This window comes from Acartia tonsa, chromosome 14 (assembly GCF_053477335.1).
Source record: "Acartia tonsa isolate MP-2025a chromosome 14, ASM5347733v1, whole genome shotgun sequence".
Lineage (NCBI taxonomy): Eukaryota > Metazoa > Arthropoda > Copepoda > Calanoida > Acartiidae > Acartia > Acartia tonsa.
Window position 1 is genome coordinate 33,626,046 of NC_137273.1, and position 105,149 is coordinate 33,731,194.

General features: G+C 33.9%; 4 protein-coding genes and 1 long non-coding RNA gene across 7 annotated transcripts; 1 reads left to right on the forward strand and 4 right to left on the reverse strand.

The window, feature by feature from the left end:
• Window positions 1–6,289: 6,289 nt before the first annotated feature.
• LOC145306003 (uncharacterized) lies at window positions 6,290–8,541 on the reverse strand. The gene is made up of 5 exons (XM_080147924.1): window positions 8,248–8,541; window positions 7,894–8,019; window positions 7,598–7,758; window positions 7,135–7,180; window positions 6,290–6,576 (listed from the first exon to the last, which is right to left on the reverse strand). The coding sequence occupies exons 1-5, from the start codon at window positions 8,438–8,440 to the stop codon at window positions 6,371–6,373; spliced, it is 732 nt and encodes a 243-aa protein (XP_080004050.1). The 5' UTR covers window positions 8,441–8,541; the 3' UTR covers window positions 6,290–6,370.
• Window positions 8,542–8,729: 188 nt separating this feature from the next.
• Window positions 8,730–12,641, reverse strand: LOC145306396 (uncharacterized). Its single transcript, XM_080148487.1, has 5 exons — window positions 12,562–12,641; window positions 11,975–12,071; window positions 10,687–10,782; window positions 10,170–10,221; window positions 8,730–8,938 (listed from the first exon to the last, which is right to left on the reverse strand). Exons 1-5 carry the CDS (start codon window positions 12,620–12,622, stop codon window positions 8,756–8,758), a joined length of 489 nt encoding a protein of 162 aa, XP_080004613.1. The 5' UTR covers window positions 12,623–12,641; the 3' UTR covers window positions 8,730–8,755.
• Window positions 12,642–14,020: 1,379 nt separating this feature from the next.
• On the forward strand, window positions 14,021–25,716 carry LOC145305278 (uncharacterized). Its single transcript, XM_080146887.1, has 6 exons — window positions 14,021–14,244; window positions 15,854–15,973; window positions 16,549–16,628; window positions 24,189–24,248; window positions 24,409–25,091; window positions 25,352–25,716. The coding sequence occupies exons 1-6, from the start codon at window positions 14,068–14,070 to the stop codon at window positions 25,642–25,644; spliced, it is 1,413 nt and encodes a 470-aa protein (XP_080003013.1). The 5' UTR covers window positions 14,021–14,067; the 3' UTR covers window positions 25,645–25,716.
• A 6,347-nt stretch (window positions 25,717–32,063) lies between these two features.
• LOC145306597 (uncharacterized) lies at window positions 32,064–61,054 on the reverse strand. Its single transcript, XR_013875072.1, has 3 exons — window positions 60,885–61,054; window positions 52,244–52,438; window positions 32,064–32,914 (listed from the first exon to the last, which is right to left on the reverse strand). It is a non-coding gene; the product is annotated as an uncharacterized LOC145306597 (long non-coding RNA).
• A 13,943-nt stretch (window positions 61,055–74,997) lies between these two features.
• Window positions 74,998–91,209, reverse strand: LOC145306497 (protein-tyrosine sulfotransferase-like). Of its 3 annotated transcripts, none has more exons than XM_080148624.1 (15): window positions 91,030–91,209; window positions 89,839–89,963; window positions 87,285–87,369; window positions 86,719–86,798; window positions 85,908–86,009; window positions 85,170–85,251; window positions 84,483–84,569; window positions 79,740–79,775; window positions 79,054–79,127; window positions 78,494–78,555; window positions 78,015–78,117; window positions 77,387–77,484; window positions 76,493–76,556; window positions 76,094–76,155; window positions 74,998–75,159 (listed from the first exon to the last, which is right to left on the reverse strand). In XM_080148624.1, the coding sequence occupies exons 2-15, from the start codon at window positions 89,918–89,920 to the stop codon at window positions 75,049–75,051; spliced, it is 1,128 nt and encodes a 375-aa protein (XP_080004750.1). In that variant the 5' UTR covers window positions 89,921–89,963; window positions 91,030–91,209; the 3' UTR covers window positions 74,998–75,048. The 3 variants fall into 3 exon arrangements, with proteins under 3 accessions (XP_080004750.1, XP_080004752.1, XP_080004751.1); XM_080148626.1 differs by having other exon boundaries at window positions 74,998–75,183; XM_080148625.1 differs by having other exon boundaries at window positions 89,839–89,959; window positions 91,030–91,170.
• Window positions 91,210–105,149: the final 13,940 nt, after the last annotated feature.

Consider the following 105,149-nt stretch of genomic DNA (forward strand, 5'->3'; position numbering starts at 1 on the left):
AGAGGAAGGGGTGACACCCGTCACCCCCAGTCAGCCAGAGCCCCCAGCCAGCAGGGAGAGTCCAGCTGTCCCTCACCCTCAACTGCGTCCAGCTGTCTACCCCCCTCAACCGAGCCAGGGTAATTGTATTGCATTGGTGTACCAGGAAGTTTGTGCTGGGTCAAACTTGCCTGCGCCTCCTGCATCTGCCCCAGGAACCAGGATATCAGCCATTACCAGCCAACCTGAAGAAGCCTTGGCCGCTGCCTGGGGAGTAACTAAACTAGATGCATCAAGTGCCGAGCCTAACCATAGAAGTAGAGGATCCCCAACAATTATGCCTACCCAAGATGGAGACGATGTGCCTGGACACCTTCATGCTAGGGGAGGAAATCCGGGGCCTTGTGCCGCCGGTCCACCAGCAGCAGTGGCCGTGGATAGGCCTGTCCCCCAGCCAATTAGAGCGGAGCCAACCCTGCAGACCCAAGCCAGCCTCCGGCACAGGGGATGGACTGTTACCTTCCCCTACCCTGCAGGTCTGACTGCCATGCACCACCCTGCCAATGTCCAGGACGAGCCTGAGGGAGGCAAAGTTCCTACAGTATGGCAACCACCACCTGCCCGCGTTGACAGAGACCCTGGAAGCAGAATGCCCCTGTACCAGCCGGCCAGCGGCAAGGTGACCAACACGATGGAGACCACCAGCCCAGTAGAGGAACCTGAAGAGATGTATAACATGAGGCTGTTTGTCCAAGCCCCCTCATGTGCTGTGCCACCCCTGGAGGTTGCCAGGGCGGCCTTAGAGCTACACATCCAACGGCCAGATCATCCAGCAGAACCAGCTACTCCAGCAGATATAGCAGATCCTGTTTGACCTGGGGATGGCTGGAGCCTACCACTTTTCAGCATCTGGTGTCCTGACGAACCCCAGAGGCTGGGGGAGGATGTGGTATGCTCGAAGGAAACCAAGATATTATAGTGATGCTACGCACCCAGCTAATCCTGTTATTCTACAATTGTAAAGCCACCTGCAAATATGTAAGATAACGGTATTGATTTCATCTCTCAGTTGTCCTGCAAGTGGAGGGAGGGGTGTGACCCCTCCCTCTCCCTTCTTAAGCACTGGAACCTTCCCCTTCAACCACCAAGTTATCAGCACCACCTCAGCCCTGAGGATAAAGGTTCTAAGCCTTCCTTCACCCGATAGATTCACCACCCACACAGACTGTTGTTGTCACAGTAATCATCAAACCTTCCCTACCCAGACCTACCACTCAACCCCTCTATTCTTATCTACCTATTGTGCTGTTCCATGGGCTATCCTGCCTCCCCCGGACAGGGATAGCCATCTACCTAACCATTGCAACTATCTATGTTTTACTTGTATGATTTACCTTTAACTATCTCTATTCCTAATCCATATGTATTTATATTATGTTGTACATCTTTAGTAAACCTTAGACCCTGAATAAAGTAACATCTGAATAGACTCTGTTTGTTATTTGTGATAGTTAGAGCAGCTTCTCTATAATATATGTGTCCACGTCTGTTCGCACTGCCGTAATCATTTGAACTTGGGTATCTGCCATTTAACCGAGGCGGATACCACATAATCATTGATTACGAGATGGTTGCATTAACCCCCCCCCCCTTATTTTTTTAAATATCCATGAATTGCCCTAACAAATCTCTTTGTCTCTTTAGATCACAAGTTTTTAAAAGCGAAGCTTTTCTATAATTAGGGTCGGTCCGTCCGTACGTCCGTAACGGATAGCTTTTTTCGTTAATTTTGGCATGTTAGAATTGTCCTATCGATTTCAAATTTTGCATGGTGATTCCTTTAGTAGTTAGGTACGATTTAGAAAGCGTAGCAACTCTATGATAATCACCAAAATGTCCGTACGTCCATTTTAAACATGTTGATTTTTTTACTTTTTTAACAACCAATTTTTATGTGATCTAATCATCCGATTTATCTGATTTTTGGTATATTAATTCCTGGAACAACAAAGTATAATTTAATAAGCGAAGCAACTCTATAATCAAGTCCTAAAAATGTAAGTATGTCCATAAACATTATCCTGAATCAAGCAGTTTTACAACAAATTTACTTACAATTTTGCTTTGACTCTTATACATTTATATTATGATTATTCAGTTATTACACTATACAAGTTTTAATGTCCGTTTGTCCTACCGTTTCAGTGCTTCGCTTTTATGGATGTTGTCATCATTGTTTAACTTAAATTGCATTGTTTCATGTACGTACACATATATCAAATCAAAGCCTATACCATAATAGATGATTTATGTAAAATAAAAAATAGAAATGTATACTCACCAATTGGACCTTCATTAGAATATTGTAAAACTGAAAATAAAATTAAGAAAACAAATTTCTTAATTTTAGTGCGTAATATCATTTTTTCAATCTAAAATTATGATTTAATAACATCATTACTCTAACTATAAATGGCCATAAAATAAACATTTTTTAATGAAAAGTCTAAAAACTTTCAGGACATGTTTAATATGTATATAAAAAGAGTATTTTTTCCCCATTACTTCGGAACCTTGTGACAAGCCAACGTTTTTAAAAGCGAAGATTTTCTTTAATTAGGGTCGTTCTGTCCGTTCGAAACGAATAGCTTTTTTCGTTATTCTAGGTAAAATTCAGAATTGCCCTGTCGATTTCAAACTTTTCATAGTGACTCATGAAGTAATTAGGTACGATTTAGAAAGCGTAGCAACTTCATAATTAATACAAGAATGTCCGTATGTCTATTTTATACATGTTGATTTTTAACGTTTTTAACAACAAATATTTTATGTGACTTAAAAATCCGATTGGTCTGATTTTTGGTATACTGATTCCTAGGACAACAAGGTACAGTATAATAAGCGAAGCATCTCTATATCAAGTCCTAAAATTGTAAGTATGTCCTTAAACATTATCCTGTATTTAATCAGTTTTTAACTTACAAATTTGTTTCTACTCTTTGTACATTTATATTCTGATAATTCATTTCTGAAACTCTAAAAGTTTTAATGTTCGTATATCCTACTGTTTCTGAGCTTCGCTTTTTTGGATGTTGTCATCATTGTTTATATTGCAACTGAAACGCATGTTCGTGACTTCTGTAAATATAGTTAATTTAGAAAATGGAAGCTAACATCATGAAATTATGCGCCTATTTTCCTTATTAAGGTTTTCTACCATTACTGACGATGTTATGTAAATAAAAGTATTCCTCCTGATTTTTAAAGGGTTAAAAAACTGTATCTCCCCATCGCACTGTCCTTGTGCCGTCTTTCAATTGGGTCATTGGAAATCAACCAAATGGTGTGGTTTATATTAGCACAGCCAAGTAGAAGAAAATAATTTGGTAGCAATAAAAGGTCAATGAAAAAGGAAAGGAGGTATACATCTATACTATAAATCTGTTGGCTGAATGACAGCCCATATCAACACAGATTATTTTACTTTTACATATATAAGGATTATAAAGAAGCTAACGTCGACCCTCCAAACTATATTTTACTATCCTATTAAATAAGGTATTAAGCTTTTTTTGTCTGTAGCGAAGGATCTAACTAACCACTGAACCGATATAGTTTTCCTTTTCAGTGAAGCTGCTAATAGCTCAATTGAAGGATTATAACTATTTTAGGGGAATGAAACTCCATCATTCCAAGAGAAATGGAAAAAATGACCCAACCACCCCTTAAAAAAAACATTTGTCCTTTTCTGTGAATTTAAAGTAAACATTTTGACTTTCCTAGCCCCCTAGAGGCCTCGAGGGGCGTACTGTACATTGCATGCGAAAGGTTAAGTGTCAACAACCTCTAAACTAAGACTTTTTGAAGAACTGCCTTCACTTTTTTTCACCCGATATTAGGGTTGGGCCGGATACTTTTTTGGCCGGATACCGGATACCGGATATCCGGCTGATTTCAAATGCCGGATATCCGGTAACCGGCCGGATATCCGGCCAACGCCGGATATCCGGCAAATATCCGGTTATCCGGCCAAATTACCGGATATCCGGCCGGATAACCGGCCAAATTACCAGATATTAAAGTAGTAAAAAAAAATTTCTTCAGAAATCTTATATAAATTTACATAAAGTTAAACTTATTCAGAAAAAATGTTCTTCTAGCTTCAATAATAAGAAAATTATAGCCATTTAAGATTTTAAAAAGCAGAGATTTTTGGTGTAAAGTATAAGAAATTATAGAGCCGGATATCCGGCCGGATAGTTTTAATATCCGGTATCCGGCCGGATATCCGGCCACACCGGATATCCGGCCCAACCCTACCCGATATAACACCTGGTGAATCGCTGTGAATGCAAGTAATTTGTTAAATTTGCGAGCTTCACTTTTATGGTTATTTTCTCATTATTTTAGGGTAAATTTTTTAATTATTTCTATTTGAACTATGCATGAAAATATGTTTTACTGAGCACACTTTAAAACCAACTGAACCAGATTAATAGGAGTTATCTAATATGCCGCCAAATGAAACACATAAAATTAAAAACAGCAAAAATATTTTTCTAGTGAAATCCTTAATATAATGAACAAGTAGCTATCCTCTAGATGAGAGGGGTAAGATACCCCCTCACTCAAAATAATTTAAAATCTTCCCTGGGACTATACGAATAGACAGATAGACATGGACGACTAAAATGAAGGAGGTGTTTTTTAACATTTACACGTACTAAATAGCTTTGACTGTTAGAGCATTTTAATAGCATCTACTCTATTTTTTCTGTTAGATGGGGCGAGTGAGTAAAAATTTATGGTAGCATTGTGAGAACATACAAAAAACTTCTTGATTTCAAAGATTAGTAGACAACATTGATCATAAATTTCGTTGGGGTTTTGCGTACATTCAAATAGATGAATGTGACATTGCATGTATCACCCATCAGGGCTAACAATACTGTTTTAAATCTTACATTTTTTTTCATTTTTATGTCTTTAATACTATGTGATGGATAACTATTATGGCATTGAATCATAGACAATTTTCCGTCGATATTTTAAAATTTTAAATTATTGTTTAAATCCAGCCTAGGCTATTTTTAACTGGTATTAATCTTATGATTTTTATTATTATTCGGCGCAAGTTGCCTGTAATACGATAGTATTCATGATTTTTCAGTATGGCGGAGAATCGGTTCTAATCCAGCGGATATTAGGATATTAATCGGTTTCGAAGTCATATTAGCAATAAATATTACCAAATTTTCTTAACCAAAGAGTAGTTGAATTTCTAGTTGATCTGGTATTGTAGACCAAAGATTTGTAATTGTGGTTTTTGTGTGTTTTAAAATCAAATGCTTTAAATATTTTTCTTTCCAGTTAGTGAAATACAGGGATCTAAAGGGATAAGACTATAAATTTATGTACATCCTCAATTGTTATGCGCAATATTACACATACTGTAGATTTCAATTAGTGGTTGAAACGGTTGGACATTCAACTAAATTAACCAACCAATAGAAATTTAATAAAAGTCCCCAAGTTGTTAAGCCAACGAATAAGAAAACGTTATCATAAGACTTTGGGGACTAGTGTAATAAACAGCCCAAAAAGAAACTGTGAAGGGGGGGGGATGTTAAAGGGAGTTTATATTTCTTTAATCTTAATAAAAATTCCCTGATAGTTCTAGGGTTTAAGCCAGAATCTTATGTGAGGCTAAACTGTAAAGGTGAAACATGCTTTGATAAACACACGTACAGACAGACAGATAGACATTTTGTTACATATATACATATTTAATAGCCTCGCCATCTTCGGCTTATTTTTTAAAGAGTGGGGTTTCGTTGTTGGGGTGGGGGGTGGAGATTCACAAATCCTGGAAAAATAGCGTATAATCAACACATAACCATTATGTTTATTCTCTGAAACATCCATTCAGTGGTTATTAAAAGGGTCAAAAGAATAGAAAAAATTACTGACATACATTAGGGATATAGGGACAATGGATCTAAAATTAATTATTTTGGCTGTCTTAGACTTTGGGTTCTGGAAATAATGCAACTTTTCTTATTTTGGCTAATTTTAAAGATTTTGGGGACTAGCGCGCATAATGCTGCTGAATTTTTTTTGATCCTAGCAGACAAAAATCAATGAATATCATTATCACAATTTCTAGCAAAAATAAATGTTGATAAAAAAAATAATAGAAGCGTAGGAAAAAAATACACAAATAATTTTATATATTAACCTGATTAAATTGTTATAAATTAGCAAACAATTTTTTTCTATCTAAAAATGAAAAAGACCTTGTTGTCACAGATTTAAATAGTTGTATTATGTTAAAGATTCTAAAGGATCATTTTACAGAAGAAAAAAAACATTTTATATTTGGGTGTATATTTTATTGTTCTTTTGGTTGATGATTTGAAGGTTTTACCCAAGTATAGCCATTGTACTTTCTAACAGAATCTTCAATTTCTTTTCCATTTTCAATTTTTCTGTAAAGAATCTCCTGGGAAAGATTATCAATTTGCACAACTCCTCCCTCCCACTCAGCTGTTTTATTGAATGTTCCAAGTATCACCTTGTCAGAGGACACAATTCTACCTGCAAAAGAATGTAGTTTAGAATTTTGTTTAGGATTTTCTTATTTAGGATAATAATCAGAAAAATAGAAAATAATTCAGGGATCTTAAAGATGATTAATTGATGTAATCATCCACAATGATGATAAACAAAACTTTCCTTTTGAAGATTGTTTCATGAAAAGATTTTATCTAAAGTTTTTAAGCTAAAGAATGAGCAGCATTTTATAACAATTTGGGAACCAATAAGATTTACAGTCAATTGTCACCTCCCTCCCTTTTAATAATAATTATCTATAATCTCATATGCACTTAAATTTAAAGGATTTTACTGAACCAAATGATTGAAACTAAGTTTTGTTTAATTATTTGTTTTTTTCAATACGTGAGAAAGAAAATTCCTTCTTTTTGGGGGGAGGACAATAATTGTGTATGTTTTTTTTATTGATATAGAAAATGAAAATTTTAAATAAATTGATGCCATGGCAAAAACTTTTAAATCGACTTGTAAAGCTTTTGTAGATAATCTTAAATTGCCAATTCCTGTATCACTAAAAAACCTTACAATATCCTTTTATACCTAGGCCTTCCTCAAGACAGTCAGATTTGAACGAGTTGAATTTCACCTATGGGCATAGAATACTGTAGTTAACATCTAAAGGATTGGAATACCACTAGAAATTATTCTTTTATGTACCTGAACTTGAGCAATAGAAAATGGGTATACAACAAGGTACAAGGTTTTGAGTACATAAACCTGGATGTCCTCCAAGTGACTAGTATCTAAAAGTCTTGTTTTGGTGTCCCTGAACCTATTTAGATAATTTCTAGAGGACAGCTAAAGCACAAGTTTTATGTGTATGTTCTCAAAAAATCTCAATAATCTTTAAAAGAAAGGAATGACACAAAGGCTTATTTTCACTTTTAGAACCCTTTTTCAAAAACGCCAAAAGACTTTAAAACACATCTTTTGAAATACTCTTAAAACTTATATATATATACTTTTAAAACTATATGTATATGTAATGTATAGTATTCTATGCCTTTGCAGTGTACAATCCAGGGGTGTAATGATCCAGTATTTTGGAATTCCATTCAAAACAAGTGAATCCGTTAATGCACTTGCTTTTGTCAACTTTAGATAGAGGAATTCTGCTGATCTGATATGGACTCATCAATGTGTAGTAACTGGTTGCTATATCACCTAGAAGTTTTGTCCAGAGTTGAAAAAAAGTTATTATGCCTATAGATTTAAACAAATGAATTTTTTTATTGTTTATGAATTAAATGTGGATTTGTTTTAGACATATGAAATTCCATAGAAACTTACTTTACTTACCTAATTTTGAAGGTGTTGACATGGCCCTAGCAAATGACTGTGGCAGCTTTTCATAATCCTCACTTGTCTTGTACTCAAATTTATTTTTACTTAGGAAACCATTGATAGGAACTTCAGGTATGTAAGCTGAAATTAAAGGATGATTTTCATGTTTAAGTCTTAGATAATTTATTTACCTTTTAAATTTTTAACATTAGATTGGATTCTAGCCACCAAGGGAAAAGCTGAAGGAGCAGGAAAAAATAACCTTTAACTAATGACATCATAATGCACCTTCCCTATTAAGATCAATCCAATTAAACTAGAGACTTTGAACTTTTAATCAGATTAAAACTAAAATAGAAATTTCCTTACCTGTCGAGAAGGGACAATAATCTGGAAGTGAGTTAACTGGCAGAAAGTAATTACACACCTCTGTCATACATTCTTTGATATTTATCACATCTTTGATGCAATAGTCAATTTCTTCAAGTACTTCATTTTCTCTGTCTTCTTGTTTGAATTTGTCATAAGATTGGTAATAAGTGACCTTAATTTTGACGTACATAATTCTTGTGGTAAGCACAAAAATATATATTTCCTTCAGTTCATCAAGACTTTCATCACACTAGAAAAATGCTTAAATAAAATTATGTTAAAATTTGACTTTCCAGAATGGCTTGAAACCTTATTTATGACTGCTGGATTAAAAATTAAGTATCCATGTAAAGAGATAAAACTATGCAATAAATCACTATTAAAATATATACTACACTGCTCTAAAAGTGTCAACCTTATAAAGTAAATCAGAGGAGCAGAAAACTTATATCCTATTTGATATTATAGCATTCCTTATTTGTGTAATAATACTCAAAAAGGGCTTTTAAATTTTTTGCTTCAAATCAACTTTGTTTTCTGCAAAGGTCAGGTTCATGGAATTGAAATGTTCAGCCCACAATTTGAGGTTGGTTTTCTGTTGCATCTCCTTGAACTGTGCCTGGATTTTCTTCATTCCTCCTTTAGCATTCATCTCCTGGAGTTGAATCAGTATCTCATCTGTCTTGTCCTAAGATCAACAAAATTATTAAGGATATAAATGTAATGCTAATTTTAGAATATACTTAGAATTAGGATGGGATCAGGAGCGTCCAAGCTTTTTTTTGGGGGGGAGGGGTAAAAATTTTTTAAGGGTGGGGTAATTCGTGTTTGGGGGGGGGTAAAATGTCGCGCGAAGCGCGCCGCAAATATTTTTTACCCCCCCCCCCCCCCCAAGCAAACTTTACCCCGGGGATTAAAATTTGCTTGGGGGGGGGTAATTACCCCCACATGAAATCTGTTGGCAGGGGTAAATTTAGTTTACCCCCCCCAAAATTTACCCCTGGGGTAAAATTTTTGGGGGGGGTAATTTAAATTTTATTAAATATATAAAGCAAAGCGCGCAAATTTTTTTTTTATTAGAGATTTTTTATTTTGGGGGGGGTATTTACCCCCCCCCAAATTGTTTGGGGGGGGTAAATACCCCCTTCTAAATGGTTGGGGGTGCCTACGGCACCCCCAAGGTAGGGGTAAATTTTAAATGGGGGGGGTAAAATGAAAAAAAGTTTGGGGGTGCCGATGGCACCCCCAAAATCGTTTGGGGGGGGGGGTAATCGCCCCATTACCCCCCTCTTGGACGTCTATGGATGGAATCCTTATAAAAGTACTAGGTTGTCTGAGTGTGTGTGTGTGTGTTTGTCTTCTGTGTATACCAAAAAATCGTGCTACCCACAAAACTGATATAGTTTACAATATCACCAATACCAAGAAGAAAAATCACCCTTAGAAAGATGACCCACCCATCATATTTTTGTTTACTTTTTCTTTTATAAACTAAAATTGAAAATAGAGGAAGGGGGTCGACTCCCCCCTCCCCCCCCCCCCACATACACATCTTAAATGCCCCTAGAGGCCTTAGTTAATTTAAAGCATGACTTTTGTTGTGTGTACTTTTTCTTTAAAGTAAAGCTTCTGTATCTCAGAAGGTATTATATCTTCTTCTTTTTTTTGGGGGGGGGGGGAGAAGCTGTTCTAACCCTTCCCCAGGGAGTGATGATATTACTTAGTTACAAAAATACTTTAATATTTGCCCTAAAGTTTTACAAAAAAATATCACTTAGATTTCATGACCTTTGAAATAATGAAATAATAGTATTTTAATTAGTTGAAAATGTTTGTTGCTTGAGGCATTCTTGGATGATAATCAAACCAACTATACATACATCTTTTGGACAAAATTTGCATTAATGTTTCTAGTTTACCTCTAGAGCAGATAATTTGTTGTAAACATCTTTTAACTGTTTGTTGATGGCACTGTCATTAAATAATGTCATATTTATCAAAGAACAAGGATGACAATATATCCATAGATAGAAAAGCTTGTGAGGAAACAAATGATTAGAACATTCAAGTTATAAAGCAAATTATTTAAAGACTAGCGGCTTCGCCCCTAGCCTCTAGGGGCTTTGCCCCAAGAGGTTTGATCAACCTAATTTTTCGTATTTTAGATTTAAAAAGAAAAAGTACAAAAAAAAAAATTTTTTTGGGGGGGGGGTTGGGGGTGTCCCACCCCCCAAGAAAATAGCTTAAAACCATCACAGGACCAGTAGGTATATTCCCTGAAGAGTAGAGCCCAATCGGTTCAGTGGTTACTGAGATCTTAAGCTTCAGACGGACAGACAGACGGACAGACATCGTTCTACTTTGTATTATAGATATAGAAGATCCATTATTCTAAAAATTAAATAGCAAAAAATTGTTTTGGTAAAATTGACATCCCCTGTGTCTCCATGTGGATCTAGTAAAATAGCAGTGCCCGCCAAACAGCCACCAAGAAGGGTCAGGGGGAGAATACCACTATTTCCACCAATACAACTAGAATTAGAATAAAATTTCCAGTATGGCTTCAAATTCAAATTTTTTCAGCTAAATAAAAACTGGTTCTGAGCCAAACTAAAAAATTATTTATCATATTATAGACAATATTCTACAAATAATGAAATATGAAACATAACATTTTTTCTAGTTTTTTTTTGTCACGGACCTTCGGCTCCAAGGGGTCTAGTTAAACTGTAATTAATAATTTTTCATTTTACAATCCGTGCAGTTGTCTATAATATAATGCAATAAATGAATGTTATAGGTTTTTCAATTTTGATTAAGTGTACCTCGCTCCAGGTACATAAAATAAGTAAAAAGTCTATATTGTTTGAAAAATTGATTAATAATCTTGGTTGCAAGGTAATAAAGTTTCTGTTATAGTCATTTTTTCAAAGCGAAGCTTTTCTATAATTAGGGTCGGTCCGTCCGTAACGGATAGCTTTTTTCGTTAACTTAGGCATGTTAGAATTGTCCTATCGATTTCAAACTTGTGATTCCTGTAGAAGTTAGGTACGAGTTAGAAAGCGTATCAACTCTATCAACCAGAATGTCCGTACGTCCATTTTAAACATGTTGATTTTTTTACATTTTTAACACCAAATTTGTATGTGACCTAATTATCCGATTGGTCTGATTTTTGGTATATTGATTCCTGAGACAACAAAGTACAATATTATAAGCGAAGCAACTTTATAATCAAGTCCTAAAAATGTAAGTATGTCCATAAACATTATCCTGTATCAAGCAGTTTTTCAACAAATTTACTTACAATTTTGCTTTGACTCTTTTACATTTATATTCTGATTCAGTTCTGACATTATACAAGTGTTAATGTCCGCTTGTCCCACCGTTTCAGAGCTTCGCTTTTATGGATGTCGTCATCCTTGTTACATAGACCCTGCATCAAACTAGAAACATAAAAATGGTACCTACAGCTATTATGTCTGGCGTGTGACACTAATGGTGAGAGTAGGACAATGGCTTGGCCCATAAACAGGAGCAAAGTATTGCCAAGCATTGTTTGGACTTCCAGAGAAAGGTCGTGCAATCAGAGGGTTGGTTGTCTGTTACTTAACCAAATATCTTATTTATCTTATCTAACTGTATACTAGTTGACAGTTTATAGTTCGGACATAAACTTAAAGTTATAGAGTAGCCCTGCTTATAAACAGAAATATGGTTGTACCTGCAGATTCTGAAGGCAATATTCAACCCTTGGGCTATATGGGGTTTCTGATCACTCACTTGCTCTATGAAACCATTGATATGGGGATGGACTTCAACTGTATAGATAAAATTCCTTTTTTTGTCATTAAACTTTACCCTACTCAACAAAGCTCTTTATAGTGCCGTTAAAAAAAAATAACGTCATGTTAGAATAGTCCATTATTCTAATATGACGTCATTTTGGATTGTAGGTCAAAAGGTTTTAAATTTGTCCCCTTTTTTATAGGCACTAAATTTACAATTAGAAAAATTCTAATATGACGTCATTTTTTGTAGGCACTAAAGCTGTTCATCAATCTTGGATAAGAAATTGGTGGGGGGTGAGGTAAAGGGGGGGAAGGTAAAGGGGTGATTAACCCCTCCCAAAACTCAAAACTGGGACAGTTTGGGGTTTGTCTTTATGATATAAAGATTACCCCTCACCCAAAGTTTTTATTTTATTCTAAATGCTTTACCCCCCCCCCCCCCCCACAATATAAAAAGCTTGGATGTCCTTGGCGGGGGGGGGGGGGGGGGGGATGTACTATGTTTTGATAAGGATTTTTCCTAGTTCATCCACAGAAGTAAATATGTTCTTGGTCAACTCTTCTACTTCACTTTCTTCCATATTATCTTAAATGTTAACTTTATCATATCCTATATCTATAATACAAAGTAGAACGATGTCTTTCTGTCTGTCTGTCCGTCCGTTCGTCTGTCCCTTAAGATCTCGGTAACCACTGAACTCTTCAGGGAATATATCTACTGATCCAGTGGTGGAACACCCCCAACCCCCCCAAAAATGAAAACTCCCCCCCCCCCCCGAAAAAAAAAAGTTTTCTAGGGAACATTAAACTACAGGCAGTATTCCTTTTATTTATTTTTTTTAAATTACCTCTTGGGGCAAAGCCAGCTGAGCTTACAGCCGTGCGACTTATTTAAGTTACATGACTTAATGCAGGAGAGTGCCGAGCCTTGATTTTATTTTTCAAGAGTTCTATTGTAAACCAACATCCATAAGTAGCAGAGGAGAAAAATCTAAAATATTTGTCAGACGAAATTTCTAGCAGCCAAGAAAGTCTTTTTTTCGGCCATAAAAATATAATATCTGAAGATTTACTGAAAGGCAGAGAGAATAATCACGAAACCTTCTTTACATTTTGAGAAAAAAAATAGTTGGCAGCTGCGACTGAATCTAAGTTTGCGGACGTTTTCTGAATTACAGAGCTCGGCAGCCGCGCTGTCAGTCAAATTAAGCCTCAAATATAATCCCGTCTGGATGCTTTACATTTCATTAAAAAGAGGGCTTGCCATATGGGTTAGGTCTAGATTTCAAGCGGATTTCAAATTTGTAAAAGGTTGATATCCATGATGTTTACAGGCGTCTTACGCGCGGCTGCCGAGCCCTACTTAATAACCAAGGAAACAAAATATTTTTATTTTTGCTTGTCCATATATTGTCTAACTTTGGTTTTGCAACTAAGTGCAATTATCATCCTTGTTTCGTAAGGATTCACTAATTTTATACAATATCTACGATTCATCATTGTTCCACTAAAAATTAATTAAACAAAAGATATTTACAGCTTTATACCTACTGCCGGCTCCGGCATAAAAGCCATACTTAATTTCAATTTATAATTGAGACGCAACATAAATAAAAAGGATTGTTTAAAAATCTTTCTATAATTAGGGTGGTGTCATCCGTTTGTCGAACCAAAAAGCAAAGCTTTTATTGTTAATTCAGGCATTTCAGAATTTCACGATCGATTTCAAACTTTTAGAAAATAAAAGGATATTAATTTTTTGTTCATTTAACCATTAAATTTAGTTTGAAGACAACCAAAGCATACAATTTTCTGTATATCGATGTAGAACGAGGAGAATTGTGTTAATATGTTGCTCAGCATTTGCAGTTATTTTTGTTAGAATCTTTGGACGAACGTATGTAACATATATTAAATGTAAAAATAAAATAAATAAAAAATCCTCGAATTTCTTAAAGATAAATCTTTGAAATCTTAATAAAAAATCGTCCATAGTTAGTTGAATAGTCTTTTAATAAACGTGAAAATGGCATCTTTAATCCTTCCTGGGACAAAAATTGGTGACTTTTCTGGAAATATTGTAAAGGGGGATGGTCAGTCGACTGCTTTGTGGACATCAGATAATATAGATGAAGAATATATACTGTTATGTTTCTTTCCTATGATCAATGCTGTAGATTCTACAGAAGTGAATGCTATAAAGGTAGATATATATTTGTCTTTTTGTACAAATTATCTTAATATATTATAATAGTTTTTTTTTTATCGCATCGCATTATAGACAGCTTTGCGTGGATATTAAAATGAAAAATTATAAGATTAACACTAATATTAATTTTATGATTTTTAAAAGCGAAGCTTTTCTGTAATTAGGGTCGGTCCGTCCGTCCGTCCGTACGTCCGTCCGTAACGGATAGCTCTTTTCGTTAATTTAGGCATGTTAGAATTGTCCTATCAATTTCAAATTTTGCATGGTGATTCCTTTAGTAGTTAGATACGATTTAGAAAGCGTAGCAACTCTATAATCATTACCAAAATGTCCGTACGTCCAATTTAAACATGTTGTTTTTTTTTACTTTTTTAACAACAAATTTTTATGTGTTCTAATAATCCGATTGATCTGATTTTTGGTATACTGATTCCTGGGACAACAAAGTATAATGTTATAAGCGAAGCAACTCTAAAATCAAGTCCTAAATATGTAAGTATGTCCATAAACATTATCCTGTATAAAGCAGTTTTTCAACAAATTCACTTACAATTTTGCTTGACTCTTATACTTATATATTCTGATTATTCAGTTCTGACACTATATAAGTGTTCATGTCCGTTTGTCCTACCGTTTCAGTGCTTCGCTTTTATGGATGTTGTCATCCTTGTTAAAAGCGAAGCTTTTCTATAATTAGGGTCGGTCCGTCCGTCCGTCCGTCCGTAACGGATAGCTCTTTTCGTTAATTTAGGCTTGTTAGAATTGTCCTATCAATTTCAAATTTTGCATGGTGATTCCTTTAGTAGTTAGGTACGATTTAGAAAGCGTAGCAACTCTATAATCATTACCAAAATGTCCGTACGTCCAATTTAAACATGTTGGGTTTTTTTACTTTTTTAACAACAAATTTTTATGTGATCTAATAATCCGATTGATCTGATTTTTGGTATACTGATTCCTGGGACAACAAAGTATAATGTTATAAGCGAAGCAACTCTATGATCAAGTCCTAAATATGTAAGTATGTCCATAAACATTATCCTGTATAAAGCAGTTTTTCAACAAATTCACTTACAATTTTGCTTCGACTCTTATACTTATATATTCTGATTATTCAGTTCTGACACTATATAAGTGTTTATGTCCGTTTGTCCTACCGTTTCAGTGCTTCGCTTTAATGGATGTTGTCATCCTTGTTATTTTAATATTCACAGAAAACTATCTGTAATACGATTCTATACATGATTTTTGGTTTCAATGAGAACCGGTGCTAATCATGGCGGATATCAATAGGTTACGAAGCCATACTGAAATAGTTATTTCTCGCTTCGTATTATAAACAGCTTTCCGCAGATAAAGAAGGTACAATTATAAGATTAAAACTATTTTTTAGGACCAAGGTGCCGAAGGCACGGGCTAAAAAACTGGTTTTTATCTTATGATTGTACATTTTTATATTCGTAGAAATCTGGATATAATACGATGCTAGACATAGTTTTTTCGTATGAATGAGAACCGGTTCCTATCCACCGGATTCGAATAAATAAGAGAAATAGTATTATTGTGATATATAAAAGGATAAATAAAAAATTTATTGTTTTAGGCAAATATCGACAATCTAAATAAGCTGAATTGCAAAGTACTTGGTGTCACAGATGAGGGAATACCCTCGGTCAAAACCTGGATAAATATGAGTCCAAGTTCTGGAGGATTTGGCGGACCGGTAAGTCTTAAAATTTTTAACGGATATTTGTTTTCCAATTTTCTGAAGCAAGATCATACTACCCCCTGGCAAAATTAAGAGGGGTGTTAAAAAATTTTGCCGCTTCGCGCGATGATTTATCCAATACAGGGACGCTTTTTTCCACTTTTCATTGGTTGGGTGGACACCATCCCCTGACCCTCTTGTTGTCTATAATAAACTTCACAACCCCTCCATTTTGAATCAAGGGGTGTTTCAAAATTTCAGGTGCGCGTTGTGCACTGCCTTGAAAATCCTCTGCACGTTACTGATTACAACGCTGGATTACCAGGATTAAATTATAGACCTTTGTAAATATATTTTTTTTTAATTCGACGCTTACATTTTTTTTTACTTTTGACTATTTTGGAATTTTAAAGATTTGTAGATTTGGAAATATTTTTTTAATTACGTATTTAGATAAATTGAAACTAAATTATTTACAAATAAAAACCTTCTAAATTAAATGATATAAATTTTGCTTACCATTGAAGATATTTTATCATTAAAAGGCCTACAGCTTTAGAAATTATTTCTTTAACAAAAAACTTTACTAGGTTGGATTTGATATAATCTGTGACAAAGGAATGGCCGTTGCCAACAAATTTGGGGCTAAAACATCTTCAGGAGAACCAGCTAGGAAATTGTTGCTTTTAAAAATTAAAATATCCGCGGAAAACTGTTTATAATAGGAAGCATTAAATAACAATCATATGATCCCATATTTATATTCGAATCTAGTCCAGTTCACGGTAAAATGTTCTTTAAATCATTTTAGTGGTGAACAAGATTAAAATGATTTAAAGATCCAGCTCTGGTAACGATCAACTCCAAAAATCAATGAAATTTAAAGGCTGCTAGCTGCCAAACAGCGGAATGTATATGTTTTGCTCACACACCCTATTAAGCGGCATAAAATGGCCTATAAATAATCTAGCCTATCCTAGATCAAATGATGTGTGGTATCCGCCTAGGATAAATGGCAGACACCAGAGTTCAAAATGACTACGGCAGTGTGAACAGACGTGGACACCTATACTATAGAGAAGCTACGCTTCTCTAGCAATCACTAAATAACAAACAGCATCTATTCAGTTGTTCCTTTATTGAAGGTCTAAGGATTACTAAAGTTGTACAACATAATATAAATACATATGGATTAGGAATAAAGATAGTTAAAGGTAAATCATACAAGTAAAACATAGATAGTTGCAATGGTTAGGTAGATGGCTATCCCTGTCCGGGGGAGGCAGGATAGCCCATGGAACAGCACAATAGGTAGATAAGCGTCGAGGGGTTGAGTGGTAGGTCTGGGTACTAAAAAGGGAAGGTTTGATGATTACTGTGACAACAACAGTCTGTGTGGGGGTGATTCTATCAGGTGAGGGAAGGCTTAGATCCTTTATCTTCAGGGCTGAGGTGGTGCTGATAACTTGGTGGTTGAAGGGGAAGGTTCCGGTGCTTAAGAAGGGAGAGGGAGGGGTAGCACCCCTCCCTCCATTTGCAGGACAACTGAGAGATGAAATCAATACCGTTATCTGACATATTTTCAGGTGGCTTTACAATTGTAGAATAACAGGATTTAGCTGGGTGCGTAGCATCACTATAATGTCTTGGTTTCTGCATGGCCCAGAGTTGCCGCATACCACAACTCTCCCCTCGGAAGGCTGGGAGGGGTTGTCTGCACCGCCAGACTTCCGACAGTGGTTGCGGCCTTCAGTTTGTTGTCCCTGTGGAATGGGTCCGCCAGGATACCAGCTGCTGAACGGTGGTAGACTCCAGCCCTCCCCAGGTCGAACGGAATCTGCTATATCTGCTGGAGTAGCTGGTCCTGTTGGATGTTCTGGCCGTTGGATGTGTGCCTCTGAGGCCACCCTGGCAACCTCCAGGGGTGGCACAGCACATGAGGGGGCTTGGACCAACAGCCGCCTGGTATACACCTCTTCAGGTTTCTCTACTGGGCTGGTGGTCTCCATCGTGTTGGTCACCTTGCTGCTGGCAGGCTGGCTACTGGATGCAAGCGCAGCTTCTTCGCCGTCGGGGCTGGTCAGGTTCATTCAGCTTCCAGGGTCTCTGTCAACGCGGGCAGGTGGTGGTTGCCATACTGTAGGAGCGTTGCCTCCCTCGGGCTCATCCTGGACATTGGCAGGGTGGTGCATGGCAGTCAGACCTGCAGGGTAGGGGAAGGTAACAGTCCATCTCCTGTGCCGGAGGCTGTCTTGGATCTGCAAGGGTGGCTCCGCTCTAGTTGGCTGGGGGACAGGCCCATCCACGGCCACTGCTGCTGGTGGACTGGAGGCACAAGGCTCCGGATTTCCTCCCCTAGCCTGAAGGTGTCCAGGCACATCGTCTCCATCTTGGGTAGACATAATTGTTGGGGATCCTCTACTTCTATGGTTAGGCTCGGCACTTGGCGCATCTAGTTGAGTTACTCCCCAGGCAGCGGTCAAAGCTTCTTCAGTTTGGCTGGTAATGGCTGATATCCTGGTTCCTGGGGCAGATGCAGGGGGCGCAGGCAAGGTTGACCCAGCACAAACTTCCTGGTACACCAGTGCAATACAATTACCCTGGCTTGGTTGAGGGAGGTAGACAGCTGGACGCAGTTGAGGGTGAGGGACAGCTGGACTCTCCCTGCTGGCTGGGGGCTCTGGCTGACTGGGGGTGACGGGTGTCACCCCTTCCTCTGGGGCTGCGGGCTCGTTCCGGGGTCCAGGTATCTCGGTGGCGGCAACGGTTGTTGCCCCAGGCACCAGCATGGGGGCGCTGGATAGCACCCCCCAGTCTTCACAGGGGTCCAGGTCTCTCGGTGGCGGCGACGGTTGTCGCCCCAGGCACCAGCGTGGGGCGCTGGATAGCACCCCCCCAGTCTTCACAGGTGGCGGCGACGGTTGTCGCCCCAGACATCAGCTTGGTGGTGCAGGGAAGCACCTCTCGTTCCTTCCAGGTGGCGACGCCGGTTGGCGTCCCATACATCGACTCAGACTCACTGGCTAGCGCCTCTTGCCTCTCCCGCTCGGCGGCCGCCAGGGCCTCCCCGTACACCGTCCCGGTGGCGCTGGGTAGCGCCCCTCGGCTCTCGCTGGGGGTGACAGGGGTTACCTCCTCCTTCGGGGGACGCGGTCTGACGGGTACCATCATGTTGAGGCCGACCGGCAGAGGCCGCAGGACTTCTGGCTCCGCAATGTTGGTTGGCTGCACGAACACCGGTCCCATGTGGTTGAGGCTGAAGTCCAGGCCAACCCGGTTGGGTTCAGCTGCTCCTCCCAGCACGTTGATCCTGGCCACTATGGTCCCAATCTGAGACACAGACTCCTGGGTAGCCGCGGCCCCAGCGGCGGCAGCTGGTTGGGGTGAAGGCTGGGCATCTCCCTCCAGGTAGACCTGGGTGTCAGACTGGTTGTATGCAGGTTGTTGGGCTGCCTGGTGTTTCTTCATTGCCTGGTCCCAACCGGTTCTACACTTGGCGGCTGTGTGGCCGTTGAAGCGGCAGCGCTCCTTCGTCCAGCTGGGTCCCATCAGTCCGGCTTCCCCAGGGTGTATCAACCTGCCAGGTCTCTCCTCCTCCAGTTGGGGCACCAGCTGACAAACAGGGTCTCCCCTACTAGGGGTCAGGCAGTGCTGGGCTGCTTGTGGTGGCTCCTTGGTTACATTCAGCCTCCTCCCCATACACACAGGTCCCTTCCATCCAACAGCGGCTCTCCTCTCCTGGGTGGCGAGGCCAGCCTCGGCCTTAGCTTCTGCAGGTGCTTCTCCACATGAGGGATCCTGCCTCCCGTCACGCCAGGTAGTTGGTAGCAAAGGCCGTTGATGGTGCCAGTCGGAAGGGGGGCTATGATCTCTGGGGGGTATCTGTGGCCAGTGTGTGGACAGGTACCCACAGTTGAACCAGCAAGGCCCAGAAGATGCCATACTGATGGTAGCCTGAACTGTGTTCTGGACTGCCAGCAGGCTGTTGGTAGCCACCTGAGTTGGGCCAGAGTTGCCAGCTGGTATTGCGTCCCTGCCAGGCTCCGTCAGCTGCTGGTGGGGAGCCCCTGCGGTGATTCTGGTTTTGGCAGGGGGTGGCCTTCTTATTGACTTCCCTAGTTGGAGCTCTGCATCCTGGTGGGCCTCCATCTTCAGCAGCATGGGGGGACTTGGCTGGGTCATGTGCAGTGGTTCAACAGAGTAGAGGCATCTGGTCTTGGAGTGTGGGGGAACAGCCTCACGGCTGCTGGTCAACCCTGCTCCCTCCGTGCTGGGTAAAGCCTTCCACTGCAGCAGGTCACCATTCTCCATCCTTAGGCCGGTCCCCAGTCGTTCCATGCCTGGGGGCTCCCAGGGAGGCTTGGGTGGCGGCTCCCCCACCCCCAGGTACGCGTCGGGCATCTGGGTGAAGAGCCTATTCCCCTGGGACAGCTCCCCATCCTCCAGGTTGGTGAGGCCAGCGCCAGGGAGGACCTTTCCACCCCAGACACAGGTGGTACTGGCCCTAGGGCTGGGCCCCTTTGGAGTCTCAGTTCTGGTGGTAGTGTCCATCTTGGGGCTGGCCACTAAGTCTCTGAAGCTTGTCACCTTCTCATTAGGCTCAGTCGCATCGTTCAACAACCCCAGGAGGACACATACAGGTTCAACAATCCCCAGTCCAGTATCTCCATTTCTCGTGCGTTGAGCACCAACTGTACAGGAGCTGTGCAGCGGACATTCAGTCACCCTTCCAGACAAGGGCATCTCAGGGACCAGGGGTCTGTGACCTGGCATGTGTTTTATGTTCACTGTAATCAACACAGTAGGCCAAAGTAATAACAGAAGCAACACCTTGTATGAAGAAGCAGAGAGTGGTGGGGTACAGATGTTGGTGGTTATGGTCCAAATGAAGACTTCTGTCCACCACAGTGCCAGCAGCATGCCTAGGCACACAGTTAATGCCCAATCAGGAATGTCTTCTATTGCCGCACGTCGGGCTAGGGGCTGGCAATTTCTCATCTTGTAGATATAGGAGCAGAGTAGAGTAGCCGCGCCGCAAGGAGGTTCGAGCCGGCTCACCCCTATTATAGATACTATAGCTGTGTAATTAGGGTGGTCGTCCACGTAGCCGTAGGCTCTGTCCTCCTGGCTCAAGAGTTTCGGTGGCTGGAGCGTCCCCATGATAAGTAGCAGGGGGTTGGTCTGTTGGTGCCAGCGTCTTGTTTAACTGTTGAGCCTGAGTTGTTCTCCTTTCCAGTATAGCTCTTGATTTCTGTGATAACCAGCGGATCTTAGCTTAGAGATAAAAGGGAATATGTTAGGTATCCATAGATGTCTCTAGGAGCATATCCGCTAGTAGATATATGGATATGTAGGCTATCTATATATATGGCTACACTCCCATATATATATACGTGTATAGGAATATCCCCAGAGCTAGCTAGCTTTCCTCCTTACTCCAAAAAAATCACGCTTCCTCTGTATATAGTTCACAACTATGAGGGTCTATGGTCAAGGTACACACCACCACTGCCCATTGTGGGGCATCAAGTCAGGCTATGTCCACCAGGTGGGCGTACTTTCGTTCAGTTACCATATCAGTCTCCAGTGTTGTATGGTGAGGTTAGTATTCACTTACTTGCACCCATGATACAAAAAAAAACAACACTATTTATCACTTGGGTATTTATATATACATATGTTTTTTTCACTAGCCACTCAGCTTTGAAGTAGGGTTGGCAGGGCTATGAAGATGTTGAGGGTCTTAGCTGGTCTAAGGAACTGATTTAGTTTTCCTTATCACACTGTAGATAGGGAGGGAGGAGCTTGCAAGTTTTTCTTCTAAAAAATATCTCTGTTGTATGCTATAGAGTGGCCCCTCTCCTGTGTGTGTGTGTGTGTGTGAAATCCCCTCTTCTTGCAACGCGCCTACGCGCCGTCAGAGTGTGCACACAGGTAAAACGCGCTTCTATCCCTCAATCTGCTTTCTCATTGGTTCGCTGGATCTCTCTTTTTCCGTTGAATTTTTTTGTTGCGTCCTAAGCTCTGCGACCCGTAAATGGCGCTCTGTTCTCCCGGTCGCTATCTCCACACTGTGGGCGGACTTATTTAAGTGTGGGTAGGAGGGGAAGCGCGTGAGGGGACGGGGTAAAACCGTCCGTTCCCCCCCTATGGGGAGGGGGGTGTTACAGGTTTGAGGTAACTGTGTGGTGATGTAATTGTGCCCCTTTCCTTAATCCTGGGCTTGTTGTTATGTCACCTTGATTGTATTCTCTTCAATGGATGGTGGGCCCCTCCCTTTCCTCTGGGATAAGGGGTGTATTTGTTGTGCTGGAGGCTTGGGTGGTTAGATTGTTTATCAAGGCATTGTTATATTACATCTAGATTCTATTTTTGGCCTTATCACAATACATAACAGATTTGCTTACCAAGCCTGTTCTATTTTTAGTTTTATCACAATACACAACAAATTGTTTGCCAATCCTTGCTCATAAATCTATTGTTTAGCCATCACACTAGGGTGGTAATCCCTACAATGTGATATAATATCTGCTTTTCTAGATGGGTGGCTGCGCTGTAGCCTCTCAGGATACTTGGAGTTGACGTAGTTTCTTCTGCTTGGTACACTACACTCGTATGTTGGCTCGCAGCTCGCAGCTATTTGGCGTGTTTCAGCCTATCGGCGGCAGGGAATGTCCCGTCCTGCGGCGCCGCTGGTTCGAATCCTTGGCTTGTTTCAGTCTATCGGCGGCAGGGAATGTCCCGTCCTGCAGCGCCATGTATCCGAATCCGGCTGATGGCGGCAGGGAATGTCCCGTCCTGCTAGCGCTGCTGGTTCGAATCCTGCTATCTCTTGCAGTAAATGTTGGCCTATTTTCAGCCGTTTGCACTTAGTTGGCCTGTTTCAGCCAGTCCGCAGGCCTGTTTCAGCCCTTGAGCGCTCAATTCTCCGTTAGATGTCGGCGCTTCTCGCGGTTCTCCGTCAAGTTTCGCTGTTTCGCTTCCACAACTGCCGGATGCAGAGTTAGACCTTGCTATCCAGGGTGGGTAATTCAGGTTGCTTGTGTCAGTTTTGCCAGTTTCACTGCTGGGAGTACCTTAGCCTCAGCTGCGCGTCTGCTCTACACTTGTGGTTTGCCGTAATCTCACACAGCTGTCACCAAAAGTTGTGGTATCCGCCTAGGATAAATGGCAGACACCAGAGTTCAAAATGACTACGGCAGTGTGAACAGACGTGGACACCTATACTATAGAGAAGCTACGCTTCTCTAGCAATCACTAAATAACAAACAGCATCTATTCAGTTGTTCCTTTATTGAAGGTCTAAGGATTACTAAAGTTGTACAACATAATATAAATACATATGGATTAGGAATAAAGATAGTTAAAGGTAAATCATACAAGTAAAACATAGATAGTTGCAATGGTTAGGTAGATGGCTATCCCTGTCCGGGGGAGGCAGGATAGCCTATGGAACAGCACAATAGGTAGATAAGCGTCGAGGGGTTGAGTGGTAGGTCTGGGTACTAAAAAGGGAAGGTTTGATGATTACTGTGACAACAACAGTCTGTGTGGGGGTGATTCTATCAGGTGAGGGAAGGCTTAGATCCTTTATCTTCAGGGCTGAGGTGGTGCTGATAACTTGGTGGTTGAAGGGGAAGGTTCCGGTGCTTAAGAAGGGAGAGGGAGGGGTAGCACCCCTCCCTCCATTTGCAGGACAACTGAGAGATGAAATCAATACCGTTATCTGACATATTTTCAGGTGGCTTTACAATTGTAGAATAACAGGATTTAGCTGGGTGCGTAGCATCACTATAATGTCTTGGTTTCTGCATGGCCCAGAGTTGCCGCATACCACAGATGCACAGGGAAAGATCAAGGTAGAAAAAATGCGCAAAATAAGTCTTTTTCGCGCTTTTATCCACTGCATGTAAGATAACTGTCCAATTTTAAGTAATGACGATTTTAAATTATTTGTAGGACCTGTTTTATTGGTTAAAATTTTGATTGAGCTTAATCTATACATTCCCATCGTTTGGCCGTTGTCATCCTTTAAAGTTCATAGATTTTTTAACATAATCGTTACCAGAAACATTTTACTGTGAACTGTACTAAATACTTTTATTCCTCATATCGTTGAAAGAGAAAAACGCTTCTTATTAATTAGCTTTTGTGTATTTTTGAGATTATAAAACCTTAGTGGATATGATATTATGCGGATTATGATGTGTAGAAGCAATGATGATAACTATAGAGCCATATACATCCTGGATAAGAGTCGTGCAGTCAGACATTGTTCTTTCTACCCAAGGTATACAAATTAATATTTTCTAATATTATAGAAAATTGCAACTAATTTATATTGAATAATTGGTGGAAAAGTTAGGACACTGCTACTTTAAGCAACTTAATTACAAACTATTTTATTTTTTGTATGTACATCTAGTAAGTGATATTCAATTTATTTTTAGATATGTTGGTAGAAGTTTTGATAGTCTCGTGAATACACTGACAGCAATACAAACAATAGATGCTGATGATGTTATTATTCCTGCTGGTTGGAAACCTGGAGATAAAACTATCAAGAATACTCCAGATGGTATTTATGATTACTATGGTATTTCTGGCAATACTATTGCAACAGGATCCCTGGTTCAATCAGAGAAGGCCAAGTCATCTGTCAAATATTCAGAATCTGGTGTTGATGTTCGTGAATCTACTCCTCCAAATGATGTTACTAGCAAGAGTACAAGTAGGAAATCATCAAGCAGAGATTCTACAGCTGTAGGTATACCATCTCCTCAAAGTGATTTAGCTAGTAAGAGTACAAGTAGAAAATCATCAAGCAGAGCTTCTCCAGTTGTTATAATACCTGCTCCAGCTCCCTCAAGCTCTGCTAAATCTTCAAAGTCAAGCACGACAAAAGCTTCTTCAGTAAAATCACCGAAACACAGCACCATAAAAGAAGCATCAGTAAAATCAGAATATTCTAAACCATCATCAAAACTTGGATCAGAAAGAGGTTTAGAGGTAGCTTCTATAGGATCAAAGAAAGAATCATCTAAATCATCTGTTTCAGCGGCTTCTTTTCCTTCCAAGTCAACATCAACTCCTTCTAAACCAGCTTCCCCATCTGGAAACGTGTCTACTAAAGGTATTATAATATCAGGATTGGTTGTGCTTCTTGGCTCCTTGTCATTACTGTATTACTATCTTAAATAAATGCCCTTTAATTAAACTTTTCTTCTTTTATTAGCGTATAATTCACTTTGTCCGTACGTCAGCACGTTGGGGGAAATGTGATTTTCTTTGCTGCTATTTAAGATATTTTTATTTCAACAAATGCTCTTTAAATCTTCTTGTTCGTTTTTCACATCCAAACTCAAAAAGAAGGCACAATCATTTTCAATTTAGATGAATCCAAAATACCCACTCCTAAATCAAAATCACCATGTTCGCCATCAACAAAGGCAACAAGTTTATCATCAGCTCCTAGCAAGGCAACAACAGGCGAGTCAAAGAAGATCATTGTTTTGTCAATTGATGGGAAGAAGTTGAAATGTGATTGTACAATAAGCAGTGTTCCCAAACCAACAGAGAAGAAATTGAATTGTGATTGTGTTGAGATTGATTCTCAGTCTCCAAAAGCAGTGTCCACTCGTGAACAAATTTCAGTGAAAAGCAAGAAGAAATATCGCATCGTATAAATAAATAAATTTATTTAAAAATACAATTTATAATTACTTTTTAATAATTGTATAAATAAAATTAGAAGTGTATACTTATATTTTTAATTTTTTTAAATGAGGTTTTTGAAAGCGAAGCTTTTCTATAATGATGTTCAATTCAAACATCCATCTGTCCGTCCGGCCATAGACGTCCAAGGATGGGGGTAAAGTGGGGATTACCCCCCTCCAAATAATTTTTCATTTTACCCCCCCTATTTAAAATTTACCCCTACCCTGGGGGTGCCGCAGGCACCCCAAACCATTTAGGAGGGGGTATTTACCCCCCCCTAAACAATTTTGGGGGGGGGTAAATACCCCACCTAAAATTAAAAATCTCTCAACAAAAAAAAATTCTTGCGCGCTTCGCGCACATTTTTAATACTAAATATTTGATAAAATTAAAATTACCCCCCAAAAAAATTTTACCCCGGGGGTAAATTTTTTTGGGGGGTAAACAAAATTTACCCCTGCCAACAGATTTCAGAGGGGGTAATTACCCCCCCCCCCCAAGCAAATTTTATCCCCGGGGTAAAAAATTTAGGGGGGGGGGGGGTAAACAAAATTTGCCGTATGTATTTGCGTCCGGCCGTAAGTCCATAACGGTTAGCTATTCAAACTTTGCATGATGATTCCTATAACAATTAGGTACGATTTATAAAGAGTATTAACTCTATAATTGTTATCAGGTAGAACGTACATTTTTAACATACTGATTACTGATTTCAAATTTAAAAAAAAACGATCTGTATGATATAGTTATCCTATTCATCGGATATTTGGAATGAGGATTACCAGAGCAACAAGGTACAATTCTGTAAGCGAAGCATGTCTAAGATTAAGTATGTCCTTAAAGTTTAAACAATATACTTATTTAAGCAATTATACATAATAATTAGTTGAGACTTATATATTAACATTTTTTTACAATATTGTTCTGACAATCTTTAACTGTTAATGTTCGTTTGTCCTACTTAGTTTAGAGCTTCACTTTTTTGGATGTTATCGTCTTTGTTATAAAAAAGTGAGTGTTTTCTAGAATTGTCTTATCGATTTTAAACTTTGCAAGAGGATTCCTATAACAATTAGGTACAATTTTAAAAGCGCAGCAACTCTTTAATTGTTACTTAAAAGTCCGTACGTCCAACATGCTGATTTATTAAGCAACTACTTTTTTATGTCATAATAATTTGTTTAAACTTTTATGTTTATATTCTACTTTTTCAGGAATTAGTTCTGACAATCAAGTTTTAAGTATTAACTATTGTTTGTCCTACCATTTCAGTGCTTAGCTTTAAAAAAAATTATATTAGTTTGTCTAAACTCTGGATAAAATCCATAGCTTAGCCATACTAATTCAGTATTTCCGAAGGTGAACTACCAGGGTAAGTGGTAGAGGGACATAAAAAAAAATATAAGGCACTTGAGAAAATCGCAAAATCTTCATGTTAATGTAGTTTGTTGTATAACCAACGGACTGATAAGCTAAGTAAGTTGTTTACTTGATCAGGAATGAGTTATAGCCAACAAGCGAACCAAATCTAAAATTATATTTGGGGGTTAGATAAATAGGTAGTCATTACTACAAAACATATCCCTCCAAAATCACGAAACCTTTAAGAATATTTTTAAAAACGTAGCTTTTCTATCATTTGGGTCGGATCGTCCGAAAATAGCTTTTTTCGTTAATTTAGACATGTTACAATATCCTACGGATTTCAAACTTTGCATGGAGATTCCTTTAACAGTTAGGTACTATTTAGAAGGCGAAGCAACTCTGAAATAGTTACCAGAAAGTCTGTACGTTCATTTAAAACATGCTGATTTTTAACTTTATTGACAACAATTTATTTGTATATTATTATCCTATTCATCTGACCCTAGAACAAGGATTCTTACAAGGTACAATAATATAAGAGGGGCATATATGATCATTTAAAAAACTTTTATCATGTCCTTTTACTATATCCTGTATTTACACTAAATTCATACATATTCGTTATTAATAGTTAGTCCATCGGATTTTATAGATTCGCTTTTTGGCTGTTGTCATCCTTGTTTTTTTTTTTGTTTGTTTTTAATTCAGTTGTTGGTATAAAGCTGATACTGGATGCACATTGGAAAAGGATATCTTCACACCTAAAAATCAACTTTCTTTTATAGCAGAGGAGAAAATCAAAATTTTATCTACTTTCACTAAAATCTATATCAAAAATCCATTAAAACGACCGGAAAAACACCAAAAGTATATGAAATAAGTAAACGAAAAAACTGACAAAGATGCTTTAAACCAATCTAATACCATGAAATTTAACAATTAAATATGCTAACTAATGATCGTTGAACAACTTAAGAAACAGAAGTTAATACAGTTTCCTCAGATCAAAACGAACAGTCATACAAAGTGAATTAACAAGGATGACAACATCCATAAAAGCGAAGCACTGAAACGGTAAGACAAACGGACATTAACACTTATATAGTGTTAGAACTGAATAATCAGAATAAAAATATATAAGAGTCGAAGCAAAATTGTAAACAAATTTGATGAAATACTGCTTGATACAGGATAATAGTTATGGACATACTTACATTTATAGGACTTGATTATAGAGTTGCTTCGCTTATAACATTATACTTTGTTGCAGGTATAAGGTATAACCAACAAGTAAAATAAATCTAAAATAATATTTGGGGGGCAAATGGAGAGGTCGTCAATTTTACGATGTGTTGCCCCCCAACGACAGCTGAAAATCATATATAGGTTTCGTGATTTTTTCTCTAATTATTTTCATTATTGGTATAAGCCGACATTGTTGTCTCAGGAATCAATATACCAAAAATCAATTGGATGATTAGATCACATAAAAATTTGTTGTTAAAAAGAAAAAAAAATCAACATGTTTAAAATGGACGTAGGGATATTTTGGTAATGATTACAGAGTTGCTACGCTTTCTAAATCGTACCTAACTACTAAAGGAATCACCATGCAAAATTTGAAATTTTAAAATGCTTAAATTAACGAAAAAAGCTATCAGTTACGGACGGACGGACTGACCCTAATTATAGTAAAGCTTCTTTTAAAAAGAAGCTTTACTACTGAAAAGAAGTTTTCAAATTTGTTCTCAAACCAAATGATATGAAGACTTCTTTAATATCTGTTAATAATTTATTAATCACCGAAACGAATTATAGGAAGCAGCCGGAATGGGTTTAGGCTATTTTACCTTAATTTAAGGATTAATAAATCCACTGAATTAAAATTAAATAACTATTTCAAACCGAACCAATACCATCACATTTGCTATGCATCAAATCTTGAAAAGGTAGGACATTATGAACATAAATTATAAAGTAACCAACCAACGATAACAAAATCCAAAGAATTTCAATTAAAAATCCGTTTAAGTAATAAAAATGCGCCAAATAATGCATGCAAATTTTAAAATTCTACAACACATGTTTTTATATCAAACATAAGTTATTAAATAAAATGCCTCTCAATATCAAAATTAAACACACATATGCTTGAAAATCAAGAAAAACTAGTTTATTTTTTAAATAAATTTATTTTCTTGTATCAAATTTATCAACAATAGACATAGTTCATATATATTTATGTAGATCATGTCATCGCTTACACAAAAATAAACAATTTATAGATTCAAATATTAACATATTTTTCTTAGAAGACAATTTAATGAATTATCAATTCTTTAATAGAAGAAACAATCAAAATTAAAAATAAATAAATTGCATAAACACAACTTACAAAACATTGATAATACATTCAACTACATACCATTATTAAACCTATACAAGGCATTCCAGAAGTAATAAAATCAGAAATATGAAGGAAGCTACTCTATAAACCTTCTCTATTTACGCAGCTGTGCTGTAGGAACAATTCTACATTTTTACCGTACAGTATTATTACAATATAATAGAATAAGTACTGCCAGTAAAAACGAAAAAGCATTCCGAATCCAAAGCTTAGAGTATTTCTTCTCACTTTATCACTAAATTTTATGTATTAACATTACTGGTTATAAAATAATAGGACATAATACAAATAGATTATCAATATCTAAGGCTAGGTTAAAATCAATAAATATTAATATCAAAGTTAAGAAAATAAAGCTACAAAATGCATTATTCCCAGATAATTTTATAAAATAATTTTGCAGAAATAAATAGCAACTAAAACCTTAAACATTTCGTATAGAAAATTGTATAAAAAAATAATATCTAATTACTAAATACTGAAAATGCAATAACAAATAACAAATAGTAACAAAATAATTTTTTTTAAATTTTTAACTTAATAGCATTTTGATATTTGTAAAGCTTATTCTTAAGACATAATGTTGGTATGTAAATTTACTAAACACAAAACATTTAAATACTGCATAGGTATCAAAAAGTCATTGTGAAAAAAAAGTAAATTATGAAAGAGAAAACAATTCTAATCACATTGAGTAAATAATAAATACAAGTCTTTAAGAAAATAGTACAAATTAAAGATAATTAGACAAAAATTGCATGGCTTTAATAGATTATTAATAAACACTAAATTATATAATGTTGCATATATGAAACTATTTAAGTCACTGATGCAATTAATTCCCTCAGCTTACTAAGAAATATTTTCTTATCACATGTTATGGGGAGGGGGGGGGGGATATAAACCCAAAACTGGGGAAAGGGAGATTTTTACAGGGGAATAATGATCAAAATATGTCCCTATCAATAATTCATTATTTTTAAATTATTGGGAAAAAGGGGGGGAGGGGGGGGGGTTGTGAATCTTGATAAAGGAGTGAGAAAGATTGTAGTGATAAAGGACATGTGAAAATGGGGGGAAGGAAGATGCAAGGGGAGTAGATCTTGATAACATTGAAGAGATTGTTTATTTTTTAAGCAACAAAATATGCAGATGTCAAAGATTGATACTGAAAGAAAAAAAAGTTTTTGTAAAGCTGCAAATATTTATAATGAAAGATTTAGCATGAAAAGACTATAAAACTGCTAAAAACTTTGCCTTAAACTATTAATTTTGAGGAAAATAAAGTTAAAAATATATTAAATTGAAAGCGCCCTTACCCTTCGTGAAAAAGTTTTACTACAATGTTAAAACACTTGAAATATGGATAAAATTAAATTGCTTAAAAGTCTACATTCTGCCCATTATTAAACTAACATTTTAGATTTAAACAGATTTAAATAAAAGAAATTCAAATATAATACATTAATATAACTAGTTTAAAAAAAATTAATAAAGGCAGTTTCATTAAAGGTATTAATCGAATTAAGCTTATTTAATAAAAAGACCTTAAAATTTAATGTTTAATTAGGGATAAGCCAGTATAAGATAAAAACATTTTAGGCAAAAATAAAACTCCTGCAATTAAAAATCACCGGTAGAAAAGGTTTGATACTGCTAATTTAAACTTAACAAGCTCCAATATAAGTAAATAGTTCTCAAAGTATTAAGCCACATAAAGGTATCATTATCATTAAACTTTGAGTACCATAAAAATTTATAGAAAATATCCCCTCCCTTCCTCTAGATAATAGCAATGAATCCTCTTAAATTTAAAATACAATTTAATAAATATTAAAGTCCTAATAATTTCAAAACACTTATGTTATATAATTGAAAGTCTGACTGTATAGAAATTAAAATGAATGCATCGAGAAATGATTAATTGTCCGCTTCATAAAAACATTTCACATTAATTTATTTTAAAGAACTTTAAAATTGATTTTAGAAAAGGGCTATTATAAAGAATTACACAAGGCATATATGAAATTTCCACAAAAAGAAATATTTGATTTTAAAAAAATTTAAAGATGTTTTTGCGATCATTAAGATACTAAACTAAAAAACAATTAAATAAGACAAACTAATAAAATACTGAAAAGTAAAACAAATATACAACAAGAACAAAATAAAACCATAGTTGGAGCGTAGTTCTGAATGCTCTAATTACATCTTTACCAGACAGTATTATGAAGTATATTATAACATAGATACTATATGGTAAGATGAAATTAAAAACATTATTCGCCTTCAACAATAAAATTAGGACCAAAGTTGTTTTAAAAACATTCATTCGAAACCGGCGGATAAGAACCGGATCTTATCAATATAAAAAAAACAGTGTCTAGCATCATATAATTAATAGATTATAAAAATGTACATTCATAAAATTAAAACCAGTTTATATCCGCGGAAACTGTTTATAATATAATGCGAGAAATATCTATTAAGGATTTAGAGAGAATAGACCATTGAAAGATAAACCATTGTTCAATTTAATTATAAGAAAAATAAATAAGGGTTAATTATATCAATAGAAATTGCAAAAAAAAAGTATTTTTATAAAATCAAAAAGTGTTTTTTTATGTGCAAATCACTTAGAATTATGCTGAGCAACTGAAATAAAGAAAATTGTTTAAAGTAAAACAGAAGAGAACAGAAGTTGACAATTGACTGACATTGAATTGACTAATTGTGAATAAAAAGCTTCAAAAATTAGGGATAACAATAAAGATTTTCAAACAGCTGTGAGGACAGAAATAGTTACTAATCGCATCGTATTATAGACAGCTTTCTGCAGATATTAAAATAAAATAACTAAAAATAAAACCATTTTTGCTGGAACTGAGGGGCCGATAGCCCGGGCGGACGAAACTTATAAATTTTATAATCTTTACTTTAAATGACCTTGGGAAATTGTCTTTACAGGATTTTTCAGTATGGCTGAGAACCAATTTTAATCCAGCGGATATTTATCGGTTTCAAAGCCATACTAAAAATATATTATTCTAAATAAAAGCAACGATGATATTTTACAGAAATAATCAAAGACCAAATCTATTTGAATCTTTCAAGACATTCAAATGTTCTAACCCCTCTAAAACCCTTAGATAGTTATTTTCGTATCGTATTAGATAGTATAGTATCCGCAGACTTTAAAATGAAAAATTATAAGATTAAAACTTGTTTTGTTAGCTTATAAAAACAGCCCCGGCTTCCAAAAAAAGTTCGGATTTTATTATTCTTATTTTAACAAAAACCATATTGGAAAATCTAATATTTCCATCTTTCAAACTTATAAACATTTGATTTCACAAAGTTGCTTAATTTGGTAATTTGTGCAAAAAACAAACTTAATACTATCTTTAATATCTTGATGAATTATAGTTTGAAGACACTGGAAAGACGGCCATTCTCTTCTTAAATACCTGAAACGAAAACAAAATATTAAATACTTTTGGTATCACTATAAAACTTAAAGCATGTTTTATAAAAGGACGATGCAATAAAGAGGACATTGCAAAAATGATTAAAAATTAAATTATAAAAGCATAATTTGATAAGTTTCATACATAAACAATATTTCATAGATGAACGTTAAATCCGAAGTTTTATAACAGATACACCTTCAACAAATTTTATGAATAAGTTTTATTTCACTAGTTTTTTCAACCTCTTAGTCTTAGGAAAGCACAGATTTTCAAAATCTTTCACTATCGACCAAAATTCTAAATGAATAATTGAACAAAATGTAATATACTATGGAATGAATTGGATTATTTGAAAGGACACAATAATGAGAAAGTTTAAAAAAGGGAGGATGTTATATTGTATATGTGACTGGGAGATTTATCCATCGTAAAGGTTGCTTTTGAAGACCGAACTTTTTGAATTAAAACATGAAAGAACATATGAAGCAAATGTAAAGGTTAATATTACATTTACCAGTATGGCATAGAACTAGATTATTTTACGCCGGATTAAAACCAGTTCTGAGCAATGCTGCTGAAAACTTGTATTATCGTGATGTATTTTGGAAAAATTTAACTCGAAAAATAAAATAAATCCATAATTTGTTGACCCAAGTACTCAGCCCTTCGAATCCAAAAAATATGAGGTTTTATGAATTTACATTTTACTATCAACAGAAATTTGTTGATACAATGCGATATATTAATTTAAAATGTACTAATTTAATCTACCATACAAAACAATAGTCATAACTTTATTGACTTTGTATATATTGTTTCATTTAATAAAATAAATATTCTAAATGTAAAACATTTTTAGCTTGAGGAAAATCAAATTTTAAGAATATTTTGATATTATAAGATTTTGCTAGGTGTAACTAAAATATGATCTTCAATCAAAAGGTTCGGGTCTGGTTTAAATCATCCCTTAAGGTAGAAAATCCAGGCAGATTAGTGTTTATTCAAAAAAGATAAAAACTTCAAGGCTGGACTTTTCATTACCAAGGGAAGCTTTATATAGGCATTTAACAGGTTTTCAGCCATGTCATAAATTTACCAGAAAAGTAGAGAAAATAAATTCTTCTGTTGGTTGTTTTAAAAGCACATCCTTCACTCCGAGAAGAGTGAGGCTTAGAAAGCTCATTAATTATGAATTAGGCTTTAGACAACTTTAAGGGAATCTCCATGTTTATTGTTAATTTTAAAATTCCCATCATATTAAAACAATTTTAAGATTTATAAACTAAAATATTTAAAAACTAATAAATTATCTAAAAATCTTTTAACGATAATTTTATAAAATAATAATCATTTAGCTTTAAACATATCATTTTATCAGTCTAAAGTCGAATTATAAATCTATAACAAATGGAACTTTGAATCTTTCCTATTCTCATATAAAGGTCAAAATGAATAAGATTAAATAGGATAATCTACTTTTAAGCTGTGTAACAATATATTGGTAATAAAATAAAGTACTTATCTTATATGATTTATCTATCTTTTTAGCCTCCTTTAATGTAAAAGGGGGGAGGCGAAAGAGACACTTATTGAAACCAAAACTAAAAGTCAACAAAGGAACTCAACTAAAAAAAGAGTTACAGGTCTGAGATTTTGCATGGCAGTTGCTTTATAGGGGTACAATATGGAACTAAATTTGTTGGTTAACGAGTTTCATACTACCAGTATTCATATCATATTCGAGAAAAGTACAAAACAATTTAGAGCTTATTAAGAAGATAATTGTATAAAACTTTGAGTACCAATGTAATGAGTCCTTTGTCGCCTACTTCCAGACTTAAATGATATTTCTCAGCAATAACAAATAAAATAAGAATTATCGGAGAGAGTTTTTTTTGAACTGTTAATTATACTGGTACCCAAAGTCTAAAATATTATCGTAGTCTCAAAAACTTTGGGTACTTTAATTTTATGGTGATTTGTTAGTTCCATTCCATTAGTGGCCAAAATTTTCAACTAATAATACTAATGTAAAGAAAGGATGATTTTGTTTATCATTAGGGATGAAAATAAATTTATTGCACATGCATTATCTTATCCCCAAGATCCCTGACATGATGTGACAAAACAGAAAAGTAACTTAATACCAGGAAAATTTAAGTATATGTTAACGCTAAGCAATCAAAGCTAATTTACTAAATTCTCAGGGATCTAAAGGGATAAGGCAATGGCTGATTAATTGATGTACAACCCTAATGATGATACACAAAATTACCCCATCTATAGATTAAAATTAACGGTTGAAACGTTTGAAAACTCAACTTGATGAACCAACCAATCAAGATTCACTACAGTTCCTAAGTTGCAAAGCCAAGGAATAAGGTAACGTTATAAAACTTTGAGGACTAGTGTAATAAACAGACCCATTGTACCCTCTCGGCTAAATACTTCGGTTTTACAGATCATAAAGATTTAATAAATCAATAAAATTCCCATAACAGTAAATTTCACATAAAATTGAATTAAGTTGTAGAACAACAAACATTGAATTTTATTAAAACTTTAGATCAACTTTATGTAAACTAACTTTACATACCGAAGAAAACTATCTAATGCTGTTAAATAAGAGGCTTTACATATATCAATTATAGACAAACGTTAACGTGACTAAAAATATCTATTGAGAAGATTCGCTGAATATTGATTGTTTAAATATAAAAACTTCATATTATACCACAAAAAGATTTGTTTACATAATTTTAGATACTAAAATTTTCCCAGAAAACTAAACACTATTTTTAGATGTAAAAATTAAAACATTAAAATTTAACAAGGATGACAACGTATCTAATATTGAAACTGAACAGATGAAACTAAGTTTTTTTTTAAATTAGAGGTAATAGGTAGTTTAAAATAATTTAAATTCTACGTTATTAAAGAAATAAAAGACTTACAAACGGACAGACATTAACTATAGAGACGAGAAGCTGTTCTTTTTATAAACTACAATATTTAAACACAAGCTTAAAAATTCACTAGGTATTGAACCGAGATTTATTTGCTAAAAAAGAACTCATTTGTTTGGCCAAATATTTTTTTTAAATGTTTTGTATAGAGTGAGAGGGTTGCAAAGAGACCAATAAAGATTTTAATCATGCTACGTTTGTAGAGATATTAAAAATTATTTTTAGAGGGGTAGATATGAAAGGAATTTAATAAATCTACACATATTTTCTTCCAAATATTTACTTACAACTTTAATCTTTTTTCTAGAAAATCCTACTGTTAATAACTTGTAAATATTAGTGATAAAAAAGGGGTTGTTTATCGATTTTACCGTTATTGACCTATTGATCCGTTTAAAAATGTGTGCAACTTTATTTTAATTTTAATTAGTCTAGTATTGCGAAAGGAAATACTTATAAGCACGCTTTTGTCAGGGACTTACGGGGATATGAGTGTTTGTGTCAATTAGGGGGGGGGGGGGTTAATGCAACCATCTCGTAATCAATGTATAAATGGCACTTAGAGTTCGAATTTCGATCTGAAATTTTGCATGATTAATCCTTGAACAAATCGAACAAAAAGTTGAAAAAAGTTTTTTGGCTATTTTTAGGGCAAATCTGTCATAAATTACGTAGGAATCAACTTTTTGAAACATATAATAAATTTAAATCATGTGAAATGATACAAAAAAAACATTTTTAGTAGTACCAGCAACTACCGGCTATAACTGTTTGAAAACGTTTTGGAGCAGCAAAGAGTATTATGTGGAGATAGGTTTCGTGATGATTTGCCTTGAAAATAGACTAAGAATGGCTAAACGTCTGTGCCGTCAGCCTTTACTTTTCCAACTTTTTGTTCGATTTAGGGAAAATACTCATGCAAAATTCCAGATCGAAATTTGAATTCTTAGTGCCATTTATACATTGATTACGAGATGGTTGCATTAAAAATAAACCCTTAAAGTATTTATTTATTTTCAAATATAATAATCATATCAGTATTAAAATAAATTTTTAGAACAATCTTAATATAAATAATCAAATCAGAATAACAGAATAGGCTATTCAATTTCAAACTTGTAATTTCATTAACGAGATGTAATATCAAAAAATAAAATATTTCAAAGAATGAAAGAAGCATCTTGCAAATTTAATAATTATCAAACTAATAATTTTTGTAGGTTTTTTGGATTTATGATTAAATTCGTTCCATTTAATTTCCTTGAAATCCCTGAAAAATTCTCATTAAAAGGGAACAGATACATATTGCATAGCAAGACAAAAATTAGGGAATAAATTAAAAAGGGTGAGAAAAAAGGGGTAATTTTTCAGGAAGGATGGAGACAATGGGCTGTTTATTACACTAGTCCCCAAAGTTTTATAAAAACGTTTTCTTATTAGTTGGCTTATAGAGTTTTATAAAACATTGATTGGTTGGTTCATTGAATTTAGTATCCAAACGTTTCAACCACTAATTGTAATCTACAGAAGGGTTAATTTTGTATATATATATTGGAAAAATACATAAATTTATCATTCATTGTCTTATCCCTTCATATACCTGGGTAATGCTAGAAGTGGACTTGTTAAAGGGAAAATAGGAGGGTGGGGGGACAACAATGTTAAATATGCATGCGAAAGTAAACTAAAAATGGGTTCTAGTTTTGTATCTATGGCCTTAAATTACAATAAGATTTTACGCCTAACAAGCTAGAAACTGTACTGTTGCAAGACATAAAAATATGTTACTAGAACCTAGTGTAAGTGCGCTACAGCCTACAGGGGTCAACTTAGGCAAAATATTTATTTAAGGGGTCATATCCTCAATTATTAAAAGTACTAATAAATAAGAATCATGATTGCATATTTTAGATATTAATTTGTAGAGAAGATGTTCCTATTTTTTTTTATAATCTATAATGTTAATTAATAAAGTTTTTTTGCCTCAAGCTAAAGATCTCGGAAACCGGAAGTCAAAATTATCTGTACAAATTGTATGGTTTTAGACTATTTTCCTAGCCTCCTTCGCATTCCCCTAGAATCTAGGTGCTAGGCAACTAATATTAAAAAAAAAATACTTAAATTTTGTAGCCGTTTATAAAATTTACCTTCGTAAATTTAACTATCATTGTGCTTGTTAGTTTGGTTATAACTATTGCTATAGGAAAAATTATTCTCTATTCATATTTTAAAGTTCCTTTTCAAACTTTTTGTTCGATTTAAGGAAAATAGACCTACCAAGGATTATTCATGCAAAATTTCAGATGGAAATTCGAATTCTTAGTGCCATTATCTCACTGATTACGAGATGGTTTCATTCCCCCCCCCCCCCCCCCCCTTATAATTTATCTTAGAATACCCTATCCCTGAAAAAAGATGCATTTAATGTAGATTAAAATAGAACATAAAAATTAAATTATATTGTTAGTGTATCATTTTATGCTAGATTAGCAATTAACTGCAGCAGTTCTTTAAATATCATAATAGGAAAAATTTAATTTAAATATATCGCAGCTAATGAATTGCTTTGTTAGCTTAGAATCATATTTTTTTCCTTTGAGTAAGCCATTTGAGTGTAAAATTTCTTTAATCCATGCTTAATAAGCAAATGAGTGACTGACTAACTGAAGGAAAATTGCATAATTGCTGCGCTTCTTTCAATACTGAGTACTATTCTAAAACATTAATTATAAATTTAAGTAGATATTTATTTCAGAAATTTTGAAAAAAAAATTAAATAAAATGCAAAAGTAGACTTCTAATCAATCAAAAAAAGATAACACAACACACGAAAGATTTTAACATATAAAAATATTACTTTTTATTAGCGACGCTACTCTATAATTCACTATGTCCGTTTTTTTAAAAAGATTTTTAAGTAAAGAGTCAGTCTGAAGTATTTTTTTTCTATTTATCGTTTTGGCTTTAAAATAGTTTAATTTACACTGAATTTCATACTGAAAAAAACTATCATATCATAGAAATTTTCCGTGATTACAAAAACTGATTACAACTTATTAAAAACATTTTAAAGCTGAAACTAACAGTTTCTTTGAATATAGTAAGAACTCGATAACAATAACAGCAATTTTACCCTGATATCCTTGAAATATTGTGCAAAGACAAAACATTTATATGTACATGTAGAATACATTCTAGGTACTTTTATACATTCTTATTCAGTCTAAGTATTTTATACACGGATAAAGAAAAAGGTAAAAACAAAAATAGTGGGATAGATCGGTTGTAAACAGAAACTAGTGTTCATTCAAACAATAACTTAATCCAAAGAGGGTTAGTTTTGTTTATCATTGGGGGTGTACAAAAAGTTCTCTGCTATTGCCTTGTCCCTTATATGGATATGTATATTAAATGATTAAAATTGTAGTCGGCTTCTTATGGCTTCGCTATTCATAAAATTATTTTCCTTGAAAGAGCTTTAATAACTATTCCTTTCTACTAGAAAGTATATTTATTGCTATTGTATCGACTGCTAAAATATATATTATCTAACTGTTCCACTTTCTGTTCAAACATTCAAACAAGAACAGGTTATTTTCGTTACTAGGGCAGCTAAACTAGAATTAAAGTAAAAATAAGTTAAGGTTTCATTTTAAAAATGTTTATAATGCAGCTTTCCATCCAAGCCATTTTTTTTACCTCGAAATGTACATTTCTATAGTCTAAGAAAAATGAATATATCACGATGCTAGACATTATTTTTTCGTATGCATGAAAACCGGTCCTATTTTACCAAATATTGATCGGTTTCAAATGAATACGAGGAAAAGTGTTATTCTAACAAGCAGCCATAAATGAAGGATGAAACTTATCACTGAATATTACACAATTCAATCAGCTAGATTGAAGCAAACAAAATATATATAGAGTAGCTCATGTACATACAACTAACAAAAAATCTGCAAATTTTGCACTAGCTGAAAATACCTAAAATTAGCTTAAAAATGTTTTATTTTAAGAATGCTTTCATGTTAGAAAAAGACAAGGATAAATCATCAGGGAAAGGGCACCTCACAATTTTTAAAACAAATTTTCTACCCAAATACTAAGTGTTTTATATCTTAAAAAATACCCTAAAAATCTAATAAAAATTGCAAGTAGAGCTTCATATAGATGGACATTTTTTTCTTAATAATTTTGTGACCTATTAAACCAGGAATAGATTTCATGATAGGTAGGTAGCGGATGCCTTTTTGAAATTTTTGGGTTCCCAAAGGCCATAAAAATGAAAAGAGCATTAAAAAAAAGTTTTGAATAGATAAAAGAAACTAATACTAGACGCCTTTTTTCAAAAAGACATAAAATTGAAACAAAAAGTTTTATTTTAGGGTTACACATTCTTTTCCGTGCCATAAATTTGCACAAGATCTGTCTGAATATTGCAATGAGCCATCATTGATTCAATTACATATCTAAATAACCCAGGAAAGATGGATAGGACATTTGAGGATTAATTAATAAAATTAATACAATGGTGTGTTCTTAAAAAGGAAAAAAAATCATTGAATAGACTCTAGTAGCAAAATTACCAATGTATTTTTTTTAAACCGGCTCCTAATAGCGAAATTAACAAAATATTTTTTGTAAAAAATCTTATTTAGAATAATATTTATTTGTTGCATCTTATTACAGACAGCTTTCCGCATATATTAAAATTTTAAAGATTAAAGCCATTTTTGATTTTTAAATATTTTTAATGTCTGTAATGCGATGCAATACATGATTTAGCTGAGAACCGGTTCTAATCCAGCGGATATTAATCTGTTTCGCAGCCATGCTGGAAAATATTTTTTATTTCTTTTTAAGCACTTTTAATTAAGGGGGGGGTTTTTAATGCAACCATCTCGTAATCAGTGAGCAAATGGCACTTAGAATTCGAATTTCGAGCTGAAATTTTGCATGGGTAATCCTTGGTAGGTCTATTTTCCCTAAATCGAACAAAAAGTTGGAAAAATAACGGCTGGCGGCTGCAGCTCAGCCGTTTAGCCGTTTTTTGCCTATTTTTAGGGCAAATTCATCATTATTTACGTAGGAATCAACTTTTTAAAACATAGTTTTGGTTTAATTCATATTAAATGATAGCAATAACCATTTTTTAAATTTTTAGTAACAGCTGCTAAACGGCTAGAACCGGCTGAAAACGGCTGGGAGCTGCCAAGAGTATGAAGAGTAGATAGGGCTTGTGACATGTCTAGGGGTAGGTTTTTATGGGTGCTGAGCTCAAAAATACTACTAAAAATAGTGACGGCCAATCCATATGGCAGCTGGGTAACAGCTGCAGCTCAGCTGCGAGCGGCCAAGAGTAGAATGAGTAGATAGGGCTTGTGACGTGTCTAGGGGTAGGTTTTTATGGGTGCTGAGCTCAAAAATGCTACCAAAAATAGTGGCGGCCCATCCATGTGGCAGCTGGGTAACGGCGGCAGCTCAGCTGGGAGAGGCCAAGAATAGAATGAGTACATAGGGCATGTGACATGTCCAGGGTTAGGTTTTTATGGGTGCTGAGCTCAAAAATACTACCAAAAATAGTGATGGCCAATCCATGTGGCAGTTGAGTAATAGCTGCTGCTGCTTAGCTGCGAGCGGCCAAGAGTAGAATGAGCAGATAGGGCTTGTGAGGTGTCTAGGGGTAGGTTTTTATGGGTGCTGAGCTCAAAAATGGTACCAAAAATAGTGGCGGTCCATCCATATGGCAGCTGGGTAACGGCCGCAGCTCAGCTGTGAGAGGCCAAGAGTAGAATGAGTAGATAGGGCTTATGACGTGTCTAGGGGTAGGTTTTAATGGGTGCTGAGCTCAAAAATGGTACCAAAAATAGTGGCGGCTAATCTACATGGCATCTGAGCAACAGCTGCAGCTCAGATGGGAGCGGCCAAGAGTAAAATGAGTACATAGGGCGTGACGTGTCTTGGGGTAAGTTTTTATGGGTATGCTCCCAAAAATAGTGGCGACCCATCCATATGGCAGCTGGGTAACGGCTGCAGCTCAGCTGGGGGAGGCTAAGAGTAGAATGAGTAGATAGGGCTTGTGGGCTGTAGCTGTTACCCAGCTGCCATATGGATGAGCCGTCACTATTATTGGTAGTATTTTTGAGCTCAGGACTCATAAATACCTACCCCTGGACACGTCACAAGCCCTATGTACTCATTCTACTTTCGGCCGCTCCCAGCTGAGCTGCCGTTGTTACCCAGCTGCCATATGGATGGGTCACCACTATTTTTCAGAGTTTCGGATCCGCATTGATTGTATGCGGATCCGGATCCTCAAAATTTGGTCAGTGCAGATCCGGATCCGGATCCTACCGGATCCGGTTCCGGATCCTTGACAATAAAAATAAAATCCGGATCCGCATTTTTTTTGCGGATCCGGATCCTTTGACTAAAAAATATGCGGATCCGGATCCGAAACCCTGCTATTTTTGGTAGCATTTTGAGCTCAGCACTCATAAAAACCTACCCTAAGACACATCACAAGCCCTATCTACTCATTCTACTCTTGGCCGCTCCTAGCTGAGCTGTAGCTGTTACTCAGCTGCCATATATGGATTGGTCGCCACTATTTTTAGTAGCATATTTGAGCTCAACACCCATAAAAACCTACCCCGAGACATGTCACATGCTCTATCTACTCATTATACTCTTGGTGGCGCGCAGCTGAGCTGCAGCTGTTACCCACCTGCAATGTGGATGGGTCGCCACTATTTTTGGTACCCTTTTTGAGCTCAGCACCCATGAAAACCTACCCCTAGACACATCACAAGCCTTATCTACTCATTCTACCAGTGTTCTGGAGCCGGAGCCGGGAGCAGCAACATTTTTGGTGGAGCCGGAGCCGGATCCGGAGCCGTATTTTTCGTTAAAAACGGCTCCGGCTCCGGACTAGCTAAAAATGATTTTTTAAAGTAATATTATAATTTGGCAACGGTCTATTTCCATATAATAAACTGAAAAACTATTGTTACTTAACAAATAGACACACATCCTTCTACTTTTATATAGCTTTAATCAAATAAAAGCAAAATATTTTATATTATTTATTTTATTTTATCAAATTCAATAATGAAAAAAAATTGATATATTAATTTTAAGGTAGGAGCCGGAGCCGGAGCTGGAGCCGGAACCGGAGCCGGAGCTGGAGCCGGAGCCGTATTTTCAAATACGGCTCCGCGGAGCCGGAGCCGCATCAAAATTATACGGCTCCGGCACCCTGCATTCTACTCTTGGCCACTCGCAGCTGAGCTGCAGCTGTTACTCAGCTGCCATATGGATGGGGCACCACTATTTTTGGTAGCATTTTTAAGCTCAGCACCCATGAAAACCTACCCCTAGACATGTCACATGCCCTATGTACTCATTCTACTCTTGGCCTCTACCAGCTGAGCTTCGGCCGTTACCCAGCTGCCATATAGATGGGCTGCCACTATTTTTGGTACCATTTTTGAGCTCAGCACCCATAAATACCAACCTCTAGACACGTCACAAGCCCTATCTAATCATTCTACTCTCAGCCGCTCGCAGCTGAGCAGCAGCTATTACTTAACTGCCATAGGGATTGGCCGAAACTATTTTTAGAAGCATTTTTGAGTTCAGCACCCATAAAAACCTAATCCTGGACACGTCACATGCTTCATGTACTCATTCTACTCTTGGCCTATCTCGTCTGAGCTGCGGCCGTTACCCAGCTGAGCTGCGTCTATTACCCAGCTGCCATGTGGATGGGCCTCCATTATTTTCATTAGCATTTTTGAGCTCAGCACCTATAAAAACCTACCCCTAGACACGTCACAAGCCCTATCTACTCATTCTACTCTTAGCCGCTCGCAGCTGTTACCCAGCTGCCATATGGATTGGCCGTCACTATTTTTGGTAGCATTTTTGAGCTCAGCACCCATAAAAACCTACCCCTAGACATGTCACAAGCCCTATCTACCCTTTATACTCTTGGCGGCTCCCAGCCGTTTTCAGCCGGTTCTAGCCGTTTAGCAGCTGGTACTAAAAATTTAAAAAAATAGTTATTGTTATCATTTATCATGAATTAAACCAGAAATATGTTTTAAAAAGTTGATTCCTACGTAATTAATGATGAATTTGCCCTAAAAATAGGCAAAAAACGGTTAAACGGCTGAGCTGCCAGCCGCCAGCCGTTACTTTTCCAACTTTTTGTTCGATTTAGGGAAAATAGACCTATCAAGGATTACTCATGCAAAATTTCAGATCGAAATTCGAATTCTAAGTGCCATTTGCTCACTGATTACGAGATGGTTGCATTAAAAACCCCCCCCTTACTAATGTAAGGGAACGCAAAATTAAATAAAAGATTTTTTTTATAAAAACTAGTTATGCCAACGGAATCTAGTACAGAAAAATAAATGTGTATTGAAAAAAAGATGCATCAAAATTTGACACAGATTCGACAAAGCATAAAATACATACCTACTTAACTTTTTCCATACAAAAGCAGTTAAACGTGAAAATGTTTAAAGGATTTATTTTCTGAATATGAAATTTGCAACTTACTTGATCAAAATTCATTTCTTTCACGTAAATTTCTGAAATTTTTTTTTATTTAATACTAGTGGCTGCGCCCCTAGCATCTATTGGCTCTATAATCAAAAAGATATGGATGGGCAAAAAATAGCCTAAAACCACCTTAGGACCTTTAAAAGGCTTCGCTGTAAAGGAGAACCATATCTGTTAGTTAGCGAGATCTTTCAGACAGAAAAAAGCTTATTACTTTATATAATAGAATAATCAGAATTAGTCCTATTATTATGAAATAGTAAGGTTTTTTTTCACTAACCAATGAACTGCTATAATTCCCTTTGCAGCGAAGCTTCTTATAGGTCCAGAGAGTTTTTAACTACTTAGGGGAAGGATATCTATCCTCCCAATATAAAATAACCACCCCACCCAGAATAGTTATTTCTCGCATCGTATTATAAACGGCTTTCCGCGGATATAGAATGTACAATTATGAGATTAAAACTAGTTTTTTTAGCCGAGGTGACGTCACCTCGGCTAAAAAAAACTAGTTTTAATCTCATAATTGTACATTTATATATTCGTAGACAGCTGGATATAATACGATGCTAGACATAGTTTTTTCGTATGGATAAGAACCGGTTCCTATCCACCGGATTCGAATGAATACGAGAAAAGAAGTTGTCTTTACAAATCTGAAAATGAAAATTGGGAAGAGGTTGGACTTTTCCTCCATCCCCAACCTTAAGTGCCCCTAGAGTCTTCTAGGGGTGTAGCCGCTAGTATTTCATAAAGTATAATTTAAATTTCAGAAGCATTATCAATCTTCAAAGGGGAATGTTTTTAAATCAATATTCAAAATTAACTTTTTATTAAACTACACATGTTATAATATTGATTCTTACAAAAATTGTAGTAAAATTCAAAATACAAAAAAACATTTGATAGCAATTAAATGAAAGTTTTTTTTAAATAATAAAAAAGCTAAAAACATTACATTGTGGAATAGAGATTTTTTTATAAGAGAAGGACAGTATTGACAAAGAATATTGTAGCACACAAAAACGTAGATTTGACCAATTTTTATCTATTTAAAAAAAGAAATTTGTTACGACTTTTTTACTAAAATATTACTAAATGTTTTGCCGGGGGGGGGGGGGTGGAGTCTTTCGCCATGTCTATATAAAAGTAAGTCTAAGATATAAACAGAATCTTTAAGTGTATCTTAACATTGTAAGCTTGTAACTTAAGTTCTCACTAACCGCTAGATCGATGTGGTTCTCCTTTACTCCACCCTCCATAGAGAAGCTTATTTCTTTTCAACTAAACCCCCCACCCCTCAGCTTTTCCTAAACTGCCCAATGAGGCCTATACGGACGTAACCATTTGTACTATATATAGTAGCTACGCTACTACAAGAATCATAACTCATATCTTAGAACTAGTAATTAGATTAGGATGTAATTTGATTTTTTAAAACGTTATCGAAATATGAATCCTGTAATTATGGAGCATTTGTAATCAATAATAAATTGATAAATATTTCAATTATTATCTTTACACATGATTAAAGGAAACATATATCCTATCATAAAGTAGTTTGGTTCTCCAATACAATGAAGCTTCTTTTAAAGGCTAAGGAAAGATTTATCTCTATCTAAAGGGAGGATATCTCTTCCATCCTCCCAAAAATGATTTTTTCCTTTGTCCTTTTATAAAACTAAATTGAAAGTAACGTGTCGATTTCAACCCCCACCCCCTCATTCACTCAAGTGTCCCTATAGACCTCTAGGGGTATAGCCGTTTGTTCATAACCCACATAAGTTCATAACCCTTAATCTACTTTGATGAAAATCCCAAAAGTTTTTAAACCTACAAATGAGAATATACATTTTTAAACTTAATAAAACCTTCAATAAATATGTATTTATTTTTTTCAAAGTATTTATTTACAACCCCCTATCAATCTATCATCTTGACTGTCTCGTATATAAACACCCACATTTTAGCCTCGTTATGGATTAAGAAAAGGGGGAAAATTATCCCACATATAAATATTTCTATAAGAGTATTTCACCATTACTACAGATTTTACGGGGGGGTAAAATAGCGAATTAATTCAATTGCCTATCAAAAATATGTATGTAACATTAATCTGTTTTAAAAGCACTTAAACAAGTTAATCATTAACAAGGATAACAACATCCATAAACGCGAAGCACTGAAACGGTAGGACAAACTGACATTAACACGTGTATAGTGTCAGAACTGAATAATCAGAATATAAATGTATAAGAATCAAAGCAAAAGTGTAAGTAAATTTGTTGAAAAACTGATTGATACAGGATAATGTTTATGGACATACTTACATTTTAAGGACTTTATTATAGAGTTGCTTCGCTTATTACATTATACTTTGTTGTCCCAGGAATCAATATACCAAAAATAAGATCAATCGGATGATTAGATCACGTAAAAATTTGTTGTTGAAAAAGTAAAAAATCAACATGTTTAAGATGGACGTACGGACATTTTGGTAATGATTATAGAGTTGCTACGCTTTCTAAATCGTACCTAACTACTAAAGGAATTACCATGCAAAATTTGAAATCGATAGGACATTTCTAGCATGCCTAAATTAACGAAAAAAGCTATCCGTTACGGACGTACGGACGGACCGACCCTAATTAAAGAAAAGCTTCGCTTTTAAAAAGTACAATAGAAAAACTAAGCTTTATCTCTAAAACAAATATCAATTAAACTATAATTTTATCCCTTTTAGGAGAGAACAGATTATGAAAAATTGGGCAAGAATATTAGTATAAATATAAGAAATAATTCAAAACGCTACAGAACTTAAAATGATTTATATAGAAGGATGTCTAAGGGATAGGACAAAGGAAGATAAAGTAACGAACAATAATAAAGGGCTAGGTAAGAATTTTGATAAAACTAATAAAATAATTAGGGAAGGAGGAGACATAGGACTGTTAATAGTAATTGTCTGTAAAGTCTAAAATACAACTTAGTAGCTTATAGCAAATACAAATATTACAAATTACTTTCTTTTTATATAAAGGGAAATTTTGTTTATGGTAATTATTTTATTATTCATTGTTTGATCCCTAGCCTCCATGTATATAATAAATTATCTATTTAAAAAAAATGTTCCAAAAGATAAACAATAAGAGTAAACAAACGTCAAGTGTTATCTTATCAAAATTAACTATATGGAAAAGAGCTCAATTTTTATGCATTAAAAATATACTATAGACCAAAAATCATAATCAAACCATGAAGTTAAAATAATTTTGCTTAAATATGATTTTCAATTTAGTTGAATCAAAGATAATTTTCAAAATAAAAAGCTTAGAACCTGGATTGGACCTCGTGAAAAAATAAAACGAATTTTTAAAAAATACAAATGAGCCTACTGTGGCAAAATTGTAAACTTCAAATTTTTAAGGATTGAACTCGTTATATAATTCTTAAAGACTGCTTAAATAAACAATTTATTTAAGCATTATATATTTTATCATTCATTCAACTTTTTATGCAATAGATATTATACATAAATTAAAACTTAAATTTTAGAGTTATCTTTAACGTTTTAGCATCTAGACTATGATAGATTTTAAATATAATGGTAAATAAAAAACAGTGAAACAGTTTTAGATATTTCATTCAAAAAGGATTATCTACAGCAATTATTAGAAAAGTAAATAAAAATATTAATATCCATGGATTTCCAAATTCAATAAATGTCACTATGACCTTAGTCAAACATTTGATAGATTTTGGAACAAAAAGAATAAACGTTTAAGCAATCCTTATATAAAAGTAAAAGGATCGGTGTCAGTCTGAACTAAAAGAAATCTCTTACCACTGAACCGATATGGTTCTTAACAGAAAAGCTTCTCATAGGTCCTAAGAAGGTGATTTTTAACTCTTAAAGTTTTTTGTAATGGCTATTCTCTTTTAGGTGATTATTATAAAGTCAAGTCCATTGAAATTTTTTATAAGGATTAATTTAATTCATACATTTAAATTCAAAGAAATATGGAATCAAGAAATTTGAAAATGAAAATAATTTCTATCCTCTTAACAAGTTTGAGATAATCAAGTGCCTGATCTGTCTTCTGTCTTTAAAGCCCACACTTTGATCCCGTTGGATTTTTTGACACAGGCGCTTTTAAGTAACAAATACAAAAGAATGTTTAAGCCAACGAATCTGCGAACGTGTTATTAACAAATTTACGATTAGCAAGATGCTTATAATAAAACAGCAAGTTGTACGAACTTAAATAAATAAAGAAATTACTTTTTAATTTTCGCGGAAGCTTTGCAAATTGCACTTACGGGATTTTGAGCTATTTTCCAGATATATGTCCTAAAAAATAGTATGATGCGTAGAGGTCCTTTCCTCCTACCTTGACCTTACATTTTAAAAAAATATCATTAGAAAAAAATACAGCGGTTTGTTTTAATTAACAGTTTTTGCATTGAATTTATTTGTTAAGCTTAGCAAAATTTCTTGCAAATTTCATATTAAAAATAAGAAATTTTGTTTCCTAAAAATTCTCCTTTAAAATGCTTGTAACAGGCCTAACTTATTAAACAAGTGCTTTAAGCCCAGATATCCATTCACACTTATGCTGCCAAACATTGCGCTGGGGGGAGGGGGGGGGGCTAGGGCAGATTGGGTCACAAAATATCTGAGGGGAGATAAATACAAAACGATAGAAATACGTTCGTTGGTAACCGTAAAAAATTAAAAGGTTATTTTAGAAAAGATTCAGTTACGCTATTTAGTGCGAAAATAAAAATTTCAGTGTCCTATGATATATAGCAATCAAGATATTCACATTTTATTACAATTGAAACTCAATAGGAAAAGGTATCTTAACCTAGAAAATCAGCGGTCTATTTAAAAAGAAGCTAGGTAAATTTTCTCTTATAACTAAACTGGCGAAAGTAACATTACCTAAAGATGCGCTTAATATATGTATAGACTAAAATCTACTTCTATAGAATCAGTAAAAGTGTATGAAAATAGAAAGAAGTTCCTGTTCTAAGTTGTCCGAATTTTGCAAACTTAGTAGAAACGTCCTTAATTATCAAAAAAAATCTTACATAGACTAACACTTTAATGAAAACTTTCTTTTGAAAGCAAATTGAACAAAAACTGAGATAATTTGAGTAAATTTATTGCAAAAATGTAGGAACACCATGCATGATATTTAGCTATCTTTGGCGGGGTGTGTGAGAACACCCCTCAGCGGATAGAATTTAGGTCAAATTCCACGCTCAACAAAATTCGACTTAATTGCTTTGCCCATTAAATCAAATAGCAAACGAAATTTTCAGCAAGCTAAGGACATTCATCTATCTATCCATCTATTGATGTATCTATCTATCTATGTGTGCCCACCAACAATTTATTCCCCCCAATATTGACACTTACATAACACTTGATAACACCCCCCCCCCCCCTAACATAGTGTATACCCAACATACAAAATTAAAATACCCATTAAATGTAAGAAAAAATGTAAAGAGACAAACATTTATTTTGTATTAAGCTTTCAAAACATTTCCCTCTCTTTAAACAAGGATAACATTGCTCAAGAGTAACACAACAATAACAATAAGAATTTCTCCTGTATCATTTATATCTAATTGTTCTGGACCATAATTTTCAATGGCTTATTGACTAAACAAGAACTTTATATTTAATTTTTGAAATCTAATATATAAAATATGAACAACTATTTTTGTGGTGGTGTAATGTTAATAAGGATCACAACCAAGAAATCATAAAATTAATAACAGTTACCTTATTTTATTTTAATTTTAATATCAGTGGAAAGCTGTCCATTATGTGATAAATAACGATTAGAGCCATACTAAAAAATCATGTAACGTATCGTATCAATCTTTTATTATATAAAATAAAAAGGAGTAAAGTCGGCTCAAAGTTTCACCAAATTGACTGGAATTAAACTTATATTTTGTCACTTTACTATCCGCGCAAAGCTGTTAAAAGGTGCGATAAATAACCATTGAAGAATATTGACAGCGGCGACAGAAACACTCAATAAAACATTTATATAGGTATCAATATTTTCAATTAATTTTTGCTAATGCAAATCTAAAATTGAAAACATAAAATCGTAACCCAGAAGATTTTCCTAACTACAAAAATAAAAATTGCAAACTTATTTTAAACTTCAGTGTTAATGTTGAAAATTGAATATGGACAAAGTATTTAAAAATATATGAAGAATATTGTCCGTTCTTCTTTATAGATTTGAGAAACAATATCTAATAGTAAAAATTAATAGGTAGTTACAAATCATAAGTTAAAACAGATAGAAAAATTAAAGTGAAGGGATCTTAACTGCTAATTTAAAACCAATTAACATCCAACTGAACTGCTAAACTGAAGAGGGTGCCATGTTCAAATATATTTCAATAAATATCTAACTTAAGAAGTATTAAACTTTTTCACTCAGTGAATTTATCATCCAAGTTGTATTTAACGAAGGTACCCAAAATGTTTAAATCAACAAAGGAAAGAGGTTATTATAAAAAGTTTGGGTACTAATATTATTCATTGTCCAATATCCCTTCCCTCACTAAGAAAGGAACCTACCAATGGTACAACGAAATATTATGCAAATACAAAGGGGATTATGCACTAACGAGAGCAAGTGATTCTAAGCACCCCCCAGCCCTGATACCAAAATCTTTGTGAATATACCAGGGTTATGTTTTATATAGTTATACCAACTTTAAAGATTAAGTTTCACCATGGTTTTCTATGAATACTTTTAAACATTAAACATTTTTTTATGAAATATCATCACAAAGGTTTTGTTGAGTTCAAAGGTTAAAATAAAATAATACACCAAAACATAATCAAATGCTGTAAATCAAGAAAGAACACTAATAAAACGGTTTGTAATATTACAAATTACTATCCCTTTGTCTAAATTAACACTTTTCATTAAAAAAGTTTGTTTGTGTCACAGCAGTTTGAACTCAACAAACCATTTGATGATATATAGCCAAAAAACGCCTTACACCTCAAAGCCTTTATTATATAGGTAAAACCATGGTAAAACTCACTTTTTTAAATTGATATAACGATATTAAACATAACCCCAGTATATTCACAAAAAAACATCATGAATCTCTGCTGGAAGGTGCCTAGAATCATTAGCTCTCGTTCATACATAGTCACCTTTAAGGAAAAATTTACTTTCAAACCTAGTACAAGTATTCTTTATCCAACTAAATCTTAGTTCTATTTTGCATGCTAACAATGTTTGTTAAATTTTGCTCAGAGCCACATTTTGACATAAGGAGGTTACACATTAATCTTGCAAAAAATTTTGTAAACTGCAACTTCAAAATAAACAGAATTTTTTTTTAAAGACTTAAGTAATAAAAATAGTCTTAGGAAAATGTATTTCATAAACCTAAAATATTCTAAAAAACTTTTTTTGTCCGAAGCTAAAGATCTAAGAAAGTGCTAATCCGAATAGGTTAGAGTTTTTATGTCTTAAGATTGTTTAGCAATTTTCTAGACTACCTTCTGCACTGCCCTAGAGGCTAGAGGCGTAGCTACTATTTTTTAATTAAATTTGAATTAATAAAACTATTAAGATTGTAAATACTAGTTTTAAGGGATAGATTAATATGAGAAACAAAATCTTTTTCTAAATGGGAGATAAATGAAAACAAAATAACATTAACTTAAGGGGATGGGTTAAAATTTTATTTACTCCCATTAACTTATCATTGCATAAAAATGTCTTACCTAAAATTATATAAGTTCAGCAGACTCTTGAGATTTGATAAATTTTGTGAGATGCTTTGACAATCGAAGAAGCTTATCACTGATTAAAAGTTTATTATAGTTCAGTAAGCGGTCAGTACAGCTTCTAGCGGCTTCAGTAGGCGGCATCCTGTACGGCTTCAGTCTGCATCCAAGCGGCTCATGCAACTCTAGGGTCTGAAAAAAGAAAATCATTTAGAATCATGATGTAATAGTTATTTATTGCATCGTATTATTAGCAGCTTTCCGCGGATATAAAAAGCACGGGCTAACAAAACTAGATTTGAAATAATTGTATATTTTCATATTCGTAAAAAACGTATATATTAAGATACAAGATTTTTCAGTAAAGCTTAGAACCAGCGGATATTAATCGGTTTGGAAGCCTTACTGGAAAAACTAATATATATCAATATTCTTTATATGCAAGAGGAAATATTTTGAACTGATACATCCTAGATTTGGAAAAGCTTTACTAAAATATACATAGTAAAGAGTAACATATACCAATATTTATTTTAATTTTAAGTATCATATATTTAAGTTAATACACAATAAAAAATAGCATGTATAGACTTTAAAAATTTAAACCAATAGGTTGAAATGGTTTTGATTTGTCAAAAATAAAACTATAAAATTATTTAGTTTAATAGAATTTTACTTCTAATGTTTTTAATACAAGTTTAAGTAAATAAATTTAATTAGGTATACAATATTTATCTAGTAATAGATCATTGAATTCCCACTATGAAAACATATCAATGAAATGTTTATCAAAAACAAAATAAACTTACGAGTAAGAATCAATTAATCACTTGCGAATAGGAAACAGCCGAACTAACTGACCCATAACCCCCCCTCCGTCCAACCTGGCGGCTACAGGCAGCGGGTGTCCTGTCCTGACCTATCAGTCAGGAAGGTGCAAATGTAACGGACAGACAGACATAAAGCCAGCCAGAGGAGGACATACAGCCATCAATTCAACTTCCTCCTTCACCAGAAGATTTGTTGCTTGCAAAAGCAGAATTTGAAAACTCGCCGAAGTCAGCTGATTACACGCGTAGCAAGTTCTCCGAGAGGTAAATAAAAAGAGGAGGAGTTGAGAAAAAAAAATGCGGGAAAGGGGGAAATTATAGAGACTAAGAGGAAGGGGGGAGATTAAACTGCGCCGCTACATTTTATATCGGAGAACTTCACTTGAACCTGATTTTTTCAAAGAATACTCTATGAAGATAGCTTTGATTTACAGGGTGGTTGGACCTAAAAGTAGAATTTAACCAAAAGACTGTTTTCAGAAAAGACGAAAATCATTTCTGATATTTTAAGGGTGCATTTGTATAATGTTCGAGCTTTAGTGAGTAATGTTGTAAAGACGACATTTTTCCTGTCTGTGTCTCTGGTATCGGAGATAGGATAGAGTGGTCTGGGCGCACCCATAGAATAAGGAGGAATAGAAATGAAAACCCTAAATATTTCTGGGAAATTTGAAGGAATCTTTGACTTGCGCAGTAAAGACAATAATGCTAAAGTACAAATCACAATGACTAGTTGTCACTAGTACATACTCTTGTTTTAATTTTGGTAAGTACAATTGACCACATTTGTAATTTTAAAGGATCAGCTAAATGGGTACAGCCCCTTCCTCCCCCCTTCCACAAGTTAATGTATGGATGTAGTTGCTATCATGTATAAATCAGCTGTTTAAAAACAAACATAAGAGCGCAACCTAGTTTTATAATATTAATACGGAGACCAATATTTTTTTTGTAAAATTTACATAATTAAATATTTTTAAGGCTTAATATGCACATTAAATTCATTTTTAATCCATTGTGAATAGGGAAGAGGAAGCTGGATTCTTGGGTACATGGCTTTTAGTAAACTATTGTAAAAGGAATTTATTTTGAATATTTTTTCTGAATAATTACTGAAATCATGTTATTTACTAACAGCCCTATAGCCGTTTTGGTCTTTCAAAAGTTTCAATTTTACTTCAGGCTAGCCAGGCAGAATCTTCTACCTGGATTATATTCTATACTTTATCTTCTTTGGGCACACCCCATGTGGCAAAGGCAGTTTTTGTTTTGATTTTGTGGAGAAAAGGATATAATCATCTTTTTCAAGAGACATGATGTCTCTGTTTGTGTATCAAGCTGGTAGTGCAAATAGGTGCTTTATGAATGCTACAAAAAAGGTATGTTTGTGATTTATCATTTTATCCCACTCTAAATAAATAATAGTATTTTAGCTTGGTGAAATTGGGAGATATTTTCTAGTGTAAATATATGTTGTTTTTTTTTGGTGAAAAAATGATAAAAAGAAATAAGGGGGGGTTTTTAATGCAACCATCTCGTAATCAATGTATAAATGGCACTAAGAATTTGAATTTTTATCTGAAATTTTGCATGAATAATCCTTGGTAGGTCTATTTTCCCTAAATGGGACAAAAAGTTGGAAAAGTAATGGCTAACAGCTGGCAGCTCAGCCGTTAAGCCATTTTTTGCCTTTTTTTGAGGCAAATCCATTACAAAACCTATCTACTCATAATACTCTCTGCTGCTCCAAAATGTTTTCAAACAGTTCTAACCAGTAGTTGCTGGTACTAGAAATCTAAAAAAATGTTTTTTGTATCATTTCAAATGATTTAAAGCAAAAATATGTTTAAAATAGTTGATTCCTATGTAATTTAAGACACATTTGCCCTAAAAATAGCAAAAAAAACAGCGGAGCCATTAGCTGTTACTTTTTCAACTTTTTGTTCGATTTTTATAACACAAATTGTTTTTTAAGTATGAATAAGTAATTAATATCTTATTTATAATGTTTTAAAATGTACCAATTCTGTATTTCTTATTGCAGGATTGTTAACTGTTTCTATGAGTTTATAAAAATTGACAATCACCTTTCTTTGTCATTCATCCTATTCCTGGCCAAAGCTTTTATAACTGGACATATGTTACATCATAATTGAAAAACCGGCCTTGTTTGGATTGTGGCCGTAACACTATAGATTGAGGTACAGCAACAAAACCACAACAAAACTATAGAGAAACTGATCAGTAAAGCAAAGACATGTGCATAGATGAATTAATGTGGGGGGTGGGAGTGCAATATCATCCATGGAGAGGAAACAATTTTACACTTTTGCACAGAAAATGATCCAATGGTTTTATAGAACGGAGAGTCATATTGGCCTAGCATTTAAAAAGATCTGCGATATTCCAATTCAATGACAATAAAAATAATTGAACACCCTGTACAAAAAAAATGTATATTAAAAAAATTACCAGAAAATTTTGTATCAAAATCACATTGAATGCCCTTTTTTCTTAATTGAAACATATTTTCCGATTATATTTTTTTTTCTTCTAAAAGCTAACTTTATTGCAACAAAAAATTGCTCCTATTCCACATGTGCGGTTAGGACATTTTCTTACCGGAGAATATTTACAGGGGGAATTAACGGAGGGAAAGAGACGCAGTGGGGTAAAAGGGAAGGGTCATGTCTCCGATATTAGACTTATACTAGAGTAAAAGTATTTACAGAATTTGCTTATACTCAAGAAATCTAATGGATAAATGAATATTGGGTCAGTGATCAAAAATATCTGAAAAAAATTATTAGGGAAAATTTCATTTAAAAAAACATCTAAGTTAAGTCTATTTCAAAAAGATACATTGGGGGGGGGGGGGGAGAGACTATGAAAATAGTAGGAAAAGAGGGAAAGTGCTAGAAGGGTCACTGCTTTAAAGGCATGGGAGAAAAGCCTTGCTTATGTATCTATCTATTGAGTCATGTTATCTATCTATTATTATTCTATTTCTATTGTATCTATCGGGTCGAATTTTAATATTCATAGAGCAAGAGATAAGTAAATTAGTAAAGAAGAGTAGGTTCATGTGGCTGCTATGACTTGTCCAATTTTCACAAGTTCGACAGGATATCTATGAAAGATGAAAATCCGCAAAATCTAATTAAAAAAAAAATTCCTTTATCCCTGTATAGAATAGCAAGGCCATTACAAGTACATATGGATGTACAATATTGATACACTACAAAACTGTAACACGCCACGCCAGAAACCTAGTTCTTTATCATAATGCAAAGTATAGAACGATGTATATTGTTCGTTAATGCCTCTGTCGCTTTAGATGCAGTAACTGCTGATTCTATGGGCTCTACACTTCAGGGAATTTAGCAACTGTTCCTCTGATGGTTGTAAGATATTTCCAGAGATGTGGGAAAACACTACCCCCCTCCCCCAAACAATTTATTGTCAGACAATCTAAATTCTGGGATCGGGCGTGTTGTTTGACGGAGCCATCAGAGTCAATTATCAGTTCAAGTTAAACAGGCTACTCCATCAAACATTTTATTTTAAATATTACAATAGAATTTTATTCGTAAATGTCCTCACTTTGTTGTGTGATATTAAAGTCTGTATTTGACTATGGAATCTGTGAATAGTATACTAAATAGGGGAAGGAGAGATAAGATAGGGTGTGTTACAGAACACAAGGATAAATATATCACTAAACAAGCGCAGCTCAGGATTTGAATAGGTTGTCTAGCAATAAAACAAGAAAAATGTTTATTTGTATTTATATAACAATGTATAAAGTTACAATTTTTTTATTGCTTTAGAATGGTTTAATTTTCTAAAATCAAAAATATTGCTTGCTTAAATAATTAAGAGATAAAAAATTTATGGAAAAGTCTTACTTCTAGACTTCTAGTTCTAAACTGATAAGGAATAAAAAGGGAAAGAGAAATTCAAAGGGGTGTTGTATCAATGTATAATCGCGTGTTTAAACTATAACTATAAGGGGAGAATAAAAAGGGGGAATATAGGGGCGATTATTTAGTAGATTCATACGGTGTGTGCATTCACTAACGCATATGAATCAAATTCAACACAATCTATAATACAAAGTAGCTTGATGTCTGTCCGTCTGTCCGTCTGTCCGTCTGACCGTCTGTCCGTCTGTCTGTCCGTCTGTCTGTCTGTCCCTTAAGATCTTGGTAACCACTGAACCGATCGGATTCTACTCTTCAGGGAATATACCTACTGGTCCTGTGGTGGTTTTAGGCTATTTTCTTGGGGGGTGGGACACCCCCAACCCCCCCCAAAAATAAAAAAAATCCAACCCCCAAAATTTTTTTTTTACATTTTTTGTAAAATCTCAGTAACTGCTGATCAAATTGGGCTCTACCCTTCTGGGAATATACCTACTGGTCCTCTGGTGGTTTTAAGCTATTTTCTTGGGAGGTGGGACACTCCAACCCCCCCAAAAATAAAAAAATCCCCACTTCCAAAATTTTTTTTTTTTAATTTTTTTAAACAAAAACCAGTAATTGGGGTGGGGGAACCCCACTGCAACATGGGGCAAAGCCCCCATGAATCCCCCCCCCCAAAAAAAAATCAAAATATATTTTTTTTTATTTTAATTTTTGTGTATGCGAACAACTTAGGTCTAATTTTTACGAATTGAAATTTTTTTGTATTCGGCAAACAACCTGGGTTTAATTTGTACAAATTAAAATTTTTCTGCATAAAGCGCACAACCTGGGTTTAATTTTATCACAGAGTAATTAAACAAAGAATATTTTTTTGAATATTTCTATTAAGGAGGGTTGACTTCCCAAAACTATATAGGGCGAAGCTCCTAGAGGCTAGGGGCGAAGCCGCTAGTCATTATATAAAGAAGCAAGTTTTTTTTGTCTAGCGATGGATCTCTAAATGCTGAACCAATATGGTTCTCCTTTACAACAAAGCTTCATGTAGGCCCTGGGAAGGTTATAACTATTTTGTGAGAGGGCATTTATACTCCCCTTAAGAGAAATTACCCCAAAAAATACCAAACTCCCTCTAAAAAATAAAATTTTCCCTTATAAAATTAAAATCAAAATCAATAACGTATTTTTTACCTTTCCAAAAAGAAGCTTTCACAATATATGTTGCTGTGAATATATGCGGACATAATGGCACACCATTTATACAAGAGACACGGACGTGAATATGTAAGTTTAATGTATTTAATTTTTTCTCAAGTGTGCTTTCCCTACTGGCATTATATGTATATGTGAACTATAATTTTGAGAATATGTGCAATAGACAAATCTAGTCATCAATTAACACTTCGAAAAAAAACATTTCACTATTTTTAGCTAATATTTCATTTATATTTTTTCAATATAAAGACCAACTATTATATACACTGCTTAATAAATTTTCAAATATATCCTATTATATAAAGTAATAAGCTTTTTTGTCTGTAGCGAAGGATCTTTCTAACCACTGAACCGATATAGTCTTCCTTTACATTGAAGCTACTGAAAGGTCTCAGGATAGTTTTAGGCTATTTAAAAAAAAAAAAAAGTCTGGGTAGGTATGGTAACTGTTTTATATTCTTTTGGATATAATCCCCCTAGATTCGAGGGGCGCAGTCACTAGTATAAAAATAAACGAGGATAACAAAATCCATAAAAGCAAACCTGAGAAATAGCTCACTTAATATTTAGTATTAATCTATCCCAAATTATTAATTTAAAAATCATAACATTTAGATAAAACTTCAGTGTTAATGATTGTAGAGATGCTACGCTTTCACTACTTAACAGTTACAGGAAGCATCACGCATAGTTTGAAATAAATAAGAGAAAACGCCTAAATTCAGTTGTATGTTACGGACGTACTTACTGACCGACACCAAATATTGAAAAGCTTCGCGAACGGAAAGTTCTTAAATATTCCAATGGGAAAAGGGTTTAAGTGCTGGGCGGAAAGGGACATTTTGCTGTTTATTACACATTCCCCAAAATTTCATAGCGTGATCGTTGACTCAACAACTTAGTAGTTTTTTTTTAATTTTCATTGGTTTGGTTCATAAAGTAGTGACCAAACGTTTCAACCACTAATTGTAATAGACATCAGGGATAATTTTGTTAATCAATGTAAATTTATTGGTCATAGTCTTATCCCTTTAGATCCCTGGTTTAAGTGACAAAGAGAATAAGAAAAAAAATTAAAATATTGTGTGCATTCAATTCCGTGTAAGGTCACATTCGCAAAATATTTCATACTCCCTAACTATTTCATATTCGCAATACAATATAGAGAAGAGTTATTTCTCATAGTATTATGGTCAGCTATCCACGGATATTAAGAACAAAAATCTAAAAATTTAATTTTTGATAGACCTTCGGGGCCGAAAGCCCAGGCTATCATAACATATTATTTTCATGATTTTTAATAATATTTGTAGGAAAAAAGTCTGAAATAAAATAAGATATACGATTTTTCAGCATGGCTTAAACCCGGTTCTAATCCAGCAGTTATTAATCTGCTTCGTAGCAATAAAGAAAATAGTCTTAAATTAGAAAGGGAATAAAAAATTGGCCTTTTTTAATGATAATGTAATACATGTGCGCAACTGAATGCACATAATTATGTAATATGTGCTTATATAGTTAATGTGGGAAAAATTATTAAAAATTGTTATTTTTAGGCGTAATAAATATTTATAAAGACTATTAAGTAAACAAGGATGATAACGTCCAAAGAGCGAAGGTTAATTTAAATCAGACTGACTAACGAACATTAACGAAGTGAGACTGGACTTTTAATATAAAAGAAACTATAGATCGTTATAAAGATGCAATTCCAAAAAATACAGAATCAAAAAAAATTATAAATGCAACTAAATTCGTTAGAAACAATAAAAAATGTAAAACATCTTTATGCCAAGTTTAAAGCGACTAAATACAATTTTGAAACCCTTTATATAACGATCAGAAGGAAGACCTTATTTGTAGAAAAGTATCATGCCAGGTTTGAAATCTATATAGCAAATCTAACATGCCTATCAAATTAATAAGACTAACATACCTACAGTATTTATAGAAAAGCTTCACATTCAATATGGTTTGTCCTTACGAATAAACTATTTTGCCGAAAAGTTTCGCTTTCAATGGCTTAAACTAAGAACCCATTCTTCATGAGAAAATATATAAAACCGTGGGAATCTTTCGAATTCAACTTTAAAAAGCCCCTGGAGACGCAAATAAGTGTCACTTGCTTCATTGATTATTTAAATTATTGTCAAAATACTAAAACAATTTAAACATTTTTAATAGAAGATAGTTTGGGTCCGATCAAATTGTTTAATAGAGTGTTAGTTCAAGAAATTTTATCCAAAAAAAGGGAGTAGGTTCGCTAAAAATCCGTAAAAGTTTTGAGTTTTAAGTTAAAAACAATAGTTTAACAATAAAAATTTAAGTAAACTTTATAAAAAATTGTTGTCTAAAGTTCTTTACAATAAGAAATACACATATTAGGTGAATATTATCGTTCTACAACTATTTTTAAGCAATAAACTCACACCTTTACGGATTTTTAGCGCAACCAATCCTCCCGTTCTGCATCTCTAAAGATTATTTTAGAATGTACCCAAATGTAACTTCTGATAATGACTATAGTGCTGCTTCGCTTTCTAAATATAATTTTTTAAAATTGGGCAGAACAATTCTAAAGCATAAAGAAGCGTTCAGTGCCATCAATTACGGACGAACAGACAGGCCCTAAATGCAGGAAAGCTTATCTAATAAATAAATACAACCTACCTTAATCAAAGCATCATCAACTGAAATAGAAGGCAGAAAGTTCTTAAAATCACTACAAACTTTTATTTATATATAATAAAAGTATTATAGAGAAGCTACACTAAAAGTCATATGCTCTTTAGCAAAGCATTCACATATGTTGATACTACGACACCATTCACAAACTAACTTCAATTAGTTTTCTTATTAGAGCCGGAATATTCACGTACACATTGCCGTCAACCCTTAGTGGCCGATCACAACAAAAATCAAATAAATTTAAGAATAAAAGATTGAATTATATAAAAGTATATAAGAGTTAAAACATAGAATTGTCAAAGTGTACTGAATTAAACAGTAAAGGCATTTATATCAAGGGGACACTTTACAAACCCGCAAAAAAATCCGGATATTTTTAATAGCGCAGCTTTTTTATAATCAGGGTATGTCAATACGCCGTTAATATATGGCTAAAACGTCTTTTTTACATGGATAATATTAAGTTTTACCTAAAAAGAAATTAGGATAGGTGAAAGCAAACTGCTTATTTATTAAAAATTAAGACAGAAAAATATGAAGTTTGTCTCAATTATCATTGTTGGTGACAAAACATTATTTAAATTTACGTGAATTAATTTCAACTAGAATGGGAAATGTATCTAATTCCAAAAATCCACACAAATAACGGCTACATTTTCGATTAAAATCACTTCATTGTAAGGACGTCAATTTCAGGGCATGAGGAGGAAAAAACTCGTTGTTTTATCATTTAGAAAATCAAACATAACTAGGACGATTCCCTTGGTCGATATGATATAATCGTGTTACATTACAGTGCCAGACTTGAGCAGTCATAATTGTATTGTTATACTGAAGGTGTTTTGCCACTCTAGAATTCGCAATACTACTGTTGTTTTAAATGCAGGGTTTAAGCCCAAGGTAATGACATATGTTGTAATCAAAGTACGAGTCAATTAAATATGCATATAATAGGTAGCCAGTAATAGGAGGTCTATTTGTGTGCCCGTGTGTCAGTAGCATCAGATCTCGCTCACTAGACTGATTCTCCAAGAAGAAAAAAACCACCCACCTTACAATTCTTTTTTTTTCCCTTTTCCTTTTTAAGAATGAATCTTTTCTTTAATTATGGTAGGTCCGTCAGAACGTCAGTCCGTAACGGTTAGCATTTTTTCGTGTAAAGGTTAACTATTTTCGTTAATTTAGACATGTTAGAATTATCCTATCGCTTTCAAACTTTGCATGGTGATTCCTGTAGTAGATAGGTACGATTTAGAGCTCGTAGCAACTCTATAATCGTTTCCAGAATGTCCGAACGTCCATTTTAAACATGATGGGCTTAAAACTTTTTAAACAAATTTTTATGTGCTATAATTATCTGATTGATCTGATTTTTTAGTACCAATTCCTAGGACAACAAAGTACAATGTTATAAGCGAATTATCTCTATAATCAAGGATCTCACCGCTGAACCGATCGTGTTCTCCTCAACAGGTAGATTCTCATAGGTACCAGGAAGGTTTATGACTATTTTGGGGGAGGGTACCACCACCCTCCCATAGAAATGACAAAAAATCAAAAAAAAATTAATTCAAAGAGAGTTCAACGAAACATAAACGTCAAACGCAACATAGACATATTTAAATATAAAAAAAAATAAAGTGCCACTAGAGGCCTCTAGGGGCGTAGCCGCTAGTAATCTATAAACCTCCTAATTTACTTTATCCAACGAAGATGGGGACATTGGTCTATAAATTATACCAGCCTAAAAGTTTATGAATTCTTTCTGCCATTCGTTGGCCAAGAAATTTTAGGACTTGATTAGGTGGTACAAAGTAACAGATCCAAGTTTTTTCCACATATTTTTTTAATTGTCCATTATTCAATACCTTAGGTATAATCTTTAAGTTTTCAGATAATGAAAAATGAATTAACCCCCTTTACCCCATGACATATTTATTGTGCACTAACAAATAAATATGTATTTACTCTACTCCCCCTAACCTTATTTTACCAACCCAACCCCATAGGGTGAGGTTGTAACTTAACCAATTTAATTCATATTAGATATTTGGACACTTGTTTTATATAGAGCTTCATGCATAATATATCGATAATGCGTCACCCACAGCAACTTTTTCTTGAGTTCTAAATATTGAACTTTGCAATATGAATAAACTAGTGGCTGCTATGCCCCTGAAGGCTTCTAGGGTCACTTAAGGAGGGAACTCAAGTCGACTCCAACATTTTCAATTTTAATTGAAAAAATTAAAATAAATTTTTCTATTGTGGGGCCATTTCTCTTGGGAGGGTGGAAGTAGAAGTACCTATGAGAAGCTACACTGTAAAGGAGAACGATATCAGTTCAGTGATTAGCGAGATCATTCTGTACAAACAGACAGGCAGATACACAGACAGACAGACACACAGACAGATAGACATCCTGTTACTTTTGTATAAAAATAACAGCATGTTAGAAAATGTCAGCCAGGAGGTTGTCGCGGAAGAGCTTGTCAGAAGTGCAACTACCTGGAGGTCAACACCATCAGATCTTCAGCAAAGTCTTCCAACCTACTCCTCACAGAGGACACATGTATCAGCTTATGAATTTTTATCTTAACTGGCCAGCCAATGCCGGCAGGACTGGTCCAAATCCTTCTACTCAAGGCCGGAATAGAACCCAACCCTGGCCCTGGAAAAATCTACATCTGTCCAGTGTGCCACGTCAAGCTAAAGACTAATGCTAAAGCTGTCCAATGTAGCAGATGTACTGAATGGGTACATTTTCGCAAACTGAACAACTGCAGCAACTTAAAATCAACCAAAGACTATGACAAATTGACCTATGTTTGTAGATCCTGCTTTAATGATCCTTTAACTTACCCACCACCTTCAAATTCATCCTCTCAACCCCATCAACCTCATCAACCCCATCAACCCCAACAACCTCAACAACCTCAACAATCATCGTCATCCAATCAAAACTACAACATAGACTACAAACTAAAAATACTACAATGGAACTGTAATGGAATCAAAACTAAAACACAGGAACTAATCTCATTCGTTAATCAACATCAAATAAAGGTTATAGCATTGCAAGAAACAAAACTGAACAACAACTCAACACCCCCAGACATACCTAACTTTACACTTGTCCGTAAAGATAGAACAAAGGACAAAGGAGGTGGTATAGCCATCTTTGTCCATAAATCTATACTCATTGCACAAGCACCGAATTTACCTGATGACGGCCATTCTGAAATCAATGGAGTGGAAATTGGCAACATCAAAATAAGGAATATTTATATTCCTCCCGTCACCAGCTGTGCACAAGGTTTTGTTCCAGATTTACAGCCTCTTTTATCTGAACCAGACTCTATCATCCTTGGAGACTTCAATGCTCACAATCCTTTGTGGCATTCAAGTATCCAGGACCCCAGAGGAGATAAAATTGCTGATGATATCGGAGACTCTAATTTCAGAGTTCTTAATGAAGATCTACCAACTCGAATCCCTACTAATGGTCAACCTACTTCTCCAGATATATCACTTGCCTCAACATCTTTACTACCTCACATTGAATGGGAAACCAAAACTGCTCTCAGCTCTGATCACTTACCTATCATCATCACTGTAAATACCAACATCCAGACAACAAAAAGTGATTTCAGAAAATATGTCAACTTTAAAAAGGCTGATTGGGACAAGTTTCTTAACATCACTGAAAACAGGTTTAACAGACTTCCAGAACCTGAAAATGTCCATAAAGCTGAGAAAAAGTTCCGCCAAATTATAAACCAGGCCTCCAAGAAAACTATACCTGGAGGCCGCATCAAAGATATTGTTCCTGAGATTCCAACATCAACTACTAACAAAATGAAAGAAAGAGATGAACTTAGATCCACTAATCCTGATTCTCCAGATATTCAAAATTTAAATAGAGAGATCCTCCAAGAAATTAATCAACATCGAAAATCAAAATGGAGAGAGAAAATCAGTGAGATCACAAGTGGCTGTTCTTCCAAGCTATTCAAGCTGATTAAAAACCTTAATGGCAAGAATTCCAGTAGCAATAACCAAGCCATTAAATTTAAAGGTCGCTACTTAACATCCTCACTTGAAATAGCTAATGGTTTCAACAAACAATATTCTTCAGTTGTTCGACACCAGAGTTCTAAAACATCCAGGAAAATAACAAAGAATATTAAAAAGAATAGCCTCGAAAATCCCATTTCTTTCACTGCCAAACAGACTGCAGAAGCTATTAAAGCTTGTAAAGCCTCCAAAGCTGCTGGACCAGATAATATCTTGAACCTGCACCTAAAACACCTTGGACCTAAAGGATTAGAATATCTTACAAAGATATTTAATCTCTCAATGGCAACAAGCATCATACCTGATATCTGGAAAACTTCGGTCATTATCCCTCTTTTAAAACCCAACAAAGATCCTCAAGAATCCAACTCCTACAGACCTGTATCCTTACTTTGTCCTGCAATAAAAATCCTGGAACGCCGCATTCTACCCACCCTCACTGAAACCTTGGACATTCCTGTTTTCCAACATGGATTCCGCAAGAACCACTCTACAGTCTCTGCCTTAAACGACTTCAATGACCAAGTTGCCAACGGTTTCAATAAACACAGACCTCCAGATAGAACAGTTTTGCTACAGATTGATCTTAGCAAAGCTTTTGATATGGTATCCCACGATAAGCTTCTTCAAGACCTGGGACAATCTGCACTTCCTGAATTTCTAAAAAGATGGTTCTGCTGCTATTTAAAAGGGCGACAATCTAAAGTTAACTTCAGGAATGTAACATCAAAATGCAGAAATATAAGAGCTGGAGTACCCCAAGGCGCTGTAACATCACCTATTTTATTTAATTTCTATCTCCGGAACCTGCCTAAACCTCCAAATGATGTTCAAATAATACAGTATGCTGATGATATCTCTATCTATGCTCCTGGCTTGGACATAGATGCTCTTACCAAATCAATCAACAACTATGTTCCCAGAGTCACTGAATTTCTCAATGAGCGAGAGCTAGTAGTATCACCTGAAAAATCCACAGTGACACTTTTCACTCCTGATACCAAAGAGTTCAAAATCCATCCACAAGTTATGATTGATGACATACTTGTCCCTCTAGAACATCACCCCAAACTCTTAGGTGTCACACATGATACTATGTACACTTTTTCCACCCATATACAAAACTCCACTAACTCTGCCAACACAAAAATAAATATCATGAAGTCACTCTGTGGCTCCGACTGGGGCCAGGACAAGGAAACCATGACAATGACCTACAAGGCCATTGCCAGAAGTGTGTTGGAGTATGCTTGTCATATATGGAGTCCTGTTATATCAGAAAACAGCTGGAAAAAGCTACAAAGATCTCAGAATCAAGCTCTAAAACTCATCACTGGCAATCTTAAAATGGCGTCAGAACAACACATTCATCAAGAAACTAAGATTCTTCCAGTTAAAGAACACTGCCTGATGAAATGTAAACAATATCTACTGACCTGCCATCAACCCGACCATCCAGGTGTTAAAAACATTCACAGACCACTGCCAGCAAGAAATCACCTGAAACCGACAATACAGAAATACAGAAAATTCATTAAAAAATACCTTCCCATTAATGCAGAAAACAGGAAGACTAAAATCAAGGCCATACACACATCTGAAGTAAAAACTGCTCTTGAAAATCTTCCTCCTAACAGAGTCCTTGGAATTAAACCACCGGACATTAATAAAGAAGAACAAACTCTTTCTAGACATGTCAGATCTCAACTCTCTCAATTGAGATCTGGCTTCAGCCGCAGACTAAACAGTTATTTACACAAAATTGACGAAAATATTGATGACAAATGCCCTAGCTGTAAAAACTCACCACATGACACAAGACACCTGTTTAACTGCCCAGACAACCCAACTAATTTAGATGTTTTATCACTTTGGACAAAGCCAAGATTGGCAGCAGATTTTCTTAAACTTGACGAGGGTTCTACCTGGCCTGATTAAATTTGCAATGAAATATATGAAGCTAATACATGTGCGTTAGCAGATACATGTGACCGTCCTCTGGAGGCTAACCAACCAACCAACAATGTCAGCCAGGACGAACCACTTTTGTTCCATGCTAAATCATTAATCCAAGTGCTATGACGATATTCCTTTATAGCGAAGCTACTCTGTAACTAGTTTGTACTTGCGATTATGCAGCTAGTGTCCCTTGTTGTAGCTAATATTTGTTATATGGCTAATATAGAAAATTTTCCCATAATTACTTATTGGCCACAGGAACCTTGTAAAAGTGTCTGACTCTGATTATGACGTAAAAAAAATTAGCCAATGAGAGGCCAGTATACACTGTAATTGACCAATGATAAAATTTATAGTGGCCTCTCATTGGTTAATTTTTTTTTGACGTCATAACCTGAGTCAGCCAATTTTACTAGGTTGTAGCCACAGTTGAAAATAAATTTAAAAACTTTTTGGTTACTTTATGTAAACACCTTTTTTTGCAGTTTTAAACAATACATTTATATATTGTTGACTTTTTATTAACATTTTAACCTTTACACAATATAACAAGGACAATTTTATCCTCAAGCAGCTAAATACGTAGCGCATCCGCTTGTCCCCGGAATGGTGGTGATTTCGAATGTGATCTCGGCTTTACATCGTGTTATTACTAAAAAAAGTTCTTATTGCTGTTATGTCGGGTGCACTACAATAATAGACAGAGATTTGCCTTTTTGCCCAAAACAAGCCTAACTCATTACCAAGCACAGAAGACTTCCTGACAAAGGTCGTGCAATCATAGAGTTTGTTGTCTGTTACTTAATCTAATACCCCGGGTGATTGGACAAAAAAGTGATATTAGCTCCCCTTAGTTATCCTTGGTTGTTAGACCTGACGTTAAAGTATCATACCCCCCCCCCCCCCCCACCCACCCCCTCCAACCAAAATGAATAAAACAAATAATAAAAAATCCTTGGCCCAAAATGTTGCATTTTTTGCGTTATCAATAGAATGCTAAAAAGGCAACTTTAATTAATTCTGACATTTACTAAAAGTCCCCATTAGACAACCAGTTCTATAAATACCAGGGAGGGTTGGGACATTGGACTGTAAATTACACTTGTACCTAAATTTTATAATCACGTAATATTTATCGTTGGCTGTAAAAAAAACTTTAGTAGGTTTATTAAATTTTGATTGGTTGTCTAAACGTTTCATCTAATAGTTTTAATCTACAGAGGGATAATTTGTTTATCACCAATTGCAATGTTAAAGTCGTTCATCGATTTATCATCCATGTCTTATCCCTTGAGATCCCTGCTAAATACAAAAGATACACATACAATATATCTTGGCTTGAAAAAGTACAAAATATGGGTGAAAATATACAGTGGAGATAAATTTTCGATATTTTCAATAGGGTTGGGCCGGATACTTTTTATGGCCGGATATCCGGCTGTTTATTGAAAATGGACCGTTATCCGGCAAATTACTTGCTAACCAGATATCCGGCATTATAAATCAGCCGGAGGTGGGTTTTTGTAAGTGAATGCCGCGTTTTTGAGACGAAAAATAGAGAATAAACGGTGCCCACCCCGCACCCATTTATTCCCATTTCCCCCACCTCTCCTTTCTCCTTCATTAACGTGGCCTTCACTTATAAAAACACACCTCGGGTATCCGGTATCCGGATAGTTTCAATATCCGGACGGATATTGAAGATGGATTTCCGGCCCAACCCTAATTTTCAATGCTGATAAAGTGATAAGACAATGAACAATAAAATGATATAAATCCGCAATGATGAGAAACAAACTAACCCATAGAAATATTCAAGTGAAGATTGATTTAAATCCCCAATGATGATAAACAAAATAAACACACAGAAATATTCGGTTGAAGATTAGATTTCCATTTATAAATTAGGGATTTAAAGGGATAAGACAATGAACGATGAATTTATATAAATTCCCAATGGCGATAAACATAACAAACCCATGGAATAATAATGACAAGTTATTAGTGTAGTTGCGCTTCATAAAACAATCTAATTTCACAAAAAAATTAAAATCTAGTAAACTATGGAAACAACAAATGACCTGAAATTCAGTAGGCTCAACCACAAATCAATCCGATAAAAAGTTAGTTTAATAGTCTTTGTAATTGAGTTGGGAATCCAAAATTAATAATTAGTGGCGAAGCTAGTCTGTAACTCCTAGTCATTTTTTTATATCCTTTCTGTAATATAAAGTATTAAGTTTTTTTTGTCTGAAGCTTAAGATCTCGGAAACTACTGAACCGATTGGGTTCTCTATCCATTTCAGAGAAGCTTTACATAGGTCTTGGGAATATTTAAGGCTATTTTTTATGTTTAAGTCCTTGGATGGTTTTAGGCTATTTTACTCATCTTTCTCTAAAACATAGATACAAAGCCCCTAGATGCTAAGGGCGCAGCCGCTAGTATGCTGCATACATAGAAGGATGTCTGTCTGTTCTTATATATACATAGATATGGTTCTCTTTTACAGGAAGCTTCTTAGTGTTCCAGGAATGTTTAATATCTATATTGGTAGAGGGTGCCCTCAGGCTCCATCCTCCCAAGAGAAATCGCCTACAGTGTGATTTTACTTCAAATTAAATTGAAATATTCCTAATTAACTGACAGCGTGCGGAAACATCCATGTATGTAGAGTAGCTGCACTACCACAAATATTAGGTTTTCCCCTTTTAATTTTGCTAGGAAGTGGATACACCCTCCTTTAGCACGCCCCTGGAAATATTATAATTTCTTTTTAGTAAGGTTTTGATCCAGAGAAAAATAATCTAATTCGGAGTCATATCGTAATTTAGCATTACACGTACAGGATGATTTACGTACTTTTACCTATAAACTGACGGCGGACACACCAAAGGATTTAGAGTAGGAGCGCTACCAGAAATATTCAGGTATAGCACAGTATGGAATGTTAAATTGGGCTAATTAGGTGTGCAATTATAAAGTGTCAAGTCAGCGCGTTGCACGCATAAATGGATAATTAAGATGAATAAATTGTTGCCAAAAAACAGTTAAAAATAAACTTACTTAAAATTGACGTATGGACTTTCTGTTAACGATTATATTGTTGCTATGCTTTCTAAATTGTACCTAACTCTCATAGAAATCATCATGCAATGTTTGAAATCGATGGGACAATTTTAAAATTCCTAAATAACGAAAAGAGCTAACCGTACGGACGGACAGACTGACCCTAATTATAGAAAAGTTTAGAATTTAAAAACAGGTGCAACTTTTTACCAAGCAGAGTTTGATATTTACTTATTCTTTATCTCTCCAGTATTATAAAGTACACCCAAAATTACATAGATGCAGAATTCACGCTCAAAGGTCAGCAAATTTAATTATCTGGGGTGAGTTTTTTTTCATGGATAAGACAATGGAATGGACGATAGATTTGTGTACGTACCAAATAATAACAAAATTACTCCATTTTTAGATTACAATCATTGAATGTGAGATCTAGACAGTACTATCTTAACAAACTCATTTAATTGAAAGAAAGTAAGTTGATTTTTTATACTAACTCATTTTTGGATTTTTTCGAATGGTAAATTCTTGACATAAAAAAAGCGTTTGATATTTATATGGGTAAATTTTGAGACAATTAAATTGCAATGCAACACAAGATTTTTTTAACCCAAAGCTAAAGATTTTTAGTCTTAAGGGTTTGTACTATTAAGAGTTACTTAACCTGCCACGCCCTCTCCTAGAGGCTATATAAGGAACTATACTATTTTATTACGTAGTAAGGAATTTGTTGTAAGCTTTAAATCTCAATAACAACTATTTCGATTGGGTTCTCCTATAAAGGCAAACTTTACATAGGTCTTTTGATAGTATTAGTCTAATCTTTTCAATTAACGTCTTTGGATGGTTTAAAGCTATTTTTTTAACCCCTTCTAATACACGGCGTACACATACTACCCAATAGTAATATTATATAAAAAAAAACAATATATTTCACAAATATTTATTTAGTTTTTTTTCTAAAATTATTTAGTTATTCCATAGGAGTAATTGTATAATAAGTCAACAACTACAAAAATATAAAAATTAACATGAAAATAAATAGGTAAGGTTTCATCCTTCATTTCACAAGTACAGCATGTCAGGGATCTTAAGAGATAAGACAATGGATTATAAATTTATGGACGTACCCAATGATAATAAACAAAACTACCCCTTCTGTAGGTTAAGTTTTGACACTGATAGTTTTGAACAACAAATCAAAGTTAAATACGAATAATAAGAAAACGTGATTTGAAAAACTATATCATACTAGCGGCTACGCCCCCTAGAGGCCTCTAGGGGCACTTGAGGAGGGGAAGTCGAATTTGATAACCCAATTTCTAATTTTAGATTTTAAATTTTTTTTTTTTTTTGGGGGGGGTATTTTTCATTTTTTGGGGGGTTGGGGGTGTCCAACCCCCCAAGAAAATAGTTATAAACCTTTCCGGGACTTATGAAAAAATACCCTGTTAAGGAGAACCCGATCGGTTCAGCGGTTAGCGAGATCCTTCGAGACACACAGATCCACAGACAAACATACAGACAAACATCCTGTTACTTTAGTATAAAGATAAAATGGACTTTAAAATAGGGAATGGTAAGTCTACTCTACTTATAAAATAAAGGATGTTACCATAGATAATTATTGTAGGACAAATATGGGGGGTCAAAGTAAAAATAGTAATAATAATTATAAATAATGCATATTTAAATTTCAGATCATATTTATATCAATTCAAATTCATATATATTTCACATTCCAAGCAATTTTTTTTATGGCTAGTGGCTTCTACCTAAGAGTTTGGTTTTTTTTGGAGGGGGATATTAAACCTACATTTGTTTTGTTAAAATATTTTTTGGATCATGGAAAGAAAACTAAGTACCTATACCTAGCGGATTTCGTCGTACTTTCACAGTAGCTTTTAATAGGTTATTTTAGGTTAGGTTAATGTTAATTTGTGACCCGCAGGGTTTGGAAAAAAAGAGAAAGGCTAATGTGAAAATACGCCAAAACCCGCTACTTCGTTTTCCATGACACTACTTTTTTAAAATTTATCCGAAACCCTCCCAAGACCGATATTAAACTTCCTAAAAATCATGGAACGATCAATCAAGCCGTTTATTAGATTTTAACGGACAAACACAAACAACTTTCCACTTATAGTATAGGACAGCTAAAAACTTGACAACCTTACAATATCTTTAGAAAGATGGATAGTAAAAATGATTATAAAAAAGAAAAAGATTTAAGTACAGATAAATTTAGAAAAACACTTTAGGAAGAAATTACACAAAGCCCACAAATACAAAAAGATAAAGAGTTTAGAGAAAATATTGTAAATGAACTTAGAAATGGTTCTATTTTTATTTTTTTTTGCTAAAAATATATTATTAAACTTTATGTTAGGTTAGGTAGGGGCTAAAAGAGCCCTACTTGAATAGTACCAAGTAGGTATAAGAGCCACCTAAATGGGCTAAAAACGTGACTTGAAATAAGATGGGGGAGGGGCTGTCAACTTGCAAAAAAAAATAATAATTTCTCTTTTTCTTCAAAATTCACTAGAAACATTTGTTAATTTTGTGACAAAGCAAGCTAAACAAGGTCTTAAACACGGGTGTAAACAATTAAGGTATAATATTATAGTATTTGGAATGGACTGTTACTTAATAAATAATCCACAAAAAGCCACCGATTATTATCATAAATTCAATAGGATAATACAATATAGGTGTAAATAAAAATAATTGTGCCAAAATATTCACGCAACATCTCACATTGAAAAAAGTAAAGGTTGCGCGATTTTTTATGATAAGGGATAATTTCATTGAATGAATTTTATTTCTTAACAACTTATCATAGTGATTAAAAAAAATAAGTTTTAATGTTAATTACAACATTTAAAGTAGACAAGAATGGCTTGCAGATGAAAAATAAAATAAAAAGGTAAAAGTTGTTGACCTTTCATAGCAAATGAAAGTTTTGACTTTTGATTACACCTTAATCATGTAACTATCCCTTTCAATTGTTTGAAAATATTGAATACTCCAATTCTTACATTACACACATGTTACACACTAGTAATATTGTACATTAATGCTATTCATAATGAAAGTAATCAAATCACAACAAATGCTTTGAAAACAGTGACAAGAAAGAGAGATTTGTCAAAGGGGTGGTGTAGTTTCCAAATGTCAATTTTCGCACATTTTATTAAAACAGCAAAAAAAGGAAAAATTCAGAAGTTTTGGGTCATGCCAAGGAAACGAAGTTGCGGGTTTTGTCGTATTTTCACAGTAGCTTTTGAAAGGTTATTTAGGTTAGGTTAGGTAAATTTTAATGATTGCCCCGCAAGGTTAAAAAATAGGCCCTTATGGTTAGAGCCCCCCACAAGGGCTAAAATTAGGAGAAAACTACTGTGAAAATATCACGAAACCTGCAACTTCGTTTTATGATCCAAAACTTTTTTTTTGTAAACTTAAAATATCTTTTTTTCAAGTTTTAAATGTAAGTTCACAACCTTTTAAATGTGCTACAAGTAGAAAATAAATTACAAAACAAACTTTCAGCATTCATAATTGCATAGTTGATCATTTAAATAAAAAAAATTAGTTTTTATCGCATAGTATTGTAGACAGCTTTCCGCGGATATTCCAATAAAAAAAAATTTGAGAAAAAGCCCGGGCTAATAAAACTAGTGTTAATTTAATGTTTTTTTTTATTATTCGTGAAAAACTGTCTTTAATACAATGCTTTACATGTTTTATCAGATGACCGAGAAAAGGTTCTAACCCAGCGGATATTGATCGGTATCGAAGCCTTACAGGAAAAACATTGCGAATATATTTCTAAAAATTGTATTAAGGCAAGAAAAGTTTATTTTAATACTAAAAGTAATTTCTTTTTATAATCTGTCAAATCAAAAGTAAAAATAATAGAGCGGCTGTGCAATTTTTTAGTGCAAATTTATCACACTGCAAATGAGAAGTTTCCAGGGATAAATCAATTGCAGATATAATAATCTTTCCCAAATGAAACAGTATAATAACCTTCTTGCAGTAGCTTAACTACATTGTTAGAAAGACAGGGGTGTATATTTCAATCCTAGTTGAATTTCTTTCCCCCTAAACCTCTCAATTATTTTCCCCAATCTATATTATATAAATACTAAATATTTCCTTATTTTGAATGGGGGGAGGTTGGGATTATGAAAAATATACACACACACCCCTGTAGAGATATTAATTTTTCTCCAATGACTTTCCCTGTCAAAAATCCCTCAAAAATGTTTAATATTGATTCCTTGACTTTAAAACCACATATAATACCTAATATATGCAAATTATTTAAAATTTATTTTAAAAAACTAAAATGTAATTTTTTCAAAAAGCTTAAAAACTGGTAACTACTCAAATTGTCGAGGTATTCATTATATGAAATTAAAAAATTACAATTATATATAAAAAATAACTAAAATATTGTTATTCTAAAAACTAAAATTGCAAATAATACAAAATTATGGATATTATAAAAATTACAATATTTTACATTATATTAAAGGTTTCCTTTTTAGACCATTTATGCGGCAAGTCTTAAAATTTCGTTTCAAATAAACTCAATCGGTTATTCACAAAAATTCTTTAATTTTAGCAAAAACACGTCCAAGTCAAGAATCTTCATAATAATTAACAAATAACCTTGTAATACTAATGGTCAATTTTATTTTAATAATTTTTTCAATCTACCCTGTTCCTTACAGTTGGTTCATTTTTACATATAGATATTTAAAAATGCTTCTTTTATCTATAAAATATAATGATACTTTATTACAAAAAGAGATAACCTACAAATATAACTTAATCAAAGACCACTCAAATTTTTTTTTAAAAATACACAAAGTAGTTTTTTTCTTCAGATCTTATCATTTTAATACCTTGTTTTAAATAAGTTTATTGTTTAATAATTTTGTAGTATAGTTTATGTTTATGCAGCTGTTTTATAAACTGCCACAAAATCTGCCAAATTATCACGTTTTGTCTGAATGAAGATCATTCAAATGCTGCTTACTGGTCAAAGTCATTGATGCTATCCTTGACACCCGCCCTTGGCATGGTGTCTTTCTTGGATAATTTTTTCACACGGTCCGCAATTTCTTCCCACTCATCGTCATGCTCCTGAAAATATTACACAGCGTGATGCTATGTTTTATTTATTTGTTAATAAGAGTAATAGGGGGGGGGGGGGGGGGGGGTTGACACATTTGCGTAAAACTGGTACCTAGGCTTTATCTTTGGACTGAGAGGATAGGTTATCAAAGATGAAATCATTCTTATATGGTGAATTTCACGAAGTTTTAAGATTTTTTGGATAGACCTCCAGGTTCCAGAGCTGCCGGCCTCCAGGTGGTCTCTGTACAGGTAAAAATGAAAAAAAAAATTTTAAAGTTACAAATCAACTTATAAAACAAAATATGCATCTTTTTTCTTCAAATTTGTGAATAATATCAAAAATGATGCATATTTTGTTTTATAAGTTGTCCTGTAACTTAAATTTTGTTTTTTCAATTTTACCTGTACAGAGACCACCTGGAGGCCTGCAGCTCCGGAACCTGGGGGTCTATCAAAAAAATCGTAAAACTTTGTAAAATTAACCATATAAGAATGATTTTATCTTTAATAACCTATCCTCTCAGTCCAAAGATAAAGCCTAGGTACCAGGTTTACGCAAATGTGTCAAAACTTCACCTCCCCCTTGGTTGTTTTGTGTGTTTAGTCTCAGTCCATGTGCTTCATATTATCGGTAGTCTGTATAGCGGGTAGGTCGACCCTCTACTTTATAATAGTTTTATAACGAAAAAGTTTTTTTTGGGGGGGAGGGGGTTAGGAAGGTATATATTTTTAAAAGGGCAATTTTTCTTGGGAGGTTGGTGGTAATAGTTATAAACCTTCTCAGGACCTATAAAAAGCTACCCTGTAAAGGAGAACCCGATCTGTTCAGTGGTTTGTGAGATCCTTCGGTATAGACAGACAGACAGACAGACAGACAAACATCCTGTTACTTTATTATATAGATTGTCCTCTCCATCCCCAAATAATCTAAAAATCTGACCTGAATATCGTGTGTGTTATCAATGACAAACTGATCTGGTTTTCCATAGTTTGGTGGATTTCCTAAAAAGAAAAAATACATTTTCAAGAACTCGTCTTTTCTCGTCTACATTCTTATTTCTGTATCTATCTAAATGTCTAGTAGGTATTTAGCAATATTTTTATTCGTCTGTCTAACCGTATTTGTCGACATCTCATGTCTATATCTGTTTTTTTGTTTATCTATCTATCAGCATCTGTCTGTACATCTATTTTTCTGTCTAAATATATGTCTGTCTGCGAGGCTGTCAGTATCTGTTTGTCTGTCTTTCTTAATGTCTGTCTAACTGTTTAATTTTATTATAAGTCTGACTGTTTTTCTATCTGTCAGTCTGTCTCTGTATAAGTATCTATTTAGTACCTGCAGGATCATAACCAAAGTGTGCCAACATGGGAGCAACATCTGCCATATCGTCCAAAACATCCTAATATTGAATAAAATATTTTGGATCTACTGCAGTTCACGGTAGGAAATATTGCTGGTAACGAATATTGCCAAAACTCAATGAATTTTAAAGGCTGCTAGCTGCCAAACGGCTGAACGTACAGATCATAACCGCACACCATTTTAAGCGGTATAAGAAGCCCTACAAATAATCTAAAATAGCTAAGATCCAATGATGCACAGGGAAAGCTTCACTAAAGAAAAAACGCGTAAAATAGGCCTTTTTCGCGCATTTCTCTGCACTGCGAGATAATAATGCATTATTAATTTATGGCTATTCCAGATTATTTGTAGGCCTTCTTATGCCGCTTATAATAGTGTGCGGGCATGATCTGTACCTTCAGCCGTTTGGCAGCTAGCAGCCTTTAAAATTCATAGATTTTTGGCAATAATCGTTACCAGCAATATTTTACCGTGAACTGCAGTAGATCCAATATTTTTATTTTTAATTCGCCTATACCTGTAGTACCTATAGCAACATTTCAGGTCGAAAAAGTAAACCAAAGAGAGAGGGAACAGTGAGCTGTTTATTACACTAGTCACCAAACAAATAATGTTTTCTTATTTGTTTGCTTAATGCCTTTGAGGACTTTTACTAAATTTTGATTTGTTTATTAAGTTGAGTGTTTAGACGTTTAAACCATTAATTTTAACCAACAGAAGATGTAATTTTATGTATCATCATTGTGGATGTACATAAATTTATCGGCACTTTAGATCATTGATTTTTCGAGTTCCCAATCATTTCTTTCAAATCATCTATCATAATTCATTGACTAGGTACCTATTATTATATCTATCCATCTATACCTGAGGAATATGTCCAACCCATTTGGACAGAGCATCCAGATTAATTGGTTTAATAACTTGATCAGAAGATCTCTCAACCTTACTCAAACTAACTCCACCTTAATTAAAGAAAATATCTAAAAGCTGATAAAAATTAATGAATTGTAATAATTTTCAATTGAACAACTTATTTTACTAGGGATGGTTGAATAAAACGCAGCGACCTTTGTATTGAATTCTTAACTGTGTAATACACAGTGTGTATGGCAATTATTTGCGCCTTTATTGGGACAAGTTATTCCCACTCCTACCATTAGTGTAGAACACCTGACATAATAGTAGTGGTTACATATTTCTGCAGTTTTAATTTTGATTGATTAGCCATAGTTTCTTAGGGTTTGGACCTAAGTAGTCATGGAGTAGGCTAGCTGAGACACTTTTGTATAGCCACTAAGGCTATCAGGCTATAAATCAAGCTCCACGTTCAAGCACATTATGACTTGACCCGCTATCTCATGAGAGCTACTCATTATTACCTCACCCTCGCCGAGTATCTGCAGTTTTAATCGATTAAATCTTTAAACAAAGGCAAATAGCCAAATAATTCAAATTTTAAGAACTAAAAGACAAAGATAAAGCAATGAAATACCCTTCTTGTTGATTTGTTGTTCATGATGTAGGACAGCATCATTCCAGGGAAGGTCCAGAAACTTGAGAATCTTTCTCAACCATTTCTCAGGGTGCAACACCAACTAAAATGATTAGGTTAGGTTAGATCCATAAGAGGCATCCCTGCATTCATTAGGTCAAACATCACAAAATTAATAAAAGTACAGCTAAAAAATCAGACAATTCTGGTAAACGAACATCATGTTTTAGAAACAGAATATTATAAAAGCCTGGACAAGAATATTGTTAAATTGGTGCTTTTTTTATTAAGACTTGATTATGGATTTGGATATGCTTCACTTAAAATATTGTATCAAACCTCATCTCCGGCCTACAGTTCACCATTTAAAAATTCAAGTTAATATAATTATCCCACTAATTAACAAATAATTTGAAGAATTATTGTGCCTTATTGTTAAAGGACTCCTAGTGTAAGGATTAATATCTGTCTAACTATACCTGCTCATAGTAAACCGGTAGACAATGGTCGGGACCTAACTCTTTACATTGCTCATTCATTGCTAAAATAGAAAAAAAACTATCAAATATAAGGTTTAAAAAAAATAATTTAAGTTCTAAAATATTTGTCGGGTAACTACAAAAACCTTTTCGACCCAAACAAAAAACATTGTTAAAGCTTTCACTCTCAGTACATAGCAAGCACAGACCCCCATCCTTTTATTTTGAAACAAAATGGAGGGGGGTTTAGTTTTTTGTTTGTGTCTAACCCATGTAGGACCCTGAACCCAGTTGGATCTAAACCTGCGGTTTCACTAACCTAACCTGACATAAAGTAAAACACAAACAAAGCCCGGACCTTCGGCATCTCGAGGCCAAAAAACTGGTTTTAATCTTATAATTGTACTTTTCATATCTGCGAAGGCTGTTACGATATAATACGATGCTAGAAATAACTATTCTCTCTTTTAATTATCGAAGTCCAAACACATTTATTTATTCTCTAAATCTTAAGTTTTCTTAAAACTGCCGGTATTGTCCTACTAAAGGTAAAAATTAACCTGTGATAGCAGTATTCCATTTCTGAAGACATTGTCTGTAAGATTTCAAATCAAATCCTGTTATTGTCACTTTCCTAAAAGATCATTTTGTTATTTTGCAATTTATAAAATTATCGTTATTCAAACAAAATATATTATTTTTCACATTTAAAGGCGAGATAAAATTGTGGGGGGTGGGTAATTTATTTTCGGCCATTGTATTAATCCTGATTCAGTGACTGCAATAAATAAAGAATAAAATACATTTATTTAAATAACTACAAATCTCTGATAATTCTTATCCTTGATTAAAAAAAAAACAATAACATAAAGTACAAGCAGAAAGAAAGTGTAGTATTTCATACTATTCAAAGTTTCATTTATCAATAATAAATGTTATCATTGTATGTAAAGAGCTAGAACATTTCGCTTCAATTGTGCAAAAAATTAACGTTTATTCTTAAAGGGTTAAAAAAAATATCAGCAACTACACATATATAAATAGGTACCCATGCAGTAAGGTAGTGTTTCCTAAAAACATAAGAAAACACAGAATTTCTGTAGATTCGTAACCAAAATGATTTTTTACTGTCTGTATTGCTTAAAAATAAGTAAGTTATCTACCCCCCCCCCCTCTCTCTCTCCTTCGGTGTCAAAACTTGCCACAGTATTCCCTTGCTATGAGAAACAACCTATTTAATATTTACCTTGTAATTATACTGTGAACTGAAGCTCTTCCATCCCTAAAAAGATATCCACATATAATATTTTATCCATCTTTATGTATATTGTAAATATAAAAATCCTTCAATTGAAGTTAAAAAAGTACCAATTAGTATGACAAATGACAAAAGTTTCGCAATTTTCTTTGAAGATTCTCCTTTTTATGGATATTCGTCTCATCTACTAATTTGGTCCTCCACCTGTTTTGCTTTTTGATTTTTGATTGATTGATTAGCCATAGTTTCTTAGGGTTTGGACCTAAGTAGTCATGAAGTAGGCTGAGACACTTTTGTATAGCCACTAGGGCTATCAAGCTCCACGTTCAAGCACATTATGACTTGACCCGCTATCTCATGAGAGCTACTCATTATTACCTCACCCTCGCCGAGTATGGCAGGTGTCCCAAATTAAGTCACCTTAATGAATGACGCTCTCCGCAGAGGAGCTTGGGATAAGGGTAGTACTGATATTATGTACGTGACTATTGAGTATCCAAACTTACTCAATAATCCCCTTCTTACACAACCAGGGGAAGTTGCGTGAATGTATTCAACTGAGAAATTCGAGTTGCCACATGGGGACTAGAACTCGAACTCTCATCACCGTAACTCAGTGCGTTACCACTGAGCTACGACGCCCCTCTGCACAGCGGTCTAAGGCCGGACATTTCGCTAAAAATCAACATTGGAGTTCCTCTAAATTAATAAATTATTTTGAAAATATATACCCTATCTCATATAAAACCGAAGAGTTTTTGTCTTTTTAGCTATTGGTTGATGAAATATGAACTTTGAAACATGAAGGTTAAGGATTATTTTCACGTCATGAATTTTACCTTTTGAATTTTCACCATCTCTGGAAAAAATACTTTTTTTCAGTGTTACATTAGTACAATGAAGTTTCTTCACCTATTTATATTTATAATACTACATGATCTATTAGGAAACTTGGGTTTAAAATTTTTTTTTTACTTTTTTCATCCATTTTTATGCTGTTTTTGAAAAATTTTCATGTCATTTCTTAAATATTTTTGCAAAAAAATTTGGCCATAATTTTCAGTTTTTTAAGTTTTTCACCAAAAACCGGGCCCCGCAACATACCAAACCATATATTATTCTTAATTTACAGGTATAATGCCATAGTTTGATGTTTAGTTTAGGTTGTTGCAGGGCCCGGTTTCTTGCAAATTTTAACTTTAACTTTAGGGGCCAAACTCTAAAATTACATTACAAGAAAAACATTTTATTTACATTTTTTTCTTTTCTCTGTTAATTTTAACTTATGATGCATTTAAACTGCCCATAAAGAGCCTACGACAAATGAAGAGACATTAAGAGATTTAAAATGAATGTTTCAATCTTTTTAAGGAGGGGGGGGGGGGCAGGGGTGTTTAATGCATCCTTTTCGTAATCAATGTTTTTTTGGCCATTTTCAGGGCAAATCCATCATTTATTACATAGGAAACAACTTCTTGAAACATAATTTTGCTATAATTGATGTTAAATGTTACCAATAGCCATTTAAAAAATTTCTTGTACCAGCTGCTCAACGGCTAGAATCAGCGGAAAACGGCTGGGAGTGGCCAAGAGTATGATGTGTAGATAGTGCTTGTGTCGTGTCTAGGGGTAGGTTTTTTATGGGTGCTGAGCTCAAAAATACTCTCAAAAATAGTGGGAGCCCATCCATATGGCAGCTGGGTAACGGCAGCTGCTCAGCTGTTAGCCATTTTATAAGACTATTTAATGATATTTTAATATTAAAAATTTCAGTAAATTTAACTTTATTGATTAATACCTATTTCCAATTAATTTTATTGGATATATTACTAATTTTTTTAAAATTTCTAGATTTAGCTGTTAAACAGCTGAAAACATCACTAAATTAAGTATTATTACTTATCAAAGAGAAAATAACTTAGTAAAAAAACTTAAAAAGGGTGAAGAAACTTGAATTAGATGTATCAAATGTATGTTGCACAAGGTTGGTGATTGGGCATATTTACCTTTATATAATCATTTCTACAGTAATATTTATTAATGCTTCAAGGTTTTTAGTAGCGAAGCTACTCTATTAGTAGCGAAGCTACTCTATAATTCACTTTGTCCGTCCGTCCGTCAGTCCGTCCGTCAGTCCGTAACGCTATGGGGGAAATGGGATTTACTCAGCTCCTATAAAAGATAGAATGCTGAAATTTTTTGACAACATTCCCATCATCAAGGAGCACAATTAAGTATAAAACATCGATGGCGGTAGGACCGCTTTTTTGCAGGTTTTAGGCTATTTTTGTATTTTTCACATTTTTCTCCATATCTTCAGTGTTTATGGTGCGATTTTCAAAATTTTTTCAGTTATAGATATATAAATTAAATTTCCAGTCGTTTTAAGAAAACAACTGTGACGGTTAGACTGCCTTTAAGCAGGTTTTAGGCTATTTTTGTATTTTTCACATTTTTCTCCATATCTTTGCTGTTTATGGTCCGATTTTCAAAAATTTTTTAGTTATAGATATCAAAATTAAATTTCCTGTCCTTTAAAGAAAACAACTATGAACGTCAGACTGCCTTTCAGCAGGTTTTAGGCTATTTTTGTATTTTTCACATTTTTCTCCATTTCTTTGGTGTTTATAGTACGATTTCCAAAATTTTTTCAGTTATAAATATCAAAATAAAATTTCCTGTTGTTTAAAGAAAACAACCATGACGGTAAGACTTCCTTTTTGCAGGTTTTTGGCTATTTTTATATTTTTTACATTTTCCCCCATATCTTTGGTGTTTTTGGTCCAATTTTAAAACTTTTTTGGGATATCAGTATCAAAATAATTTTTCCCATTGTTATAAGCATCTTTTATGTAATTTACTTTGACCGTCATCATTTACAAAATAAAACAGGGTTTCGTGTTTATTTTCTCCAATAAATCAATTAATAAATACACTTCAAATCTACTTGTACATATTACCATCCATGATTTTATTTTTTGTGCTTCGCTACTTATGGATGTTGTCATCCTTGTTAAATGTGTTATTGCTATAAAACATCGAATTTAGGCTCTCTACCACTTAAGAAAATATTATGAAAATATGAAATTTTAGATAAATTTTAAAGTATTTTCTAGACCAGTTGGCTTTTGTTTTTCTTCTGTAGATGAATATACGAGTTGCATTGGGTAATAATAAGGTGCAGGCTTTTCATTTTGAACGATTCTATCAACTACAAGCTGAGAAAATTGACTTTGAGTAGAGGTAGGTGAAATGTCCACCAAAAGGCCAAAATAGACCACTGTGCTCTGTTTTGCTTTTCTTTATATTTCCATTAAGATTTTTGTTATCTAAGTTTTTCTTTTTAGTAGCGAAGCTACTCTATAATTCACTTTGTCCGTCCGTCAGTCCGTCCGTAACGCTATGGGGGAAATGGGATTTACTCAGCTCCTATAAAAGATAGAAAGCTGAAATTTTTTGACAACATTCCCATCCTTAAGGAGCACAATTAACTATAAAACATCAATGGCGGTCGGGCGGCTTTTTAGCAGGTTTTAGGCTATTTTTTTATTTTCCACATTTTTCCTCATATCTTTGGTGTTTATGGTCCGATTTTCAAAAAATGTTCAGTTAGATATATCAAAATTAAATTTTCCGTCGTTTGAAGAAAATAACAATGACGGTCAGACTGCCTTTTTGCAGGTTTTTGGCTATTTTTATATTTTTTACATTTTCCCCCATATCTTTGGTGTTTATGGTCCGATTTTCAAACTTTTTTCAGTTAAAGATATCAAAATTAAATTTCCCTTCGTTTGAAGAAAACAACAATGACGGTCAGACTGCCTTTTTGCAGGTTTTTGGCTATTTTTATATTTTTTTACATTTTCCCCCATATCTTTGGTGTTTATGGACCGATTTTTAAAAAATTTTCAGTTAAAGATATCAAAATTAAATTTCCGCTCAATTGAAGAAATCAACAATGACGGTCAGAAAGCCTTTTTGCAGGTTTTTGGCTATTTTTATATTTTTTACATTTTCCCCCATATCTTTGGTGTTTATTAATCGATTATCAAAATTTTTTCAGTTAAAGATATCAAAATTAAATTTCCCGTCGTTTTTAGAAAACAACAATGACCGTCAGTCCCATCCACGAAATTTTGTGCTTCGCTACTTATGGATGTTGTCATCCTTGTTTAAAATCTAATCTTTTTCTGCAGCATTTATGAAAGGAATCTTGTTTATCGAACATTTACTCATCTTAAAGTATTAAAGCAGTCTTGATTTAAAATTTATTTTATCTCTAAAGTGTTATCTAGGGTTGGCAATCCGGATCCGGAATCCGTTTTTTATAGCGGAATCCGGATTCTTATTTGGTAGGCTAAAATTAGCGTCTTGAGTTTTTTCTTTCAACTCCTCCTATTTGAAGGCAAAGATTTTCATCATTATATATACCTAACATCTTTTAAAATCTGGTTCGATTCTCGGAAGGAAATTATAGAGAACACCAAGAACATTAATTTTTAGGACATATGTAGCACTTAATTTTTTAATTTAAAAAAAAATCCTTAAAAATATTGCTAGAAACCGGAATCCGCCAAAATAAGAATTCGGAATCCGCAAGGAATCCGCCACTTTTTTTTGACGGATTCTTTAACTTTTAAGAATCCGGAATCCGAATCCGGCCCAAAAAATCGACGGATTGCCATCACTAGTTATAACAACGGGTTACCTTAATAAACAAAGAAAACTAACCTGACCATAAAAAGAAATTTTCCATTGGGGAAAAGTTGTTTGAGGTAGGACCCAGATTTCAGGGTGAAGGGATCTTTGTTGCATAACCTAAAAATAAACAAATATCAGTAGGTGATATGTTGGGGGTCTTTCTTACTACAGTTATGATGGCATCGCAAAACATTCAATGATTAATTCAAATCACGATTTAATGTTATGTTCCAATTGACATTGAATTCAAACCAATAACATTCCTCCGTAACAAATTATCCTATTATATAAAGTAGAAAGCTTTTTTGTCTGTAGCGTAGGATATCGCTAACCACTGAACCGATATGGTCCTCCTCTACAGTAAAGCTTTACATTGATATGTCCCGGGATAGATTTAGGCTATTTTTCCGCCCTTTCATATTCCTTGGAATATAGAGCCCCTATATGCTAGGGACGTAGCCACAAATACTTATTAAAAAGAAGCATTTCCCAATATACATACGAATATTACCTATCCCTAGCAAGGCTCGAATTTATAATGGTCTGATGATTTGAGTAAAATCTAACTTTTGCAAGGGCAGATTTTTTTGGACTGTGGAGGTACCCTCCCCAAAAATGGGTACAAACCATCCTGGGCCATTGAAAAGAACTTTATCGGTTAGCGAGATCCTTCGCTACACACATATACAAACACTTTTACTTTTATTCAGGGATTACCTCTTAGCAGGTTCAGCATGTTTAGCTACAACTTCTAAGATAAATGAAGATATGGCAGAGTCTAAAACATCACCCGTCAGACCTAAAACAATGATTTTATTTCATTGACGTGACATAACAGTGACTTTAATGCAGTGATCTAAAGGGATCAACAATGGCAGATTAATTGCTATACATCCCCAATGATGATACACAAAATTAAAATTAGTGGCCGAAACGTTTGAACATTCAACGTAATAAACCAACCATTAAAAATTCAATGAAAGTCCCCAAGTTGGGATGCCTACGGATAAGAAAACGTTATCATAAAACTTAGAGTATTAATAATAAAATAGTTCTTGATGTACAAGATATCTTCCGTTTTTTAATAGCGGATTCGGATTCTTAATTGGTAGGCTAAAATTAGCGTCTTGAGTTTTTTCTTTCAACTCCCCCTTTTTGAAGCCAAAGATTATCATCATTATATATAAAAATCTTTTAAAATCTGGTTCGATTCTCCGAAGTGAATTATAGAGAACACCAAGAACATTAATTTTTAGGACATATGTAGCACTTAATTTTTTTTTTTTTATAAAGCCTTTTAAAATATTGCTAGAATCCGGAATCCGCAAAAACTAAGAATCTGAAATCCGCGAGAATCCGCCATTTTTTTGAACGGGTTCTTGTAAGAATTGGAATCCGGTCCAAAAATTTGACGGATTGCCATCCCTAATAATATTTAATGAAAATGAGTCTAACCTGCTTCTTGTAACCTCAGAGATTCTTTTTGTGATTTCATCCAGTGGGATCTCATTTGTAATAGTCTAGGAACTACTCGGGTCTCTTCTCCACATCTCACATCTAGATAGATAGATAATCATTACAATAGATGTATTACCCTAAATAGTCAATCAGAAACTAAAATCCGTCAAAATTAAAAAGGTATTTAGGGCCGACGTACCTTGTCAGTTTAACTGTCATTTATTATTTAATTCCAAAATAAATTTATAAATATAGGTAATTTCCAAAAGCAAAGCTTTAATTGTCCTTCCTTAATGGATAATTGTTTAATATGACACTTTCTAACTAATAATGTGGTTTTAAATTGTCCTATATGAATCAAATAAGGGTTTGACTGCCTAACCTAGCTATATTAATAAACTATAATAGATGGATAGGTACCTAGTTAATTTGATCTTATTTTAATATAACATACATACATACATGATATGTGAGTCAACCCTGTACAAAATCTCAATACGTAGGTAATTTTTTCTCGTCTGGATTTGTATCAACCATAGCTCTCATAATTAACACCACAAATTAATATACCTCAAGTAACTCATCTCACATACCTAAACTAACTAGGTAGGTAAACTTTTTCTAGCCTGGATGTGAATCTAATATTAATAGCTCTCGTAATAAAAAAAAACACCACCTATGAAATTTACCTACCTATGTCTATCTATTAAAGCATTCATGATAATAAAATATCACAAGAAAAAATCCTTGCTTGGTAACACATCTCTAAACCCAATCTAACTAGGTACCTAGGTAAATTATTTCTTACCTGGATGTGCATCTAACATAGCTCTCATAAGAGTAGTACCACTACGTGGAACTCCACCAATGAATATCAATGGAGATTGTCTAAAATAATAAAAATATGATACGCTTTAAATTATTCGAGAATCAATCAAGATACTAATAGCTATTGAATTTGGATAAAACCAAGGGGAAGTGGGAATGAAAAGTAGACAAAATATAAAAAAAGTGGATTGAATCACGTCATTCAACTTTTTGATTTATTAAAATAGCCGAATCAAATCCCTTGTCAATGACATCCGAGCTTATTTTTTGGGGTTTTTTTGCGGGGGGGGGGGGGTGGGAGAGAAGGAAGAAAGGGTTTCAACGTTTTTTTTTTTGGTTGGGGGAGGATTGAACACATTTTTATCCCACACCCCTGGACGTCCCTGACCCTTGTCTCTATGTAAATAAAAGAAAAACTGTATTTATGATTATTTTTTATTTTCCACTGCACATTTAAGATTTACAGTCAAAGGTTGTGCAATCAAGGGGCTGTTTGCCAGTTTTCTGCAACAGGCAATACTAAAAAATAATAAAATAAATACCTACCTGTTATAATTATAAAGGTTTCCATCAGAACCAATGATGGAGGTTTCCTTAGAGGGTTGTGGACAACTCGCCATCCCCTTGGGACCTGAATCATAAGAAATGAAATAAAGATACATACACATTAGGGTGGGTCGATTTCGGAATTACACATTAGTAATGCAAGGGTCATTGGGCCAATATAAAACCATGTGAAACTTGAAAGAGGTTTACAAAAGCGAAGCTTTTCTATAATAGGGTCGTTCCGTACGTCCGTCCGTCACAAACGGATAGCTTTTTTCCGTTAATTTAGGCATGTTATAATTGTCCTATCGATTTCAAACTTTGCATGGTGATTCCTTTAGTAGTTAGGTACGATATAGAAAGCGTAACAACTCTATAATCATTACAAGAATGTCCGTACGTCCATTTTAAACATGTTGATTTTTTTTACTTTATTAACATCAAATTTTTATATGATCTAATCATCCGATTGATCTGATTTTTGGTATGTTGATTCCTGGGACAACAAAGTATGCTATAAGCGAAGCAACTCTATAATCACGTCCTAAAAATGTAAGTATGTCCATATACATCATCCTGTATCAAGCAGTTTTTCAACAAATTTACTTACAATTTTGCTTCGACTCTTATACATTTATCAGGGATAAGGGATGGGAAACGTAGGAAAATATTATTTCAGGCCTATTTAAAGCCTAGGCCTATTTCTAGCCTAAGAAACCAGTTTTGGGATAGCGCAGTGGTTCGTATAAAATGCTAATGAAAAAGCTGTGTGTGTGTGTGTAGATAAAGTATAGAATCAAATTCAGGTAGCTAGTTTAAAGTAAAAAACATAACTTTTTATAAACCTATATATTAATGGCTTTTGTTAAAATGAGGTTTTTTCTCTCCCAAATTTTTTTATCTTTTACTTTGGTAATTTGAACTGTCAGAAAGCTATCGTTGGGTTTCCCTCAGACAGATTTTAGTTTGTATTATTTGCATTTTTATTAATGAGTAAAAATTTTATTTGAAAATTTCATTGCTAATTAAAATTCAAAAAAAAAAAAAATATGCACTTGGGTAACATTCTATCAAGTTCTTTGGATACTATAATGTAATGATATATCTGTACTGTGTTGTATTGTACAAAAATTAGGGTTAAGATGTTGTATCAATTCCGTACTAAATTTTTAAAATTCAAAATACAACATCTAATTTATAAACTACCAAATGAAAATTCGTAGCTACCTTCTTTCCAAAAAAATAATCCCGTTATTTTTGTTTTTTCTATATGGCCCTTTTTTAATGTTTAACTCTAAGCAGATTTAATAATTAAACTAATGTGATCTAACACCATTTATATTTATTTTTTCGTAGCAGACGAAATCATTATTTTTTCTAGAATTGTCTGCTTCTAAAATTTCCGCCATCTGTGATTTGGGCTTGTTTTGATCAACCAATAACCAATTGGCGCCGCCAATTGGTGATTGGTTGATACAAAACAAGCCCAAATCACAGAACACTATTGGTTTAGAGCGGTAGCCAATATGAGCCGTCCGCCAGTAAGGTTATTAAATTAGGCAAATGGTAAAAGTTGCATGATCCCTTTCAAAACCAGGCCGAGACCTAATTTATGGTCAGGTTTCCTATCCCTTATCCCTGACATTTATATTCTGATTATTCAGTTCTGACACTATATAAGTGTTAATGTCTGTTTGTCCTACCGTTTCAGTGCTTTGCTTTTATAAATGTTGTCATCCTTCTTTAATCCGATAACAACGGGCGCGCGGGGGGGTATAAAATGTGCCCGCCCACTTATAAAACCAAAATTTGAAATTCCTTCAAACACAGGCATGTTGCATATCAAAATGACCGCATTGAAATGCTGATTACAGATCTGAAAACAGTTTCGAAAGATATTGATTCAGTCTGAAATGATTTTCAAATAACCTACCAAAATGAAATTTTTGACTAAATCAGCTGTTTTTAGGTCCATATTGAGATCTTATTCGAACTAGGAGCAATATTTTACAAAACGGTTTTCAGATTCGTAATCAGCATTTCAATGCAGTCATTTTGATATGCAACATGCCTGTGTTTGAAGGAATTTAAATTTTTGGTTTTAAAAGGGGGTGGGCAGCTATAAATGCCAAGTTATTTTTAAAACTTGAATGGGGCTTATCATACATATAATATAATATATATGACTTCCGCAACTTATGATAACAGTAAAATCTAAAAAAAGGGTGAAAAGGACCCACTCTAATACACATAGGTCATAGTAAGGAGATAGGGGATTTCTTAGGCAGTTTAGGTTAGATACTGGAAGGGTAGCCCCGCAGGAGTTAGGCATAGGATAAAAACTAAAACACAGGCCACCCCCATTATTTTCAAAATATTAAAAAAAAGTGGGGTGGTTTATATGCTCACTAGACACTTTGTGGGAGGCACCATTTCTCCATTATGATCTATATTCTTCCTTCATAGATTTGCACTTGTTTTACATATGCTGTCGCAAATTGTTAGAATATAATCACGCAACCTTCCCTGACATGGACCTTTACCAGTTACTAACCTGATATATGGCTGAAAACATAGAACAGAATGAATACACATACACACACCAACAGGTATTTATTTGCTGATCGGCTCAACATCTTGGCTATTTGCACGTTCTTGTTGATAAAATCTGTTTTCTTACTACAGGGATAGTTCCATGAAGGATAATTAACGAGTAAAGTTACTTATCATAATAATAATGTCAAGTTTTACCATATGTTAGGTAGGTATAAATCACCAAAATGGTAAACAATATATCTTAATATAAACGTTATACGGGGAAATCCCAATCCATAAAGTAGTAAGATTTCTTTGTCTGAAGTGAAGGATTTCGCTAAACCTATATGGTTCTCATTTACAGTCAATCCTCTTATATATAAAGGGAAGCTTTTAACTAATTTGGGGGAGGATATTTCAACCCTCTAAATAAAAAAGGACCCACCAATTCTTAAAAGCGAAGCTTTTCTATAATTAGGGTCGGTCCGTCCGTAACGGATAGCTTTTTAAATTAATTTAGGCATGTTAGAATTGTCCTATCGATTTCAAATTTTGCATGGTGATTCCTTTAGTAGTTAGTTAAGATTTAGAAAGCGTAGCAACTCTATAATCATTACCAAAATGTCCGTACGTCCATTTTAAACATCTTGATTTTTTTACTTTTTTAACAACAAATTTTTATGTGAACTAATCATCTGATTACTCTAATTTTTGGTATATTGATTCCTGGGACAACAAAGTATAATGTTATAAGCTAAGCAACTATATAATAAAGTCCTAAAAATGTAAGTATGTCCATAAACATTATCATGAATCAAGCAGTTTTTTTCAACAAATTTTCTTACAATTTTGCTTTAACCCTTTTACAATTATATTATGATTATTCAGTTCTGACACTATACAAGTGTTAATGTCCGTTTGTCCTACCGTTTCAGTGCTTCGCTTTTATAAATTTTGTCATCCTTGTTTTTTATACTTTTTCTTATTTAAATGGGGGGAGGCTGACTTTTCCCACTTTCCCACCTCTAGGCTAATTGGGTCGTAGGCGCTGTTATCTTTAAAAGAAAGAGGATCATTTTATGCTGTTGCGATCAAATAAAAAACATAACTTTTCTAATCTTAGAAAATATTATTATTCACACACAATTTGGTGTTCATGGATTGGTTAATTGTCCATTGTTCAATCCTTGCACCTTTCATGGAACTATACCTAATCACGTTTCAAATTGGAAGATTTTTAAAAATTTTGTGTGAAAAGTCTAATTAAAGTTAAACTTTCATTTTCTAAATTTTTGCATGTTGTGAATTAGTTTTCACCAACTGAAAATTTGGTTTCAAGTTTTTATGATCACTTTAAATCACTGGCGTTCAAATTGATTTCTTTTTCTCTCTAAAGAAAACGTGTATAATGTATATTATATTTTTTCTCAAATTAATATTTCACATTTTCAAGTATTTTTTACATTCTATGTATTGTTGAAATAACTAAACCTCTGAAAAATTAAAAAATGCTCGAAAATAAATAAAATCTACTAGTTAATGAACAATTTCAATAAAAGGACTATAGTTATTTAAACTTGTAATATCAATATTAGGATAATGTTGTATATTCAAACTTTTAATAATAAAATTAGGCTTTTATTATGTTATTTTATTACTGTGTATTTGTACAAATAAAACAAAAATAAACATAGCGTAATTTTCCATTTGGGACACATATGAAACAATTAGACGTTTATGTAAAACAGAGAATTAGAATCAAGATTTTTAACCTAATGACAAAATTAAAACCAGGACGATTTTATCCATTGGGAACTAGGCTATTAGAAAATTAAAAGCCTCAGTGTCAGGGATATAAAGGGATAAGACAATGGACGATAAATTGATATTTATCCCCAATGGCGATAAGCAATATTACACGTTTGTAGATAAAAAATTGTCTGCTAAAAAGTTTGGTTTATTTCTAGTGTGAAACAACCAATAAGGGGAGGAGTTTTGACACATTTGCGTAAAGTTACAGGTCAACTTATAAAACAAAATATGCATCCTTTTAATAATATTTACATATTTGAAGAAAAAAGATGCATATTCTGTTTTATAAGTTGATTTGTAACTTAATTTTTTTTTTCATTTTTACCTGTACAAAGACCACCTGGAGGCCTGCAGCTCCGGAACCTGGAGGTCTATTCAAAAAAAAACTTAAAACTTCGTGAAATTCATCATATAAGAATGATTTTATCTTTAATAACCTATCCTCTCAGTCCAAAGATAAAGCCTAGGTACCATGTTTACGCAAATGTGTCAAAACTCCCCCCCCCCCCCCTTATTTAAGAATGTACCCAAAGTTTTTTAAGCCAGCGAATAAAATACAAAGGTTATCATTTGTTATTTACATTTCTAGAACACCAGTTGTATTATGAATGTGTGTATGTAGTATGATATTTGATGTACATATTTGTTCATGTTAACCCAGTAAAAAACTTGAAATGACTGAAGACTTCTTAGAGAAAATCCCCCTACGATTTATTTGGACCTAACTAGAACTCCCCTCCCCATTATGAAGCCGGGATATAGATACGGAATAAGAAATAATTCTCCCCCAAAATGCCAATGATAAAAATTGTTTTTTTTCTGTTTGAGTACAAATACAACATTATCCTATGAACTAAAGTAATAGAATGTGTATTTGTGTGTCCTGTAAGATTTTATTGTTTATTCTTTATTAGTGAGGGGGGTGGGGCAAAAATCTCAAGGTAAAATAGTTTTCCTTTAAGGGCAATGTTTCTATTTTAAATAGGTATTTATTATTAATATGGGGTAGTTTTTTTTTGTAACAATTCAAATATTTTGAATATTGTTTTCCAAGGGTACAGAACACGCCAAAGGGTCAACTTAGGGATACAAGGATAGGTTAATGCAAGATAAACTTTTCTTCTCTCTAATTTTATTAGTAAAGTTCGGAGGTATATTTTGTTATCGACAGGCTATGAATTATTCTTTCACCAATTCTTGATTGTAAAATTCTAACTAAGAGAAAAATGGACAAATTTTGAATTGTTTGAGGAAGAATATTTTTTTCCATTGTCCTAACCCTGAAACCCTGGGGTCAACTACAAGTCTGAACCCCTTGTAAGATTTACACACAATAATATGTAATAAGTATGTTTATACAGAGACTGACATTTAACATTTTCTGATTATGCCATAAGATGGTTTTTAGTTATTTATAGCATCGTATTGCAGACAGTTTTGTTAGCCCGAAGGAGCCAAAGGCCCAATCTTACAAAAATTGTTATAATTTTTCAATATTTTTGTTTTAATATTCGTGGAAAATTGTCTGTAATACGATGCTATACATGATTTTTCAGTTTGCGTGTGTTTTTTATTTTCTACTTTTCAATGTAAACACAAATCAAAAATTTTAGTTTTTTCAAAAACGTTTCAAGATTAACATTGCTGAAAATAAGTCCACATTAATTCTAAAGATTAGGTTTACACAATTTAGGATTTAGCGGAAGTTTTATATATTAAATTCTTTAAGGTTGGTAGGTATATAAAAGGTTTGGCTAAAAAAAAGCATAAATAATCCTAATATCTAAGTAATATGATGTCCGTAGTGATGAGAATCCGGATCCGGAATCCGCCCAATTTTCGGCTAATTTTGGAATCCGAATCCGTATACGGAATCCGTTTTTTATAGCGGATTCCGGATTCTAAATTGGTAGGCTAAAATTACCGTCTTGAGATTTTTCTTACAACTCCCTCTTTTTGAAGGCAAAGATCACCCCCCCCCCAGCACACCACCTTCCCCCCCCCCATTTCTTCCCACATAAACCACGAAGTTGATATACCAGCTGATAACACAGAGCTCTCAATTTCTACATAACAAATTTTAATAATTACTAATGTGATGTAAATGTTTTAGTTATGCTGGAAGTCAACACTTTAAACAAATCAAGGCTTCAACCAAGTAACATAGTGATAAATTAACGAAAAAAGCAATCCCTCTGAGACGGACGGCCTTTTAAAATACTGCTAGAATCCGGAATCCGCCAAAAATAAGAATCCGGAATCCGCAAGAATCCGTCACTTTTTTTGACGGATTCCTTCAGAATCCGGAATCCGAATCCAGCCCAAAAATTCGACGGATTCCCATCCCTAGATGTCCGTCTGTAGCGAAGGATCCCGTTAACCGCTAAACCGATATGGTTATTCTTACTTTAGTGAAGTTTCACATAGGTCCAGGCTAGGTTTATATTTAATAATTTTATATAATCAAATCAAAGTCAATGAAATATTTGTTTCACTATAAAGGAACGATTTGGCAAGCTAACTACAATTTTGTCACTAGTAAAACAAATCAAAGTTCTAATAATAACCAAAATATTGTGTTTTTTTTAAAGAAAAGGGGAGGGGCTGAGGTTTAAAACGGGAGCAACAAGTGGCCAATTTAGCCATCCCTTCCTAAACCACTGCCCCCCCCCCCCCCAGCCTGCACTCCCCCACCAAGCCTGCACCCCCCCCCCCTCCCCACCAAAAAAACCATATATAGTCAAAAGGATTAATTTAATTATCAAAAGAAAAAAAAGTGTTACCATGTAAATATAATGGAATCTAGTGCATTTTATAGAATCTAAGAACTTTAAAGGCTGCTAACGGTAGACCACATAGAGTATGCTTAAACAAAATAATAAGCGAATAAAGGACTTCTTTTGCCGCTTTTCAAGGTCTGCGGGCATGCCATGTACATCAGCTGAGTACCAGCTATCAGCCTAAAAAAGTTCGTAGATTTTTGGATGTAATCGTTACCAGGAACATTTTACCCTGAACTGCACTAGATCCAAATATTGTATAAATATTATTTTCCCCTTACAGTTTATCTTTACTGAAATAAGAAACCCAAATAGTTTTTTCTTCAAGTACAATATCACTGGTCCTTATAAACAATGAACATAAAGTTATGGGTTCCAAAAACATTTTAAAGCATAGCAAATCAAAGCTATGAACTTTTCTAGGAATAAGAAAGGGTTTTCATCACGAACTTTCTTTTTATATTCAAATTAAATATAAAATATTGCGCATTTTAAAAATATTTTAGTTTAGTCAATTTTCGAGATTTTGTTAAACAAAAATTATATTTTAAACTTCGAGCAGCTTGGCTAAGGTATGTAGAAAGAGGTTTAAGAGATTTTAATAAACATTATACTTAAGACCATTATATTACTTGGCCCATAGCAGGACAGAGAAAGTCAGAAAACTACATTAAAATCACTCAGACTTTTTATAAAGCTTCCTTGAACAGTACAACTCTTTCGGACAATCAATTTACATAATTATAAGCTTCAGTCAAAGAGAATTTTACCACTTAATATCATAGGAAACCTTTATACTCGATCCAGGGGGAGCTATTCAGCCAATTAATTCCAATTAAAATTGCCGCAAAATTTAATATTTTGTTGGGGTAAAGTTGGCGTATAACTTGTTTTATAATGTAACTGAAGGTGAGTGGGTAAGGAGAGGAGAAAAAAGGGAAGGGGGTTGTGGGGTAAATTTTCCTTTAGAATTGTTTGTCTGAATCACGTTCCCTTTTCCCTGACTTGATCATGATTATTTCTTAAGTGCCGAAGAGATGTAGGGCAAATTCATTCTTCAGATAAAATAATCCACCAAATATTGTACTTTACTATAGAAACACTTTGGTCGACACTTTGTGTCCCCTTTTCCAAGATTTTAATGCGCGACAATTCTTGAAACCCCACAAAAGAGTTTAAACTGCACCCACCAATAGATTTATCAAAAAAAATCAAGGGTTGTTCGTCCAACGTCCCATGCTTAATCCAGTTTGTTATACTGTGCATTATTTATAGTTTTTACCACATTTTGAATAGTTTTTGTACCTTCTTCTCCATTATTACATACTAGCGGCTACGCCCCCTATAAGCCTCTAGGGGCATTTAAGGTAGGAGGAGGAAAAGTTGACCTCATCCCATTTTAAATCTCAAAAGAGTACAAAAATATTTTTTTTGGGGGGTGAGGGGGTGAAGACACTCTCCCAAAAAATAGTTTAAAACCTTCCCAGGACCTATAAGAAGCTTCACTGTAAAGGAGAACAATATCGGTTCATCGGTTAGCGAGATCCTTCGGGACAGACAAAAACGCTTACTACTTTATATAATAGGTTTTTTTCCATTTTAAGAAAGCACCTACAAGCAAATGGAATCCATGACATTTTAAAACTTTACTACTGTAATGGAGGGAGGGACAATAAAAAGTAAGATAGAATAGTCCTCAATTTATAAAAACAATGTCATGCAGCTGCCAATTTTCTTTCAAGTCACGATGATGAAAAGGGGGACTTAAAAACCACACTATTTGCGCAAATAAATAAAATACTTGAAAAATATGATTTTGCAGAATATGTCAATTAAAATTGCTAGAACGGCTGTGATAATAAATTCCATTCTTTCAAATCTAGTTTGGTCCGACTAATGCAGGAGTACAGGGTTATGACAATAAACGATTATAATAAACTAAATTACTCCTTTTGACAAATGGGATCAAGTGAAAATATTATTTTCTTCTCTGTTCAGTGTTCATATACATAATTTCTACCAAAGGCATAACTAGTTTAGAGTTTGGGGGAGGATTCATTTATGATCCATTGTCCCCACTCTTTTGTTGTAATCTTTTAGAAAGAGTTATATGCATTTATGTATTCTACTTGCGATCTTTTAAACGACAAGACCTTTGAGAAAACCAAAATATAGCAACGTGCGGACATATTTAGCAAAAAAGAGTAGTTTTGCTCTGTATTAAATCTTCATAAAATATACACGTTTCCTAAAAGTCTTATAACTGATTATCAAATGAATCTTATCAAGATTAAAATGGATTAAAATCGCTTCATTTCACTAAAACTAGCAGAATCCTAAAATATTGGTTTGAAATCACTTCATTTTTTAGTTTTGTAATCTGAAAAACAGAATTATTATGAAATAGAATGCTTAATTGTGTAAAAAAGAAAATATTTAGACGTCAGAATTTGGATTATTTTTTTTTATGCTGGGGGGGGAGGGAACTTTTTGTATAAATCTCGTAACCAAAGAGCAAAAACTTATAACTAAGATTTTGTAAGTATCGTTTTTTCAAAAGTATTTTTTGCTTGAACACTAGCTTTTGGAATGCTTTTATAGTTTGTACATATGGAATAGAAATCACATTAAGATTAATCACAGAGAACAATTAAAGAACAATTTTGTCCAGTAGTAGCGCAACAATAACAAGATAATAATATAACCTGTCGTCTATCTGTCTATTATTTACATGATATTAGCACATACATCATATACAATACATATTACTTGATGAAAACTACAAATACTACTCCCACTAAAAAGTCAGGATACGTTGCTTACATATTTTAAAGGAAGTGTATTTTTTTGCATATCCACCAAAACAGCAAAAATATTCCAAAATATTACAATAAAAATCTTCTAATAGTCATGAATAATATGTTTCTTTTTAAAGTCTAGGTGAATGGCTTTTTGATGCTAAAGTAGAAAGTTATTTTTGTCTGAAACTTTAGACTTTAATAACTACTGAATTGATTGAGTTCCCCTTTTTAGGAAAGGTTTACATAAGCCCAAGGATTATTTTAGACTTTTAGTTTTAGATTTAAGTCTTAGTAAGGTTTTAAGCTATTTTTCTGTCCTTTCTTACCCTTTCCAATAACAGTCCCTAGGATCTAACAGCACACCCGCTAGTAACATGAAAGGTAATTGACTATTTTGACGAGAGTTGCTAAAACAAGTTTTAGCTACATTGCATGAGTTTTTTTGGGATTCACATACGTGACGTAACCAATGAAACTGGTTGAGAACAAAAAAATCTTCACATTTTTAGCAATTTTAATATTAAAAAGTTAGTGTTTGTATCCCGTATTTTTGTTGATTGTTGCTGTGCTTCTTATGAGCATAATTGTACTTGTTCATTTCTATTTATCCTTATACTAAAGTAACAGGATGTCTGTGTGTCTGTACCGAAGGATCTCGCTAACCGCTGAACTGATCGGGTTCTCCTTAACAGGGTTAATTCTCATATGTCCCGGGAAGGTTTTTAACTATTTTGGGGGAGGGTACAACCACCCGCCCAAGAAAAATATCAAAAAAAATCGAAAATTTTTAAAATATATGGGAGACTTCAACGTAACAAAAAGAGAATTATCGTAACATAAAGAAGTAACGTAGAGACTTTAACAAATAAAAACATCTAAAGTGCCACTAGAGGCCTCTAGGGGCGTAGCCGCTAGTATCTATAAAAGGGCTAACATAATTAAAATTAAATTTCCTTTTTTCCTTTTTAGAACATCATAGGTCATTTAGAAAAAAAATACCTAGCTTATTGAATGTTTTAAATAAAAAATGTGACCAATTAAATGGATAATATTAAAGTTCAAAATGTATGCATAGAAAATCCTTTAAAATAACATTAATAATAAAAGTATAAAAAAGCAGAATAGGTAAGGAATAAAGTTTAAGTAGGTTTTTTAACAAGGAATCTCAAGGGATAAGACAATGGACGATATTTAAGCCAACAAATAGGAGATATTGTTCATAAAACTTATCATTACAGTTCAATGTCTCCTCTCTGAATTTATTAAGGAACAAGTACTCTTTGATTAAAATAAACTTAATAGACTATATTATTTAATGAAGACAAAAAAAACACTAAAAGAACAACTGCACTTTTAGAAGTAATAAAAGATTCACATCAAAAATCTAACAGTGTAAATCACATTTAATAAAAATCTTGCAGAGCTTTTAAGACTTGGTAACTTATAAAACAGTAATGACAAGACTTGCAAGTAAAACTGACTAATCTGTAAAACCAATTTCTACTAAACTTGCACTTCACCGCTAGATGGAGGGGTCCAAAGTCCATCTTTAAAATAAGAATGGCACCTAATAAAAGACAGTCCTTCAATAAAATGGCCTGTCACACCTCATTAGAAAAAAGTTTTAGATACCTACCAATTTTAATGTAGATAGATAGAGATGTATCCTTACGCTTTTTAAATGATATATTTTCATCAAAACAGCTAAAATTAACTTTTGAAAATAGGCTACATCTTTTAATGTATCCTTACGCTTTTTAAATGATATATTTTCATCAAAACAGCTAAAATTAACTTTTGAAAAAAGGCTACAGCTTTTAAAGAACAAGGATGACAATATCTATAAAAGCAAAGCTTTGCAATTATAAGGAAGGACAAACTAAAAATAACTCTTGTAGAGTGTCAGAAATAAATAAGAAGAAATTAAGAGGACAAACAGTTTTAAATCCAACTTATTTCAGCTGTAGTTGTAAAAGAAAGACACCTATCAGTAAAACTCACCAGAAATGTTTCAATAGTTAACTAATATAATAATAGCACAGTATGATTATGGCTAGACTATAATATTACTATTCTGTCGCATTGCTACCACCCAAACATAATTAGAATTAATATGTATTATGTGATTTAGATGAAAGTAGCGGAGAGAAAAAAATCGTCCAATCAAAACCAATAAAAAATGTTAAAAAAAATTAATAATAGCACTTTTTAATACAGGGACTTAAGAGATAGTTCAATGTAGATTAAATACATCCTTTTAAAATAGGAATCGAAGACGAACTTGTACATAGTTCGCCTTACCCTAAACCAAACCTTTAACCTTTTCTTAAAGATGAGATGTGTTTTACATTTTTATTTGAACACTGCTGGGGGAAATCAGCAGGTTAGTTTAACCAGATGGAGATTCGTTCCTTTTAGTAGTTGATTCAATAATGCAAAAAGCGAAAATTAGACTAAGTTTTTTAGTATTTTTAGAGGATTAGATTATTGTCCATTGTTTTATCCCTCTAAATAAACCAAAAAAGGTTTTAATGTGTTTTTCTCGTATTCATTCGAATCCGGTGGATAGGAACCGGTTCTCATTCATACATATGTCTAGCATCGTATTATAAACAGCTTTCTACGAATAAAAAAATGTAAAATTATAAGATAAAAACCACTTTGTTTTAGCCCGTGCCTTCGGCACCTTGCCACCTTGGGGCTAAAAAAACTGGTTTTAATCTTATAATTGTACATTTTATATCCGCGGAAAGCTGTTTATAATACGATGTGAGAAATAACTATTACAGCTTTTAAGTTCTTTTAGTGGCCAAAAAAGCCTTAAACATAAATGTGCTTTTAAAATATATTCAATATTGTTGTATTTTGAAAAGGAACTTCTTATATTAAGAGAAAGAGTAAGTGAAAGAAAACTAAATGAATTAAGAACACAGGGATATGGCAATGAATTAAAAATTACTTCTTATTTTGATTATTTACTTCCTTTAATAACTGATAAATAATGGATTCAAAAAGGGTCTCAGAATAATTAAAAGTCGTTGTCCTTTCCGTCCCTGACAAGAAATAAACATGGAGTATTTTATACTTGTCATTATTAATCTTAACAGAGTGAATTGGTCGTATATCAACTTTTACAAACTGGTATTAACCGAAAATGGTCAAAACTTCTATTAATAGCTTCTTACTAATCTACTTTCTTAAGCCTTGTTGTATTTATTCATATTTGAAGGTTTTTAAAAACAATTTATGTAAGACTAGCGGCTACGCCTCCTAGAGGCCTCTAGGGCGATTTGTTTTGAGAGGGTTGTGGTACCCTACCTAAATAGTTTTAAACCTTCCCAGAACCTATGAGAAGCTATAGTGTTAGTGGTTTGCTAGAGACAGACAGACAGATAGACCCTCGGACATCCTGCTACTTTTGTATAAGGAAATTATCTATACTCATTAAATATTGATATTGATATTAATATTCTTTGTACTAAATAAGTTAGAGGAAAGTTTATCCACCACTACCCTATATACAGAGGTTTATTTCAAGATTTTAAGACTTTATACCCTGGGATCTAAAGGGATAAGACAATGGCAAATAAATTAATGGGCATTCCCAATGATGATAAACAAGATTACCCCTTCTGTAGCGTAATATTAGTGTTTGAAACGTTAGAACCCTCAACTTTATAAACCAACCAACCAAAATATACTCGAGTCCCCAAAGTTATTAAGCCAACGAATAAAAAACGTTATTATAAAACTTTGGGGACTAGTGTAATAAACAGCCTTCTCTCTCGCTGCTTTATACCACAAATTAAAAGGAAGTCAAAAGTAAAATTTAAATGAAAAGCAAAAACACTCACGAGATAAAGGGTTAGGAAAATGGATGTTGAATTATACTTTCATAAAGTTGAACATAGAAAAAAACATGAGGGGGGACGCCACGAGGTGGAATTTGGAGGAAGACTAAATAATCTGCCATTAACCTTTCACCGCATCCCTGACATAAAATACAAGGAATGACTTTAGACGAGTCTTTAATTTTATGGTCGATTGGTTGCTTGCATGTAAATAAATATCAGCCATGCAAGGATATAGGACAAGGGAAGAAAAATTATCTCCCCCCAATCGTCATATATTTAATTTTAAGGCATAACAATGATTTCTGAATATATAAAAGCAGGCATCTAAAGGGACAAGACTATGACTGATAATTGATGTACATTCCCAATATTGATACACAAAATTACCGCTTCTATAGATAACAATTAGTGGTTAAAACGTTTGGACACCCAACTTGATAAACAACCGATCAAAATTCAATAAATGTCCCAAAAGTTGTTAGGCCAACTTATAAGAAAACGTTCTACAACTTTAAGGACTAGTGTAATTAACAACCGAATGTCCCATTCCTCCCTAGAGGAATAGAAGACAAGATCAATTTAGGGTTTATTTACCTATCCCTCCATCTCTTAATGATTTCAGTGTGTATTGAATGTACAACATTGGTGTCCAATAAAAAATTGAAATTTACAAAGTTGAGCTCAAAAAATCATATATTCTTGATAGAAACCTATTTACTATCATGATCATTGTTGGTTAAGATGCTTAGAATCCCTAACTCCTACTTATTTTTTGGACTCATTGTGTTTCAAACATACTAAACTAACATACATCAAATTATAAATAAATTAAAACGTGGTTGACATTGTTTAAAGGTTTAAAAGCATTTTATAACATTAAAATTTCAGACTATGAGTTCCTTCTACTGTGCTGTCATTCTTAGTAAAATAATGTCTTTGAAACCGTCTCTTATAAAGTAGTTTTCGTATTTAGAGGTTAAATAATTTTAAATGTAATGGTAATTATGCAAAGAAAGTAATATGGAACATGAAATAAAAATATTTTGACTCCAACATTGCTCAGTCTAAATCTTAACAAAAATTGCTATACTTTAAACAAAAGTGAGCACAATTTTGTATATTTGTCTATCCCCCCTATATGTTTCTAGATAAATCAAAATAAAACCTACCTTCCTAACAAACAAAAAAATAATTTTACTTCACTTTACATACACCTCTTTCCTTTGTATTATATTGAACAATAAATACAAAACCAAAATCATCATAATAATAACAAGGATGACAACATCCAGAAGTAGCGAAGCACAAAAAATCGTCGATGGGAATACGTACAGGTAGATTTAAAAGGTTTTTACTAAAATCAAGAATAGATTTATTGGATAAAATAAACATGTAACCTTGTTTTATTTTGTATGATGACGATGGTCAAAGTAAATTATATTAAAGATGCTCATAACAATGGGAAAAATTATTTTGATACAGATATCCCATAAAAGTTTGAAAATTGCATCAAAATAAACAAAGATATGGGGAAATATGTAAAACATATAAAAATAGCCAAAAACCTGATAAAAGGCAGTCTGGCCGTCATGGTTGTTTTATTAAAATGACTAAAAATTTAATTTTTAAATCCTTAACTTAAAAAATTTGGAAAATCGGACCATATACACTGAAGATATGGAAAAAAGTGTTAAATATATAAAAATAGCCTAAAACCTGCTAAAAAGGCAGTCTGGCCGTCATGGTTATTTTGTTTAAAAGGCGGGAAATTTTATTTTGATATCTATAACGGAAAATTTTTGAAAATCGGACTGTAAACACTGAAGATATGGAGAAAAATGTTAAATATATAAAAAAAACAGCCTAAAACCTGCTAAAAAGGCAGTCTGGCCGTCATGGTTGTTTTCTTTAAAAGACGGGAAATTTAATTTTGATATCTATAACTGAAAAAATTTTGAAAATCGGACCATAAACACTGAAGATATGGAGAAAAATGTAAAAAATATAAAAATAGCCTAAAACCTGCTGATAAGGCAGTCTGGCCTTCATGGTTGTTCCTTTAAACGACGGGAAATTTAATTTTGATATCTGTAACTAAAAAAATTTTGAAAATCGGACCATAAACACTGAAGATATGGAGAAAAATGTGAAAAATATAAAAATAGCCTAAAACCTGCTAAAAATCGGTCCGAACGCCAATGATGTTTTATAGTCAATTGTGCTCCTTAATGATGGGAATGTTGTCAAAAAATTTCAGCATTCTATCTTTTATAGGAGCTGAGTAAATCCCATTTCCCCCATAGCGTTACGGACGGACGGACTGACTGACGGACGGACAAAGTGAATTATAGAGTAGCTTCGCTACTAAAAATACATTTTATTGGAGTAAAGGGATGAATGTCATTAACGACATTAAAAATTTAAAACAGGGATAGGTCAATGTAATTTTAGTCTAATGTCTCCCCCAACCCTGCAAATTAATCAAACGTGCATTAAAGAGTAAAGTTGGGCCATTTCTTAACATTTTTGTCCATTTAAACACAATTCAAAATTATCCCCCCCCCCACTTCTTTTAACTTTAAAAATCTATATCAATTAAGTATAATATATTAATCATATTTTTTCAATATAAAAGATAAAAAACACTGGATAAAAACATAATTTTGTAAGAGAACAAATATAATAATACTGAAAATATATAAAAAAAATGACAACTACATTGTAATTTTAGAATATAACATTTGTGTAAAAACTTGCTAAATCTGGTAAGAAAATAATAAAAATATTTAAGAGTAAAGAAGCAAAGCAATTTTTATTAAAAAAATCTATGAATGGATAATAATGAAGAGGACTCGCAGCGCTCGCACATGAGCGTGAAAAAAACCTATTTAACCCTCGTAATCATTAACTGTGTGCTTGCTGTTTATGGCTGAGCATGACTAACAGACCGACGGACAAAGTAAATTACATACTAGGTGCTCATTGGTAGAGGAAATCTTGACAAAAAAATCATCCGTCTATCTTGAATAGCAGCTGAGAAAATCACATTTCCTCCATAGCATTACGGACTGACAGACAAAGTGAATTATAGAGTAGATGCGCTTGTAATAAATGTTAGAAAGAAAATCACTCAAACGTTTAAACCTTTAACGTTAAGGTACTAAATCTAAATCTATACCTCTATTTAAATATAAATATTTAAATTGTAAAAGTTTAAAAGAGTTGTTCCACCTATGTACTAATGTATATATGAATATGAAATGTAAGTCTGTATTTTTATAATTGTTTGCAAGAAAATGCATAAGAGTCATATTTCAAAAGGGTAAAGCTGGGCAATTTATACATTTAGATTCTGCCAATAAGTAAAGAAGATATAGAAATTTTATTTAGCTGAAAAATATTCTAGCTATCCTGAATTCACCGTTATGTTCGACTACTAAAACAAATTTCCCTTTAAATAGAAGTAATCGTCCTTGTCTTGATTAACTAACATTTTTTAAAAATTTCTTCTTTTGTGACTTTCTAATATCTAAGGTTCAAAGTTATACTTTAAAAGAATTAGAATATGTGAAATAGACATGAATTAATTTTGCTTCCAATATGAAAATAAACATTTTCCTTACGTAAGATTCATAAAAGTCAATTTGCCCTAATCTAACCTTTTTAATTCAGGGATAGCAATCCGCATAAAATTCCACGTTTTGGATTAGCCCGCCAATTTTTGTGAACAAGTATCTAAAATAAAAAATCGTTTAAATCCAAAAAAAGACCCTTTATCTTAAAACCAATCCGCCAATTTATTAAGACAATAGGCAGGGGTGTATATTCTGCATGGGATCCCCGGCTCAGGGGGGGGGGGAAATAAAAAATAAGTGGTTGGAGGGGAAAAAAATGTAAAAATTAAGAAAACTGAAAACATTTTTTCCATTTCACCCCCCTCCTTGGTTAAAAAAACTAAAAAAATGTGTGGTAGGAGGGATAAAATAAATAAAATATAGAGTTCTTTAAATATTTTTCTATTTCCCCCCCTACTTTTTAAGAAAAATCTAGGGGGGAAAAAAAATAAAAAATTTTGTAGCAGGG

Excerpts from the sequence above, each read along its gene's own strand:
- LOC145306497 (XM_080148624.1), bottom strand. The coding sequence starts at position 89,920 with ATGTTGAGCCGATCAGCAAATAAATACCTGTTGGTGTGTGTATGTGTA. Across the intron at positions 87,370-89,838 it reads TGTTTTCAGCCATATATCAG|GTCCCAAGGGGATGGCGAGT; the intron begins GTTAGTAACTGG and ends CTTATGATTCAG. Across the intron at positions 76,557-77,386 it reads GGGTTGGACATATTCCTCAG|GATGTTTTGGACGATATGGC; the intron begins GTATAGATGGAT and ends ATTCAATATTAG.
- LOC145305278 (XM_080146887.1), top strand. The coding sequence starts at position 14,068 with ATGGCATCTTTAATCCTTCCTGGGACAAAAATTGGTGACTTTTCTGGA. Across the intron at positions 24,249-24,408 it reads CATTGTTCTTTCTACCCAAG|ATATGTTGGTAGAAGTTTTG; the intron begins GTATACAAATTA and ends ATTTATTTTTAG. Across the intron at positions 25,092-25,351 it reads TGGAAACGTGTCTACTAAAG|ATGAATCCAAAATACCCACT; the intron begins GTATTATAATAT and ends TTTTCAATTTAG.
- LOC145306396 (XM_080148487.1), bottom strand. The coding sequence starts at position 12,622 with ATGGAAGAAAGTGAAGTAGAAGAGTTGACCAAGAACATATTTACTTCT. Across the intron at positions 12,072-12,561 it reads TACTTCTGTGGATGAACTAG|TTGAAGTCCATCCCCATATC; the intron begins GAAAAATCCTTA and ends TTATCTATACAG. Across the intron at positions 10,783-11,974 it reads ATTGCCTTCAGAATCTGCAG|TTGTATTGGTGGAAATAGTG; the intron begins GTACAACCATAT and ends TTCTAATTCTAG.
- LOC145306003 (XM_080147924.1), bottom strand. The coding sequence starts at position 8,440 with ATGTACGTCAAAATTAAGGTCACTTATTACCAATCTTATGACAAATTC. Across the intron at positions 7,759-7,893 it reads GTCAACACCTTCAAAATTAG|GTGATATAGCAACCAGTTAC; the intron begins GTAAGTAAAGTA and ends CAAAACTTCTAG. Across the intron at positions 6,577-7,134 it reads CTGTCTTGAGGAAGGCCTAG|GTAGAATTGTGTCCTCTGAC; the intron begins GTATAAAAGGAT and ends ATTCTTTTGCAG.